The sequence below is a fragment of the Cololabis saira genome, chromosome 2 (assembly GCF_033807715.1).
Source record: "Cololabis saira isolate AMF1-May2022 chromosome 2, fColSai1.1, whole genome shotgun sequence".
In the NCBI taxonomy this organism is placed as follows: Eukaryota; Metazoa; Chordata; class Actinopteri; order Beloniformes; family Belonidae; genus Cololabis; species Cololabis saira.
The window spans coordinates 20,235,869-20,344,268 of NC_084588.1; the positions used below are offsets into that span (position 1 = coordinate 20,235,869).

General features: G+C 39.0%; 8 protein-coding genes across 10 annotated transcripts; 5 read left to right on the plus strand and 3 right to left on the minus strand.

Annotated features, from left to right (window-relative positions):
- Positions 1–10,715: 10,715 nt before the first annotated feature.
- Positions 10,716–17,285, minus strand: tmem208 (transmembrane protein 208). The gene is made up of 6 exons (XM_061709447.1): positions 17,101–17,285; positions 14,740–14,835; positions 12,677–12,736; positions 12,450–12,586; positions 11,785–11,869; positions 10,716–11,691 (listed from the first exon to the last, which is right to left on the minus strand). The coding sequence occupies exons 1-6, from the start codon at positions 17,104–17,106 to the stop codon at positions 11,554–11,556; spliced, it is 522 nt and encodes a 173-aa protein (XP_061565431.1). The 5' UTR covers positions 17,107–17,285; the 3' UTR covers positions 10,716–11,553.
- Positions 17,286–20,951: 3,666 nt separating this feature from the next.
- On the plus strand, positions 20,952–29,452 carry slc39a1 (solute carrier family 39 member 1). The gene is made up of 4 exons (XM_061709458.1): positions 20,952–21,200; positions 23,169–23,299; positions 23,599–23,919; positions 27,965–29,452. The coding sequence occupies exons 1-4, from the start codon at positions 21,086–21,088 to the stop codon at positions 28,316–28,318; spliced, it is 921 nt and encodes a 306-aa protein (XP_061565442.1). The 5' UTR covers positions 20,952–21,085; the 3' UTR covers positions 28,319–29,452.
- A 7,808-nt stretch (positions 29,453–37,260) lies between these two features.
- Positions 37,261–43,517, plus strand: rlbp1a (retinaldehyde binding protein 1a). The gene is made up of 8 exons (XM_061739910.1): positions 37,261–37,307; positions 38,112–38,152; positions 38,562–38,690; positions 38,825–39,029; positions 42,021–42,199; positions 42,319–42,477; positions 42,553–42,663; positions 42,769–43,517. The coding sequence occupies exons 2-8, from the start codon at positions 38,144–38,146 to the stop codon at positions 42,913–42,915; spliced, it is 939 nt and encodes a 312-aa protein (XP_061595894.1). The 5' UTR covers positions 37,261–37,307; positions 38,112–38,143; the 3' UTR covers positions 42,916–43,517.
- A 1,927-nt stretch (positions 43,518–45,444) lies between these two features.
- LOC133459708 (monoacylglycerol lipase ABHD2-like) lies at positions 45,445–62,471 on the minus strand. Of its 2 annotated transcripts, XM_061739923.1 has the most exons (12): positions 62,282–62,471; positions 60,321–60,407; positions 59,816–59,850; positions 59,418–59,633; positions 55,992–56,167; positions 54,800–54,967; positions 54,074–54,257; positions 53,186–53,278; positions 52,469–52,570; positions 52,264–52,333; positions 52,083–52,167; positions 45,445–48,844 (listed from the first exon to the last, which is right to left on the minus strand). In XM_061739923.1, the coding sequence occupies exons 4-12, from the start codon at positions 59,624–59,626 to the stop codon at positions 48,636–48,638; spliced, it is 1,296 nt and encodes a 431-aa protein (XP_061595907.1). In that variant the 5' UTR covers positions 59,627–59,633; positions 59,816–59,850; positions 60,321–60,407; positions 62,282–62,471; the 3' UTR covers positions 45,445–48,635. The 2 variants fall into 2 exon arrangements, with proteins under 2 accessions (XP_061595907.1, XP_061595916.1); XM_061739932.1 differs by lacking the exon at positions 59,816–59,850.
- Positions 62,472–65,294: 2,823 nt separating this feature from the next.
- On the plus strand, positions 65,295–74,818 carry LOC133459719 (EGF-like repeat and discoidin I-like domain-containing protein 3). Of its 2 annotated transcripts, none has more exons than XM_061739944.1 (10): positions 65,295–65,472; positions 68,793–68,918; positions 69,005–69,136; positions 71,341–71,454; positions 71,663–71,844; positions 71,928–72,083; positions 72,198–72,342; positions 73,022–73,224; positions 73,317–73,472; positions 73,917–74,818. In XM_061739944.1, the coding sequence occupies exons 1-10, from the start codon at positions 65,397–65,399 to the stop codon at positions 74,058–74,060; spliced, it is 1,434 nt and encodes a 477-aa protein (XP_061595928.1). In that variant the 5' UTR covers positions 65,295–65,396; the 3' UTR covers positions 74,061–74,818. The 2 variants fall into 2 exon arrangements, with proteins under 2 accessions (XP_061595928.1, XP_061595936.1); XM_061739952.1 differs by having other exon boundaries at positions 73,040–73,224.
- Positions 74,819–76,325: 1,507 nt separating this feature from the next.
- On the plus strand, positions 76,326–80,645 carry LOC133419958 (hyaluronan and proteoglycan link protein 3-like). The gene is made up of 5 exons (XM_061709471.1): positions 76,326–76,547; positions 77,101–77,326; positions 77,412–77,557; positions 77,666–77,968; positions 80,166–80,645. The coding sequence occupies exons 1-5, from the start codon at positions 76,412–76,414 to the stop codon at positions 80,453–80,455; spliced, it is 1,101 nt and encodes a 366-aa protein (XP_061565455.1). The 5' UTR covers positions 76,326–76,411; the 3' UTR covers positions 80,456–80,645.
- Positions 80,646–82,520: 1,875 nt separating this feature from the next.
- LOC133419963 (uncharacterized) lies at positions 82,521–86,470 on the minus strand. The gene is made up of 4 exons (XM_061709485.1): positions 86,361–86,470; positions 85,641–85,818; positions 84,645–84,841; positions 82,521–83,009 (listed from the first exon to the last, which is right to left on the minus strand). Exons 1-4 carry the CDS (start codon positions 86,382–86,384, stop codon positions 82,695–82,697), a joined length of 714 nt encoding a protein of 237 aa, XP_061565469.1. The 5' UTR covers positions 86,385–86,470; the 3' UTR covers positions 82,521–82,694.
- A 10,492-nt stretch (positions 86,471–96,962) lies between these two features.
- mibp2 (muscle-specific beta 1 integrin binding protein 2) lies at positions 96,963–99,373 on the plus strand. The gene is made up of 8 exons (XM_061709497.1): positions 96,963–97,215; positions 97,779–97,869; positions 98,083–98,131; positions 98,324–98,510; positions 98,596–98,667; positions 98,752–98,858; positions 98,966–99,051; positions 99,133–99,373. The coding sequence occupies exons 1-8, from the start codon at positions 97,190–97,192 to the stop codon at positions 99,139–99,141; spliced, it is 627 nt and encodes a 208-aa protein (XP_061565481.1). The 5' UTR covers positions 96,963–97,189; the 3' UTR covers positions 99,142–99,373.
- Positions 99,374–108,400: the final 9,027 nt, after the last annotated feature.

Below are 108,400 nucleotides of genomic sequence, written 5' to 3' on the forward strand. Positions count from 1 at the left end.
TAACAGCAAACGCCCTATCCCCCCTCAGCCTCCGACGAGCCCTCGGTACATCCAGGATCAGCTGATCAGGTGGTCTGAGTAACCGGGGAAGGAGAGGGTCAATGCTCAGAGATGTGGGGAAGGGGAAGACCATCTAGAGATTTAAAAACAAATAAAGGATTTCAAAATGAACTCTGAAATGGACAGCCAGCCGGTGCAGTGAGAATAAAACAGCACTAATGTGCTCTCTCTTCCGTGTTCCTGCTAAAAACCCATGCAGCAGTGTTTTACACAAGCTGAAGACGAGACTGGGCGGGCTGAATAACATCAACGTACAAGGAGTTACAGTAATCCAGCTGACTGCTGAAAAAAGCATGGATCACTGTTTTAAAATGATCATTTGATAGAATAGTCCTTATTTTTCCCAACTGTCTCAGATGAAAAAAAGCTATTTCACCACTGCACTGATCTGACGTTCCAGCCTAAAACCCAGGTAAGTTACAATCGGCTTCACGTGCTGTCCTAGGGGGGCTAAATCAGGAGGATTAATAATGCAAATTCATATTTCTATTAATATCAAAGTCTAGTTTCTATTTTTTCTCCATTAATACATTCTACTATTAATATTTCCAGCACTACATGACTATGGTCCATTAGATCTTTTAACAGTTCAGAAGCTATGCTCAGATGTCAATACAGCATTGAGCAGACAAAATTATTAAAGTTAGTCTAGGCTTTGGTTGACACTAATTATAGGCCCACAGGCCTAATTATCTGTAAATCTGTTGCTTTATATAACTTTATCTGAGATGGTAAAAAAAAATTAATCCCTGTACAGTTTTAATAGATGTGAAATCTAGCTAAGTAGGGCAAAAGCGTTGTATATGGTTATTTCTGTTGCAAAGTTGAACATTTAAACTAATGGATACTGACTCACTCAGAGCCAGTCCCTAGTGGTCAGTTGACAAACTGCAATTGTACCAAAATGCCGAAGTGCAGGTTCATAAAAGGTACACTCGTACTGCTTCCATTGTAATTGTAAGTAGCACTTAAGGGATTGTTTTTAAAAGTACTTGATAAACTGGTCATCAGCAAGTATGACTGAATTTTTTGCTCATGTGCTGGTCCGGAGCATCAGTGTGTCAACACAATGGCAAGGAGGAGTTATGAGATGAGTGACGGGACACCAAAAGACAGGAGATTGAGGCAGACGGAGCACAGACAAAAGTCCTGTGTTAAAACAAAAAAGCTTCACAGGTAAGGATCACAAAAAGGTTTCCAACAGAAAAAGAGCAGACAGGACACAAAAGAGCGACGTTACAAAGCAGGTGGAACCTCAGACAAACCAGCAGAGAGCGAGGGAAAGAGGAGACAATAGAAAGAGGGAGGGCTGAAAGGACACAGGTGTGAACAATCAGGGAAGCTTAGGTAAGGGAAATCAAATGAGAAATAATCATGCAAGGACACGGATTTTCAAAATAAAACAGGAAATAAGTCATAAACATAAGCGCAAACCATGATAAACAAGAAAAATAGAAGACCAAGACATAATCAAAACTAGACTCCTCTTCGTTGCTCTCTCTGGAGGCGGTGGTGTTCTGGTTGTGGTAACCACGGTAGGTCATTGAGGTTGTTGTGTTGCTGATGGGTGACTGAGACGCCAGAGATCACTGTGGGAATTTAATTATCTGCTTCAATCATCTAATCATATTTCCCAACATGTCAAACTATAATCTTAAACTGAGCTAAATAGAGCCTCAATATATTAAAAAGAATAGAAAAAGTTTACTATTTCATCACACAGACCATCAACAAAACTGCTCAGGTCGTCCATATGAAGCTGCACCCATCTACCATTTCAGTTTAAATACAACTTTGCCACGTGCAGTATATATTTGTCTCCCTCTGTCTTTGCTGGTCCAACTGTCGCACTCACCACTCAAGGTATACAAAATGCTGACTGTAGTGACTGTACTAGTTAGTCTGTCAATTACTTGTTTCCTCTCTCTGCTCCTTTCTGAGAAACTGATCAGAACACAAGAGTTTCCTGGAAATTAACCATTCATTTAGACCTGCATTGTATTTCCAATGGCATGAGGTGGGTGGGGATGGATGGGTTTGAAATGATGGAAAAGGTCGACAAGGAACAAGCTCGGATACATTAAAAAAATGATGTGCAAAGTGTAGTTAATGTAAATGCAAGTGAGTTGACAGCTGTAGGGTTTGATGGATGATGTACATTTAAACACAACGTTCATAGTATTGAAGTAGACTCTTTTATCAGATGTGTGCGTTAATGTGCTCTCACATAACATCACAAAACTACCTTTTTCTGGAATCTTTTCATCTTTCATATGACAGAAAGGGTTGAAGGACATGCAGTATTTATTGTTGGATCTCACTAAGAACATCACAATTACATGCTTTTGTGGCACAGCACGTCAGGAAATTATTTTCACTGGATGCAACATATTTCCTCAACTATCTGAGCCACTGGAGATCTTTCAGCATAAATTCCTCTTTATTTCATATCCTGTTACACTTAAAAGATATTTGAGATTTGACGATATCCTTCCTGATCAACCAGTTGAATAGAAACATTGTTGCTAAAGAAAATACTCGCTTACATACATTTTGACAGGGTTTCCTGAGGAGGTGTGTTACATGTCATGCACTCCTGACTTCTCTCGCTGGATGTTTTCCTCTGCTGTTCCTCACAGCGAACCTCTGGCGCAACAATCCCTCCCTTTCCCTCAATTAACATAAGACGTGTGACAGTAACCGGTTTCAGTTTAACAATCTATGGTGTTGACCTTAAACAGTAAAGGCACAAGCGTGAACTAAATGCATTGTTGTTGCATAGTTTTAACAAATAACCATTCATGAACTTCATATTGGATTTCAGTGTCACAACAAATACAAGTTCGCTGATCTGCACTGAAACTCTCTGGAAACAGGAAGTATAAACAATTGAAGTGTGCGTTTGATTCTGCAGTGGTCCTTTTGGCGACTGCCCCTGCTGCCAAGTCTGGACCTACAAATCAGGACGTACATTTGGATTTACATCTCTTCAGTTGTTGGGATTTAGTCTTCAGTTTACACAGAAAGCATTCAAAGTTTACAAAGTTGAACATAATTCAATTAAATCCGGATTGAATCCCGTCAATCATTATCCAGCATTATAATCTAATTAATCCAACTCATAATCCTGTCAATAATGTAATTCAGAATCCAGTTCAGTACAATTCATTCCAATTTATAATCTAATTCATTGTAATTTAGTCCAGATTTAAATTTCTTATAATAAAAAATAGCCTTACTTAAGGAAGCCAACAGATTGTTGACTCTTCAATCCCCATCCTGAGAAAATGCTTTTACAGTGACCTTGAGTATCTAGAAAGGTACCTAAGACATTAAATGTATTATTATTTAACATGAAGCAACAGACAGTTCAGCTGAATTGTTTTATTTGTATTTGTGTCCAGCAGACTTTCTGACTGCATGGTCCAAATGAAGGTGAATATTAATAAATCAGCATGTAGGGTGAGCTACATGTGTCCTTGTGTTGAAACAAAAGACTTAGACTCTTGTTTGGAGATGTCCATATGAGGTTTAAGGAGGCAAATAAGTAAAGAGACTTCTCGTGGTTCATGTACAATCTTGTAAAGGCCACGTTGAGATCAGGCTAACCTTCAGCTGCTAATGACATTGCAACAAAGTCTAAGAAGCCACGTTCTTCTCTTACATAACATAATTATATAAGGGTAACATTGGTAATGTCAGAAGTTGAAACTAAGAGCTTAGAAGGATGTCACGCCCGAGTTTGAACCCATTCCAGTTGCAAAGTCATAAAATGAACATTTCCAGATGTCGTAGTAGCCTTTACTGCTGCTAGCCCTGGTTAGCAGTATTTAACACATAGCAACAGGTGCACTGATATAAAGTGAACAGTAAATTGTGCCTTAGATTATAGCTAAGTAGTTACATAGTTGCCACATTTGGTTCAGGATTAAAGATTTGATGTTGGAGCTTCTGACTTAAAAGTAAGAATAACAACTCATGGTCCAAAATCATGCACATAAACCTCAGTCTCATCATTAAAACTAGTTCTGATTTGGCAAGGTTGTGTGATATGATATTTGTGCGTTTGTTTACTTTCACAGCATTGTAGCTTGTTTAGACTTCCATCGGGGGAACAGCATTTAAGAAAACGTGGAAGGAAATGGGATGAAAACAAAGGAAGAGGAAGGGAACCCAGTGTGGTGGAGACTGTCCGTCACTGATCCTGGTTCAGCCGGAGTCATGCAGACTGTGGCGCCACCGCCACGACTAATGCCTGTGGTCACTCACTGAGAAGCCTTTATTTATTTACCTAATGAAAGAAAAATAACCAAACAAAAATAATGAATGGAGGGAGAATTGATGTGCTGTTATCGGAGGAGAGTGGGTCACAGAGCCTTTTCTGCGGATAAGTTGTGTTTAAAAGCTGGCGTCACAGTGGGTGCATCTTATCAGTGGAGCGGATTGTAAACTGCACAGTTGTTGATGCTTTTTATGCAATCATTACTGAGATGACAGGAAGTAAAAAACAGAGTGAGAGAGACAGAGAGAGGGATGGGAAATGAAATACAGCAACCACCACCAGACTAATTAAGTTAACGTTGTGGTTTATTCCATTACGAACTGGGTCAGAGTGGTGACTATTACTGAGTAGTACAAAATGTTAGTAAAATGTTAGTAAACAAAGTTTAAATTAGACGGAAACCAAAGCATTTCTTATAAAATACACTAGGAAATAAGTAATTTATTATGAATCAAGTCTTAAACCATGCAAAAGAACACAGATGATTTTTAAAACTTTTTTTTTTCCATAATTAGAAACTTTTATTGCATAACATTTTTCCAAAGAGGCATTTTAAATATACTTGGCAAGTTGTTGCTCTCAAGTCTCTATTTAAGTACACAACGGTTCATGGTTATATATGTGTCTGTGTCTCCATGCAAAGGACCTTTCGCTGACATTTGTGCTGCAAAATATCCAGCCACTTTTGTTCAACCTTTACATGTTGGATTTTCCAAAGTGTAAGTGCTTCTGCAGACATTCAGTGGTTGTCCAAAGTTTGGAGACTTCTTAAACTTAATGTACAAGTGAGCTGTTGCTTACACAAAGGGGGATATGCAGTGAATAAGGAGTGAAGTGGGCTGTGTGGAGCTATTTGAACTCTTTTTATTGATATTTTTATTTATTTTATGCTCTGACCTTCATGAGTCTCAGACTGCTTCACATGGAATTTGGACACTCCTGCACTGTTTTTAAGCTCTTTAGACTGCATCAGCCTCTACAAAAGCAAAAATAGCTCACCCAGTACATTTGTAGGAACACATTTGTGAAATAACAGCGTCACAAACTTTTATATTGTATGAATAATTTATAAGAGGTAGGAAAGTGTAAGAAAGTGACACATCTACGACTGCTTCATCTCCGGAGAGAACTATGATCATAAATTAAACAATTGTGTCTCTCTATTAGTTTTTTTTAGCTTGTTGTGGAATTATTATGCGTGTACCAACACTTTAAATTTCTAGAAATCCAGTAAAACACAAGATAGTTTTCAGGTCAAAATGTTTACTATTTTTTGATGTAGATGTGTATTTGTATGCCCATTTCATTATCTGACTCTCAGTCCAGTCCAGCAGTCCATTTAACTTAATCATATCAGACTAAAAGTGCTCTATAAATGTGTGTATTTATGGTCTCAAGGATGTCTAAGGTGTGCACATGTGAGTTTTTTCATGGATCTGGCTCCCTCACTCCTTCACAAAGATCCTCTGTAGCCAATTGTGGGGTTGGATTTTGCATTTCAACACTTCTTAGTCTTACAGGACTCAAATTTACCTCCACCGTTACACTTAACTGTCATGAACTAAGGAAAGCTGCACACACGTTGCTACTTTATTTGCCATCTCCTGATGTGTGGACAGATTATTTTGATCTTCAGTGTGTTTGGCAGCAGCTCAGAAGACCCCGTGGCTGCTGATGGTCTGCGTTAAAGAGTTATAGTATCTGGAAAGCATTGGCACTGGTATCATCTGGCCTTTTCTGATGACTGTAAACAAGCCACAGCCCCAACAAGCTAATTACAACCTTCATAACGTTTATTGGCATGCTCAAATCTTCTTACTTGTTGGTGCTTGTTATTTTTCATTTATTATTTTCCCCAACAATTAAAACATGCAGAACATAAGAAAAACACATTGCATTAGAGCAGTTTTGAAAAGAGTGCATCATCTTTACTTTTTTTTGTCTTTTGCAGACCAGTCCATCTTCCAATAACCATTGACAGTGGCAGAAATTCAAACCCTGATGCATGAAAGGAAGAGCTCGTTTTCAGCCAGGTGTTTATATGCAGACACTATAAACTACATACATCATACATATGGCCGTGATCTACATAAGTCAAGCGCCAAAAGTTGGAAGATAATATAATATAGTATATTAAAGTAAATTGTTTTAAGCCGTGGCATATTAAAGATATGACGTCATACGGGTTGATTGATCCGGCTTTAGTTTGCAGGTGATGACAAACAGGAGCAGATGACAGGCAGGCAGGCGGCGGAGCGAGATGTTTAACAGAAGTGACAATCTCTGAGACGGGTGGAGTATTTCCCACTAAGATTAATGTTCAGCAGGCTTAGAGACATGCATTTGCATCGCTTCAGAGAACATGATTTTGACTTACATTAATGTCCAGCAGCATGAACGACAACCATACCTATCGGAAGTCACCCTATGAGTGCCGCACCTTAAACATTTACGTGCACTTCTCATTTTTGCCACAATTTAACTGTGTAAACAGATGCATGTCCTCACAACATGAGTTATACAAGTCCACACGCACACTCCCACACCCACACGGGAGCCAAATGCAGCAGGAATTCTTGACAGCTTCCTTTTAAGGCCATGGCGGGAGCTGTGAACGCTGCCTGGCCGGTGTCATCTTTAAACCAGAAGATGATGCTGGAAATAGTGATGCTTATTTGTTATTAGAGAAGGAAAGCAAGTCGATCGTCAGCAGCTGGGCTTCGCTTTGAGTTTGCTTTTTTCAAAAGAAACTCGACTGAAGGATGAGCGTCATGCACTGGCGCTCCTTCGCTACAACCCAAACAGTGCTCAGTGTGTGGGTCAGTTTAGTCAAAATAAGGTTGAATGGGAGCCCGGATGATGGACTTGAAGGGGGACTACACCCACAGCTCTGCCAAACACACTCGGAGAGGCTCTGATTCTGTTTACACAGGGCAGGCCAAATGTTCAAGGGAACACACTCGGCACTTGGTGAATTGCTTGTGATTCTCCCTCTTGACTTCAAAGCCAGGGAGTGCTCCAGTTCAAGGGTCAAAGGCTCAACTGTTGCCCAAATGCCCTCCAATTTCCTGTTTTGTCTGACTCCACGAGTCTTAAGGGAACGTGAAAATCGTGCTCTGCTGGAGCCAATGAGACAAAGAGCTTAATTTCAATCACCCCGACTCGTTGCCTTTAATCTTAGATCTTGTGAAACTTGCCAGCATTTACGTATTTATTTTAACCCTCGCAGTTTTATGGCTTATAACTGCTGGCTTCTCTTTCAGGCTATCCAAAGTTACACACTAAGCATGGAAAATGGAGCACAGCTCCAACTCCCTTATTTCATGTTGTCAGCATGAACCCTGTTTTGCCGCCACGGTAAACAAGGTCCTCGCCCTCCCACTCTTTTCTTTTTCTCGCCATCTTAAATTAGCAGTTGAGATAGAGATTCTCACATGAAGGGCATTATTTTAAGAAACGCCTCTACGCCGAGTTGAAATGAGCGCTCGGAACAACACATAAATCCAAATTCCTGCATATTTGCTCGTACAGGACTACAGAAGAAACACAAAAGAAACACAATGTACATCTGTAACTTTTTGTGCAGGGTGGGGGGGGGGGGGGGGGGTGTTACGTGCAAGTGAGTGGCCCCAGAATAAATTACACTGCTGCATGGTCCCTCTCAAAGCCCACATCTGGGATTGGCCCTGACAACTGGATGCTGTGCTGCTCTAATTTTGGTTACTTTGTTTATAACCCTATAATAGAGACAGTGTAGGACCACAGGGTAAGGATGAAGGAGGGCGAGACACAGGCAGAGAAAAAAAGCAGTCATTTTGCAAAAGCTCGAGGGGCTATTCATGTAAAAGTATAAAGCTGAATGAAAGGAACCACTTGGATACCTCTGTGTGTTATATTAAAGCAGACTTTGTTGTTGCTTTGCCATTTTTTCCTTCCATGAAACTGGATTCACACCATTACAGGGAATCTCCTCCAAACCGAAGGCTGCAGGTCGAAGCTTGTCGAGCTGGGTGAGCGTGGATGTAGCTGTAATGACAAATCTGTAATTATATTGGGAGCAGACCAAAGGCTTTTTCCAGCCCACTCACTCTCCTAAGAGCTCCAGCATAATCACTAAATTCACTTTGTCAACACTGGATACACAGAGTCTCTTAGTAGACCTGATAATAAACAGCATTTTGCCCGCAGGACAAGGCTCAGCTCACCGCATGGAAACGGAAGTTGCACCGAGAGGTTTAACATATCTTCAGTATTTAGGGATTAGGCTGTCATCTGTGTATTCATCTGGTAGCTCTAATATCTGCTTTTAAATATCGGAGCTGTTTCAAGAGCCAATGAAAAATGACTTACAGGTGTTATGGAGTGTTGCAGCCACTTAATTAATATTTCTGACATTGTTGGTCTACAGTGGATTTATTTTAAACTCTAAGCAAACAAGCTGCCAGCTGTTCTCTCAGACTGGCTCATCAATCAGGAGGCCGCAGTGCTGAGATTTAGCAAAAGTAATACGAATTTGGGAGGTTTGCGTGACTTACCGGATTAAACTAAAACATCTCTCTCTCTGCGAAGGACAAAAAAACCTCAAGACTGGAATCAGCAAGCGCTGATTAGCCCACCGCAACAAGCAGGCACCTCACATACGGAGGACCCAGGCCCCATGCAGGCGGGCCAGATTCCAGTCCAGGCCTGTGACGCTTTACTGCATGTCCTCCCCCGTCAAATGCTACTCCTGTTTCCTGTTTAAATACTGCCAACAAAGGCCACAAGAGCCACAAAAACTTGGGGGGAGAAAAAACTAAACCTCAAGACTGAATTGACTGGGAGCAATATCAAATCCAGCATATCATTTTTTTTTTTTTATCTCCGATTCCCTTGAAAAACAGGCAATCCTGGGTTTTCTGAGTGGCTTATTGCAGAATGTTTCCTCAGCATTAGATGAAACACCTGTAAATCAATTAAAACAAGAGTGCAGATATGTGATTTATTAAGTGTTTTAACAACTAGTTCTGGTTATTTTTTCAACAGATCTTTCGGGACATATTTCTCAAGCAACAATCACACGTGCAGCATTTTCAACACCTTGATGGATCCTGTTCGGGGTTAGAGCGGTGGAGCCAAACCCTGCAGACCTTACACCTTAGACAGGTCACCAGTTCATCGCAGGGACACACACGCGCTGCTTTTGCACACAAATCCAATTTATTTTCTTGCTTGCAACACAGGAGGGTGACTGTTCAGACATCTATGGATTCTACGGTATTTTTCCAAAACAAAACATTTGTTTGGCATTTTCATTAAATATCCCATCCGCTAGCTTCCCATCTCGTTAATACTTGGTAAAAAAAAAAGAAAAAGAAGTCTTCATACACAATCCTGGCTCTGTAAACTGGAAACAGAATAAAGATTCCTCCTGCCAACATCAGACATGGGAAGGGTTCACGCTTGTACACATGGAGTCGGTATAAGGGGTGCAGGCTTGGGGAAGTTAAAATGTTCCTCGGAGAGCACCTGAGGGAGGGAGGTCACTCTCAGGGTTTTCTGGATGTGTTTCAAATTTCAACCGATGCAACATCATCCAGATATCCCTTACCCTGCCTTTAAACTCCATTAAAATTACCAGTATATACATTTTTACTGAATGGGATACTTCAAAGCACATATTGATAGGAAACTACAAATAAATCATCTGATTTGTTTCATTGTGAGTTATCGGGAACAGACCAAAACATGGAGCAGGGAATGGCATTAAGGATTAAGTAATCCTTAAAATATAGTTTAAACATATTGAGATATCCTCATATATATATCCCTATATATATCCCTCATAGCGGGCCGTTCCTGGTTCCTGTGTCATGCCACTTTAACATATTTGGATAAACCTTAGAAGTTCATTAGCAGCTTCTGTCTGAAAGGGGGAAGGCCAGTTTTAGATCACCAATCAGCCTAACCTGCATGTTTTGAACTTTAAGAAGCGGACGGAGTACCCAGAGGAAGCAGCAACATTCAAGTACAAGGAGAACATGCAAACGCACTCAGAAAGGCCTCAGCGGATGAACCACGTCCATGCAACTGCTCAGCGGGTCAGTAAAAGCCTTAAAGACGACCAAATACTGACCTGTCCTCCTTCACCCGGCTTTAAATCAATGTCAAATTTCTTTTCTCAAACCTACCGTTCTCAATGGGGAGAAAAGTCAGACTCTATGAAGAGAACTTTAAAACCTGAGGTTTCCGTTTGAACCAAAGTTGAAGATGATTAACAGGAAGATGGGCTCAATGGAAGAAACACTCAAGACAATCACTGAAAGGAAGGGTTTATAATCGTCAATTCATATTTGTTTTGGGCTGTTTTTTTTCATTGTTTTTTTTGAAGGGGGGGGGGGGGGGGGTATTTCAGTTTCCTAATAACTGTGCACGGCTTTTTTCTCTCCAGAAACAATAATAATTCATTATAATTTAAACGTTTAAGATTCAATTACATGGTGATTATCTCTAATATTGGATTTGTTTCACAGACATTTCCAGTTGGCCTATAATTTTGAAACGGTAAAGTTTTCTTGAGAACCATTTAGTGTAGGGAATGAGATTGAACCCAAAATTTAAAGAAGACTGTTTTTGTGGACAAAATCACGTGGCAATTAAAAAAATCCTTGAAAAACTAGCCATCATAAAAAATGTCTCATTGAAGATTTTAATTGTGAAAATGTTTCCATTTTCTTAATAAAAATTCATGTACAGATTTGATAAGACCGTTGCTCAGACATAAAGTCTCAATGTTGTCTAAAAAAAGAAACAAGCCAAAAATGAGAACTTTGACAACAAAAAAAATTAAAATAATTAAATTAAATAATGGACAATCTAATCAGAAGAGGACAGTTTGGAGTATTTGTTTTGTTTTTCAGAACGTTTGTAACCCAAAGAGTTTCTAGGGGGGCAGTTGTCATATCATGACGCAAAAGCAAAGAGTCTTAAATCTCTTGATGAAGACAAATGATACTTGGACGGTGGTGACCAAACAGGGAACTCTTCATTTTATAATTTGGGGAGAAAATTGGATGACAGAAAAGAGCATAAAACAAATAAACGTGGAAAACAAGATTCCTCAGTATCTGATTGAGAATAACAAAATTTCATCCTGAATAATTTATGACTTCCTTGTCTTCTGTCGTACTAGATTCTGTGTACAAAAATACTGCTCCGTCTGCTCTGCAGCATCAGAATCTCTTCATCTGTCTGCGCTCTTGTCGCCTCTGCTTTTTCTCGTTCACTTCCTCTGGAGCTGAAGGGCTTTCTGCCATGAACCAGGGACCCAGAAAGTTCACCCACAGCAGGTGTAGGGCACGGGCCGGGGCCTAAAGCACACACGCACACAAACAGTCACGAGAAAAACATATGAGACATGAAAACAGCGGCTCCAATCCGACAACTTCTAGAAAAACTCTTACCAGCAACCAAAGATACCAGAAGTAAGAGGAGATCGTGCTGAGCACTTGCACTATGGCGGTGAGCAGGATGACATCCTTCAAGTGCCTAAAACCAGAACGCAAAGCGGAAAGATTATCACATGTGTCTGTGTACACTGAAGAACCCTCTTTACAGAGAGGTGAGCACATGTGTTCAGTTTTAGAGCTTGTGTGAAATAATGCTCTCGGCAGCCAAGTCTGCGGGTCGACTTCCAGCTGGATGGGCATTTTGCTGCGTGTCATTCCCTGGCTATCTTTACATGCATTTCCTGTCTATCTCCGCTGTGCTATCTATTAAAAGAAAATACCAAGAGATAATTGTAAATGTGAAGTTTTACAGCTGAAAATGCCTGGGCCTTATCCTTATTGATCAACTACTGTTTCAAACAATTATAAAAATACATATTTACCTAACAGTTGTACTCTTATCCCAAACTTGAGTTAAAAAAGAAAAGCCTAATACAAAGCTAAATTACATTTTTTTTCCTTTGCATTATATAAAACAGGCTCCCAACCTTTGTGAAAATGTATTTTGTGTTTCCAAGTTTCCAAGGCTTCACATCATCGTGTTCTCTTATAGTGTGTGCTGGATAAAGACGGTGGCTCTCTTCTCAATATGTTTTGACTATATTTTAAGGATTACTTACTCTGCCATTCCCTGCTCCATGTTTAGGTCTATCCCTCCATCCAAGAGACTTCCATCCTCAGCAAACACCGGCTTGGCCATGGCAGACATGGAGCGGTAGCTCCCAACGTAAACAGCAAGTGCAAACAGCAGCAGCAGCTGGGGTAGAGGAGGTTTTAACGGTGTGAAGGGAGCGGTGCATCATTTTACATGAGAGGTGTGAATACACGGATCGTTTCAAACACTCACCCATGTCCAAAATGTAGACGAACTGTAGAAAACCAAGAAATTTACAGCAGCATATATGGCCTGCAAGAAGAAAGATTGAAATGCAACTGGGTGCATGATAGTAACAGAGCTGCAACAGTCAATCGATTTATTGGAGCATTTTCTGAAAACTGGAAGATATTTAAAAGAAAAAAAAAAACATCAACCATCTTTGGAACAAAAAGGCTCCAGCTTCAAAAGCAGAAAGTCTTTCCCTTTTTCTTTGTCTAACAAAGATGTAGCACCCTGCTTCATTTCAGACCAATCATTGTGTGATTACACACCATTCATTCATCTATTTTCTCTACCGTCTTAGTCCTATACGGGGTCACGGGGGTCTGATGGTGTCTATCCCACCTCTTTACAGGTGAACGGCAGGGGTACACCGGACAGGTCGCCTGGTCATCATACTGAAATATGCAGAAGGATCTGAAGCCCTTTACTCACAGCACTTTCAAAAGGAGGACATTTGATACAATATTTCACCTCCCTGCGTTTGTGAGTGACACCGATGGAGGAACTCCCCCTTGGAAGGTAGCAGCAATTATTGAATGAATGACACTGGAAAAGGGCAGGAACCTAATTAGGGAGAGGGACATATCCTGTGGTACCAACTCGTCCGCAGACAGAGCTCACCTCCCCTTTGTTCTGAGTCTCCTGCGACCTCACAAGGCAGAACAGAGCCAGAGGGGCCTGCTGCTCTGTTTCTGTCTAATTGTCCACCATATTTTCCCTTGCATTTGAAATCAACTCAAATCAGTAATACTTTGTTTCTCCCTCCAGAATAGTCCCCAGAACAGAACCAGACTTCTTTATCAGTTCGTTCAGCTTTTTAACCCTCACAGCGCTGGCACTGGCAGTGTCTTTGTGACCTTTAGTGCGCTGTGAGGGTTAAAGTCACTGTGATGTTGCTCCCCCGACAGATGAGTGCAGGTGAGATTACACTCCACCAGCGGTCCGCCGCTTCTCTGTCTGTCATCCATCACTAGTACAGAGTCATCTGAGTGTTTCTGAGGATGACATGAGTCTGACTTGTGAAAAAGCAGCCATGAACTCTAGCACCCAGTCCATCTGCAAGTTTCGTGGTCATAGTTTCAGCTCTGGGTTTTTTTTTATTAATCAAAAGTAAAAAATAAAAAATTAAAAAAAAGGCATGTTGTTAATAATAAATGTGAATGGTGCATGTTGTAAATGATAAACAACATATAGCCGATTATGAAAACAGCACAGTTTCACATAAAGTGTCAGTGAAGTTTCACAAATTAACTGAGAATTTAATAATTTTTTTTTTTTTTTACCCCAATACACATATTTTTTTATGTCCCAACTTCCTTTCAAATAATATTCTTGTCGATTTCACCCTCTGGGTCTCTTTCTTGAAATTATAAATGAAATTTGGTTTTGTGAAAGATGGTTGATGAAGACAGAAATTAGGAAAAGGATAAAAGATCATTTCACTAGTTGTTTTACAGCCATTATTTGTAACAATACCACTCCTGACCACATGGATGCAGCATATCACACAAAAGTACATGTGCCCTCTACTGGCTTAAGACACAATGAACCAAGTGGTATTTTAATATTTACTGGTCCATCCTTACTCATTAACACAGATCTTTGTCAGATATTTACGCCCCAATGTGGTAACTCCATTTTTGAGTTCAACTAATTTAACTGCTACATCTTTTGACTCCCATGCATTTCCCAACAACTCAATCAACCTAATTGTTGGCAGTAACGTGCCAGCTCTTATTATTGAGCATTTTGTCCACAATACCAAAGTGACACTTAATAAAACAGAGTGGTAACAGCCTTCCCTAACTGGAACTAGAGCTTTCCTACACACACACACACTTGTAATTAAAAAAAGAGAGAGAATATCCTCTGCACATTTTTCAGGCCATGCATGCACTCATTTTGTTTATATTATGCTCTTTTTTATTGTAAGTGTGTTTCCTTTGGATACTCTCACTGCCTCACCACAATAAAAATCTTGTTTTCTGACAAAACTACTTGTAATATAAAACACTTTTTCTGTGTCTCACATTAGCTCCTAGGATGACTCTTGTGTAGAACTTGAGTGTCGCCTCATTCTCCTCGTAGATCTGCTTCTTTCCCTTCGTGCCAACTTTACCTTTGGGCTGTAGGGCAAAAAGACAGCGTAGCGTCAGCAACATCAAAAAATGAGTTTTGAAAAATATCAAATTATCAATAAAAGTTCAGCAAACTACAGAACAGGCATTTCAAACTATCAGAGGCCATACTCCATTACTCCTTTAGAGTATACTGATACAACTTCCCTCTGGTCTCCCTCTGAATCAGCCTCCTCCCGCATCCTATATATGATCCAATTTAATTTGCCAATTCTTCTTGTCGGTCAAAAAGAATTGGCAAATTAAATTGTAAATCCATAGACAAAATTAACTTATATGTGATCCAGACTAATACATTTATTTTTTTGTCCTTTAAATATCATGAAGCAGAGGAGAAAATGAAAAACGATTCTTATTTCAAGAATGTGACATGTCATATAATGTGTTGGGGTTTTTTTTAACTCGTGTTTGCTTTCTTGTCAATAAAAAAAGTTTTGAAGATATATTCTAAATATTTAGAGCATTCTTTTGGTTTTATGCACTGCTTGCTTAAAGGCAACATTACTGAAAAGAAACACTTTTTCTGTTCAAGATTGCATTTATTTCTGTGTTAAAGCAACTACCAAATGAAAAATACCAACTAAACACAACCCTGTCTCTTTGGAGTTGTGGTCGGTCACTGACCTGTTCGTTTTGGAGGGCACTGTGACACAGACCCTCCATCTTCATCTTAACTCCACATGACAATGGATTTACTGCACTTTGTGGCTCACACAAAGATGAAGCACTGCCTACAAAAAGGCAAAACATCCCACAGAAGGGAGCCACTAAAACTAACTGGTATGAATGGAGCTGTTACACTGTGTTTGAAGAGGGTGCTTTTGTACTATATGTATGTGGTAATCTGACCAAATTGTGTCACAGAAATGTTATTAAAACCTCAGAAAACTGTTTCAGCATTTTTTATTTTATTTTGGGGGGGGGGTCTCTTCTGAATGATGACATGAATGATGATAAATAACTGTTTAATGCCTGATTCTATCCTCGTCGTCGTTTCTCCAGCTTCCTCAAACAGTCAGAAATCATGTAGATCAGGTTAATTGGTGGTTCTAAAGTGTAAGTGTGTGTGATTGTCTATATGTGGCCCTGTGATGGACTGGGACATGTTCAGGTTTGCCCCTGTTGTTGACTCAGTAAAAGCTGGTCTAGACTCCAGCAGATTACTGCAAACCCTGAGCTGGGATAAGCGGGTATAGATGGTGGATGGATGCCTTTTAATGTATGTTTTTATAACTTCAGTGGTTTTGTGTGATCGACTTTCTTCAAGGGGCCAATAAATAAGCTGAATCTTTAGTTTTCTGTAATTCAAGCACATTAAAAGCCGCATAACACCATATCTGGATAAAGTTACTGTTCCAGGTGAGACGTAATGACAGTTCGCAGACTGCTCATTCATCGGTTTGCAGCAGCGTTAGTTAGAGTTCATGCAACAGTGAGTGAGTAGGGTTGCCAACTCCCTGAAAAATGAATAAGGGCCGGTCAACCCGATTGCCTTCACCTTTCCTGGCGTGGTGAATTTTTTTAGCCCCTTTTTTTGTGATTGAAACGATTTTTTAACTATTTGACTCGAAGCTGAATTGAATTAGATGCATATTTTTGAATGCCATAAACACGTGGAAAACAAATTATTAATCAGCAATTCACTTTAATACAAAATAACAAAATGAACTGAATAAAATAAGTATCTTTCTGAAACAGAAACCTGTCCTGCTTAACTTAAAATTGTATAAATTAAAAGAAAAAAAGCAGAACATCTATTCTGTAATAGTGCACATTTTTAGTGCAATAACAAAAGTGCAAACAGAAAGTCTGTAGAAAACGTATTTGTGCCTCAAAGGCCATGACTGTAGGCTACAGTTGTAGTAAAATAGAAGAAAATAACTTATGAACTCAACATCTCATTGGCATTTTATGAATATTTTCTGACTCTCACAGTAAAGGCTGATTTATAGTTCCGCGTTAAATCAACGCAGAGCATACGGCGTAGAGTACGCGGCGAAGGTGCGCGTCGCCGCGTACCCTACGGCGTATGCTCTGCGTCGATTTAACGCAGAACCATAATTCAGGCTTAAAACGGGACAAAGTGCGTCCCTTTTCAGCTCAATACGGGACGCGTACTTTAGTTTATAAATACGGGAGCATTCTGTTTCTCCAGGGCGGGTTGTCAGCCCTGTGAGTGAGTTTGTGTAGTTATTGGTGTCAGTCCTGCTGCAGCTGCAGTCTCTCCCATGGATGTATTATGTCTCTCCTCACCGCCATCGGCTGGTTCTGCTGCTGCTGATCTCTTCCTGGTCACGGACCCTAGTCTCGCCACCGCTTCTCCCCGCCAGGACGTCTCAGCATCAAAAACCAAGCTCTGGAGTCTCTCTGGGGGGAAATCTCTTGAAACACATCAGCACTCCGGCTGCAGCGGCAGGAGAAAACACTTCCGGCGCACACACACGTCACTATTGGTCCTGGAGGAAGTGACGCGCATGCGCGCAGCTCGTGACGGTGAAACCTGAACACGTGGCGCCATCTGCTGGTCGTCGTCATTTTCTACAATTATTGGAAAAATTGTGTTCAGAAATGCAATTGGTTTTACTGTAATGTGCACTTTTAAAGCTTTGGTGTTTGTACAAGACTCAATGTGTTCTTTTTTCTTTTGAGTGTGTGTGTGTTCAGATGAACTGATGATGAACTCTCAACCCTCATAGTCTCAGAGTAATCAATCACTGTGCAATAAGGCAAGGCAAAGCAAGTTTATTTGTATAGCACAATTCAACACAAGGTAATTCAAAGTGCTTTACATCAACATTAAAAGCGGCAAGACACAATTAGACAGTAAATAACAAATAAAATGAAATAAAATTATGAGAAAAGAAGGTAAAATAATAAAAAGCACAAGTTGCTGAAAACTAAGGGCAGTAGAGAACCGCAGGTACACATCTCATTCGCGGTTTTCAGAAAGTATTTAATTTAAGAGTACACTTAAATAACAAATAAAATGAAATAAAATTATAAGAAAAAAGGTAAAATAATAAAAAGCACAAGTTGTTAAAAAATAAGGGCAGTAGAGTACAGCCGGTAAGTATTTAGTTTAGGAGTAGCTTCAGTAAACAGTAATGTTTTTAGGCCTGATTTAAAGGAGCTGACAGTTGGAGCAGACCTCAGGTCTACAGGAAGTTTGTTCCACCGGGGAGGAGCAGAATAACTGAACGCTGCCTCACCTTGCTTGGTTCTGGTACTTGGGACACACAACCAACCAGATCCAGATGAAACTCAGGGGTCTGGGAGCTTCATAGGAACTAACAGATCAAGCAATAATAATAATAATAATAATAATAATAATAATAATAATAATAATAATAATAATAATAATAATAATAATAATAATAATAATAATAATAATAATAATAATAATAATAATAATAATAATAATAATAATAATAATAATAATAACCACAATCATATGCTGTAACAATGCACCTACCAATAGCCCTGTGTACCTCATACTGCTGCACCTTTCACTTTTTTTTAAACGTATATATGTTAATAAGAGCTGTCATATGTTTATTTACTGTACAGTGAGCGAAAATAACCAAGTCAAATTCCCTATCTTGTTTGACCTGACTTGGTCAATAAACCGGACTCTGATTCTGATTCTGATCCGTGTAAAATTGCAAATGTTGCCTGCCTGGTCCATTAAACTCATGATACAAAAATGATGTAAGAGCCCAAGGAGAGTTTTATATTATTTTTTCAGTCTATAAAAGTGGCATATACTAAATAATGATTAATTACAAGCAGGGATGTGGATTAAGATGTGGAGAAAGAACACTTAGTTAAAACAAAAGACCTACGTCTTTGGAGGTGCGCTATGCATACTATTGTGAAAGGATTCAGGTAATTGGTGCCTAAAAAAAAAAAAAAAAAAGTCAACGCCCAGAAACAACTGGTGGATGTATGTGACCATACCCTGAAAAAACTCGCCTATTGTTTCAGCCCAAAATCTGACCAAAAATCCAACATGTTCTCAGTAAAAGGTGCAACAGCCAACATTTGAAACAATTCAACTTGACTTTTCCAGTGAGAACAGACAATATTGTTTTTTTTTGCTAACAGCAACAGTCAGTATCCTCAATTCCCAAAAGATGAAAGGAGAAGAAAGAAAGAAAGAAAGAAAGAAAGAAAGAAAGAAAGAAAGAAAGAAAGAAAGAAAGAAAGAAAGAAAGAAAGAAAGAAAGAAAGAAAGAAAGAAAGAAAGAAAGAAAGAAAGAAAGAAAGAAAGAAAGAAAGAAAGAAAGAAAGAAAGAGGGTTATACCACAATGGCCTAATAGCCACTCTCTCTGTGTTTTTTGAGGCTGTGGTTGGTTTGAAATTCTAGACCCAGTGAAGTTGCTCAGTGGATACTAAAAATTATTTCCTTTGTAGTTTTGTAAATGAAAGGTTTAAAAACAAGAGAGAGCAGAAATATTTAAAATGTAACTCTTTGTTACCTTCCAGAAAACTAAATTGGTCCAGGTTCATAAATATAGTACATGTAAAAAATATATTTTGTATTGACATCAGAATGTATAGTAGTTGAAATATTAACATAAAATCATTGTTGTGCTCCTCCTGTTGATATTATTCTTGATAACATAATTGCATTCTTGATATACATAAAACAAATTGAGGACCATATGTCACAAGTGGTGGACATATGAATTCATGTCATGTCAGTGTGGATTTAAAGAAAACACAGTGGGGAAGAGTTTCTATATCTTAGAAGGAGTTATATCAAGTTGGAGCTTTTTAAAACAACACTTTTTGGCTTGTGCTGTACTTTGTCAGGAATTGAATATCGAGAAAGATAAAAAAATGTTTTTTGTCACAACACGATATGCAGTTATTTTCCATCTCCTCTTTGCCAATAGAAATGCCTATTTTTTCACAAGTGATTGCAGAGAATATAAATAAACCCCTATAATGGGGTACTGGGGACCACATCAGATACCCTAGTCTCCAAGGGGGAAATCAAGGAGCAGCAAAAATCTTCAATATATACCAATTTACAAACTATGTAATCAGATACCGAAACAAAAAGCAAATAAATCCCACCAATGAAACATTTTTGCTTTCATTTATTATTGTATGTGTCGTATAGGCTGAATTAATGAATGACTATTTATGGTACCAAATGAAATTAATTTCTTAACTTTAACAGCCAGTGCTAACGGTCGAGCAACTTAAAAATCCGTGTTTTAGTTAAACAGGAATTAATTTGTAATAAATAGCTAAATACATGGGTGCAGATCCCGGGGGGGACGGGGGGGACATGTCCCCCCCAATTTCTGAAAAACATGAAATGTCCCCCCCAATAAAAATACCCTAAATTATTCAAAATTGAACAAATGTATTTTCAGACTTAAAGGTTGAATATGTAGAATATTTATTAAAAATATATTTCTAAAAAAATAATACATCCATGGTGCGTTTTGAGGTGTACAGAATGAAAGTATTGCTACTCCATAATTTTTTTTTTAGTCTGAATTAATATTTTTTAAATTATTTGACGGGCTTGACAATTACTTTTTGCCAACGTTCTGTGTTTATTGTGCTCTTAGCAATGAGTCCTTTTTTTTTTTAGAACTGTTTATCACCGTAACTGTGTTAAAACATGATCAGTTAGTTTAAACAACTTGTTTAGGGCTCCATATTTCATCCATATATCAATTGATCGTGCATAAAGTAGTCCCATAGGATAAAAGGAAGATGGTGAGAAGAATTTGAGATGAGTAGACACTACATGCCCAAAACCCTTAAAATTATGATTTACAAATATAACAGTTAAGTAAGCAGTGACACACACTGTTGGCTGTTTAGGACAAATAAACAAGAAAGGTAAGCACAATAAATGATTCCCTGTGCAGTATTTTTTGGCGAGCCTTTACCAATTTATGGTATGGTATGAGTTGGATATTGGCAAAAAATTTAAAATTAAAATCAATCCTGACATCGGATCTGCACCCCTGGCTAAATACATTCACTGATTAAAACAAAAAGCCGCTGCTGTAGTTTTAAGTGGAGTTTTGAAGCGCCTCCAGTTTGGCGCTCCCCGGCCACCGTAGCTGCAGCGGAGCCGCTTCCAAACAACAACATGGCTCATCATGGGATCGTGATGTTAGCACAGAGTCGACAAGCCTCATCCTTAGTCTAATGTTTGTTCAGAGAGGTGGCAGGTCTCACTCTTGAACCGGCCGCTCATACTCTACCATGGATTATCTGCTCCAGGTGAAAATCGGCGCTCTGGTGGGTTTATTGCTGCTAACTCTCCTTTTTGGATTCATCCCTGCTCGAGTCAGATGGTTCAGAGACACAAACGGGACAGGTCGGTGCACTTTATACTTTCACACAGTGGCAAACACCTTTCTATTTAATATCATAGTTTGGCTTTTTACAATATTCGTATTTATAAAGAGAAGTGGTTTAAATAAATGGTGTTCGACCTCCCCCGAACAATGTTGGCGTCTTACAAGTTACCATGTCATGTTTTTGTGATTAGATTATCTGTATTTCAGCTGAACTAATGCCCAACTACAAAGAGGAAGTCGGTGATTTATTTTTAGCTTCCCTAATTCTTCTATCTTATATTTCCTTTTGCAGATAAAGAAAACCTTTAATTGTCAAATGTTTGACTGAAGTTTTATGTAAAGACTCCACTTAGGATAAACTAATTAACAGTATTTGAATAAAAGGTTTTATCCTGCTGTATGCGTATGTGGATCACGTGGTTTCGCTGCTGATAGTGTTGTAAAGACATTAACTGTTTCTGATTTTATCAGTATTTACTGAGAAACTATTAACAGTGACGGAGATGATGGAGTTGAGATAAAGTAAATAACAGGATTGGCTTCAGACTTTTATGATTGATTTAGGTTAGATTAGATTATCCTTTATTTCTCCCTCAATGGGGAAACTCACTTAAACAACACTGTGGCTATCATATCCTCAGCTAGTGCTGGGCGGTATACCGGTTCATACCGAATACCGGTGTTTATTTTTCTCATGATATGAATTTTTCATATACCGTAATACCGGTGAGTATGTACAGTAGCGTACACAACGTTGGGAACGGCGGAACGTAGCGCCGCTGGACACGGTAACCGAAATTGTTCGTCCGAAAATGGCAAAAAAACACTTTCGGAGTTCGGTGGAATAAGTGGGGAAAAAACCGAACAATTAATAACGGCGTTGTAATATAAGGAAATAGACTGGCCGCTCCCGTACCGGTTGCAACAAACATAAATCGTTGGCCAACCAAAAAGTAACCACATAAGAATTTTACCTAACATTCACCAGGAGGTGGAACGAAAACAACATAATGTTGGAAATTTAAAAATGTTCAGTTTTTTTATGTTCAATAAATATTTTCTACCTTGTAATTTTGTAAAATATTTTTTTCTTTGAAAAGCATGCCTAAATCAAATCAAATTGATTTGATTTGACAGTAAAATAGGCCATTCTAAGACAATTTACTGCAGCAATTCCTTTCCAAATCATTAGAAAATGTGGTTAACACCCAGTTGTGCATGAAAAAAAAAATACAGTGAAACCGATATAATTTTGAAAAATACCGTGATATAAATTTTTGGTCATACCGCCCAGCACTCAGCGCCATCATATGTCATATTTTTGTAACATATATTTGACAGTCTTGCAGGTGTCAGGTGCTTATTACTAGTAGTGATCAGCCCCGGCAGGAGTCACCTGATGGGGATGAAGCCTGAAACCCAAAGCCCCATAACACGTGGTCACACTCACTTAATTCAAAGAGGCAAAGCAGGATTGTCTTAAATAGAAGTGAAAGTATCATTTCTCTCAATCACATCCCTGTGCTGAGTCATCCTGACCTCAGTGCTGACAGTCATGAAATATAATATCAAGGTCCAACGGGCGACTTAATTTGGGAGGAAACACCTGTAGTGTAGTTTGGTTTTTTTATGAATACATCCCTATTATGAAACATAAGACACTCCTTTATTAAGTTTACTTAAGTTCTTGTTGTCCTTCATTAACCAACAAGACTAAATGAAATCTACTAAAACAAGAGTAGTTTAACAGAGGAAAGGCCAGCACAACAGCAATACATGACTCTGAATATTTCCATCTAACTCTTACTGTGAGCCACATGTTCCCTTAGCATTTCTGATTCCATTTTTCACCTTAAGAAAGAGTAGACAGTTAGAAAGACATCAGGTCAAACTACAGTCACAGTTTCATTGTAGATTTGTTTTTCTGAGAAATGGATGAAGTGTAACCCAGAAGTTCACGGATGTTTTATCTCTTTATTTTGAAGAAATCCACCGCACAGTTCTGAGTTTGATCAGCTGTTTTGCCGGCGGCGTCTTCTTGGCAGCATGTTGGCTCGACATCATTCCAGATTACCTGTCAGACATCACAGCAGAGCTGGGCGCCCGGCAGGTGGAGGTACGTTCAAGTACAGCCTGGTTTGACAAAACTGGGAGGGATCAATGATTTCTGAGTATTCCTTATTTGTTTATCAGTTATCTTCGTTAAAACTGCTGACAAATGATGGTTTTGTTGAAGAATTTCAGATCATGAGTTTTTTCGTCAGAAATGTTATGTCTCTTAAATGTTTTTCATAGTCTGATGCTCTAATAATCTCATCCCTATTTGTTGTATATTCATAGTTTACTTAAAGATTAAGGCAGTAGTTTTAGTTTTCTGTAGCTGTTCTGATTCTCACACTGAATCGTGTTAAACAGACCAGCTTTCCTCTTCCGGAGTTCATCATCGCTGCTGGGTTTTTCACCGTCCTCATACTGGAGAAAATGGTCCTGAATTTCCGGGAGATGAGAGCGGGTCACGAGGAGACGGCACCGCTTTTATCAGATGGAAGAAACGGACATGGACACGGACACGGACACGAAGCTGCTGCGAGCCCAGACCTGGAGAGCAGCGGTCACCACGTCCACGTCGACTTCCAGGCTCACTCCCCCTTTCGCTCCTTCATGCTCTTCCTCTCACTCTCGCTCCATTCGGTGTTTGAGGGTCTTGCTATCGGGCTTCAAAACACTGACTCAAAGGTGAGAAGAAATGTTAAATTCACTCTGTGCATTTGTTGTTTTCTCAATTTATTTGTCCCCTTGCACTATGAAAGAAAAATAAACCTTTTTCAGGTTACATCTTAAACCTCATTATGTCCTAATTTTGGTTTTAAACTGTTGTTTAGATGGGATTGGGATTATCAATCAACCAATCACTCAATCAATCAACTTTATTTCTATAACACTTATCACAGATAAAAATCACAAAGTGCTTTACAATAAAAAGCAGAGCAGGATAAAAGAAGAAGTATAAAACAAACAGGGGTTAGGAACAAAAAAAGGAAATAAAAAGCAAAATAAAACCAAGTTTAAAAAATGGCAAAATCAAGGTTATTCAGTCAACTAAGAGCTTGTCCAAATAAAAGGGTCTTCAGTTGTCTTTGGAAAGAGTCAGCACTGTTGGTCAGGCGCATTGAGAGAGGAAAAGTGCATAGTCGAGGGGCGAGGGACTGAAAAGCATGATCTCCTCTTGTCTTACACTGGGATCTTGGGACAGATATTACCTTTTTGTTCTGATGACCTGAGTGAGCAAGCTGGGGCATAAACAGTTAAAAGATCATAAACATATTTTGGGGCTTGGCCATGAAAAGTTCTAAAAGTCAGTACAAGAATTTTAAAATCAATTTGTTGCTTTACTGGCAGCCAATGTAAACAAGATAAAATCGGGGGGATTTGGTTCCATCTATGAGCACAAGTAAAAGCCTGTTTTGAAATGTTCTTTAGATGATAAAAGCTATTTTTGACATAGCTCTTGAGTGTTTATCCGAAGAAAGAGATGACTCAAGCAACACCCCCAGGGCCCTGATGCTCGACTGGACAGGGGGGCCCAGGGCCCGGGGGTGTTGCTGGATCAGTTGAACCTTTTCATCAGGGGCAAAGATCAGGGATTCCGTTTTGGAAGCATTTAGCCGAAGATAGTTGTTTGTTAAGCATTTTTCGATGGAGTCTACACAATTTAATAATAAATCAGCTTTCACCCCAATCTCCGACTCATGAAAGGAACAGTATAGCTGGATTTCATCAGCATAAAAGTGGTAAGATGCATTGCCAAAAAGGCTTATAAGCCTTCCAAGGGGGAACAAATATAATAAGAACAAAATTGGTCCCAGCACTGGGCCCTGAGGAATACCACAAGAAAGCGTTTTAGAATCCGACTGATAATTGTTTGCCAGGACACTAAATGTTCTGCCATTGAAATAAGAACTACTCTAGCACTGTTCCAGATATCCCAAAGTCATTTTGCAGACGCTGGATCATGATTACACGATCAACTGTATCAAAAGCAGCTGTCAAGTCCAGCAACACTAAAACTGTATACTGACCAGAGTCAGTATACATTAGAGACTTTCAGAAGAGCCGTTTCAGTTGAATGTCTTTTCCGAAAACTGGACTGAAGTGCATGAAATAAATTATTCTCTATTGTAGTATTTTAGACATAAAAGAAAGTTTTGATATAGGTCTAAAACTGTTTGGGTCAGAATGATCGAGAGAGGGTTGTTTTAAAATGGGGCTCACAATTGCCTGATTTAAAGAGCTGGAGACAACGCCGGACTGCAGAGAGAGGTTTGTTATTTTGACCAAATAAGGACCAATTTAATCAAGCACTTTTGAAAATAAAGATGTAGGAACTACAACTAAGAAAGAGGAAGAAAGTTTGCTCTTTTTTTTTACCAGGGTCTGAATGTCTTCAAAAGTATTGAGTGAAAAGGAAGAACAGTTATTAAATGGTGGGGATGTGATCCTGGGCTGGATGTCATCACATGGATGGATGTTTTCCCTCAGGTTATAAACCTTATTTACAAACTATAAGGTTATATTCACTGCATGCCTTTGTGATCATAGAAAGTTTCAGTTTGGAGCTTCTGAACGCCATGAGAGGAAATGAATCAGCATGTCATGTGAGTCGGATCTTCTAATCATGAGACAGCCTACGGACTCTCAGCATACTATCAGTGCTGCCTCAGGACTGCACGTGTGTGGCTTTTCTGTGTATTTAGATGATTATTTACTATAGTGAAAACCAATATACATCAAATTAAAAAAAATTGTGTCTATACGCTGTATTTAATTGGATACATTTTTTAAAAAGATTTAAGTTCTATGTTCACGGAAGGCAAAAGGCATGAAATATATATTACCGTACATAAAAAAAAAAAAAAAAAAGATGTCAGAGTGTAGTAAAATACATTCAAAAACAACATATCATAAACTGGAACCCAGAAGTTATAGCCTTTGTCAAAAATGATAAAGCAAGGCTGAAGGCCAATTTTTAATGGTCACTTTGTTCAGAGCCTCAGGCGATGCTGCATAAACCACAGCAAGAACAATAACTATAAAAATAACTATTTAAAAATCATTCCAGTTCAAATGGATGGCAGAGTCCACACTCTGTGAACATCACGACAATAATAGAGCCAGACAACATCACTGGCACCACTTTTGGAACCATTTGATAAACAAAAACAGAAAAAAAGGGTAAAAATACAGCTGGAATCACAAACTCTGAGTTGCTGAAGGATGGACAGATCCAAGGCTGTGCTTCACAATGTTTTCCCATCAACATTCATTTTATCATTTGAAGCAATAGATGAAAGCTAAATTGTCTAACAGAGTTTAATATTGTTGTGTTTACAGACTGCCTCTTTCATATGAGCTAATTGGGGCTTTGGGAGTTATTCATTGTTTAAAAGTAACCCAGTGTTGTAGGTTTCCACTTATTAAATGTTGAATCACAATGATTTCATGCTACAAATCTCAACACATCCTTCAACAGTCAGACGAGCAGTATTTGGTGCTGATGGCGTGTCTGAGGTTTTTTAATGTCATATTCAATGATTGAAGCAGTGGTCCTCAACCTTCTTTCAGTGATGTTCCCCCTGTGAAATATTTTTTCAGTAAAGGACCCCCTAACCAGCGCAAAGCACTTTTGGTTGTAAAAAAAAAAGACTTAAAACAGAGCACTGTGCCATCAGTAACTGATTTATTAAACATAAAAATATTGCTGCTACGCTTCAACCACGACTCCATCGTTGGTCCAAGTGATTGACAGGTGAAGCCAGGTGATTGACAGGTTAGGTGGAACCATCCTGGTGTGGGGGAAACTCTGCGGCTTTAGGATAATAAGTTGAATAGCCTACTCCTGAAGATAAAATTCATTTTATGAATTTAGACTTATATTTTCCTCCAATTATTTATAAAATACTTATTTTAAAGGATTTTTGCATGGATGTTACTTTTTAAATATATGTATATTTTAAAATCTCACGTACCCCCTGGAGTGCCTTCACGTACCCCCAGGGGTACGCGTACCCCCATTTGAGAACCACTGATTTACAGGGTGTCATGAGCTCTTCTTGTTGTGTATATAAATGAAATTTGTACTGAAAAGAATATTTCTTGTACCAGGGTGGTAGATTCTCCTGACTCTTCTCGTCTTTGCCCGGCTTTCTTTTTCATTATCTGTGCAACACACCGTAGCAGAAGGTTATCAAAACCCGCTCTGGGACCTGCAGCACTGTTCACACAACGTTTATCGTGCAGGACTTTGCAGCTCACATTGCTGACGGCCACAGTCATAGTTCTGGGTTATGAACAAGCCTTTAAAAACAAATGTGATCCTGTTATGTAAATCACTGTAAGACTTCTGAAAATCATTGTCAGGGAACACTGGTAACTTGAACATCTACACAGTCATCATTAATGCCTCTCAGGCCGCTGTCAAGATGGTATCTCTGTCTGGAAAGATCCCACTTATATCAGCGAGACAGTAGAAGAAAAGAAAAGGTCTGCATGTATTACAATGTGAGTCAGTAGTAACCAAAGTCATCATTGTATTAAGGATCAAATTTAAAAGGAGAAGACTGTTCCCAACAATCAGGGAAAGTTCTCAGTTCCAACTTTTTACATGTTCCCTTTTTAGTATTTTCAAAAAGTAATTACTCTCTGCAGCAGATCTGGTGATCTATATTGTCTTTGACAGTGTAAAGACTTAGAAATAACCAGAAGGCCTCTTTATGTTTTGCAGGTGCTGGAGATCTGCATTGCGATTCTTGTCCACAAGAGCATCATCGTGTTCAGCCTGTCAGTGAAGCTGGTCCAGAGTGCAGTTCATCCACTGTGGGTAGCTGTGTACATCGGCGTGTTCGCCATGATGTCACCTTTAGGTATCGCCGTCGGCATCAGTGTGATGGAGGCGGATCTGGCATCTGGAGCTCTAATTCAGGCCATCCTGGAGGGTTTGGCTGCGGGGACATTTGTTTACATCACCTTCATGGAGATCCTCCCGCACGAGCTCAACTCTGCTGGGAAGCAGCTTCTCAAAGTGCTTTTCATCCTGCTGGGCTTCACCATCATGGCAGCACTGACATTTTTGGGGTGAGACTGTCAGGAGAACGGACTTTTGGCCATCTACTGACGTTTTCATAAGTTTCTTTGCCACTTTAGTCCTGAATCCTGAATCCATCTTTGTTGTGCACAAAGACACGGATTATTCGATGCACTGGTACATCAAATTCTGGATATTTTAAGTCAAATGGATGTTTTTTCTTTCAGTATACTTTTAAAAGATTTAATTGTGGAAGAGCCCAGACGATATTTTGTACATGTAGTTTTAAAACATTCATTTTACTTAACGATTTTACCGAAGAGAAATACAGGACCATGTATCCTCATGTATAACTGACCTTGTTTTGAAACATGCTTTGGGCCTGCACATCAGAACATTGTTGGAAACAAAGGGCACTGTTGCAATTATGTGCTGCTTTCTCATAAATGAATCAACTCAGTGTATCAGATTATACTCAGTTTGCCTTGCAACATTCACAGGTCCTTGTTTCCAAATAGCACTAAATGTGCCTTTACCTGTTTTATATTTTTGAATTTCACACTGTTTGTTCTTTGGGTTCAGCTGGGTGGTAAGTGTTTGTAAACTGCTGGTGACAGTCAGTAAGTATTGATATTCCACTGCTTTTGGTAAGGTTTTAAATTTAGATTTTCACGTTATCCGGTAATTCACTGGTGTAGACTATCGGTCATCGTGGTGAGTCTCATGCCAGGTCTTCAAGAATCAAAAAGATAAATAAAAAGAGGAAGTCCAGTTGCCCTGTTGATAGAATTTGCCAAGTAAACAGGCTTAAATAGAAACTGATTGACTTCCTGTTTACATTTTGGACAAATGCAGGAGCTTTAAGTATTAGCACCATGAAAAAAAATAATATTACATGAAGCGAAAGCTTAAACAATTTTTTTAAACTTATGATGGCACACAACATTTAAAACGTCAGTTTTTTTTATTTTAAACATGAGTGAGACCTTTATTTTCATACGTGCACTCAAAACCTGTTCCGACATAAAGTTATACCAGGCACATTTGTGAGTCAGCTTGCTTACAATCAAAGGGATCTATTGCGTCTATAAATGCATTTATGGCAGTAGGTTATTACGTTTCCTGTTTTAGTCAGGGGTTGATCAGATCATAAGCTCCAATAATGGCTGTTTTCCAAAAAAAGTTACTGATTCAATTCAATTCAATTCAATTCAATTTTATTTATATAGCGTCTAATACAACAGAGTTGTCTCTAGACGCTTTACAGAGACCCATACCCAGAACATGACCCCCGAGCAGATATTACATAAACAATGGCAGGTAAAAAACTCCCCTAGTGGGAGAAAAACCTTGCCATGTAGATGCCATGTCTACTGTGGTGTGCCTCAGTTATGTGTCAGCTTTATACATACATGCATATATTATATATTACATTTCATCATGGGATTGCGTAAAGAAAGGAAGTTGACTACTTTCAGTTCAGGTTTAGTCTGCCGTGTGACACTGTGCCATCTATAATGCATTGTAAAGTGTAAAAAGTTTGTGCCTTAAGATGATTCATCTCTTGGAGGAGAAGACGTTGTTATATAAACCTTGTACAAGTAAAGGCATTAAGACACTAAAAGTTGCAATGATGTGTATTTCTTGTTATTTACAGAGGTATCGTTTAGTTACCACGGTGGTGCTGGGTTAGTGTTGAGTATTATTTGTATATCTTTTTGAATTTCTAAAAGGTTTCTGTGTTCTGTGTTGTGGGTTGGTTTGGTATTTGATCCCAGCGGATCCGTGTGGCAGCAGATGACTGTAGCCACCAGGTGGGAGTGTGGACTCTGACTGACGGATTTGTGGGAGTTCCTGTCACAATTACAACAGGAATTTCATCCGTCTATTAAGGTCTGCTCAGCCAGGTTTCCGTGGTGATCAGAGGCCCAGACCTCCGTTTCCCCAGCCAGCTCTTCTAGCTCTTCCACGGGAATACTGAAGCATTCCCAAGCTAGTCGAGAGAGGTCCTGGGTCTGCCCCGGATCTTCCTCCTGGTTTGTCAAACCCAAAAGTATCTTCCCAGGGAGGCGACCAGGAGACATCCGAACAAGACATCCGAGCTACCTCAACTGGCTGGGCTTGACGTGGAGCAGCAGCAACTCTACTCTGAGTGTGGGATACCAGCGTCCTGCCCTGGAGTCAGGCCTGGGGACTTGTTCATGAGCTGATCTGTCCCATGGGGTCTGATCAGGTTTAGTTCAAACATGTAACACTCTCCTGTGGGCCCACGGGGGCCAAGAGTCAGGTGCTGTGTGGGACCATTGCAGCCGAAGGAATGAGCCTCGGTCACAGAGCAATAACTCATCGGGATTTAAGGCAAGATCAGAAGACTGGAGCCCTCATAGGAATATACTTAAAGGGGACCTATTATGAAAAACATGTTTTTCCTTGCTTTAACATATATAAAGTGGTCTCCCCTCAGCCTGCCAACTCAGAAGGAAAGCAACCAAATTCTGCAGTGTCTGTACAGCCGCCCGGATGAGCCATCCAGTGTGATGTGGCTTCTACGAGCCGTTCAGATTCTGCTCCCTTTCGTTATGTAACCAAAATGCAATTTACATAGGTTGGCCTCCGATGTGTGAAACCACGCCCACAACTAACTCCGCCGGCCGGAGCTTCCACCATTTTTTCATAGTTCATTCAGGCAGCCAATCAGCACAGTGTATCATTATCATAGCCCCGCCCACTCAGAATCCAGCATAGAGAATGAGGTTAGAGAATGGGATGATAAAGACATGGCTCAGAGGCTGAATTTCTAATATATTTTGCAAAAAAAAATCAAAAGCTTGCTTTTAAGATATTCAAGGCCTGTTTAAAATAGGTATTGGATGCCATAATACGTCCCCTTTAAATTATGTGTGTTTAAGGGTTTGAAAAGGCCCATGTCAGGGGTCTACTTTATTATCATTATTTACTTATACTTGACTGTGACCCTCAAGTATTTGATTTTATTTTTTTTCCACTGGAGATGTGACACATCCCATCGTAGAAAATGCAGAGGTCTAAATAATAAAACTCATGATGGCTAACTGCCACAAAGTCAGGACTCATCGGAGAGCTGATACTGAACAGACATGTGGATACATTTGTTGGTACCTTTCCATCACAGAAAGAAAACCCGTAATAGTCACTGAAATAACTGGAAACTCACTAAAGTAATAAAAATGATGGACAAATAAATGGCTTTGCTTTTGAATTGTAGTTCAACAGAACCATGAATAAATAAATAAATAAATAAATATAAAAAGAAACTGCCCTGGGTAACCTTGCACAACCTTTTTGAGACAATCACTGCAAGCAAGTGATTTCTGTACCTGTCAGTGAGACTTCTGCACCTGTAGATGGGTATTTTGGTCCACTCCTCATGAACAGTGTGCTCCAGCTGTGAGGGGTTCTTCCCCAGACCGCATGTTTCATCTCCTTCCACAGATTTCAACAGGATGTAAATTGGGACTCATAGAAGGACACTTCAGAAGGTTTTGTTTTTAGTCATTCTTGGCTGCTTTTAGTTGGATGTTTTTTTGTCTTTACCCTGTTGGAGGACCCCATGACCTGCAACTAAGACCAAACCTCTATTAACACAGATCAAATTTTGTTCCATCTGTTCAATTTGTCGTCAGTTTTCATCTTGCGGCTACATCCAGGGAAGTTGGCTACAGACCTGTGGACCCAACACTTCTGGATGAAATCTGCATCTTTAATTACAGGAACATCATAATGCATAAAGATTATCTCATTGTCTTTACTTTTCACATGTTTGTTTGCAATTTTCTTCCTCCTCAGACGACTCTCATTTTGCTTTCTTTAGTCCATGTTCAGCGTGGTGAGCGCCATGATGAGTGATGACCTTTCACCCTTTAAATAGTCGGACTGACTAACTGCAAAACTTAAGACACTTGGTCTGGGGTCTGGATGCTACAAAAGTTGAGAAAAGTGAGAGCTGATCAGGCAAAGCTGCTCTCTGGCCTCGCTGACATCCAGGGGAGACTGACCAGTGTATGGTCGGATGTGTCCAAAGCTCGTGAGGAGATGAAGTCAGTACGAGCGGAGGGGGCAAAGGCTGTGGCGGCTAGAGAGCCAGAGGACAGCGACTAATCAAAATCTGCATTGACACACGCACCTCCATTGCAAAGTGGATTGCATGCAAAAAGAGGCTTGGACATTAAAATAACTGAACAGTGGACACAGTAGTAAATCACAGGAACGGTGATCAGGATGAGTGGACTGGACACGTGTACAAACATACATGCTATCTGGACTGTGAAGGATGAAATTAGACAAATTGCTATGTGGTAAACTATGTATCTTACTGAATTCTGTTGTTGATGTGATCATGAATCTTACATAGAACGGGGCGGGACTTTGATAAGCGTCAGCTTCTCCCGTACCCTTTTCGTCATGTGCTGAGTATGCAATGTATAATGTTCTGGAGATGAAATGTGTCTATATAAACATGCCGAAATAAACGAAATAATAATAATAATAATAATTACACTCCTCAGAGACATGTCACTATGCTCAAATTATTTTTAATTATCTTTTCTAAGGGGACCGACTAATTTGCCAAGGAGAGTTTCATTAGTTTGTTGAACTTGTTTTTCTACGATTCTGCTGAACCGCTGTTCAGAAGCAATGTTGGATTTTCAGTAGTCAATGTCCAGTAAGTTATTATTTATTATTACTTTTGTCAGTTTCAAGTTATTTCAGTGGACATTTTTTTCTGTCTGTAATGGAAAGGTACCACATGTGTAACTTCATTTTATTGACAAAACTCTTCAGTTCCCACCTCCAATACTCTGATCTTATGGACCTCATAGATGTAAAACCACTAATCCTACGACCAATGTCCCTGCCTTCCCTCCTCCGAACCCCCGAAATATAGTCCCATTCACAGTATTAACATCCTGACAGGTGTCCCCGTACCCCGCATTCATGATGAGGAGGGTGTTCTGCATCATTTGTACCTGTCCATGCCTGTTTATTGGCTTGCGGGATGATAGAACCTGCAGGAATTTCTTCATATCAAGCAGACGAATTGTTCACCAGAGACAAAAACGCTTCACTGACGTGACACATGGAGGCCTGGTTGAGCCCTGTCCGCTGCTGTAAGGGAATAGCAGGTCATTCATAAATATCTACTAATGAGAGGTGCTGATAGAGAGACAATAGTGCAGTAAGTCTGCCAGTTCTGGAAGACAGAGGCCTCAGTGTGTGGAGGAGCGAGAGCCAGAGGAAACCCAGCAGAGCATGGAGCTTTAGTTCAGATTAACACTTCTTGAATTCAGCCTTTAACCTCTTCTCAGCAGTAAGACTCAACTTTAGTCTCAGATTCTGCTTTCAGAAATAATATCTTGATAGGTGAATCTCTCAAGAGAAACGTCTCTTTTCCAAGAGTCACCTGGCCACAATAGCAGCCAAGCAAAGTAAAATAATAAACCTAATACACTTAAAAAACATACAGTGAAAGAAAAAACAAAGACTCAAATTAGCGGACATAGAATTCCAGTCAACTCAAAACATAAAAAAGAAATTAATGTTTTAAGAATATGACACCCACGTTCATCAGTCGGTAAAGACGTTTCTAATTTGAGTTTTTTCATGGCTACCTATCCAGCATAAATCTTTATTAAACTAGCCAAGCATGCTGGACTCATGCCTTCCTTTATCTGAGCTATTCAGAATATGTTCAGGAAGGCTTGACAGACTGCATGTATCTGACAAGGTCAGTGAAAGGATCTTCGGAAAATACGAGGAGGCAACGCTTGACTGTTCGATTCGACCAACGTTCTGCTTCTCTCTGCTGCTGCTATTCTTCATTTTTGGGGGTCAAGAAACAGACCAAATCCACACAGAGGAGATGCCTTTATGTCAGTTAAATGTAAAGATACTTTGAAGTGTTTAGTTTAGCATGAAGACTGAGATGATTGGCAAAGAAAATTAACAGTGAATTATTGCTTCTGTATTATTAGAGAGGGTTAATTGCTGAACTGGTGTGCTGGACCCTGTAAAAGCAAACATTTTGAGAGTTTACCCATCTAGGACATTCAGGTATGTGGTAACACAATACCATGAGGGAAAGAGATCATCAGTAGTATTAGAAAAGCAGGTAATACTGCATATCAATCCTGAAAGGGTTTAAAAAACAACCATTTCCAAGCACTTTGGAGTTCAGTCTTCTGCTTTGAGAAAGATAACCATAAGTGGAAACCATTTAAGACAGCTGCTGAATTTCCCAGATCTCTACATTCCAACAAATTTACCCCAAGGTAAGGCTGTTCAATGCTCAGAGATACAGAGAAAAGAACAAGCTACACGGTCTACATCTCAGACCCTAAAGCCTCTCTGAGCATGTTAAATGACAGCACAACAGGAGACTGAACAAGTGCGGTTTGTTTGGAAGGGTTAGCGGGAAAAAGCTTCGTCTGTGTGAAAAGAACATGGAAGCACAACAAAAGCTGCATCTGAACAAACCACATGATGGTTGCTACACTCCGTGCCCTCTGTCAAGCGCTGCAGTGGAGGACTGATGATTTGCAGCTGCTTTGCAGCCACAGGGCCTGCATACCAATACTATATTCCACAATCAGATGCGATTGCAACAATCTAACAGCTAAAGTTTGATCAAAACTGGCTCATGCAACAGGAGGATGATCTCCAGCACATCAGCAAATCTACATCAACATTGCTTCATAATAAAAGAGGACTTAGTTAATATCAACCTCAACCCAAATGCAATGCTGTGGCAGTACCTTGCACTAGTAAACAGCCAAAAACATCAACAAACTGAAGAAATGTTGAACAACAGAATGGGCCAAACCTCCTTTAGGAAGACATGAGGGACAGATCAAGTCATGCAGAAAACAGCTACTTTAGTTCACTGCTGTTTACAGTGGCTCTACACGCTACTGAAGCAGGGGGACAACTTGGTATTGTCCACACATATTTTTTTTTTGTGTCTATATTTTTGTTATATGTTTAATGGCACAATGAACAATGTGTTGCTGTTCACCTGAGGAACTGTGATCAGATTTGTATTCTGTGTACACAAGGTAAAATATGATTAAAAGAGTATAAAGTAACCTTTGCATGTCACTGTAACATAAATGGAGTCAATGACTCTCATCAAACTCATAGCAACATGGTTTATACATCAATGTAATAGAATTGTAAAGTATTCTTTGAGGAAGCATTTCTTAACCACTTTCCTAGCTATTTATTAAACTTGGGTCTTAAAAATATCTGAAAATAAACTGACATATGGATGGAAATTATTAAAAACTGGAAAAAGAAGATATTATAGGAATTGGAACATTTAAAAAAAATGTAAATAGTATGATATGGAATGAAAATGTGGCACGAAACTAGAGAACAACGGCTAAATAAATACTGGGAACTGGTCAGGAGATGGAAACAAGTGACTGAAAGAGGTGGTGGTGAATACGGGTGGTAGAGTCTGAGGACATCTGGTGGAAAAACTAAGAATTACAGGATGGTAAAAATAAAAAAAAGATCATTATTTCTGAATAATCATAAGACATGGATATCAGTAAACTTATAAATTATTCCTGAGGTGAATGTTTGTACCAAATATCATAAGTATCTGTCCAACAGTACACTCAACCTCCACAGATGTTAATGCTATGGTAATGTGAATGCTGATGATAAGAGTCATCTGTGGAGCAAGTGTCTCTACAAAACAAATGTATCCATTGGCTGGTTAAATATTTCAGCCCAAAGCAAAGTGGCATAAAAAACAACTTTGTTTTTTTTACCATTAGCCATTAGTGAGGCAAAACAAAAAATGACACCAAGACTGGTGCACTAATCAGAAATGATTGATTTAGACAAAAAAAATCTCCAAAACATACAAGCAAATAACTGGTTCACTGTTACTGTTGTTAATGACTGGCACCGCCGTCTGATGCTGTGCAGTCATGGAAGAGTAATGCATAATCTGGGACACAAAACAAGCGGTCCCCTCGGAGGAGGGTTTCAAAGAATGTGTGCAGGAATGTTTACCATGAAGGAGAAAGTGTGAGCTCTCCACATGACGATCACACAGACACACTAGTCCAGCTGAAATATGACTTGTTATATCACATGTGTGACTTGGTTAACATTTAGTCTGTACGGGTGGAAGCTGTCACAGCAGGCCGTGGGAAAGTCAAATGCTAGTTCCTTGATTTCTTACAATATGAGGTGCTGTTAAACATAATGAATGCACAGATGGAATCACAGTATGTGTATGAGCAGCATATGCTCCTTTATGTTCTTTGGGAATTGTCTTTTCTATAACGTTAATTTAGAAGTCGGTGAAGTTAGAAGTTTTGGATAGCGTGTTTTTGTAATTAACAACTTTTTAGTACAGTGTTATCTGTAATGTTGGTTTTGAAAAAAATTGTAAAGCTTTTGAATAAGTGTGATGTGATTAACAGGAAGTGGGCCTGTATAGCCTGACAAATACATGCTTAAATACAATACGGTATGATTATCCCCTATGGCCCTGAATAGGAAGAAGCAGGTATGTGTGTATGTGTGTTGTAGTCACAGTCATTTTTTCAGCCGAAGCAGAGAATAGAATGACTTAATCACAAAGAAAAAAGTATAGGTATAATTGGATAATTGAAGAAGTAAGAAAAAGAAAAAAAATGATGTTTTTTCAATGGTTTTCTGACTGTTTCAATTCCTTGAAGCGTGGAAAAAACGTGTGTGTATATATATATATATATATATATATATATATATATATATATATATATATATATATATATATATATATATATATATATATATATATATATATATATATACATATATATATTCTCCTCCTTCATCACAGCAGTCCGCCCAGTTACCTTTATGTAGATTAGCCACCTGGTTGTAATCCCGTGAGTAATCCTGCGTTGAGTGACGTGTTCAGTAACTCCTCCCCTGCCGGTCCTCTGTGCCGCTCTTGTCTCCCATCGCACTCTCTGGAGGTCTCTCATCCAGTCTGCTGAAGGTAAGGCTGCTCTGCTATTTTGTTCAAACAGCTCTTAGTCAGATCAGCAAATCAAGATGAACAGTACATTTGGTGTTAATATGATTTAGTAAGAACAAAAATCCTATCAGTTTAATAAAACTATAGGTAATCAGGGGGTGTTGAAAGATAGATAAGCACTATATGCTAAAGTGAAGAAAAAAAGTATCACCCCTACACGATCAGCTAGTATCAACTATGTTGTAGTGACATTATTCTAGGAATTATTTATTTTATATGCAATTGGAATGTCTTTTAATGATGTTTGAAAAATAAAATGCTTGATTTGAGACTCAAATTGACTGAACTGAACTCAAGAGGTATGTGTTTGGACATCCAGTTTGCAGTTTTACAGCTTCCTATGTTGCCTAGGAGAGATGGTAGTAGCTTCTGGTCCAGTTAAGTTTACAATTTGACTAAAGCATAAATGTTTTCTCAATGCAGCAATGAGTTCCAATGAAAAACTTAATCTGTGTCATGACATGATGGACTGACACAATACACTGTTTATGCATTGTGTTGGCCTATTGTGTAAGAGGATTCCTGCCCCACAAATGAATAAAGGAATCACTCTACCTTGTCAACAGTTAGACAACACCGAACCAAGAAAAAAAATCAATGACTGGCGTGATCCTTGATGCTGCTGCTTTTCCTTTGAGAAGAAAAAACAAAAGAAAAACCCTGACAAGAACTTACTCGTGTGTGTTGTTTTGAGTGAAAGGCTAAAGACTCTTTACGGTCTAATGTGCTCATACTGTGTTTTTGCCAATTCTTCTATCTCTGCAGCGTTGGTGTAGCTGCTGTGAGACGCTGAAACCATGGCTGCTGTAAGTTGAACTACTTTCCAGCAATTCATAGAGTGCTTGAGTGTCACTTTATCTTTGTGTCTGCTGGTTAGGTCCCTGTCTATCCCCTGTTCTCTGGCCAAACAACAGGTCTGGGGGAGAAGCCTTAGTTCCTGCAGGTCTGACTGTCAGTGGATAATACTGTTATTGTGCCAGTAGATGCTGGCTCTGGGATGGACCGTTAAGCTGCCTTTAAGAAGTAGCTTTAGAGGTCCTTTCTGTAATCATGTGAAGCAGATTAATCACTTGTTCACTGTTGTGCATTAGTTTGTGCTCCAGATCAGAAAGGTTTCTCAGGTGCACGTGTTGGATGTTAAAGAAAATAAAAGATGTAAAATGCTAGTCTGACTGATAGTCTGCACAGGTTGACTACACTTGTATTTTCCTGCAGACTGGAACTTTCCGTGTGGTGTCGGAGGAGGAGCAGGCCATGAGGTCAAAGCTGGAGCATCTGACGGTGAAGGATCACGGGCCGGTGTTTGGGCCGTGCCCCAAACTGCCTGGGCACACTGTGCAAAAGGTAAAATAACCACATCTCTGAAATGGCAGCAGAGTTTTGATCAGCACTTTTCAAACGGAATCAGGTCATCCCTTTTGTCTCTGGAGACACGGTGTAGTTTTTTAAGGGAGAATGTTTATTTTTGGGTTCTTCAGGCAAAGGATGAGCTGGGTGAGACAGATGAGAGACGGGCATCGTCACTCAAAGAGCTCCGTGTCACGATGAAGGAGAGGTCGGGGGAAGGAGATGATATGGCCAAACTGGTGCAGGAGCGCTTCAGCGATAAACCCGATGCTCTACTGCTGCGCTTCCTCAGAGCCCGCAAGTTTGATGTCAGCCGAGCCCACGACCTCATGAAAGGTGAGAGGCTGAGGCCACACAGCTTCATGTGAAGGGCTTTTCTTTCAGCTCGTTTGTAGAGAGAAAAAGCTGAGCTCCTACGCACATATGCTTTTGATTTAGTTTCTGCAGACATTTTTCAATAGCTTCAGTAATTAAAGATGAGGTCTCTTTTGTTTCCTCGTTTGCATGAACCCTGTCCATCTCTGAGACAGCGAGGCATGTGTTCATTAATTGGGGGCCTTGAGATGCCTCTGGGGTACCCCTGACAAAGCACTCCTTTGTGTACAAATTGGACAACACGTTTAGTTTAGCAGTGATCACTCAGTGTTCTGCTGGGAACCTCACTACAACTGTGCTGGTCCGGTAGATGAGAGAACATCAACAAGCAGAACAAACTGACTTAACAGAAGGACATGGGTTTACTGACTTGCTTATTGTGTGTGTATGTGTGTGTGTCTATGTGTGTGTGTGTGTGTGTGTGTGTGTGTGTGTGTGTGTGTGTGTGTGTGTGTGTGTGTGTGTGTAATTCAACTGTAAACTTTCATTCATACCTCAATTTAAATTATGTGGTAATCTGAGACTTCATCCATCTACTGTTTAAGCTCCCTGGTCAACAAACAAACCAGAATAATTAAGAAAACATCATCTTAGGAGGACTTACCAGTGGCCTGTGATGGATTAGGGACCTGTCCAGGGTGTCACTGTCATTTTATAAATCTACAGTAAAGGAACAACTCAAGATATGGAGTCCCACAAGGATCAATCCTTGGACCCTTTTTCTTTAATCTGTGTACCCTTCCCCTTTTTTTGTATTCTCCAACACCATGGTGTTTCTTATCATAAGTATGCAGAAGATGCCCAAATCTATGTAGATCCCCCCCAATTGACCAAGGGCTGTTCAACCTGTCATGCCAGTGCCTCAAGGAAGTTAAAAAAAACTTCAATTGAAACTGAACAAATAGAAAATTATTATGATTATTTTTGGAAATAAATAAAGGATGTTAAGAATCAGTGATTACCTTAACACCAAGGCAACTATGTGAAGAATCTTGGCGTGGTCCTCGATTAGGACCTGAATTTCATTGTCCACATGAATTTAAGATTCCAATTCATCTTCCTGGCATCTTAAAAAACATGGCCAAAAATGAAGAACATTATGTCAAAGACGCATCTTGCAAAGCTCTTCCATGTTTTTATTTCATGTAAGGTAGATTACTATACTATCGGTCATTTCCAATAAGAGCATTGGACATGTGCTGCAGGAAGAATACTGAGAAAAACTCAGTATTCTGGCTGGGAACACATCATGCCGATAATTCAATTCTTACACTGGTTTCCAGTTAAACAAAGAATTCAGTTCTCACATCAGACTCTTATAAATCTCTGAATCATCGGTGCCCAAATCATATCAGATACGTGTTCTCTGGATCTTAGATCCACAGGGCCTGGGGCCTCATTTATAAAAGAGTGCGTAGGATTCATACTAAAAGTGTACGTGCGCTCAAAAGCCGGAAATGGCGTGCGCACAAAAAAATCCGGATTTTTTAAAACCGTGTGCACGCACATCTGCACACAATGTTCTCTTTATAAATCACAGTCCACCTGGAAGGTTGCGCACGTGAATTCGCCTCATATCCCGCCCTCTACACGCCCACTTTCTACCATGAATAGTCAATGCAAAGTACTTGATGACTGTATTTGCATATGAATGAGCCTGCTGAGCATGCGCAGCGCCTGCCTGCAGTCCGTTTCTGCTGCGCGTCAGGATGAATGAGACATGTGTCGAGCCACCGTGCTACTAAATTTCATGGAGACCGAGATGGAGATGTTGTGGATGAGGTGGAGGCCAGGAAAACCACATTATTTGGTGGTCACAGTAGTGCCATCACTAACAAAAAGAAAGCGAGTGAGTGGCAGCACGTCGTTGCTGCTGTAAACGCCGTGAGTGCCACGGACAGATCTGTGGCAGAAATAAAAAAGAAGTGATGCGATCTGAAGGTGTAGGCCAAGAGGAGACTGGCCCGGCACTTATTTGTTATGTCCAGTCACTCTCCAGTTGTCGTGGTGGGTGACGAGGAGGTTCCCGGCACGGCGTGTCCTGCATCGCGGCTGCAGCACCAGCAGCACCAGAGCGATCCAAGCGCATGGCGCAGCTGGAAGTGGCCGCGTCCGGACTGACGCTGTGCTTCAAACACAGAGGGACACGATCAGCGCTATTATATTATAAGTCTGATATGTGATGACATTAAAAGTATCATTTCATTTCACCACATCACCGTCTGCGTCGCCAGTTCCCCATATCTTCAAAATGTTCGTGCACTAGGATCAAAGTTTTTTTTTTTAATCCCAACCTATGCGTAGAAGGTGGCGTGCGCATCTTTCAAGCTCTGTTTTGTGCGCACGCAAGCTTTATAAATGAGGCCCCTGGTCATTTGGTGGTGTCCAGAATTCAAACCAAACAAGATGAAAGGCTTTCAGTCATTATTCTGCCCTCTGCTGGAATCAACCCCCAAACATCTTCATTTTGCCCCAAAACTTGCTTTTCTCAAATGCTTTTAATCAAAACACCATAATTTATTTGCTTTTGCACCCTTTTCTTTTCATACATTTCTAATGTGGACGGGTAGGCTCCAGTCTCTCCCCTGTCCCTGAATAGGGTGGAGCAGATATGGAAAATGGATGGATGGACTTGCTTGCATATGAGGGTTTTTTGGAAGTGAACTTGTGTAACATTAATTATTGAAGACATGCACTCCTTCACTCATCAGAAACATGTGTGCTGTTCCTCTCTTTTGTAAACACACAAGCAACTCACAGTTGGTACATTATTACTTTAGTATGATGACGCTCAGGATTAAGATGATTAGATGATTCTGTCATTGCATTTCACAAACCAGCAGCATGCAGTGACCAGTTATGGTGACCAGTGAGTAAATGGTGCCCACTATGAGAAAGCAGGTAATCTTTCACTTTTGCCATGTGTGTTTTGATGACCCTCTTGACCCTCAGGTTATGTGCGCTTCCGTAAGGATTATCCTGAGCTGTTTGAGAACTTGACCCCCGAGGCGGTCCGCAGCACCATTGAGGCAGGATACCCTGTGGTCCTACCCACCAGAGACAGGTATGGCCGTGTTGTCCTGCTCTTCAACATCGACAACTGGGACCTGGAGGAGATCACCTTTGATGAGGTACTAGCTTCTCACATGAATGAACCAATCAACTCTGAATGAATCAATCAACTCTGAAACAACTCTGTATTTAGGGGGGGAAGGATAATAAAACTACATCTTGATATATCATGTAACAGGTCTTGAGAGCATACTGTGTGATCCTGGAGAAGCTGCTTGAAAATGAAGAGACTCAAATCAACGGCTTTGTCCTTATTGAGAATTTCAAAGGCTTCACCATGCAGCACGCGTCAGGAATAAAGACAGCTGAGCTCAAGAAGATGGTGGACATGCTGCAGGTCAGAACAGACTTGAAAGGAAACTGTGTGTAACTTCAAGTCCGTTTTTTAAAACTCGGTGTTGTTTCTGTACAGGATTCATTTCCCGCCCGCTTCAAGGCAGTCCACGTCACTCACCAGCCCTGGTATTTCACCACCACGTATAATGTGGTTAAACCTTTCATGAAGGCCAAGCTGCTGGAGCGGGTACGGACAGGGACAGAAAGAGTCACCGTTGCACTCTCAATTGTCTGTTTTTCTGATACATGACATCGGTTGCTCACTCTGAATACTGTTCCTAACCTTCTTCAGGTCTTTGTTCATGGCGACGAGCTGGACAGCTACTTCAAAGAGTTTGATGCAGACATCTTGCCTTCAGATTTTGATGGGAAAGCCCCGGTGGCTGACTACCAGGCCGTTGCCACCAAGCTTTTTGGCTCTGAAGACACTGCCCTCTGAAAGTTGTCGTGTTTCATCCAGGCAGCTTCGAACAAAAAGAAGCATTTTGAGCTCAGGGCAGAGGGTTTGCAAATGAATAAAGAGACACATGGTGACGAAAAAGGATCTTTAGATATCACAGAAAGAATAATTGATAGTTAACAATTGTTTCTTCAAAACACTGGCATTCCATATTAATGTTCGAGGAGAGCGAGATTAAGAAAACTGATGATACCATGATTGCTAAATCCCAACTGCGATGACTTTGGATTGATGTCCTGTGCCTTACAAGTCAAGTTTACAACTACAGCCTTGTACCTACAGCACTAACGACTGTAGACATTACTGTGCTCTGGATTCTGTGATTTATAGCCTCTAAGGCGATATATGAATAGTATGTAGAGGGAAGACGGATGATGAGACAGACCAACATTAGATAGTTGTTTCAGGAACAGCTATGCTGTTGCAGCGACTTGGACGTGGTCATCTGTCTCAAGATCTTCAAGTGTTGAATGAGTTGTGATGCCCAAGTTGCCTTGTTTACTATTAATATGATTCCTGCCTGTTGCATTTCATTTTAAAATGTTCAATAAAACTATTGTGTGTCTGTAGTTCCATAACAATTCACGTTTTGTAATTGTTGTACTCCCTTTACTTCATTTTTTCATTCTGCTTATTTTGGTCAAATATAATACATGAACAATACTGCATATATATATATATATATATATATATATATATATATATATATATATATATATATAAACCCATAGTTAGACTTACATTTGTGGTTTTATATCATTTTATCACCCCACTGTTGTCTTGGATATGAAATCAAACTCTGGAGACCAAAACCCATTTTTTTGAACGAGGCAGTAAATGGCAGCACGGTGGCTTAGTGGTTAGCACTGTTGCCTCACAGCAAGAAGGTCCCTGGTTCGACTCCCAGGCCCGGCAGGGCCCTTTCTGTGTGGAGTTTGCATGTTCTCCCCGTGCTTGCGTGGGTTTTCTCCGGGTACTCCGGCTTCCTCCCACAGTCCAAAAACATGCATATTAGGTTAATTGATGATTCTAAATTGCCCGTAGGTGTGAGCGTGAGTGTGGTTGTGAGCATGGTTTGTGTGTCTATATGTGGCCCTGTGATGGACTGGTGACCTGTCCAGGGTGTAACCCCTGCCTCTCACCTAAAATGAGCTGGGATAGGCTCCAGCAGACCCCCGTGACCCCGCAAGGGATAAAGCGGGTAAGATAATGGATGGATGGATGGATGAGGCAGTAAATGTGTTTATTTTCTGTAATGTTGGGCATGTCGTCATGGGGGTGGGTGTCAGTGAAGATTGATTTGCTTTTTGTCAGCCATTAACAGCCATTCAATGAACTACAATCCTTCTTACTTTTGCATCCAAGACAGCCCTGAAAACCGGATTTTGTCTCCTGAGATGCATCAGAACCAAACCGGTATCCATCTACCCCATACCAGTGGCCTAGAAACTCTGACTGCTAATAATTTACTTGAACTGATTCTTAATTATGAAAGTCTTGCATCTAAAACAAAGCTAACGTGCAGAGATAGACCCATGTCTGTCTTCACTGTCTGGAGGCTTCTTTATTTCAGCTCTCGTACAGAGCAGCACAGACGGTGGTTCCTGCCGGCCGCTGTTACATTTATGTTGACTGTTAAAGGAGAAAAGACTAACTGCTTTAAGATCAAACACATGGGCAGCCTTTTTTTCACCATTTGTTTTTCTTTTTTGTAATTGACCATTTCTTTTCTTTTTTTGTTTTTCTTTCATTACCCTGGATAATAGATCTTTAAACCCGGATCAATATAATTTCCCTTTGCGAATAATAAAATATTAAATTCACTTCAGCCATCTGTCCCCTTCTTGAAGTACTTCAATCATATTGAATAAAATGGGGAAGAAAATGAAAGAACAGACATCACAACCTTTGGATCAACAGTAAATAAACTTGAAATGAGAGCAAATATAGAAGTAAAACAGTATTCATCAGCATTTGGGCCTCTACCAACACCCTCCTCACATCATCCTGGAAACCACAGTGAGGAAATGTCCTAGTGCACGTAGTCTGAGAAATCTTACATCACATGCTTAGCAGGAGACTTAAAAAAAAAAAAAAAAAAAACTAAATATTTAGAACACAGTCAGAGCCAAGAAAGGAGGACTTATCATCCTTGTAATATAGTTTTTATATCTTAAAAAAAAGCATGTTGGTGTGTAAAATGGAAATGGAAACATGTTTTTATTTTGAGAAAATAATTTATTTTGGAACCAAACCATAATTCCTCACATAATTAGATCACACACACCACTGGTTTTCCTGGACAAAAACACCCAGTGTTCAGTATCAGAGTTTATCATGTTGTGTGGCTGCTCCTGTGCCGCCGTATCACTCAGCCATCTTCTAACAAGTCTGTAACTGAAGATTTGAAGCTGTACGACACGCTGTGGGCTCCCCACTTGCTTAGGGCTTACAGTTTAGGATTTCAAAAATGAAAAATTGTTCTCATAAGAAAGCAACATTCAGCTATGTTTGTCCCAGTTGTAGGTTTGTTTTTTGATTTATTTACATTTCAGATATTTGAATTCTTCAATGTCAAGCAGTTAAACAGAAGCCCACAGGTGTGGTGTTTGGAGCACTGAAGTTATGATACATACAGAGGATCACATTCTTACAGCAGTACAGTAAAACAACGTTTTAGATCCCAGAATCCATGAGAAAATGCATCTTTATGTATACGATACATTTTGGTCTCATATTTATTTTGTCGCCATTTTCCACCACGGTTGTGTTGAGATAAAAAGAATCCCTCTGAGTTAGTTTTTCCCAGATGTTCCATCTCTTGTCCCTCAAATATTTGAATATATGCTATTCCTTATATCGGTTTTGCCTTTTCATTGATTGAGTGAACAAATTTTGGTTTCTGTTGACCAGAGGTGGTGATATGACACAGTACACGCCCAGTGCATGTTTACTCAACACTCACACCCTGTCGCATTTGCACAAGCAACTTACACAAAAAAAAAGACAATTCAATACAAATAAAATACATTTAAATAATACATCCAGACCTGCATTTTTGTGCAAAGTTGGAGAGGCTCGACAAGAACACAATTGGCTCTTCTTGCATGAACCGGGTTACTGCTAGTGTCATCAAAATTCACCTTATTCTTTGCTGAACCAAAATAATCCCGAACCACACAAGATTCGTTACAAATGAGAGCTGCAGCGTGGTTAAACTATGAGCTAAATGATACAACGGAGATGTATGAAAACGTGTCTGCCGGTGGCAGTGCGGTTTCCCTGACAACAGATGGCAGCAGTGCCTCAGCATTAAGGCAAAGAAAGAGGGTGGAGGCAGACTTAACAAATCCCCTTACATTCAAGAAAGAGGATCAGATCTCAGTCTCGATGTCACTGATCCACATTAAATATGATGTCATTTTAAATTAAGGGTTTCTTTCATTTAATAGTTATACAATAACAGAGGCTGGAAAATCATGATGATTTCCCCGACTAAGTAAGTCTTACTGGTTTTTATCTTACAGTAACATTAAAAAAAAAAATCCAATGAGGTCCACACTAAGAGAACATGTTTCACACGGGTTGGACTGGTTAAAGCCCTGAGTTAAAACAAGATAACGTTGGATCAGTGAACCCCCTTCTTCATGTTGTCTTGCCATTGCTGGTAAAATTCATACCTGGATTGATAGTATTTGCTCAGAATAGGCTTCATTCAAACAAGTGTATAAATATATTTGATGGAGTGTTTAGAAAACTCAAGGTACTATTCTTTTATAAACATACACAAAACAAAAAAAAAATCCAATAATTACACTTAACTTATTATCTATTTGAGGTGCCCTGTTAAAGTGTGAGCTTAAAACTATAATCAAAATATTATTTGGTTTGGAAAGTTTTTGATAGGTAAGCTTTGGAAGTTACTTCCTACAAAACAATGAAATCCTAGGAGTTCAAGTATGTATACAAATACTATCACCCAGGTATTATAGCACAAACACTGGCCAATGACACCCTAACAAAATGCACTGCTGTCAATCATCTCATTCATAGTTTTAAACCACTGATGTCTCTCATCACAGTGTTTTGGGCCACAGATTCCTTGGTTCCAGACAACCGAGTCAACAGTTCCCAGCGTTGCAGTCTCCTTTTTAACAAGACAGGCCTGTGATAATCTTTCATTGTAAATGTTTAGGTTAAATGTTAAAAATACTCAGTATGGTTGGAGAAAATAAGATAAACAGTTGCAGACACAAAAATACTCCATCAAATCCCTTGGATGCAGGATTCCTAATCTAGTTGAATAATATTAAAGTCACTAGCTTTCTTTCTTCTCTTTAGTTTTTTTTTAACCAACAATGCACTGGAATAAACATTTGGTTCAGTATGGTATCTTTAGCCCTCGTACTCATCAACCTCACAGCTCAGATAATAAAACTGAAAAATTAACTTTCCCTTTAATAACGCCATTTTACCTTTCCAAAACTTCAGGATCATCTTTGCACCAAACGACGTGGCCTAAGCGTTAGCGCCAGTGCAGTGGCAGGTCTACATATGTCAAAGAGGGTATCAGTTTTAGCTGGACCTGCAGCTGATCAAAAGCAGAAGAAAGCAAGAGGGCTCAAAGACACTTGATAGCAGATGACACAGGGAACATTTGAGTCATCTAACTTTTAGTCATCATCTTTGCTCCCTTTTACCCAACCGTTAATCTCAGAAATTCTGCTTCCACTAACAAGGAAATAAAAATGTGGCATACAGGGTGTAAAGTGCACTGAATCAAAGTGATAGCATGAGCCTGTGGGAATGTACATTGATCCCATATGGAGTAATTCCTGGTTAGAGCACTGAATGCTTTCGTTTCAAGTGCCAAACATAAGCGTTACAACATAACCAGGAGGTTGCTTAGGGCTGGAAATAAGGTGTACAATCCCACTGTAATAATATTGTTGTTTTTCCCCCAACTAGAAATGTACTACAAACATCAGAGCAACAATTCACCCCGAACAAAAGACATTAAAAAGGTCAACAGACCATGAACAGAGAACTTGGATCACACAAACCTAACACAAAGACCAAATGTGCTGCCATGGTTCTGTAACTCCTGGCCAACACAGGTGCACACAGGTGTCCTCACCACATCCGTGAGTTACATACATACAAACTAACATACTACAAAGATGCTGCTTTGGTTAAGGCAGCAGACTAGGCTATATGGCCTTGGAGGTGATAAGCAGTGAGCCTCTTTTAGGTGCAGTAAAAAGGCACCGACTGTCACGCAGTCGAGGCTTCTTGTGTGCTCGTTTTTTCACTCGACTACTCTGAAGTTCTACTCCCACTTTCCCTTCAAGCGCGACTTGGTGTTTTGTCAGATTTGGTCGATACCTCCATTGGCCGTTTATCACTGCAGCGACAAAATGCTCCAGCTGAGTCTTCACATTGGAAATGAGCACAAAAGGCAGTTGGTTTACTTTTGTCTTTTCACACTGTAAGGTGACGGTGATTACAACGCGGGGCAAAGGCGTGTGATTGGGAGGTGCGGGTCGGTCTTGGTCGGTTTTGGTCAGAAGCACCAGAGGAGAAGGCAGAGAAGAAAGAGCAGTTTAAAGTGTCTCCTCAGTGAAGTGCAGGGAGAGTGGTGCTCGGAGGGGGGAGATAGATGCCTACGGGTCGAGAATGAAGGAGAGAGTTACAGAGTTTTAAGCCTTTTCCTCTCCGCAGGAGCCCTCACTCAGGTGGTCACTCTGACACGGCGGTTTCTGTTTCTCCCACTGACACATGCTATTGGCGAAACCCACTATCACTTTGTCCATCCAGGTGAGCGGCTGGGGGAAGAGCACCTCGCCCTCGAAGAAGCCCAGGTGGCCTCCGTGGAGTGTCAGGGCAAAGATCACGTTTGGCTTCTTTGCTGAAAGAGGACAAAGTGCAGAGTAATTATGCTTCTGCAGACTGGGCGGTGTTTAACCAACAGAGGATAGGCATTCCTTCTCTGGGAGTGTGGCAGAGCTTATTTCATATCTGTTAGAGATACGGTGTGTTTGCATGGTCAAACTGATAAATGCTTGAATAAACTTCTGGCAGCTTGATAAAGTTTTTGGTTGTTAAGGCTCCTTGTGATATGACCTCATAGCTCCTTACTATCCCAACAGAGCACTGACGTTTCCAAATGTAGAATGAAAAGCAGAATCTTCATCTATCAATCCCCTCTCTGATGACGCCATCTCCTAGCTTGTGTTTTGGCCACAGAAACCCTTTGTGACTTTAAGATTAGGCTTACATTTTTTTGTTTTTGGTACAGCTGGTAATGAGGGATTTAGTTGGTTTTTTTTTGCTATAGGCTACTGGGGGACTTCCCACGATGCACTGTGATGATGCAATACGGCATTATGATCTGTTATTAACTTTGTGTTTCTCTTTGTTTATGTTATGGCAAATATCCTTGGACTAATCTGGCATGGCTTCCCCGTCGAGGCAGATATCACCCTTCATGAACCTGGCTCTGCTATTTTGTTTCTCTCCAACTGTTGCCTCCTGTGTGCTCAGGATGGCGACTAAACTGAAGTAGAGATGTAATGCGATTTGTCAGGTTTGTTAGCTAACCTACTTTACATGAACTGAACTTATAAAACACAGTTTTTCGTTGTTTTTTAGAGATATTTAGATGAGACGGTCTGGAAAACCTGCCAGTCAAGACAATACTTTTAACCGTTTCTGTGCAACGCTCTGGTCAGAAGTATGTGGACACACCCGTCCCGGCCCACATTTGCTAAAACAAAGGTTAGTGTGTGTTTTGTGGTAATTGTTGACAAAACTGACTGCTCTGACACAGACCCCATCAGATGTCTTGCCAACATTCATGTTCGCAAATGCTTTTGCAGCAGAATGGCAGTAAGCCTCTGCAAATACGGTCTAAGATACTGTGGAAAAGCCTCCAGGAAGAGCAAAATGAGGTGTTACAAAAACACAAATATATAAAAACTGTGTAATTAGACGGCATACAGTAGTGTAATACAGCATCACTGGGGTCTGGAACGCATTTCTGGATATATTCTTGTACTAATAAATGCATGATCAGACTTATGATGATTAGTCACTGCTGCTTAAAATGATGATAAAAGCTGGAACAAATGGATTTTAGTGATATGTTAATTTTATTTTCAAGACTGCTCTCCAGAAGGTAAAATCTGAGATTCAAAGTAGGGGATAGCAGTTAAATTATTCACTCCTTTGTTTGTCTTTTGAAGTGCAGACATGTCATGTGACACTGCTGCTAATTAATTCCTGTTTTCTATAATCGTCAAGGTTACCTGGCTAAGCTTCCATCCTTCTATGGATGTAATGCTCCTGTGTCTGCACACTTTCTGCCTGGTTAAGTAAATGTAAATGACAGATTGCTTTAAAAATCTCACTAGACTTGTAGTCTGTGTTTCTATATAGATGGTTTACTTTTGTGAATCCATACATAATGATTTTATATCACAGTCCATTCATTTAAAAGTAGGCCATCTCCACACTGAAAATGAAGCATTAATCTCTTTCAGATTGCTATTTAAACCTCTGCAGCAGCCTGCAGCTGTGGACAAGCAGCAACAGTGGTCTTGTGAAAGGATTGGCCTGGATCTCTTTATTCTCTTGCTCCTATCTGGGTTAGTGGGGGAGCCTGATGCGGATGAATAGTGATTAAGATCCCTCAGGGCTTTTCCCCACTGCAAACTATTCATGACAGTGGCTGAGCTGCCCTTGGACAGCTAAGTGCTCACCCAGACCCTGCAGCCACCACCTCAGCAGCCTGACAACATGGGCGGAAAATAAACTGCTGCGTGGATGTTTACACATTTAAAATACCTGCTTTTCTTCCTGGCATAGCAGTAAATGTTAAGTTTTATCCATAACATCAAAGCCAACATCAGTATATGAATAAGATAAAGAGACAACACAACAAATTGGGGCGGATATTTTTTGTTTAAGTATTTCAAAGCTCTTGTTGGCTATTTACTGCAGTGTAATTTACTTAATAGTGACAGCTACTCTCTTATAAAACATTTTTTTATTCTCAGCTAATGCCAGGGCCAACACAGCCAGAGCAATTCAAAGGTAGTTGTTTGTCTGAGTTACTGTATCACATTTTTGGCCAAAAGGGCTCCTAATACACTTTTCTGTAAGCATTGCTCTCTAAAAAGCAACATATATCCTCTGTGTAGGAGAAATGACTGCTGTGTGCCTACAGTCAGGACTCCCTCGCCCACACACACCCTTTCAAGTGGAATTTTTCTTTTTCAAAACAGTAAAGGTGTCAGTAATATAGCAAAGGCAGGGAGGGGAAGGGAGCCTTGGTGATCTCACCATAATATGCAACCAGTCATAAGGTTTGTTTTAAGAATAATTAGATATAAACTCTTATTTTTAAATAGTTTTTGGGACCCTAAGGAGGAGGAACTGAGGCACCCTCTTACAGTTGCATCAGGTGTTAATGGGTTAAACAGACGGAGAAACACTGATATATTTATGGGTGAGTGGTTCAGCTGCTGCAACATTCAGGAAAGCATTACTCATAGACCAAATTTGTGCCCCACCCTGTCCCAGTCAGCGCCAACTCATCAAAGGTCTTTTTGAGACTGCAGACTTGTTTTCTGAGAATCAGTACCACGACTCAACAACAGCATTTAGTCAGACAGGACAAGGATGTTGTGTTAATCCACAGAGGTTCAACTAAAAATATGCCCCAGCTTGTTTGCAGGTACAAGAACTACATAAAGTGAAATCAATGAGCACATGGATACATTTCCTAGCAGTATGTTAGGCTTTGGTGTTTTCCGCATCGTCAGCATGTTTATATTTCAGATTAAAGCAATTAACTATGAAATGTAGAGATATGTATCTACTTTATCTCTAATTTCATCCCCCAACTACAGTTAGGTTTTTCAACTATTTAGGGGTAATTAGTTTGGTTCTTGGATTATTTGATAGCTTTTGAACCTACATTATCTCATCAAGTTTACTGCATCGCTCATTAACCCCAAAAGAGCAAAACCGTGTTGTATACAAAATTAAATGATCTGACAGATCAGCCACGTGTGCGTTGAGCAGTTGTCAAAGTGAACATGGTTGACTTTATACCGTTGCTGGTGTCATGTGTTGATATCTACCTGCTAGCGTGCGAGGGATGGTGAGCAGTGAATCATGAACCAGAGGATCATCTGCAGAGTTTACCAGCAGCAGTGGCACGTCAACCTGGAAATTTATCAACAAAATGTCATATATTAAGCAAATTAAAAATCAGACCCGAGAAACGTAGTTCAATGAGACTGTTGGAAAAGCCGTTCTTACGTTGTGAATATAATGTACACAACTTTCTTTTTCATAGTATTCTTTGAGAGAACTGTGACCATGGAATTTTCTGTTGAAAGATAAAAAAAAAAAATAATTAATTTCATTAATCAATATGTGACAAAAGGTTCTACTCAGATTAGATCTCCTTATTTCAGATGGTCAGTATTAACTATAAACAATCTTACACTGCGTCTCCACATACCTCATGATGTTGTCGTCGATCTGCATGAGCGAAGTTGCCGTAAAGAGACGACTGAGGTCTGCATCTATCATTTTAAGGGAGCTTCCTCCAAAAAGGTTGTGCCTGTACACACAACGTGTGCATAATTGTGTTACAATTCAGTTTTATTTATACGGCACCAATTCACAATAAGAAGCCCTCTCAGGGCGCTACACATGGAAACATCCACACGTTCGGCAACAGTCACCACAAATTCAGCTCCTACTTATCAGAATTACTCTACCCTTTATGACCTGATGTCACAAGTATTTATATTATGCATATAAATGTTCAGCAAAAAACTGCGAATATAATAGTTATAAATAATGCTAGAAATGAGAGAAACCCCTCATCTGCAATAAAAGCAGAGGTTCTAATCACTATTTTTTCTCTCAATGTTTCCAGTTTCTACAGAAGCTGAAAAATAAAAGTTCTTTTGTCAATTTTCCAGAAAATCTTCAAATTATGGCCTTTTTAAACAAAGCTGCAGGTCTGAGCGAGTTAACCAACACAGATCTGCGTTGGGCTTCTTTCAGACTCTATAGAGTTTCCATTATGAAAGTAAAATGACAGAGCCAATTTTAAACACATCGTTGTAATTTTCATAATAAACTAACGGTTTGTAGCCATAGTCTCTGGCATTAAGTTTTCAGGACAAAAAAACGGTTAAGTAAAACATTTCAAATACAACAGCTTTACCTGTGTGAAAGGATGATTTTCTTCATATTGTCAGCCATAAGAAAATTGTAGAAGCGCCTGAACTGATCCCACTGCAGGAATGTTTCCTGAGCCCTGAAAGAAAGAGACAAACACACAGGATGTTGGCTTTGTGCAGCCTGTCGACATTCCCCAAAACACTTTGAATGTGCCGTTTAATCCACAGGACAAAGAAATGTGCAGGCGGAGAGGAGCAATGGTGTCCGGCATCAGTATGCAACTGAGAGACAAACTGAAGCAGAACAACAGTATGTTCACCTCAATAAGTGACCTTCAAAAAAAATACTTACCGTACACCCCCCTGCTTTAACTGAAGTCAAATAAAATAAAAACTAACAAATAAGTTAGACACTGATACCCCCCCAAAATCCTATTTCCCATCGGGACATTCTTTGGAGCAAACCATTCAGATGGTCTCAAATCCAGACTCTTAACAGACCCAGCTGGTAAGTTTGCCAAGAGATGTTATACCATACCATCATGCTTAATGTTTACCCTGCGTGACCCTCAAAATCAACTATGTGGTTCACATGGAAATCATTAAAGATGGGTGTGCAGGAGCAGGCACTCAAGATGAGTTTCCTTTTTTTAGTGTAATCAAAATATCTTAAAAATAAATTAAAAAAAGAAAATACATCCATGAGCTGTGATAAATAAACCATACATAACTGATATACCAGTATTAAAGAGCTTCACACAGGTGCTTCTCCATTGAATCTCCAATGTGTGATTGCATTATATAAGTGCTAATAAATTTTGTTACATAATTATGAAACTGGACATTAGTGCCCATCAAATGCCAGTGTTACACAGCTTTGGTGCTTTGATGAAACAATGCATTTATTTAAGAGTAAAAGAACAGGAACCCACCTGAGAGCGCTGTATCCTTGACAGACGCTCACACCGCACAATACTCGCTCCTGGTTCGTCCTGTTCTCACCCAGAAACTTGCATACAATGTTACCACCCAAACTGAATCCCACAACGATCAGCTGGGTCTGAGGATACGTCCGCTTAATGTACCCCACCATGGATGCAAACTCCCATGTACACCCTGCAAAAGAGTAATTACAGAGTTACTAATAAACATATATAAAAATAGCAACACTTTGAGAGTGTACGTTTTTTTTCCTTTCTTTCAGGCTAAAGGGGCCTTTAACTCTAAACAGCAGAAAATCGTTTCTATAAACCTATTTAAAGAACATAAACTCTCATTATAACTTTTCAGTTTAGGAACTTTTACATGTATCCACAAATTACAGCTGGAATTGTACTTTTTAACCCGAAACAATGCACCAGGTTTGTCTAAATTAAGGCATAATAAAAAAAAAAACAGGTTAGATAATAACGAAACTGTGACACCAGAAAAAAAATGTGTTCCTCCTTTTTATTTTTGTTATGGTTTTGAACTAATACTTCAGTCATTCCCAGTACTATTTGAATTTTAATCACAACTGACAACACCAAGCAGAGCCAACTGTGATAATGAGGTTGGGGTGCTTGTCTTTTTCCCCCCCTTTTAAAAACTGAAATATTGTTTTCACCACCACAATAAAACAGAAGAAAATAAAAGATAAGACAGCTTGTTGGTCATACCATAAGTGAAAATGCGGGGAGAGGTGAGCTCGATGTTGGGAAGAGCACCCAGGTGGTTGAGCACAGCACAGCGGTAACCGTCTTTCTGCGCGTAACCCACAAAGGTCCGGATGTAATGCTTCTCACTATGGTTACCAATACCAGGACATATCACCATGGTGATGTCATCTAGTGAGACAGGTAGAGGGATTGGAGAGAGTTGTGACAGTGAGGAATATGTAAAACAAAGAGTGTCACAATAGGCAAAACACGTTTACAATAAGGCAAAGCAAACATCGCATCCGATTCAAAATTGAAGATTTGCCTGCCAAATACAGTACAAATCTAAAACAAAACAGGATGGAAACAGTAACACTACCTTTATTAAGAACTGAGTGTCATGTGAGGCTTGAGTTAAAAGGTAAAAGGAGTCCAAACTAATAAGATTTGTATGGCTTATTGATGAACATTGGCTCCGGCTTAATGGATGTAGTGTTTGAAAGTCTTGGTACTTCCACTGACATTGTTGTTTCAGTATTGGTGCATTACGGGTAGCAATGACATTAGCTGGCTGGAAAAGCCTAAAACTGAAAACAGGGCTAACTTAAAAAAAATGAGAGACATTGTGTCTTCATGAAACACTGTCATTACACACGTTTAAGATTCAGCTAAATTTAGACATACAAAAAAAAAATAATAATAATTAAAGTTGTAACAGAAGGGTTTACATTTCAAGACAAGCCCTAACTACTTGTGACCAACTTGAATCGAATGAAGGAAAAAATGTCTATCAGGTCAACAAAATGGGAGAAACCTCATGAAGATCCACACAGGAAGGCTCCTTCGCCCAGAATGGACAAATACTCAATAGATGTTGCATGAAAAACTAAACAGAAGTAGCAGCAGTACAATTTAGTTTAAATAAATACAACTGAAACATATAACTAAAAATATAAAACGCTTGAAATATCAGTGTTTGAAATGGAATTAAAAATCCAATTAGTCATAATCCAATCGGTTCAGAGGTAAGAAAACGTTTAAGCAAACTGCAAATATCTGCGTCTGTGAATTAGATGAGAATGAAAATCATATTTTTTGACCAGTTAATGCAGATAACCTGATAATTCACATACTTTTCTTGGCACTGTATTTCCTTATATACAAGTGTAAATATCTAAATTTTTTAAAGGCAGATGTTGATGAAATGCATCACCTCCTGTTCGATGGTCCCCAACCGGCTCAAAGAGGTCGAAGGTTGCAGTGGCGCCGTCTTGCATGGGTATGTACTTCCTGATCCCAGTAGGGTGAGGACAGTTCACCCGACCCAGTTTACCGTACAGTGCTGTTTGGAGGTGACCGCTCTTACCCCACAGTAAGGGGGGAATGTACCTGCGAAACACAATCGCGGACAATTAAAACCGATTATTAAATATGAGCTGCTCCACTCATCTGCTTGATAGGAAAACAAGATTAATGCTTAGTAATTACATAAACCCAGCTGGCCGCCTTTGCATTGTTGATTTATGATAGACAAATTTAAAGTACGGTATATAGCATGTTCACAAAGTCCAATCTCCATCGCAGCTTTTAAAAGGTTGTTCCATGCACTTGAATTCCTGTTACACCTCTGTAGGAGTCAACTGTAGGAGTCAGATCTTTTGGTTACATAACGCTCCTTTGAAATGTTGGACCTAATCGTGACTCATCACCTTAGCTTGACAGTGAAACTAAATAATACCAACAAATTGACAGTAAAAAAATCCTGATCTTTCACCTACTGTACAAATTCCATGATCTACATAATCACAATAACATATAATAAAGAAATAATTAAAATTGAATATAACATTTTATGATCGTTAGATGACAGTGTAATACCGTTAAAAGAAATGTAGACCCATCTAGAGAGGAATCTATGAACATTTAACAAACAGCTTTGACCAAGTTGCGTTTAAAAGCCTTCTAAAACATACTTGTTTACTCAAAAACTCAAAATTGTATACTTAAGATTTTATTAGATAAATAAAGCATACATATGTTGTAACGGGTCAAAGTGATTTAAAGAGAAACCAAATTCCAGTGGTGTACTAATTACAAATGCAAGCATTACAGTGTTTGGCGATGACAAGACCAAGCATTTAATCTGATCTTCTCGACATATCTGGAATTTCTCTTGTCAGATCTGTTGACGGTGAAGATAAGAGTGGCTCAGAGTATCCGAAAATGTTTCTATTTTGTGTCTTTTGGCTGTGTAACGTATCGCAAGTGTCTCTCGAACTCCACAAAAGTCTTGTTTTGGCTTATTTTTATATAGTGAATTGGCGCGGGGCAGTGGTCCGGTGATTCCATCGCTGATACATCTCCACAGGAATTTTATGCATTTATGAACAGATATGTCTTGACATGGCAAAAGCAGTGAAATGATACTGGCGAACATATGCCACAGTCAAAGCTAAAGCCTGTCCACAAGACGTGGAAGTGTGAACGTTATATATTTGTATTTATTTATTAATCAGACAAACCAAACTTTTGAGCCCTAAGGCAGAAGTGAAAGAGCATGTTAAATAATTGTACTTATGGCCAGGAACTGACACTGTTCTAATAATTTAATGTAACCATATACACAAACTCTCAACCTACATGTAATTTTTCCTTCTTGTTGTTGATTTGTAATAAGTGCAGATTCATCAGGGTAAACTGATAAGTCCTTGATTTGTAGACTACAACAATGTGACTAAAGGGCTGAGTGACATTAACAGTTACACAAGCACTTTAACCTTGTGCCTGCTCATCTCTTACTGTGACTCAAACAATTACGGTACCTAGAAATTGCACGGTTATGTAACTGAGCGTACAACAAGCAGACCACTGTCATTGGCAATAATTGAATTACTCCCAGCACGCCCTGAAGTGTGATTAAAGATTAACTACACTTTCGAGAAGCTACTAAGCTTGACTACAGAAAGACGATAACGTCATTGTTGTCCACACGTGGACAGGGAAATAACCACACTGTAAGACTGGAGGACCTCATCAACACATTCAATTTATCAGATTTTTGAAAATACTGCATACTGCGTGTTCCCAGCTGATAGGGATTGAAATGATTTAATTGCGGTTCATACATAAAATGCACAGTATTTTATCAAACCTTAACTTAAAATGTTGTGATTAAAAGTTATAGTTTTCTTACATGGCCATAGGATGTACGAAGTAAATGATATATTTTTGATGTCTGCAGCTTCCAGACCTCTAAATGTCACCGTATCACACCGTGTGCGCTGGTGTCCTTCAGATATTAGATAACGGACAAAGAAAACTGATGTGTCAGGGTGGTTTGATGAAGCCAAGATCAAACACCAGAAGCAAAGTCAAAATGTCTAAACATCTCAAAAATTATACCATAAGAAATACCATTACACGTCTTATCCTGACAAACTGTCACAAACCCAAACAAACAATACTCAATGTATCGTGCCATTCATGATAACTACACTGATATTAACTCAAATTCATCAAGTAAACTTAAATGATTAAATCTAACTAGTAACTGGACGTTATTGTTATTGCCAGGCTTCATTAAACTGCTGCAGTTGTAGACATATTTGTAACATCCTTACTGCTTTACGGTCCAAGGAAAAATTAAAACAATCAGCATATCTGACTTTGACTAATTGGTTAAAAATAAATAAATAAATGGCCGAATAAATCCTTGTAGTTTATGTAAAAGTACTACAGTTCAAGAAAATATTATGTATTTTCTACTACGATGCTGTTTGAGCCAAACCTTGTGTGTATTTCCCCCATCTTGACCAAACAACAATGCTGTTTACCTTGCAACATCCCTTCCATCCTTTCCACTAAGCAATTGATCTGTTATGTAACAACACACTGTGGCATTCTGAGCTACAAATGAGTTCTTGCAACATTAAAAATGCAGTTTGAGGACTTCATTAGCTCAGTTTGCAGAGGGCCAAAGGTGTGTTTATTCTGAGCAGCATTCGGCTCCTCTGTAGGGCATCATAACACAAGTGTAGCTACACACTAGTGTAAACACCACTGTTTTATTATGATTTACTGACCCTCCAGCTGAACGTCAAAGGGTTGAGTCACAATCTTTTACATGAGCAGACACTTTTGAGTAATGTGAGACTCGCCTTGATAAGCAGAATGTTCCTATTGGGTATTGCAAAGGCAGAAAGAAAAAAAATAATCAGGGAATTTGAATTTTCTCTGAAAATTACTAGAGGTTTCAGTCTTGCTGCTAACCAGATGTAGAACTTGCATTGTTCCAACAACCACTGCTTTGCATCAGTCACCTGGAAGGGATAACTTGCCTCATCATAAATGCAAATCCCTTTCCAGCACGATGAATAAGTCTACAGTATGTTCATAATGCAAGCGTGACCAACCCAGTCTTCCGCTGGAAAAACACAAAAAACACAGCCTAGTGTTTAATTCATGCAAGAGCCGAAACTAAACCCAAACATCTCCAGTATAGACATCTGACCCACTGAGGAGCAACGATGACAGATGCGATCACCGCCAGACAAACGGCTCCTTCACTGCAGCCCCATATGGCCGAGGAGCAGCACAATTTCCATGGCAACACCTAAACTGATTAGCTGACAGAACTCACTCTTTGGTCAGCTGAGAGCAGGACTTGAGAAGGAAGTGGTTGAGAGTCGTGTCCTGGTAGGTGAGGTCTGGGGCTGCGGTCGGACTCTTCAAATTCAAGCAGCGAACAATGATGTAGAGAACCGTGGCCACCGCCGCCATCTTCATGCCATCAAACATAGCTGGCATCTCTGGGGAGATGGTGTGCACGTCTGTATCGTGGGCACTCATGATTAAGCTAAGGGAAGAAGAAAAAGAAAAAGTAAAACACGTTAATGATTTCTTACACAAATGTGAGCAATAAAAAGAGTTACACAGTTAATGAAAACAGAGATACCTTTTAAAAAGAAAATGAAGTAAGAAATCAGTCAAAGAAAATAAAGTGGTTGGTTTAAAAGAAAGGTTTATGAGCTAAGTTACCTAGATATTCTTGTTGATGCCCCTTACAAACAGATCTATGGGAATGCAGAGTCAGAGCATCTCAGTCACATGAGGTGCGGAAGGTTATTTAACACACTCAGCTTAATTACATTAAACAAAGCTACTAAGAAGCCCAACTAAATATACAATAGAGGTGTTGCCATTTCTTTAAATAAACCATGACATACTACAGAAAAGATGTTACTTCTGACCAGCTATAAACAACTTTCTATGCAATACACCAACACATTTATACTTTTACACATGCTACAAACATAAAAGAAAAAAATAAGTATAGTAACTGTCCAGAGTAGAAAAGGGTCACAACACAACCACAAACTAAAGAAGTTGTAATACATAATTTCACATGAATTAATTAGAGTGACCAAATAAAACTGGAAGACGCATAATAGAAAAAAAAAGCTCCATAACAGTGTGATGTTTACATTGGTTGTGATGACTATGCAGTTATCAATCACAAAATGTAAAGATAATTTTTACTTACATCTGAAGTTCAGGTTTGTGTCCAACAACAGCGTAATCCAAAAGACTAAAAACGTGAGGAGGAGCAGTCACAGTGCTGTGGTCAAACCTAAGGAGCATTTAAAAAAAAAAAAGAAAAGAAAGAAAACACATTAAGTGATCTTTGAGGCATGGATCAGCAATTAAAAAAAGTAAACAATTTTCTGAGGTCTTGGTCAAAATAGCAAGGGATAAAAAAAGGATACAATACAAAAGCTCCCTGTAGATCTATGTTATTAGCTCGGTTCATAGCAACTGGCTTCAGGGGGGCGATATGGCATTTTAACTCTTCCCACTAACTCCACATTGCCAGGAGTTAAAATACAAGCTGGAACATTCTAATCTGATCTGTGGTGTCATGCTACCCTGAAAATCCGAACTGCTTAATAAAGGACATAAAACATCAGATTAAAGTGGCCCCAAACAAAGTGCCAATGTTATGTTTTTTCCTAAGTTGGCTGTAACTTCGGAAAGCAAATAATTTGCTTTCAAGCACATAATTTCCCATAATATCTATTCTTTAAGGTAAATTAAAAAATAGAAAAAAGCACAAAGACAGCCCACATGACATTGGAGTCACGTTAACTAACTCCAATGTACTTGTTTGTGTTTGCAAACCTGGCCAAAAAAGTTAAATCTGATTCTCATAATTTTTTTCTTTACTTTGGAAGGCATTGTCCTAATTATAGCGATATCATAAATAACTAATTCACAGATTATCTTTCTTTCACATAAAACATCTTTGACTTGAAATCCCCTCAAGGGATCTAAGCAGTAGGTTTAGCTGTTGGCCAACATGTTCCTCTAAATGCTTTAATCATGCTCTCGTTTGAAAATGAGAACTAAATAGAGGAAATAGTAACACTGTAACCTGACTTCAAGATCATTACATAAGGAAAGATCCTTACTGACAGGCTTTGAGAAATACTGGGTTTACACAAGTGTGTAAGCAAAACGCCACCTCAAACAGACGTGAAAGAATTATCTTCAGGTGCATAAAACTGTCTCAATTAAAAAATCTCCCTGTGTAGTCCATGGATTAGTAAATTGAGTAACACAATACAGATCAATGCACCAAATGTATTCTGTTAAATTTATGGAAATATACAACCAAGATAAAAAGGCAAAATGACTAAAAGACACATGGATACATACTTTTAAATTTAACAAGTAGGCAAATAGGAAGTGTAAAAGAATTTTTTTTTAGAAACACAAAATGGCTAAAAATTACTCAGTTATTGTCCAAAATGAAAACAAAAACAAAGGTGGCAGAAAAAGAAACAATGAATGGTGGGAGAAAAAAAACAAGCAAAAAATAATATTTTACTACCAAAATCAAATTCAGCTGAGCAGTTTAAAAACCGACGGATATTAAAATAATCTGCAAGTCGCATGGTTAGAGACATATATACAAATTGTATTTACATACTTTGTGCAGGGTTCGTGCCTATTTCAGGCTGGGTGTCCTTTTCAAAGTAAATTCCAAACATTTCATAAATAGTCTGGGGGCCCATCCATCACAGAAACAGAAGAAAAAAATAAAACCCCGTATGTTTGTGGATTTAAAAGGTGGATGACGACTATCAGCAAATGTATATAATTAAGTTTGGCTTCAGAGCCGCAGTTTCTTCACCTTGTCACGATTGACCAGCACAGACATAATGTTCTGTAGAGGTTATTTCCCCTGACATGCTGGACATGAAGCCCGTGAGCCATCAAGGCTCCTGGCTGCATGGATTTCTGCTGTCCGCCCACAATACTCATATGTTCCGCAAGCAGCTTTACATTGTTGTGGGGGACACGCATTACTCAAATATATCTCTTTTATCGTAATTCTAACGTGTAAAATGACCATATAGCATATTATAATCTGTTGTTAAACACAAATTAAACAACGTAGCATCGCTGTTAACCCAGACAGCACATCATCCTCCGCTTACTCACCTCAGTCCAAACACAATATAAATCACTCCTTGCTGCTTCAGGGCAACGGGCTTTTAAATGTGTCGTTTGTTTGATGTCTCGCCGAACCATCACAGCCTAGTTTGTACCAGCTCCTCCGCTGTTAACAACAAAAACAAAAATAAGTGTTGCTAGCCGCACTAGCCGGAGCAGCACTTCCTGGAGCAGCCTGCTGGGAGACCTACGGACGCTCTGATTGGTCCAGCCGCCGGTGACGTAGGCACAGCAGGAAATCACGCCTCTCCGAGGACGGCTCATAATTCACTTTTGTCTTTATAATTTGGTTTTATTGTTAACATCCACGAATAGTGTTTTACAATTATGCGTTTGTTTGATTTAAGTAGTGTATTCGTGTGCTTCACAAGCAGCAAATCAGAGTTTTCCTCTGCGTGCCGACCACGTGAGCCGAAAAGCTGTTGCGTAACTTTGTTATCGCTCTTAATTTCCATATTAAAGCATTGCTCATCAGCTATTGTTATGATGTAATCTACTCAGAACAACCCCTTTTTCTTTTATCTCTCTCTTTTTCTTTTTCAGAGTTAAACCACACACTATTAAAAGTAAAGCACCTTAAAGGGCATATTTACAGGAAGTTTATTAGTAACACCAGCAGTTTAATAGGCCTATATTGAGGAGATACTTGGAAAAAAAAGTATAATATTAATCTTGAAAACCAACGTACTTCTCTTATGAGAAACATTCTTGCAATTGTAATATAACGTCCACCTGATGGCGACAGAGTTTAAGAGATTATTGTATGTTGGCCCTCAGTTGCTTATACCGACTGCGCAATAAAATTACGTTTGTAGGAAGCTTTATTATAAAAACAGAATGACAACAGTTTTTTTTTTTCCAATGTAACATATTCTACCAACTGTTTAATGTCAGCAGTTTGTGTAGAGATAAGTGTTTATTAATACTTCAGACATCAACACAATCCATAACCACACTGTTGATTTACACAGCCAGATTGCTTTAAATTGTCTTTAAACAGCTGACATATCTATGACTGCTTTATATTCAGTTCTGGTAAATGTGGTCTTTTTATTTGGTTTCTTTTCCATGTAGTTTATTACAAAAAAAAATAATTGACAGAGGGACATTTTGCCATCCTCTAACCATGCTCTTGAACTTGCACATTAATGAGGATTGCTGCGGTCCCACATAACTGGTAATGGCCAAAGGTAGAGTGGACCATATCTGAAATATAAATTAGCTCAAAAATTAGAATTCATATAGGACTGTCCATGTTTGCCCCCTTTGGAACTGCTCTTAGCGGAGTGGTAGCCTAGTGGTTACAGAAATGGGCTGGGGTCTGTAACCAAGCCCACATTGGAGGACCCAGGTTCAGGTCCCCTGATTGCAACCAAAGTGAACTACTTTGGGCATCCGTGCAAGGCCCTTAACCCTAACTGCCCTCCGGGCGCGGCGCAGCCCACTGCTCCTAGTCTAACTAGAGATGGGTTAAAAGCAGCGAATACTTTCCCCTTGTGGGACAAATAAAGGTAAATAAAAAAAGAAATGAATTAAAAATGTTATACTCACAATGAACCGACCAAAGTGTCTCTTATTTATAACACTATGTATATAGTATTTTAACTATTTTTACAATTTAACTTAATTTTAATCTGTTTGCACTACTATTTTTATCTCATTTACTTTATTTATTTTTATTTATTTCATGTCGGCCAAGAGGGAAACGTACTTTCGATTTCTTGTATTTTATGAAAAATTGACAATAAAGATGACTTTGACTTATCAGGGTCAGGCTTCACGATAAACATATAAGGGAACCCAAGTGGCAATTGATATTGGCCAATAATCAGCAGAAACCGCGTGTTGGATTCTGTTTTTCAGCCCAGCTATTATTATTATTAGGGCCCAGGCAATGACAGTGCGAAGGCCCTATTGTATCTGTAGGAATTTTTATCCTCGTCGTTATCCTCGTTCTCGTTTTTATTTTTACGACGAAATGAGGGCCTTTTTGCCCCCTTAAACGTGCCCCAAAAGTCACCAAATTTTGCATGCAAGACAGGCCTGGCGAAAAATTTGATATTTAATGGTTTGCATTAATGGGCGTGGCCTAATGGCTCAACACGCCCTCTAGAAAACTTTGTGCAACAAGCCCCACAATACGGTTTGACGTACATGCACGAAAATCGGTACACACCTGTATCATGTCGCAATTTAAAGAAAAGTTTCTTGGTGCCATGGCCGAAACCGAACAGGAAGTCGGCCATTTTGAATTAATCGTGTAATTTTGGCGCAATTTATGTAATTTCTTCGGCCGCTTCTTCGCCCGAACCGTATGTGCACCCAGGTGTGTTATAGATCAAAATCCTGCGATGAAACGCATTACTTTTCTCAGTCAAAAGCGTTACCGTGGACACGATAGACGCCAAAAAGCGCGCTCCCCCCTTCATCTGATTGGTCCATATTTGATAGTTCCTACTTTCTGCCATAACTTTTGAATGGTTTGACAGAGTCTTGGGTGGTGTCATCGGACTCGGTTTTGAATCCTTGAACACAATTGGTGCAAATTAGCCCCACCTATTCTTCTGATTGGTCGGCATTTGATAGTCCCTATTTTCTGCGATAACTTTTCAATGGTTTGACATAAAGGGTCATGGGTGGTGTCATCGGACTTAGTTTTGAGTCCTTGACCTTTATTGGTGAAAATTGCACATGCGAGGGCCCGTTCATCGCTTCTTGCAGCTTTAATTATTATTATTATTATTATTATTATTATTATTATTATTATTATTATTATTATTATTATTATTATTATTATTATTATTATTATTATTATTATTATTATTATCCATTATTATTATTATTATTTTTATTATTATTATTATTATTATTATTATAGAGACTGGAGCCACAGCTGCACTTCGGGATGAATCCAGACTTTTCCCGTCTCCGCGTTATCCGCCCACTGAATGACGTCACACGCGCTCACCGCATCGGGATTTATGGAAAACAATCCGCCGCCTGCTCGGTTTACTCAGGCTGCTGACTACAAGCTGAATCTGTCGAGTTTAACGGTACAGCGTCGCTTCGGTCTGCGGAACAAACGAAGTGAGGTTAAACAAATATGAAACTCATCGGAAACGGAATAAGAGTGTCTTTAGGAACCCTTTCCCTTCTGCTTTGCCTGTATTCAGTCAGAGGTAAGTGTCCTTTTTAAACAAAATACACGTTTCAAATCTGACTGGAAGACTGAGTGACACTCCTGTAAAGTTCTGACCTTTCTTGTTTTCGGGTGTTACAATTTAAGCTTTCACAGGGTTCAGCTTTTTCATTTAACTCACGAGTGAACTTTTTATAGTGCCTTTGTTTTGTTCCTTGAACTTTCATTTCTGTTTTTCCAAATGAGCTGTCCTGAAAGTCCTGTTCTTCCTGAAAGAAGCCGAGCCTGTTTTGACTACTTTTGCTGCTTCCCTTTCAAACTTTACATTAAGATGTGAGATGGAAAAGGGTGTTGGGAGGAAGGGTAATAATGAATGACAAAAAGAGATGTGCAACAGCTTGCTAACTCAGATTTTAATGTAGTCATCTTAATCGCTTTCTTAGTTAACTCTTCTATGTATGTTTCCTAAATCAATTTCCTATGTAACTGGTACATACTCTATAACCAATAATTAGAAACAACATATTATTGTCATGGCAGTGGGTGACTAAACGTGACACTGCCCTGTTATTACACTTGAAACTGTTATTACTAGTTTTATTTTGGATGAGGGTTGTTGCAGGGAGCAGGGGGGGGTACAGTAAATGTCTGGGTGTTCTTGAGTTATATGTTTTTCATGCATCACTCAGAGTAGACAGTGCAGTTTCCAAAATGTTACATTATATATGCAGTTACATATATATATTTATACATATTTTATACGTATCTTTTTGTATTTTTAATATATTTTTTATTTCTGACTTTTCAGTCTTTTTACCCCTCCCCTACATGTGTGTGCTAAGTGTACTGCTGACAACAAAATAAGTTTCCCCACTGAGGGAGAATCTTATATATATTTGCAAACACAATAATGAACCTAAAAGGCTTTGTATTTTTGAAATCCCAATTCCAGTTTATATTGTAAAATGTTAACGTCACTCTGGACATTTCTGCGGACACGCGACAGATGGAGCAGGAAATAACAGCATCTGGGCTCTCTTCTGGTGCGAGCTTGAACCAGCTGTCCACTCATCTAACTTTAGATCGACCTGAATATTTGCCATCAACCTAGAGGATTTAAAGATCACAGGTGGCTTTCAGTACTTTATCCATCTTCTGTTGCTGCTATGATGTTTGTTTGGATTCAGTCTTTAACTTTGTTTATCCTGTACCTGTCAGTCAGGTGTGTTGCATGTCCTGAGTTACCCTGAGCTGATGCAGTGTTATCCTACAAGCTCTTAATCCTGAAGATAAACACATTCTACTGTCTGTGATGTCTTCAGACATGTTAAAAAAAAGAAAGTACACCCTCTCTAAGAGGTATGATTTTTCATATCAGAACGTAACAAAAAAAAATAAAATTCATTGGATCCTTACCATGTCTTACAGTTAAAGGAATACAATCTCAGATTAACAGCACATACATGATATTTTACATATTTATTGGACAAAAACTCAAAGGGTAGATGTAGGAATGACTAAGTGTACCTTGTGAGTCAAGAGTTTGTTGAACCACCTAATTATTGGACAAAAACTCAAAGGGCAGATGTAGGAATAACTAAGTTGTGAGTCAAAGGTTTGTGTAACCACCTTTTGTTACAATCTGTGTTATTGTGGAGACCGTTTTGTCTTTGTCTTCATTACAGTGTTGCCTCAGTTCATCAAGGTTTGTATGTTTTTGTTAATGCTTTACTCTCTTGAGATCCCGTTAACACTTTTATTGGGTAGAAGCTTGGACTTTGACCGGGCCATTATGACACCATGGCTCTCAATTCTTCTCAAGTCTTCAGCCACTGGTGTAGATGTGCCTGTGTGCTTCGGGTCATTGTCCTGTCGCGTGAGCCAGTTCGACCAAGCTTCAGCTGTCAGACAGATGGCATCACATTTTACTGTAGAGCAACACTTGGGTCCTGCGGCTGCAAAAACAACCCCCTGTGATGACCACCATGCTTGACAGTTGGTGTATGGCGCTTGTGCTGACTTTCTGAGTTTAGTTTTTGCCGTGACGGTTGAACATCCTCACTTTGGTCTGGTCTGTCCATAGTGCATTGGAAAAACAAAAAAAAAGTATTGTTTGCTCAAATGCAACTTTATTCAGTCCTTGGTTTTGCTACTATGTTTTCTTTTAGACAGAAGACGCTTTCGCTTAACAAACTTTATAAACAGGCTACAGTCATTCCTTTCTTATTAATTGCTAATGTCATTCTCCACATTATTTCAAAATGGCTTGATAACTCTTCCCAGAATGACCCATCCCAGCAACAACTTCTTCTCTATGATGATTCCTGATATGTGTCCTTATTAGCATTGACGGTGCTCCTGACCAACAAACTAACAAAACATCTGCCTTTACAGAGGTGCTCACATTTGATATTTATGATTATCAGCACCCATCTGCTACTTACCCTACATCCTACTTAGGACGTTTTCCAAACACTTCTACTGACTTAAGCTTATTTTTGGTAAATAAATAAAAGTGCAGTGTTATATTTTGTGCGTTGACGTTCATTTGTGATTGTATTTATTTCTTCTTAATATTTCTTTTCTAAATTACATCTTGATATATTAAATCATTAGAACTGAAATATCTACACTAACTGAAAACCATCTTCACAAATGTTTTCCTCCTCAAAAAAGCCCACCCAACACCAGAGATATTCAAATCTACTGAGTGTATCCCAACATGCATCCCACACAAAAAGGTGGTGCCTATGATCCATTTTCTAAAACGGAAACAGATTAGGCTGCAGATAATCATTATTGTCATTATGGATACATCTTGATATTGTTAAAAATATAGTGGCCCCATTCAATGGTTGCTTTGTTTAACCAACAGCTCAGACCTCTTAATTTATAAATAAAAATAAAATAAATATATTGCTTGGAAAAGCAACACATTTGAGTAGTTGGAGCCATGAATGTGTCTTCTCAAAAAGCTATGGGAAAATAACTTGGTTCTATTACCTTGGAAAATCTGTTTATCAAGTGGAGATAAATAAAGCAAGCTAGTAAAAATAATAATTGATAGGGGAAATTCTATGTAATCAGGAGAAGATAAAATCAAGGATGTTTATGCTGTTCTGCTTAGACTACATTCCAGAGACAAGGCTGTTTTTTCTGATAACTTTCTCACACAAGGTCACTCCCTCAAAACAATAGCTCAGTTCAGATAACGTAATTTCATGTACCAGGATGTGAAATGGTATAAATAAGAGTAAACGTGGCAGTCATTTTGAGGAGTCTTTTCCATAGCAGTGTAAGGGGTTGGCTGTGTATGGTTTAAAAACCAGTGCTCTCCATGTTTCCATCTCTTCTGCTCAGGTGACTACTGTGAAGTAAACCTTTGCCACAATGGAGCCACGTGCGTTACAGGCGTAGGAGATGAACCCTTCATCTGCATCTGTGCGGACGGCTTTGGCGGCGACACCTGTAACCTGACGGAGACAGGTAGAGTGGATTAGGAATATTCTGGAGGAAATCATAGTTGGTCACTGACTAAGATTAACAAAGTCTTTCCCTTTCCCATCTTCCAGGACCCTGCAATCCCAACCCCTGTCGAAATGACGGGACTTGCAAGGTCATTGCTCCGACCAGACGTGGAGATGTCTTTAATGAGTACGTCTGCACGTGTCAGCCGGGTTTCGAGGGAGTGCACTGCCAGATCAGTAAGTTACTTCTGCCTTCGCTTCCCATCTTTCCTATAAAGGTGCATTCACACAAACATTTCAGTCCAGGAAGATGTTCTGCTATTTATTCAGTGAAACAGGAACGCATTCTCATCCTGTGGATGTTGGCATGGAAGACCTATTAGTAAAATAAGACTTAATGGCCTAGATAAAAAACAGACAATGTAAAAAAAAAACTAGTATATGAAGATTTCAAACAAATAAGAGACAGTTGAGTCGAAATTTTGGCAGAAAATTATGTGAAAAATGCAGTAAAATAATGAAAGTTCTACGAGTGTTAACACACAAGGAGCTTTTCCATCCTGCCACAACATCAGTAGTGAAAGAGATCTTTGCATTCAGCAATTTAATGAAAGAGGCTCATTCAGTGGGCTCTGCGGTTATTCTGTTTAGCTAATTAGTAAAAAAAAAAAGAAAAAAAAAAAAACAGACACTCCAAGTCTCTTAGCATGCAGATAACCACCTCAGAGCATCAATGCTGCATCTATTTGTGCTAAAGTTTGACCCAATCAGATGAAAGTTCCCACGGTGGTTTGTAATTATTGAAGAAAAAGGTTTGTTCTGCCTGAAAAAAAAAGACTACATACGTTCAATTGAACATAACTCTCAGGACTGCTTTTACTGACGAGGCGTCTGCTTAAACACTCAAAGGAAACAATCTGAACACCAACTGTTGGGTTGTAAAGTCTGTTTGTCTGTTCCCAGGCATTTTATCATTTTGAGTAAGGCAGACTTAAATGGGTGGACTGCACTTTAGGTGCTTCAAGGGTTTGAAATCTGTCCTCTATTAACTGTACACACAAATACATTACTGAAACTAATGAGAGGAACATTTCTGAGACTAATGAGGAGAGAGTGCTCTGTATGAAGGTTGGAAAGGTTGAATTTCAATATTAGAAACAATGGGGGGGAAATCAGGATTCTTATTGGGAAAACTGAAACCCCACTCCAGAAGATAAAATGTTAAATTCTGGTAACATCTGTATGCTGGGTATTTGAAAGGCTGTTTTACGCTCCACTTCTTAGTAAAATCCCTTGTTTCTCAGAATTATACTCTGTGTTGAGCCACTGTTGTCGCAGTCATGCAGGCATTTGTCTCTAACTTGTGACCAATCCTCTTAGCATTAAAGGGAACAAGTAATCAACAGACCCGTGTGGCATTACGTCAGCATCTCATCTGCTCTGGTTCTGAAGTTTTCCCGGCGTCACTGAGACAAATAAACACATTCATGCAGCTTTTATAAACACGCTTGGACAAATAATTATGAGTTTTTATATAGACTCACTTTAGAGTCACTTCTTTTTAAGGTGGCAATCAAAAATGTTTCATTATTAGATCTTTCTCTCATACAGGCTCAAAATGTTAAATTATCTGGTTGGTAGTTACATCAAAGAAGAATAAAGAATAAACATGGCAAATCCCAATATAAGCCAGTACAGATACAAACTAATATTAAATACAGCAGATACATATAAAGTTACTCATCCTGTATGCATACATAGGGAAAAAAGAAAAATAACATGTTGTTTTTGCAAAAATATTAAAACCGAGCTTCATCAAGGAGTGAAATGTTTCCCTTGAAGCTGCGCATTCATCCTGCTGAAAACAGTGTCTCCGCTCTGTAAGGGCTCCACCTTGTGGAGACTTGGCCGCATTGCATGAACGGTGTTCATGAGAAGGTGACTTGAGATTTAATTTGTTGCCATGACTACAGGCGTTTAAAGTTTTTTTTTCTAAAGACCCCAGTTGATACTGTTTTTCCTAGCTGACGTCAAGCTGATATACTGACATACTACTGCAACAATACACAGTATGTTTTGTGTTACAGCAACGCAGCAGAATTATGACCTACTAATATTTGATCTGTGTTTTTTTATATTCATCTTGTAACCTTTTGCTAGCTTTGGGAGAGTGGAGTTGAGTTGTGGCTTCCTGCTACACATTTTTGAGCTACAGTGAATGTGGTGTGAGGTGAAATTGGCGGCTGGAGATAAGAAGTAGGGGCTGGATAATTCTAGCAATACCCTGGAAATCTGTTTGGCTCACTGAATGGCGTATTTTACGACCTGTTCCACCGCATACAAAATGACAGGGTTGTGTTATGTCTGAATGTTTGCGTAAGTAGTCGCTTCAGACAACCATTGATGTTCCCTGAAATATAAAAGGTTGTTGTGTTTTTCAGATGTGAACGACTGTGCAAAAGAGCCTTGTAACAATGGGGGGATATGTCGAGATCTTGATGGAGATTATACCTGCCAGTGCACCTCGCCATATGTCGGAAAGCAGTGCCAGCAACGTATGTACATCATCTATACTTTTATGTTAAAACTCCTTTTCATGGAGTTCGTTTAAAAAAATTGCATCCCAGAATTAATCAAACGAATAAAAGATCTCCTGATCTACGTCCTGAAGTGCTTTGGCATTTAGTTATCACGGCATGCGTGACATATTTCAACTGTTTACATGCAAACTTCATTTATTGACTCTAAAACATTGTCTCCCAGGATGTATTTCTCTGCTGGGGATGGAAGGAGGAGCGATTGTGGAGTCCCAGATCACTTCTTCCTCTGTGCACTATGGTGTCCTGGGTCTTCAGCGCTGGGGTCCAGAGCTGGCTCGACTCAACAACCACGGCATCGTCAACGCCTGGACATCGGCAGCCTACGACAGAAACCCTTGGATAGAGGTGAGAAAAGCGACTGCTCTAAAGTCACGACAACAGCCAACCAAAGCAAAAAGACTAACTGAACCTTACATCGCTGTTAAAAGATCAACATGCAGAAGAAGATGCGTTTGACGGGCATCATCACTCAGGGAGCCAGTCGCATGGGCTCAGCCGAGTACATCAAAGCCTTCAAGATGGCAAGCAGCTTTGATGGGATCAGTTACATCACCTACAAAGCAGATGGCCAACGCAGGGATATGGTCAGCCTTTTATGATCTTAAGTATTGTGTATATTCTTTACCTTTCCGTGCCAGATTTGATCTAATTAAAATCTCAATCACCTGATTTATGTATTTATTCTTGGGGTGTTGCAGGTTTTTGTGGGCAACACTGATAACGACAGTACAAAGACAAACCTTTTCGACCCCCCTATCGTGGCCCAGTACATCCGCATCATCCCCGTGGTTTGTCGCCGGGCCTGCACGCTGCGCCTGGAGCTGGTGGGCTGTGAACTCAACGGTAAACGCACAGAAAACATTACACAAAGTCCTGGAGGTGTGAAACCTTGTCAAAAATTTAGAGCAGCTAAAAAAATAAATAAATAAGATCACCAGAATAAAAAAAAGCATACATTTACATCCATTGAATTTAGTTTATTTTTGAGTTGTCTAGTTTGAGCGACGGTTACAGAAATCTCCGCTGCCACTACTCTTAACTGTCCCTCTATTGTTTGTTTCATTGTGCTGATTTCTTCTTACTGTGATCTGCAAAATGACAGGGACAGTTTATTTCAGCCTCACAGCACGTATCCACGCTGTGGGTGTTTGGTATAAACAACTCTGGACAGCCCACAGCACCACATTCTTGTTTTTGTCTGTCTCTATCCCTCTATCCTTCGTCTTCTTTGATCATAAAATCTTTAGGGACAAGATAAGAGAGTTAATGTAAACAAATAGATTTGTACCTCAGTGAATTGTGTATTCTCTACTTTATGTGCCTCTTTTTATTTTCTCACTTACGACTGGTTAAAACAGATTTTAATGAAATCAGTTGCATTTTTTTGGGATTTTCCTTAATTTCTTCTATATGTGGGTGAAGTTGATTCCTCTCCTCACTTGTCTTTTCCTTCTCCTATCTCCTCTTCCTGTCGCTTTGGCTTTCCCTCCCTCCATCTTTTCCTTCTGCTTTTGATTTATAGTTTATTCAAACACGACAGGTTGCTCGGAGTCTTTGGGAATGAAGTCTCGGCTCATCTCGGATGAGCAGCTCTCAGCCTCCAGCAAATTCCGCACGTGGGGCATCGATACTTTCACCTGGCACCCCCAGTTCGCCCGACTGGACAAGGCGGGGAAGACCAACGCCTGGTCTCCCGCCCACAACAACCGCTCCGAGTGGATCCAGGTGCGGGAAACCGGACCAGTCGTTATTGGCGAAATGTGTTTGAAGCCAGCGGCTTGTGCAGAATCTTTAATCTTTTTCTGTTCTCTCTTCAGGTTGATCTGCAGAAAACAAAGCGCCTCACTGGCATCATCACTCAGGGTGCTAAGGACTTTGGGGTGGTGCAGTTTGTTTCAGTGTTTAAAGTTGCATATAGCAACGACGGAGAGTCGTGGAAAGTAGTGAATGATGAGAACACCGGCAGTGATAAGGTCAGATTTCTGTGAATATTCTAATTTCCCTAACGCCTTTTTTCTTTCATAAACTTTGGCCTCAGAATCAAAACCCTAATATTATCATCAGCCTCTCTGAAACTCTTCCTCGCTCTTATTGATCAGAAAAGATCTTGATACATGCTGAAGGAGTGAATAAAGCTGCTGACGCTTAAGTCAGGAGACGTTATCATTATCATGAAATGGTGTTGCTTCAGTTTGGCCAAACTATCATGTATCAAAAATGTTTCTGATCAATAAGAGCGAGGAAGAGTGTCAGAGAGCTTCTGAGGCCAAGGTTTATGAAAGAAAAAAGGCGTTGAAGCATTCAGTCGACCCAGTCGAATTGCAAGATGCTCTTGTCACTTCACTTTCCTGTTGTAGCAGAAAGAAAAATGACAGTAATTTTGCTCTGCAAGTAAAACCATTGATTTTTATTTGCAGCTTTTCCAAGGAAATATTGACAACAACACTCACAAGAAGAATCTGTTCGAGCCTCCGTTCTACGCTCGCTATGTCAGGGTCATCCCCTGGGAATGGCACGAACGCATCACGCTACGCATGGAGCTGCTGGGTTGCGATGACTAGAAACTCGTCTTAACCATTTATCCCATCCTCTGTCCTCATCCCGCCACTCCATCACTTCAGGCAACAGCAGAAAGCGGATCCTGAGCAGAATCATCTATTTGCACTCCATGAAGATCATATTAGCTGATTAGCTTGGACTTTTTAACGCTTCTAGCACTTTTCTGACTAGTGATTTATTTATGTTTACACAGATGAAATTGACATTACGGCTTTTGGTTACTAAACAGAGTCTTGCATTGACTATCGGTACTTTTAGAAAACTGTATACTCATATAAAATTAACTGTGTAGTGTGTGTACTTTACTCCTTCTAATGATACAAACAGCTACACAAGTCAGACATCATCACCAGCATGATTACGGTTTTTCACTTAGCCAGTTATACGACTGCTGTCTTGTTACTCGAGCACATATCAGCAGGGTGGTGCAGGGCCTGTGCAATAAAGTACATTTCCACCTGTCCTGGAAGGACAGTTTGTCCACAAGTAGACAGTTGCACTCTGATGATCTCAACAAGCGTAAACGTTTTTCATGTGATATCTGGGTTTCTTTTTTAACTTAAATTGGCATGTTTTTTTCCTCATCCTTTTATATAATCTCATTCTAATTCGTTCATTTTTACAACAAATGTGAAATGTGTGGAAAAAAATAGTTTGTTGTTTGTTTTTTTTAAATTCATTGTTGGTCTAGAACTAAGACCATTTATTAAATACTAAAAACAAATAAAAACAAGCTCTGCTGTGTGTTTTATCAGCTCAATCGTGAGACAAGCATCTGTCCTGCTGTAGTATCAGCTAATATATAGAGCTTTCCGAGTTATATATACATATATATATAAATGTGTGTGAGCCACATTTTAAGTGGGGAGACATGTATTTGGCCTGCTGTTTGTGAAAGTAATAACACCTTGTCAGCCCCCGTCATCACTCTAGTCTGAACTCACAGACTTGTTTTGGCCCCTGGCAGTAGCTGTGTGATCATCTGTGTGGAACGAAGCGTCACAAACACATCTACCCACTGCTACGACTACTACTACTGTCATTTAGCTTTTAGAGAACAACACAAGCAAGAAACCTGCACGTTTAAGTCAATGTGTTCCTCATTGACGGAGTTCTCTTAAAAAATGTGTTACTTGGAGAAAAATACAGCAGTAGCAGAGGACTAGACAAAGTCTGTTTTTATAGTTCAGGAGGGATTCATATCCAAGATTTTCCTCCACAACATTCAATATTTGTTCAGTTTGGTCCTACTATTTCTGGGGGGAATCTTAAACTCATATAAACAAGACCTGTAAAATATTCTGGTTGTATAATGTAGCATATTAAACATAAGTATTTTACTACTGTAAACTTAGGTGGACTTAAAGGTACTGCAGAAAGACACGGAGGATGTTTCCTCTCAGCGAGCCTTAACCGGCATGCCGCTCCAGATTTAGCAGCAGAGATCATTAAAGCCCAACTGGTTTTCAGTAAAAGGTTAGAGAACATCATCATCATCATTATTATTAACATAGCTGCCATAGCTGCACCTGATGGATCATCAACGACTGAAGGAGGAGACTGAAATCATGGCTTGCTGCACACTTCAGATGTTGTGCGTCCACTTACAGACGCTGGTGCTTATTCACCTCAACACTGAAGGTTCTTTTCGACTGGATTATCTACAGTTTGGACATAACTGAAGGTAAGTGATTTTTTTATTTATTTTTTTAATCACAATTTGACTCAGAAAAAAAAAACTGTTGGCTACTTTCACCAGTGGGATTCCTCAAGATGAATTTATCCCTATTTCTCAAGAAAAAAAACTATATTAAAAGTGAACTAAATGTGTTTTGATTTAAAAGCTTTCTTTGTAGTGTTTAAAAAGTTATGTTTGTTACATCAGTGTTTTGTTTCATTAAAAAAATATGTTGTGAAGCCAGTTTTCACTTTTCTGAAAAGTAGAGATTTTTGGTTGCCATGATGTCTTTTGTGATATAAAAAAAGGGTTATTTGTGGAAAAAAAAGTCTATTAGCAGACTATAATAACATGCATTTATTTAAACAAATCAAGTGAAGCATTTTTTGGTGGAACAAGCAGGGAAATGTAGGTTTACTGAAGTTTTAAACATAGAAACAACATTTTCCATTCAAAAAGCCAAACTTTTTAAAATATTGTTTGGATCTCTGGATATCTCAAATCATTTTAATGCACATGTTGTTGTGTCTTCACATACGATTATCAGTAACAATCATAATAATCTTTAATAAAATACTGATGATGTGCTTCAGTTAACAACTAGCTTAATAAGAAATATCTTTGCAGGTGAGAAGATTCCTCGGAGAAAATAAAGGATCAGGCTTTAAAGCCAGAATGAGGGAGTGTTTCCTCCAGACTCTGCTGCTGCTTCTCTCATGCTGCACCTCGGCTGCAGCGAATGTCCACAACAACTTCCTCTACCACGACATCCTCGGTCAAAATGGCAAGAAACAAAGTATGCACATAATCGGTCCAGTAGAGCATACTGGACCAACATTGCACCATAAATCATTCACATTGTTTTCTGTGAATTCAAAGTTTTATGACAACCTATCTCGAATCTTAGTCTTAGGAATTAAACAAAAATAGCTCACATACGTACTTGTTGTTAGCTGGTATATATCTTTATACCACAACTTCAAACAGGGGGCAGTTATATATGACTGCTTTCACAAAAGCTTTTTCCAAACAAAATATTGTGGGTGTTTCATCAGCCATTCCTGGATGTTTTTATTTCTGTTTTGGGTCACCATCCTATTGGAAGACCCATCACAAGCAACTGCGGCTGACACTCCTGACACACGTCCAGGATGTTCCGATAGTCTTGAGACTTCGTTGTGCCCTGCAAAGATTAAAACTCATTGACACAAAAGTTGACTTTTGTATTTAAAGTAATCTTGAAGGAAAACATGAGAAATGTTATAACTGCCCCTCATCTCACCTGTTTTGGGTTGTTTCATCAACCTTCAAGTGATAATTTCAGCTAAACACTGCACACCTAAATATGATGATGTGTGTCCCAGTTTATTCCAGTGGTGTGAAGCTCCATGTGGACAATGGTCAGCCGTCTGTGTTTGGCGTCAGAGGGGGAAATGTCACACTTCCATGCAGGTTTTGGTACGAGCCCAAGCTGAGCTCGCCAAGAGAGGTCCGGGTTAAGTGGTCTTGGCTGCCTGCTGCTGCTGGAGGCCGTGAGGAGGACGTGCTGGTGGCTTTTGGCTCTCAGAGTCGAAGCTTTGGAGTCTTCAGGTTGAGGAAAATTATCGATGACACTTGAAACATCGCTATTGCTTAATGATGCGTTGTTCCATCATTGTGGCTGTCTGTTGGTCAGGCGTCGCACAGAGCTCAGACAGGAGTTCCTAGGAGATGCTGCTCTCGTGATGACTGACCTTCAGCTGAGAGATACAGGTCAGTATCGATGTGAGGTGGTGGATGGACTAGAAGACGAGAGGGCAACAGTTCATCTGGAGTTACAAGGTACAAGATTATTATTAGTAGATGTATTGATTGAAGCAATTATTTTTCTCTCTCTTTCACCAAGTATCAGGTGTAGTAGGACATGATGACACTGATTTCTCCGCCCAGGTGTAATATTTCCCTACCAGCACCCTCGTGGTCGTTACCTTCTGAGCTTCCTGGAAGCCCAGAGGGCCTGTGAGGAGCAGGACTCCACACTGGCCTCTTTCACACAGCTCTTCCAGTCTTGGAAAGAGGGTCTTAACTGGTGCAGTGCAGGCTGGCTGGCAGACGCGACGGTCCGGTACCCCATCACATGGCCCAGAGTGCCCTGTGGTGGGCAAGGCCTCGCACCAGGGGTCCGAAGCTATGGCAGGCGGCGCCTGAACTTTCATCGCTATGATGCCTTCTGCTTCACCTCTTCACTGCGAGGTGAGGAGGAGTACTCAGAGCTGAAAGGTGTTGTTAAAGGTCAAGGTCATGAGTTCAAAATCTTCCTTCACCGCAGTCTAACTGGCTAAAGAATGAAAATCACAGGCTTCTGTGATAACAGCACTCTCCAGATGTTTCTAGTAGATGCTCACTTTGTAACTGTAAACAGCCTTCAAAATGTGGTTAAGGACCCTTAAAGCAGAACAGCTTAACATGTGTATTATCTTTATCAAGTGAACTTGTACTTATAGGGCCCGATTTACTAAGATCCTAAATAAAGAGTACTAAATTGCGTGTGCACTGAAAAAGTTTGCACGTTTGTTGTTTGTTTTGCGGGTGATCAACTAAGATTGAGAAACACTTTTTTCTCCATGAAAACACGTAATTTATTAATTATCACAAATAAAAAAATGAATGTGCCTCGTGTGGCAACTTTTTGCTGAATAATACTCGATTTAACATTCAAATAAAATATTTCTCCTTTTGCATGTGGAGATTAGCATCTTCCTTTCGAACGTATTAAATACAGACGCAATCACAATCCCCGCAAAAACTTCAGGCTTGGTAAATCTCATTGCGTGTGGTAAATGGACCAATTTGCATCTTCCCCTCCCAGTATTTAGGATTTCTGGCGGGTACGCCCCATATTGATTATTCATCAGGGCAAAAGTACTAACTGAATTGCGTGTGCTATTTTGCGCATTTGAGAGACGCAGTCGTCTTTGCACGCTGTTAGTAAATCAGCTGGCACTTTGCGGGTTTGCGGGTGCTGTCAAGTTCGCACACGTTTTTACACACGCAAACCTTTAGTAAATCGGGCCCATAGTGTATGAGGTGCCGTGAGGGACATAATTCTGAATTAGCGTTCATAAACACATATGAAATCCAACTCTTTTACACACTATACTGAAAACCTCTCACACTCACTTGTGAAATCTCTCATACACACAGGTGAAATGCTCTTGCTGCTGCATTGCATTGTGGGAAGATTCTGCTTAGCTAGTGTCCATCAATCCATACTAATAATAATGAGTATGGATAGCGCATACTATTGTGTACGTACTAATGTTTCGGACGTGCTAAAAAATTTCACATCCTGTTTTTGCTACTCATTAGGGTGGAAGGATGGAAATTCGGACACATCCATTGATTTCTGAAGACCGGTTTTGAAGCCTGTTTCCCTTTGTATGAGTGCAGCGTTTTCGCTCAACTAGCCGACTGGAACATGTCAAGAGTTAGCTTTGCTCCCAGCTCCTTCAGCCAATCCCTGCCGTACGCTGCCCAATGTTTCCAGCGAGCTGGGAGCAGAAGGAACCGACATGGGGGGGGCTTGTTCAGCATCATGGACGCGGTCGAACGGAGAGAAGCAGCTTCCAACTCCGCTCTTCAGAAACCACTGGGTCACGTGACCAAACACGTGACCAAACGCTATGTCCATTGTTACATACACTGGAAAGTTGGACAGAAATATAACACAACTTGCACTTACGCTTAGGGTTTCCACTCGTCCCTTAATATACGGAATCTTTATGTAATTGGGAATTAAAAGTTGCGTTCAGTATTGAACCAATACGGACATATATTATGCTCTTATTTATTGATGTCATAATATACAGGTGAAGGTCTGAACATTTGAATATATTGCAAAACTTCATTCATAGTAAATTCAACTAAAGTTGAAACAAATATATTATCAAACTCAACAGTGCTTTCGCACATGGAATACTGGCAGAAAGCTATCACGCTGCTGCCGTGATGGGAAAAGTGACGCGATCATCCAGCACACCTGTACTCGCAGTCGCAGTTATGTTTGTGAGAGAATTTCACCAGTGTGTGTATGACGGAAAAATGTTCAACTGTATGTAGGAGCAGATTTCACTAGTTTGTGTAAGGGCGTTTCAGTAGTATATGTTAGCACATTTCAGTAGTATCTGTGAGTGGATACATTTCCAGTTGTATGTATAAGAGCATTTCCCCTGTGTGTATGAGAGATTTCACAATTGAGTGTGAGAGGTTTTCAGTATAGTGTGTAAAAGAGTTGGATTTCATGTGTTTATGAATGCTAATTCAGAATTATGTCCCTCACGGCACCTCATAAGAGTGAGCCCATCCTCTTAGTGCTTAATCATAGTGTCCGTTTAACTGCCACATCTGCAGAAAGATCTCTGTGCAGATAATGAATCTGTTTTCTTCAAAGGGAAGGTCTACTATCTCCAGGCTCCTCACAAGATGAACCTGACTGACGCTCAGAAGGCCTGTCAGCAGGACGGAGCAGAGATCGCCAAGGTCGGGCAGCTCTACGCCGCCTGGAAGTTGGGAGGTCTGGACCGCTGTGATGCTGGCTGGCTGGCTGATGGGAGCCTGCGGTATCCCATCACAAGGCCGCGCCAAAACTGTGGTCCAGCCGAGCCGGGTGTGCGCAGCTTGGGCTTCCCGCTCCCTAAACACATGCACGGGGTCTACTGCTACGAGTCAGATGATGAATGAGCACATAAAAGGAAACACTCTGCTTTAAATAAACCTGTAATCAACCTGCACCTAAATGACTGCTGGAGTCGCAGAGAACTCCACAAGGTCACGTGACTATCGTGATGGGTTAGCAAACAAAGACGTGCTTTTAATACACAAAATACTACATATATTTACCTGGACACTCTTCTAACACACTGCCTAGCCAAAGGAGGTCACAGGTGGTTTTTTGGTTGTTTTTTTCTTATGAACTGCTGGATTTCTGAAAGAAAAAAGAACGCATGAAAGTCCCTTATTTTAAAGGATTTCATTTGATTGTATTTTTTATCTTTATATTTTAACTTCTAGTAAAGCCCAGATATTCATTTTAACGTTAAAAAACTTCAACTAACTCATGTTGCAAAAACTACTGAAACTGTTTGAATAACACTTGACCAGTGAAAAAGGCTAAGATAAATCTCAAACGCTATACTAATAAGAGAAAGAATGGTGTTCGTTGAAATGTATATGACAGAAACTACAGCTGATTATTGTACGATAATACCTTTATTAACCATTAAAATGTTGATGCATAAGATCCTGACATCTGTCTGTGCTCAAATCCTCCACTTATAAAGTACCAAAATTAAACACACCATCAAAAAAAAGAAGAAAAGAATGACTTGATGCAGCTTGATGTCAAAGCCGTTTATTTGAAAAAAGAATTCAACTCATAACATGAAGTGTAGTGTACAGAGTTAATACATTCTCAGCTGTCATCCCAATTACCGGTATATCAAAATACATCTGATTCTTTATTCCATTTAGAAACAGCTGTGTGATAACAACTGGTCCAACTCAAGAGGCATACAGCTGTGAGCACAGCTGGAGCAAGCTGGCAGAACCACTGGTCTTCATTACACAAATCTTGAAACTATTTCATACGAACAATACAAGTAAATATCAAATAAGAAAAGTATCAAAAACGTACAATATATGGACAAGTTATTTTGTCACAGCAGAAAATTCATTATTGTCCCTCCTTCCAATCTTCACCGCCTGTTGCTTCTCAGTAAGGTAGTAAGTTCAATTCAGAGTTTTTTAACTAGACCTGAGAAGCAATGATAGCGGGTTGCTGGTTTTGTAAAATTGGCTTTAAAAAAGGAGAAAAATCATGAGTTGGGTGAACAACAACACATGGAATAAACAGTTATACTACTTAAAGATACAATTAGGGATTTCTAGATGAACCCAGAGAGCTACCTCTTCCGTCCCCTTCATAAAAAAAATAAAAATAAAAATAAAATCCCTGTCAAGGTTCTGAGAACCGCACTCCAGATATGTGCAACATAGTAAAGAGATATTTACTGAAAGTGACAAAAAGTGTTCTCGCTCTGCTTAATCAATCTTTAAATTAATTTCAGCATTTGTGCGCAAGAAGAAAGGGGGGAAAAAGCAATGGTATGGTAGTTACAAGTGTGGATAAATTGGTTAGCATGTTTCTCCTGTATCTCTGCATGTGGTATGTGATACAGTATACAAATGACATAATTAAAACTGACTGTTTAATAAGGATGACAGTGAAATGTTTTTGGCTCCCTATTCACATTAGAAAAAAAAAAAAAAAGCTTTTAAACAAATGAAAAAGGGAGGTCAGTCATGTTTTAGCACCGTTTTTCTCTATTTGGCTTTGAATTGATGCAGGACACAGCAGGACACTCAAGAGCATCGACACTTCCAGTAGTGAGAAGCTCAATGTCATTCCAGTCCCACGGGTCCTTCAAAAAATCCAAAAAACACACGGAAAAAAAACCTATCCTGCTGAGGTTTTATGGAAATATGTGAAAAATGCAGTGCAGAGAAGGAGCCTTTCAAACTTAAGACGGCCAGACCAGCTTGTTTAGGAGGCATTGGAATAAAACACCTGCTGGAAGATCTAGAAGCCCAAATGAGAGTGACAGAGATCACTTATCAGTGATTGCTACTAAAAATTAAGGGAACTGTCAATTAAAAAAAAAACACAATCTATTCCATTTTAATTTGTTTCATTCTGTAGAATATCCAGCCACATAATAAAAAATAAAAATAAAAAAAATAAAAAATCAAAGCTAAAGTCTAACCATAGAAAAAAAAATGCATACCATCTGTCAGATTGAGGATATTTCAGACGGTTGTTTTTTTTTCTTCCATTTCTGTGAAACTGCAACAACAAATGTATCCTCATCTCTAAAAGTTACAACCTAAACCCAAACATTGAGACACGGACAGCAGTGTACCTCTACCCAAGCTCAGCTTCAAAGAGGATCCTCTCCATTTTTATCCTGACTTCTGCCTGCTTCTGTGGAATTAACCTTTTAAAGACTTTCACAAGGTTCATAAAGTAATACTCATCACAATCACGAGGTTTTTCAGCGTCTGTCTGTACCATTTGATCACATTTTGAGGAGTTTGGCTCTTCAGTCTTCATACTCCCCGTGACGTCACAGTCGTTTGACCTGTAGACGAAGTGAGTCACAGAACGACTGCTGCTCTCTTCATCCTGGGAATCAGTGAGGTTGGCCATTTCATCACTATCACTGTTATTACTGCTGTCCTGTGAGGAAACAAGGCCGAAGAAACATTTTTTAAACAACATTAATATCCAATAAGCTATTTGTTATAACATGTATTTGAAAAAATCTTAAATCTTTACAGACAGGTTACGCTATATTCATGTTCCTTATGTGAGCTCATTTAAAAAAGGAAAATTGTGGCAGAGGCATCTCTGTGTGAAATAAGAATTTGGGGCTATTCTGTATTTCATTAACCCTCAGAGCTCACGAGGCACATAAATTGCTGGGGGAGAAATAGACAACTCCTTTTATGGGCACCCAAGTTTTTTTTTTTTTTTTTTGTTAAGAGACTTTTGTGGAATGACATGTCTTTACATTAAAAAAAAAAAAAAAAAAAAAAAAAAAAAAATCATACTGACTGCAGGCAAAATTTTCTCTTTACCTCTGTAAATAAAAAAACTGTTGAAATGCTCTGAGTTCATGTAATGTTTATATACACAGCTTTCTTCATGACCTGCCTGGATAAACACAGATTATAACATTATGAAATTAGATAAAGAGGTTAGAATTTACTGTTTAATATCTCAATATATCTATATAATTTGCATATTATCCTCTTGGCCTAGTAGCTTGAAAAAAAAAGTAAACTAATAGTAAAAGTCACTACAATATCTTAGAATCAGGCAAATGCAATGTGAGATGACCAAATACGGATTACAAAATGTCATTATTTGACAAAAACAGACAAAATGAAGCAGCACTAACTGAAAAACTAAGCCACTTCAGTGCTTTGTATAATTTGGTCTTTTTTTCGCTGGACTTTCAGGATTATTTAACATCCTAACTGAAGCCTGGTCTCAGATGTAGTCCTCTTTTATTTGTTTTTTTCCTTGCAGACTGGACAATCTGATTTGGGACTAAACATGCTGAGATATCTGAAGATGAAGAATGTTCTTAATCAGGTGCTTTAGCTTTACTAATGGGAATGAGGCTAAAATAGGCATTTTTAAATCTATCAGTATTTTTAATTTGGACTTAACTGGGATGAATTGGGTTATAAATTACAATTAGATACCCATCTATCTCTGCTTCTTCCTAGTCAGGTCCACAGGGCTTTGGTGGAGCCCATCCCAGTTCTTTTGAGGCAAATTGTCTGGAAATGGCCTTAAGAGATTGAGGGACAGTGGCAGTGCCTTCTCTAAAATTAGTATTACTACTACTGTATTTCTGATGTCCTATCATTTTGGCATTTGGTTATCATGATACCTGAATGCTCTAGACTAGGAAACTACCAAAGCGTCCACTTTAACAGGAGTTTACAGTTTACACTTCCAATGATCAACTAAGTCAAGTAAAATTCATCAGCAGCACCTAATTGTTGTGGGAGTAGCATTTTGGTTTTGTTTCTGTTAAATAAATGACAGTGGAACATATAATCCATACCGGTAATTGTTCATCTGAGGTTGCATTTACACTATTTTAAACCTTGCAACCTGAAAAACACAAGGCTACTATTGAAAATTACTTCTTTTATTTTAAACACAGCTGTACTTTTTTCCTCGAAGACAAAAAATTAAGAGAAATAGGATGAACTAATAACCTTGGGAAATGGTGTTGAAATGTGTTCATCTACAAAAACAAACACCATGTGCATCAGTAAATGATTACAATCTTACTATGAACAATGAATGACTGTTTGTTTGTGGAAATTCTTCTTGATCCCCTTGTTTGGACATCCTTTTCTCTTGCATCTCTCGGCAGAAGGGAACGTGAATGATGAAATCTCTTCTCCTCATCACCGTGGCTGGGCAGTACAAACAATGGAAATGCAGATTTCTCCTGCACCCGTGTCCACATCGGTAGACGACATATTCTGTAATATTTACAAATTGTATTATCATTTTAGTTTAGTTTATTTGCACATAAAAATATACAACCGTTTTAAAAGTACAGACGAACAGTATGTAGAGAAAAAAAAAAGGAAATAAAAAAAGAAATACAAACAGAAAATGTGTGGGAGGAACCAAAAAAACCCATAAGGGCTTGTCGAGTGGTCCTCCTATAATGAAACAAACAATATCTACCGAAATATGTAAAACATAGGACAACTAAGGAAAATAAGCTAAATTACTAGAAAACAAACAGGAATCTAATGAGGGTGTGCCGAGAAGTGCTGAAAATGAATGGTTAAGCTTTGCTAAGTTGGGCTAGCAAAAATGTTGTGATTTGTTTTTTGAAAGTATTTGTACTCGAGCATTCTCTAATATAGTGTAGTAAGGTGTTCCAATAAAGAGGAACCTCTGAATCTAGTTGAAAATTGGGAAAAAGTAGACCTGAAAAAGGGTGGGATGGAGATTGTTTGCAGACCTAGTATTGAAGTGATGAATTTGGGAATTGAAATAAAGAATGAAAACAGGTTGGAAGTAGCTTGTGAATGGATTGATAGACAAAAAGACAAATCTGAAAAACATTTACAGCAAAAATAGGGAGAATACTTAGGGATTGGAACAATGGGGTGGATCTAGTAACTCTATTGGAAAATGTAATAATTTTGATAAAACCTTTTTGCAGGATAAAGATACAGTTGAGGTTGCTCATGAATCATAAATCACAGAGTAGCCTAATTAATCAACGTGTTTTGACATCCAGGGGGGGGAGAGAGCAAACATTACCTCCAATACGACACGCTCTTCTTCGATGAACCTCCAGGTGATGCTTGAGCTTGGAGCGCTTGGTGGGTTTGTAGGAGAGCGGCGAGCAGAAGGGACAATGGTAGAGGCCGGTGGGGCAGCACGTGCTGCAGCGCTGCGGCGCCGGCAGAGCCGGCCCTTTAACGATGGTCGCATGGACCTGGAGAACAGTTAGAACATAAATAACAATCACAGATTTGAGAGCAAGCAAGCCTTTCTTTTCAAAAAAAAAAAAAACGCGTTAAGGTTTAAAAGAGAAAACTTTAAACAGAGATGTTAACCGAGGTGTCCAAAGCATCACTTGTGTTTCTGCAAACATCTGCAATCTGTAAAACTTAAGCCTGATTTATGGTTCCGCGTTAAAACGACGGCGTAGCCTACGGTATAGGGTACGCGGCGACGCGCACCGTACGCCGTAATTTCTGCGTTGGTGTAACGCGGAACCATAAATGAGCCTTTACACCTCACAATTTTACAGTTTGATTTTAGTGTGTGATAAGCCTTAGGTAGCCTGAAACATTTAGCCAATCTGAAATGTTAAATTACAACAAGACATATTTTCTGAAACACGTAACTTCTCCACGGCTAAAAAAACAATAACAAACTTCTCCACAGCTTAGGCGAGTAGAAGGACCACGTGTGTATTTTGTTATATTTAAGAAAACACAACAATTACTCCCATCAATGCATGTATTTTCTTACATTTGGTTGCAGGACAACGTCCATGGTCCCAGAAAAGTTTAGTTGGAGGAAACAGGACCAGAACCGGGACCAGCCCCCACTACACGCTCACCCGAGCGCACACTTTGTTTGGTTGTGCGCGCAAACCATCGACATTACGGTAAACGCATTCCGTGGCTGCTTTTCAAAATACAAGCTAAAAGCAAGCTTCCGCTTGTTCTTCAATCCAGAAACATCACAAATAACAATGGATAACAGTACATATAACTATACTACATTATACTGTACTGTTAGTTAGTGGTTAGTAATGTCGCCTCTCTCTCTCCCTCCCTCTCTCTCTCTCTCTCCTCCCAAAGTCAAAATGCATGTATGTAGGAGTGAATGTTTGTGGTTGTTGTCTAAATGTGTCCAGGGTGTCCCTACCTTTGGCAAAGACAAAACATAACACAACCTTGCCAGCTTCAAATGTTGTCATTTACTGAGCTCTTGAGATTTGCAGGGCTCTGTGACGTCACAGCTCCAGATAAGAGTATAATTGTTCACACTCCTCCCCTTTATTTCAACCCATATTCAAATTATAGTTTATTGGCTGTACTATGCATATGGGTTGCACAAAGCTGTAGTTTGATTAAAAAAAGATGCATACACAACAGATGGGAGGCACAAAGTCAAGTTGAGTTGATAACTGTGACCCACTTAACCGGCTACTATGGAAAGAGATATAAAGATATTTTGAAAAGAGAGCTGTGGTACTCTATATCTGTGGTATTTTTACTTAAATATGTTACAGGCATTAGATCAAGACCTCATGAAATTGTCAACATTTGAAAAATGACTTAATATCTCTGTTTAAAAAGAAGAAGGGATCCGTATCCACACAAATCTGTTTCCACACAAAATAGTACACATCATTAAAATTATACATGTGCAATATAAAGGCCTTTAAAAATATAAAATACATATTTTATAGTGGATGTACAACTTGAATTGAAAGCGATTCATGAAAACAAAGATATTTTTTCTTATTCTACATTTCTGAAGGGAACGTAACCCTTGTATACCAATATAAATTTGAAATTCATTACCTGAGTGCTAAGAAATTTTGTTGCCGTCTCTTTGAAATACAGTTTTACTCTGGAGTGCTTGTTCGTTAATGAAAACATAAAAAAAATCCCTTTTCCTTACCTTACTGGATCTACAGGTAATAAAACTTCCCAATTAATTTCCGCAGGGTTAAAACATTAATATTCAACCCAAGATTGGTGTGAGGTTGGTGCACTTCTGATGGTACTATCATTCTAAAGTGGATGTGGCCTGTGGAAACAATGACACAATGAGTTGCTTTTGCTATAAGTATGAATATGTTTGTGTTGTGTTTTTTTATGTTTTGGCGTTTCTGTATTTTCTTTGGATATTCGCAACCAGGGTGGTGTGAAATAATAGGACTTTCCTAATGGGGGACCTAACATTTTGGCTTCTTACCAGATCCCTGAGTTTTGAATGAGGAGACGCTGATGGTGCTTCTTTCTTTTTCCTCTGGTATCTCTTTTTGTATTTTTTTGCTTTTTTCTTTTCCTTTGCCAGTTTTTCTTTCAACTTTTCTAATTTTTTCATCATTTCCCTCCTCCTTCTTTCTCGAATCCTTTCTCCTTGAAGGCGTTGCCTAGAATATAGAAATTGTTGACAGATTTTTAAAGCAATCACTGCCTATTTCATCCCTAACCGATTCTATTATATATTCACTCCTAACAACAACAACAAAATCACATGACAGATATGCACTTAGATATAAACTGTATGTACAGTAAATCAAATAATTAAAATGCAAATTTGCCATTTTATAAAGATTTGAGCATCTAACTAGGTAAATACACAGAAGTAAGTATAACTAATAATATGAAATATGATTTTATACATCAAAATATCAATTTAACAACTTCTCCAAAGGTGTCTAACTGGGTAAATATAAAAAAAAGATGACATCCTGTTACCATTTCATAATCTGTAATATTCGATTTCATTCTTTTTCAGGGAATCCAGCTTGGAATGAATATAGAGTTAAGTACAATTACTAATGTAAAATATAATTCCAGATATACTGCAATTGTATATGTAGATTTAACAGCTATTTTCATGGAACCCCTTGGTAAGTATAATATGTACGTATTATATACTGTATATAGGTGACTATAATTAATAAATAATTTGGCCAAGAGTTATGTTTCAGTCATATGTTTCCATACTACATGTACGCTAACCTTGAGGCCCCCGGCTGTGGTGGACTTTCTGGAGTTGAGGGAGGAGTCTGCAACACCATCATTGTGTGAGCTTTAGCTCTGGCAGCTTTCTTTGCCTCCCTCCATTTCTTCCTTTGACTTTGCTTTCCTCTCTCAGTGAGTTCATTAATTCCCTTCTTCTTCCCTGTATCTCTATCTTTCCTCCATCTCTCTCTTTCTTTCTGAAGGTATGCTTCTCTTCTTTCAGGGTTTGCATTCCGGCGTTCTCTATACCGCCGTGCAGTTTCTGCACCAGTCAGAGTCATGTCCTGAAAAATGCAGTGATTTCATGACTACAAGCAAATATATTTTTATAAATTACAAAATATTTTCTACTGCAGATCTTTCTATAAATTCTAATGTAATGTAATAAGAGGTCACATTGTATATTAAGAGTAGCATCATTACACATTAATAAACATAACTAATTAATAATGCACTGTGTACGATCAAGTATGCTGAATAACATGCGTCAGAAACAGGGAAGAAGAAAATAGTTATTTCATGTTTATTAAGGCTTTATTAATGCGTAATGATGCTACACTAAAATATAATGTGACCCAACATGGGATAAGCAATAATATAGAGTATGTGTCTGTCTGTCCGTCTCTCTCTCTCTCTCTGTGTGTGTGTGTGTGTGTGTGTGTGTGTGTGTGTGTGTGTGTGTGTGTGTGAGTGTGTGTGTGTGTGTGTGTGTGTGTGTGTGTGTGTGTGTGTGTGTGTGTGTGTGTGTGTGTGTGTGTGTGTGTGTGTGTGTGTGTGTGTGTGTGTGTGTGTGTGTGTGTGTGTGTGTGTGTGAGTATTGTGTGTATTTTGAGCTTCACTTATTAAAAGCTTACAACAAACTGTCACTAGATAACTAGCTAGGCTGGTTTTTGAAGAGAATTTGATACAGTTAAACTTACATATTTTGAAAATATTGTATTGTAATCACTTCCAGCATATTTCATGCTAACAGCGTGGACATGCTAAGCTTGGGTTGTGCAAGTAAGCAAACTTATACAAAGAAATGTTGTCCTAGGAAAGTCAGCTACTCACTCACCCCAGCCTTGAATTTCCCACAACTGAAGAGAGAAAAAAAACTGTTGTCGTGATGTCACTAGAGTGGACCTGAATTTCCGTTCTGTAATGACTAAATTATCGATTTGTACTGACAGTAGTTTGTAAGGGGATTTTTTTTTTTTTGTAATATCAGTCTTAATTTGGATTCTACTTCAAATAGCTGAAATTTTTAAATTAAAAAACCAGATGTGGCTGATATTGTGTTGAGTGATTATGGTCCCCCAAATAGGGTTACTTTTAATCTGAAAGTGTTTATGAGCGTGAACACCGTAAAACTTACTTTTTGACCGCACAACCAAACATATTCAGGGCTGACCTTATTATGAGGGCTGTTGAGTAATCCTGAGGTACTGCTGCCCTCCACTGGACAAACTGGTCTGGCGTGTTATTTACTCCTGTTCAAGCCTGGAGAGAGACTGCATTTCCAGGACAAACATACAATTATCATTTCTTTCGAAATACTCAAAGATTAGACAGACTCAGTAATTTTCCTGAAAACAGAAGGGTTCAGCTTCATTTAATGTTTTCTCTTTTTATTTTTATTTTAAGCCTAGGAAATCTAGCAAAGTTTTACAGAAACTTTTCTAATGTCTCTTTAACTTTAAGTTTGAATCCTAATGGGTTAATTTAACACTGGATGCTTCATTGTCACAAAGGTAGATTATCTACTGTCAATTCTCAGAAGCACTTTTAATACCAAAATGTTTATGTAATGTAAAAACCTGCTTACTGTGAATGATAAGGTGGAAACGTGCATTTCTATTCTTAAACCAATGACGCGGCTGTTTATCCATGGAAACCAAATAAGCTAATTAGTTCTTGACATTACATGTTTCTCTGGGAGACCTAATGGCTTGGATAACATATAGTTTTGTAGTTTTGTTTTCAGACAAAGCAAAATTAATTGTTTTGGGCCCTAAAGAATTAGACATCAACTATCCAACATTTTTATAATTTATTCCCCATGTTATTCTCAACTCAAGAGACTCATGTCCCAAAGTGACTCTGGAAAATTGCCCGTACATTCATATATTGATTAGGGTCACCAAGAGTCACATGTTCTCTGTGTAAGACTCTCTACGCTGGTATATATATATATATATATATATATATATATATATATATATATATATATATATATATATATATATATATATATATATATATATATATATATATATATATATATATATATATATATATATATATATATATATATATATATATATAATATTACTGGTTTCGGAACTATGCTTATAAAATAAACGTATATTTATATTTATTTCAACTTCTATTTAATTTATTAATCTTTGCCTGGTGTGTACTATTTCAGTTCAATTCTACTGAAACAACTGTATTGCAAAAACAAGGCAACCATAAATGTATTTTAAGATAAAGAAAACATAAAACATTAAAAAAAAAAAAAAAATCAAGAGCAATATTTTGATCATCGCATTGATGAGCAACTATAATTCTGTATAAAATGTGTCCGGAATGTTTAAACATCAGAGGAAATTTTTAAATGGGCAACAAAAGACAAGGGAAATCTTAATTATGTAATACCAAGTGAAGGTTAAATCGATATAATTTAATATTTAGTAACTGTTGCAATCAATCTTCATCAAAGTTTATTGTTCTTTTTGCAGTGTCTGAAATAGGTTTCAACAGGAAAATTGTGGTGCAATCTAAAAATGATGTTTTTGTCTGTTTTTTATTTTAAAAGATTGAAGCTGTGTAGTGAAATTATTTGGCTAAAATGGAGTCCTGACCTTAAAAATGTTCAAGACAAAAACCTCACAGAGGAGGTTTAAACACAGCCAGCAGATGGCAGTCAGATGTCTGAAGGTTTTCAGTCAATGAATGGATCAGAAACAATATGTGTAGAATTGACCAAGTGGCAACAATAATACTAAATAAACTGAAAAAAATTGATGAATGGATAAAAAAAATTAAGCATAAACCACAAATGGTAAATGACAGAAATTGACCAACATGATGCTTCATCAGCTGTGTTTCAACAGTTAAACCTTCTTAACTCTGACCAATCGCTTTGACATCTTCCAATCCAGTTTTTGTGCTCACTAACGAACTGGGACTGCCCTTGTCAAGGTGTTCAATGACATCCACATAGATACAGACTCTGGAAGAACCACAGTGCCGGTATCATTGGACCTCAGCGCAGCATTTGACTCATCCATGCATTTATCTTCTGTCGACTTGGTCACTGCAACAGCGTCTTCACGGATCTGCCTAAAAAGTCGATCAGACACCTACACTGATCCAGAATGTTGCCGCCCGGGTTCTCACCAGAACTAAGAAATTGGATCACATCACTCCAGTTCTGAGACCTTTACACTGGCTCCCTGTACCTCAGAGAATAGACTTAAAAATATTTCTATTAGTTTTTAAATCTCTGAATGGTTTAGGACCAAAATACATCAGAGACTTATGCCATATCAACCATCCAGACCTCTCAGGTCTTCTGGTCCAGGTCCACTCTGTTTCCCCAGAATTGGAGAAGCAGCATTCAGCTTTTATGCTCCACAGATCTGGAACAAACTTCCAGGAAACTGCAGGAACGCTGTGACCCTCAGATACTCTGAATCCAGGTTAAAAACTCATTTGTTTACAGGTGCCTTTGACTGAATTATTTAAACCATTCTGAATACATTCTCAATTGTAACTCTGGTTGAAGTCCAACTTTTCTTTACCCTACCACTTCACTGTAACTTTTCCCGCCCGCTGCTCACTCCCCTGCTGTCATATATTTATTCTGTAAAGCACCTTGAATTGCCTTGTTGCTGAAATGAGAACACGTGTACGATGAATCATATTCACAGATCCTGCAGTATCTCTCAGGTTTATGAGGAATTTATATTTTAGGCTGAGCACTTGAATGATGAAAAGTCACAATACAAATAGAAACCGCAGCTGTATACACAGACTGGAAATGTGAAAGGTCAACACAACATTATGCAAGGATACGTCATGACAAGCCTTGCAGCGTCACAAGAGCTGAGTTTCTTGAAAGAGAAGGTTTGTGTTTTAACATCCTCATTAAAGACTAACGATACACACATCTTCACTTGACATTTAAAACCATTCCACACAGTTTGGGAGAATATCATAATGAAATGATCTTTTCTTAAATCTAAGTTACTGTATTGACTTTGCAGATATAAAAACATGGATAATATAAATGTACAATTATATAGCTCCAAGTAAAACTGTCCCAAAATTGATATAAGTGATAGAATTGATCAAATACGAGGCTGTCAAATTGACCAAATACATTTCTTGGGTTTATTGGCATGAGAATTCAGTATTTAAAACATTATCTCCATCTTGCCCCAGTAATGTGAAGCGTATCATTTCTTGAAAAAGCCCTGGAACAGTCTTCTTTATTAATTTTGTTGAATCATGTTGTAGCCTGGAACAAAAATACACCATGTGTTTCCATTTGAAAGGCTATTTTAGACTTGTCTTTGCTATTTTATTCCAGAGGGGGAAGACATGCTGTCTATTCAGCTACTTTTCTTTGAAGAATGTACTACTTTCCATGCACATCAGCATTTTGATCGTGAGTCATTGTTCTAGATTAGGCTCATCCAGAATGTAGTGAAATAGTACCAATAACAGCCCAATATTACAACTGCCTGATAACCTAACACCAAAAGACATTGTTTGACTTCAGAAATAATATTACAATAAACATATTATTTTATTATAGTTTTTTCATCCATGACTGTTTCTTGGTTTTGTAAGGTATATTTTACCCCGATTAAATGATCTGGCTGCTTTGTTTGCTCATCGGTAAGAGTGTGATCTGTCATGTATGTTGTTATATTAGACAAAAGTACATATATGTTACCTGAGAGCAATGATATATCTACTTAGTACTGCAATCTTAAATTTGAAAAGTAATTATTAAGTGAGTGTAACCAATGATTTTTTTATACAAGTTTGCTCTGAGTTGTGGTCACAGTATTCAGCAGGAGCAAAAAAACAGACAAAAAGCTTAATCATTTGTTGAAAAATTACAGTAAATTTACATTATATAGTCACATATTTATCGTAGACCGAGAAAATGAGAGCAAAATCTCAGTCTCAGGTTTTGCACCAGCAAAAGGAAGTTGAACTAAGAATAGAAATCCTTCAAACCGAACTGAATCCCACACTTGGCGACTTCCTCTTCATAGCTGAGGTTGTCAAGGGTGTGTAAAATTCAGTTTGGGCAATATTTTGGGTGCAACCTCAGGAAACTGCGTTAGTGTGTGTAAGAGGTGGTTGGGAAGTTTTTTTTGGTGAAACAGAGAGAGAGAGGTCAGATGCAGGCTGGTGAGGTAAATATCAAGATGCCAGAATGTGTTTCTTTTATATATATTATGCACATGCTAATTATGCTGATGTGTATTATGGTTTGCAGAGCACAGTCTTACCTCTGGTGAAAGATAAATCAATGACAGAAAATCAATAAGTGGAGAAAACAGGAAAAAGCTGCCTCGCCGATTATCTGTTAAAGCCTCTCTCAGAGATCCTGTCCTTTGCGATAAGCTCAATGATATGCAAACGGGGACTCTTTTGGTGTTTGCTGTGTTTTTGATGTTTGATGTGCTTTTTTTCCGTGCTTGCTTACTTTATGTTTAGTTGGACAATATTCTGTTATTTGTGGATCAAGTGGCACAAATGTGACTTCAAAATGCTCACGTATTTTATTGTTAACCATTCATGCTTTGCTAATAATAAATTAAATCGAAGAACATTTTTTTCACACATTAAGCAGGAAAGTACAATTATAGTAATATTCCTGGATGAAAATATTTTATTTATAGACCAGTGCACCGTAATTGTAGTGTTTTGTTTTGATGCTTTCCTCTTTGCTAAGATTTCTGTCTTGAAAATGTTGGCTGTCTAGCATAAATACTGATATTGTGTACTGTAAACTGCAAAATTCAGATTAGGAAATAGTGTAAAGCGATAACGCTGGAATAAAGTCAGAATATGGCAAGCAAACATTTGTTCTAACAGTACTTTATTAGATTTTTTTATACTTTGAATTAAAATTACAACAGAACTGAGAAGACTCATTCACTTCATAACTCACAGCTTTCAATACACTTTAACAAAATAAGTTTTTTTGTAGTTGTTTTGTTTTGTTATTATCTAAAGCTGACCTTCAAAGTTGTTAATAGAAACCCAGTACATCGAAACTCCTAATCTTGTGATGTGAGGTTCCCTGAAAACTGAAAGACTGAATGAAAATAAAGTATCAAGTAGAGGTCAGAGCTCTGAAACATTATTTCCGTGACTTTTCTGAGAGTTTCAGTTAAGAACAAACCAACAAATTGTCTCGTCACATTACATCACAATAAGTGTAACTTCACAGATACAAAGAAAACCCTTTGTCATATTCAACATTTGCATGAAAACCATAATTAAGCCTCCTTTGTAACCCAACTACTAAGTCACATTGTAAAGGTGACGATGTTCATTATATCATGGTGGTTGAAAGATTGCATGAATTTGGTAGAAATAGTTCATATGACTTGCTGCTGACAGTCACCTGCTGCCAGTGTGCCACGAATTTACTAGAAAAGTTTGAGGGAGTCTTTCACCCTGGGAGTGTGCATGTGATGCATAAAAAAAGATGTTGGAGTGTATCAAACACTCATCTGTCCAATATTATCAAAAAATAGCACCATATAGTCTGAAGATTCAGATTCAGATTCAGATTACTTTATTAATCCCTTTGGGAGGTTCCCTCGGGGAAATTGACATCTCCATCTCACACACACAACACTGTCATTTACAAATCTTCCCTCCTAAAGCCTGAATTATGGTTCCGCGTTAAATCGACGCAGAGCCTACGGCGTAGGGTACGCAGCGACGCGAACCGTACGCAGCGCTTCGCCTTGTACCCTACGCCGTAAGCTCTGCGTCGATTTAACGCGGAACCATAAATCAGGCTTTAAGGCAAGGCAAGGCAAGGCAAGGCAAATTTATTTATAGCACAATTCAACACAAGGTAATTCAAAGTGCTTTACATTGACATTAAAAGCAGCAAGACATAATTAGACAGTAAATAACAAATAAGATTGAATAAGATGATAAGAAAAGAAGTAAAATAATAAAAAGCACAAGCTGGGCAGTAGAATACAGCAGGTAAGTTTAATTTAGGACTACGCTTGAGTAAACAGTAATGTTTTTAACCCTGATTTAAGGGGAGTTTTTCCTTGCCACTGTTTATGTAATAATTGCTCGGGGGTCATGTTCTGGGTCTCTGGAAAGTGCCTAGAGACAACTTTTGTTCTATTACACGCTATACAAATAAAATTGAATTGACTTGAATTGAAAATCAAACACCCCAAAAGCAAAAGATAAAAACATTTAAAATTAAAATAATACATTTATGTAAATGTGCTTTTCTTGAGAATTTGCACCCAAAACTAACCAGAGGAACTTTGACTATAACATTTATGGGTTCATTCCCAGGAATCATAGGTTATTTTGGGAGATGTTGCATATAAATTAATGTCATACATAATTTGAATGTGATTAAGGTTCTTTAGGTATCGCTTTACTGATGTGAAACATTCATGTTATCCAGTTATGCTTAAAATGTATAACTAAAATCCCCCTTTTACCTCAATAAGCAAAAATTAAAACTGCTTAATGGGGTTTGTTCAATAGGATCCAGAGGGTGGGTGGGTAATGTCTGGGGTTATGATTTTATTTTTATTTATTTATTTATATATCTATTTATTTTTTGCCCTTAATTTATGTGTTAATTTTGCATTGTTATACTTAATAATATGGGCATTACTTTTTTATTTTTTTACTTTTTTTTTTGTTATTACATTTATCTATTCATTTGTTGTTGTTATGTATTGGTGGGTTTTTTTTTTTTTGTTAAAATATCATATACATGCCCCATGTTGTTTTTTCAGAAAATGGAAAAAAGAAATAAAAATTTGATCACAAAAAAAATTAAAATAAAAAGTGCGGTGCCATAAAAGAGAATAAAGTAGATGTAGTCAAAAAAAAGTACAGCCCAATGTATTATTCGTTAGTATGTTTTTGTTTGTTTTAATTTGTGTGGTAGTTTCCTATTATTTCATTATTTCTTGGCTGACAACATCAAAAAATACATCAGGGTTTGCGGTAGGAAGAATGCAGACGAGGAGGAGGAGGGGGGGGGGGGGCGGTCACACTCGTCTGTGATTGGCTGAGCCGCGTCCCCGAGGTGTTTAAATGTCCAATCACGGCCCTCCCTGGGGTAGTGTAGCCCGTCCGTGCAGCTCGGCCCTCTCTCGGTGGAAGACCGCGGTCCGAGTGACAGCTCGTCTCTGCTCTTACAAAACTCAAACTCAAAGTGCCATGGAGGAATCGAGTAGTTGACGTTTCCTGTTGCAACCTTCTCTTTTTAAGCTTTCTTCCCGTCTGATCATCGTGTTGCCTGACCCGGTGCATTAACGTGTTTTAACTCCCAGCGACTTTTTCCAACCCGACATCATGAAGTACATCATCGGTATCGGCGGGTGAGTGTCAACGTCAGAGGCTAGGCTAAAGCCGGAATTATGGTCCTGCGTTAAATCGACGCAGAGCATTCGACGTAGCCTACGGCGTAGGGTACGCGTTGGTGTAACGCGGAACCATGAATCAGCCTTTGGCTAGGCTAGTCTGGTGCAGGCCGGCACACGTGGGCAGAGCGGTCATGACATCCGGCGTGGTTTCTGCTTTTCTTTGTCTTACTGAGGCTCAACATCCACCCTCTGCAACTGTGTTATGGTTAACCATTCAATTTGGCAGTTTTATCACCCAAAAAGATGATTTATCGTTCGTAATGGAGTAATTCACCAGCTAACCCGCCATGTCTTCACTTTACCCACCCTTTTTTATGCAATGCAGCTATTTCATTTTAAAATGAATCTTAAAATTTAATGTTGAATTGGATTTGGGTACAGGATTGTATAGTTTGAATATGAATAAAAAGAGACTCATTGTGTTTCACAAATATGAAGAGTAATAATTTATCTTTACATCAGTTTTAACCTCCCCCGTTGTGAGTGGAGTTGTAAAGTCTTATCTCTATTGCTTGCAGAGTAACCAACGGAGGGAAAACCACCCTCACTAACAGACTGATCAAGAACCTGCCAAACTGCTGCGTTGTCCACCAAGATGACTTCTTCAAGGTGAGCACAGCACACACACACGTTTTGAATTTAGGATCCAGTTGATCCAAGACACTGCTCCAAGTAACAAAAGTCGATGGTATGTTAACAATTAGGCACTTGTGTTAATAGATATGGTGTGACCTAGTGTGTAATAACACTATCAGAGTCCATACACTACAGTATAGGCCTAGTGGAGTGTACCTGGGTACATCTTTTCAATGTATGTTTCAGCCACAAGATCAGATTGAAGTTGGCGAAGATGGCTTTAAGCAGTACGATGGTAAGCCCGGGTTTATATGCAAGTGTGTGTGTGTGTGTGTGTGCGTGCGTGCGCTTGTATGTTTGCTCCAACTGCAAAGTTGCCTCATTTGTAGTTTGCATGCAATAAAGGAAAAGGCATGTGTTGCTTACTTGCTCTTTTTTTTTTCTTTTTCTACCCCCCACCCCCCTTCCTACGTGCATTTTTGTATAGTCATCACTGCTCTGGACATGGATGCCATGATGAGTACGATCTACGCATGGTTGGACAACCCAGTGAAGTTTGAGAAGTCTCATGGCGTTAATAACACCCTGGATACCGATATCATCCCAAAGTCTGACCATAAGGACGAGGAAACTCACATCCTTATTGTGGAGGGCTTTCTGCTTTACACCTATCAGTAAGTTCTCAACTATATTTCAGATTCCATCAAAGTAGTGAAGGAAAGTCTGGTTTAAGACACTACTGTGCCTCTGCTTTTGCAGACCTTTGATCGACGTGCTGAACCAACGCTACTTCATTTCCATCCCTTATGAAGAATGCGAAAAGAGGAGGTGGTAAGTGTTGAGACATATTCCCTGCCTGGTATTTGTCATTAGTTTCTTTCGTTGCCTTTTGTCATTAATGTTTTGTTTCTGCAGCTCAAGGAACTACACAGTGCCTGATCCACCTGGCCTGTTCAACGGCCATGTCTGGCCCATGTATCTGAAACACAAGAACATCATGGAGGCATCAGATGTTGATGTCGGTAAGTTGGCTTTTTTTCTTTTTAAATCAATATTACTAAACTTGCACTTCTTTTGCATTGACATAGTGAGATGAACCTGTATTGATTGAAGGTCTTTGTCATTACAGCGCAGCTAGATGGAACCTGGTCAAAGGAACGACTGTTCAACATTGTCTATGGTGAAATCCTGAATAACATGCAATCTGTAACAAAGGTACATCAGTTGCACAATTACATTTGTTGTGAAATCATGTTATCCTTTTTGCAATTTACTAACTGTTTTTCTGCATTTCAGGTCATCTGATCGGCTAAAGGAAGCGTATACTCAATCTGCAAGCAGAACACCATCTTCATTTAAGTTTCTACCTGGCAGTTCATTTCCTTGACTGCTATGCTTTATCTTTTTGACACCATAAAGTGCTGGTGAATTTTATATCATATTTATTGCTTTGTTATAGCCTACACTCCAAAGAGAGTTGATGGCGTTATCAGGATGAAAGTCAGTTGTACAAGTCAATAAATGATCCTCCCGCCAACTTTGCTTCTGCATTTGCTTTCAAATACACGATACTCTTCCCAAGCTGACTCATAATGAAGAATAAAGTCTAGAGCCTCACACTGCATAGTTTGGGTTGGTGAACGTACAGCTTTCACTATCTTGCTCCCAAGCAGCAGTTGGTGGGTGATAAGCAGATACAACCGGTGAGACCATGTGACCACAGTTTCTGTGTAGGTTTATCTAAATTCTGGCAGTAACTCCTATTTCTCTGGAAGTATTATAGTAAATGTATAGTTTTACTGCTATATAGGTAATTACTTTTATTTATATAGCACTTTACACAAGCCTTTTCGTGTCGAAGTGCTTTACTATTACTACAGTAATAGATGAAAAAGGATACATGTCAGGTCTAAGTTGCTTTGAATAAAAGCATCTGCTAAATGGTAAAGAACAATAAAATACAACATCTGATAAGACAAAAGTTTCATCACACTACTGGGTGTTATAGGCCATTTTAAATATGGCTAGATTTTATAAAGTAAAAGCATGCACACTAAATTAATTGGACACCATGGGCCATAATTTTAGTTTAAATGGTTGGATCACGTAAAGTCTTAATATCAATTAATTTGCAGATTAACTTTTTGGCTTCAAAATATAATTATCCACAGAAACTAAAGTAAATACAGATTTAAAAACTGAAGGAAGTAATTATGTCTGTGTTTCCTGGTTTGTCATTTAAGTGCATATAAATTGTAGAACACATTTAGCAAATTATTTACAAATAAACTGCTTCAAATTGTTGTGCCCACTTTAGACAGAGTTGGGTCTTCAAGTCCATTAATTTTGAGTTTTTCCAAGCTTTTTTTTTCCATTGATTATTTTGGCATTTGAAACTTGATGCACAAATACAGAATGCAGTTAATAGTAAATGTTTGTTTTGTATTTGTACATTTAAAGAAAAAATACAACACTAACTAATCTCTTAAAAACAAAATACCATGACTGAAGCTACATACTTTCTTTAAATCACCTGTGCCTTGGAAAACCATAAGAGGGGTGTGTGTTACAACAATTCATCTTCCAGAGAAGTCTGGAAATATGACTTGTGGGTGTGTTATAGCCCTCTTGGGAGATGAAATCGGTTTTAATTTGTTCCTTCCTCACTCTGCTGTAAACATACTCATTATGTAACAGAGCCAAACATGTAAGGAAGTGGGTCAGAGGTGTACGTGCAATATGTTCAAAAAGACATCCTGGCCTACATTTGACACGTCTTTTCTGCTTTGTTTTGTATAAAGGTCTTGCAGCTGCATTATTCATTATACTTTGGTTATAATGTATTATTTTCCAATATGGTCTTGGCTTCTTAAAAAAAAAGTATGTAGCACATATTTTCAGAAGTTTGTCTCACTTTAAGCATCACTATGGAATATTCAGATGTTAATACTACACTTTATGCACGCGTGCAGGTCTGACAAACAGTATGAGCTGTATTACTCACAGGCACAAAGAAGCTCCAATAGCATCTCTGGTTCCAGACAGACTGCATGACTGTTGACATGACACTCTGGAATAACATTAAGGACAGATGCTGAACATCTGTCTTTGAACATTTGTTTTTCCTATCTTCATACTACTTTTAGTCATGATTTTACGTCATTCTGATATTTTTTGCATTTGGTTGGTTTGAAATAACTTCTGAGTACAGTGTTTACTCCACCCATATCTTTCCTAGTACATTCCAGCGTACCCACTCGAGAGCGTGCCGTCACACAGACCCAGGCGGTCTCCAGGGCTTTATGCATACTGTTTGTTCATTCATTGCCTCCAAAACATTAACCACATGCTCAATAATGTCACTGAAACTCCTTAATTTTCTTTGTTCTTGGGAATCAAAGCTAAAATAAAATGTAATTTTTTTTTTCCATGAGGTGATTTATGAAAAACTCAGGCCAGTACCTTCAATATAGTGAATAATCTTTCAGGACAGCTTTATTTTAAGCAGGATATAAATAAACGTGCCAACTGCAGAGACCTTGAACCAAAACATTTAACTTAAAAAGTAACAGTTTCTGCTGCATACGAACATCAGAGTTGAAATGTTCTCTATGTATCTCTCTGCTTTTTCTACAGCACTCTGTCCTTTTAAAAGAAAAAAAAAACAATTCAACAGCGACTCATAATACGCCTAAAATAATCCAAAAAAATAATTTTGAGGGGGTGTCAATTTCCTCAAATGGCACACACGTCATTTTAAAATGGGTGTTACTTAAAGTGTGAAAACATGCCAGTCTAGACTTGAGATAAGTGGTTATATAACACTGACTCCTGCTTGCAAAGCAGAAAAAAGATCCTTTTATGTAAAGCACTTTGACATGAAATGTGCTTTACAAATAAACGTACCTTACCTCTCCTTTGTGTGACTTTTCTGCCATTATGCAACAATGTGAATAAAATCATTGTGATCCAAAGCTTACAGGCGGAGCTTTGAGTTGATCGAGGACAGAGGCCTATGACACTCAAACTGTCTCTGGGCGACAACAAACCCTGCAGTTTACCAAACCACAGCAACCACCACTCTATGGGAGATGAGGGCAGCAGGACTGGCTCTTACTGGATCCTGTTTGTGTGAATGTGTGTGTGTGCCTGCTTTTCTGCCTGTTTGCGTGCGGCTGCACAGCACCCGTCTCTTCCTCCGTCTCCTTACTCTCTTCTCCTCTGGATCAAAAAAGCAGAAGCCTGCTGTGATAGACTCAAATAGAGCATAACAACAACTCTATAAATCCTCCCCTCAGACTTCTAACTACATGCATTTATGGTTTGGATTATCAAATCTCCACCTCGCGCAGGACCTAGCTGTGCAACCACAAACCTTCCTGGCAAGCACAGGTGGCTGCAACTGTACAGAAACAATATCTTTGTCTTTCTAACAGTAATGCAAAGTGTACTTATAACACATTTCTTACCAAAGAAAACAACAGAGTCAAGACTCATTCACCCACTCAGATCATCCTTCCCTTACACAACCCCTCTGCTCTTCAAAGCCTTATTTTCAGCCTACAAGTTGTTTCTATATTTATCCCTACTATTGCAGTCTTAGAGGAGTCATTTTCACCATAAAAACATCTAGTCACAATTGGAATTGGTGTCAGGACTTATTTTGAAAGTGACACTCTTTGTATGCTAGCGTCACGCTGAGTTGAACACACTTAACACTTCACCTTATGGGGGGCTGGACTGAAAAAAAACACTGTGGTTCAACCCCTCTGTCTGTGTTTAGACTGAGTGGAACTGGTTGGAATATACTACAGCACAGACACAACAAGAAACCGTGTAACACATATACAACTTTATACATTATATTAAACTATACATGCTGATATACTATAGCTGCAGCCAAAAGGTGCTGGACGATGTTTTTAGATGGTTTACACCAGTCAAACAAGAAAACAGCCCACTGTACAATGTCAGTCAAGCAAAATTGTTCATTTTAAAAGTTGAATATTATTACAAAACTATTGCAGCTATTTACATACAACTGACTGTTTTGTGCCTGTACCCAACTGGTTTCCACCGATTCAATTCAAGATTATTTGTAAGTAAGCAACACTAGAGCATACTATAGATGAGTCCTGCTTTGTTACTGAGGGGAAACATCTTGTTTCCAAAGCTGAAGCCTATATGCAAGTACAGAAATGTGCAGTTCACTGAATGGCCCGTGTTCAAATGTCCAGCTTCACACCCCAGTACAAAAAAAAGATTTCACATTTGTGACTACTGCATGAGTTTTTATGCATCCTTTCAGGTAAAGTGAAATATTAATTACATTTAAATGTATGTGTAATTAGGGGTGTGGTTTGATGAGTGACAGCCGAACTGCAATCTGTTGTGTGAAACTGCTAGCTGTTATCACTTCAGCTATTGACCACTTTTGATCTGTAAAAGGCACAACTAAAAATATGATAAAATATTATCATGAGAAATATTACATTATTTTTAAAATAACATGGCTCGTTGTGCTGTCAATTGCACTTGAGACCATCACGGTAGGCTCTCGGGTGGCTGGAAGGGTCCTGGGGTGAAGGTGGAGCAGCTGGAACACAACGCTACAGGCTGGTGTTGACTGTTGGACGGCCGTTAGTCTGTCAGCCGCTGCCTCCATATCTAAGCAGCTGGCTGCTCCAGCTGAGCTACCTTTGTCCTTGGCCGAGACTTTTCGCCCTCAAACTCTTCCAGGCTTGCAGGTCAGACTGCAGCCATCCAACCACAGCTGCCATGAATGCCAGCCATGCAGCTAGCAGCTGAATGAGTAGTATGTGGAGCGCTGCCAGTCCCCATTCCAGCTCCAGCAGTCCTCTTTTCAGATGTTAACATTTGATATGGGGGTGGATAAACACATTAAATCAGAATCACATTAGTTAGCATACTGTGAACTAAGCTTTTAAAAAACATTTTTTTTAGATTAACTTGGTTAGCTCCTGCAAATATGGTATCAATCAGAGCTCCAATAACTGGGTTTCAAACCCCCTTTCAGAAAATGTATGGGTGATGTCACGGAGGGGTTGTCCATTTCGTTTTATAAACTATGTTTGTTACATACTTTTTCAATGAATCATGATGGCATTGAAGAAAAAAACATTTGTAAAGACTAAAAAATAAATAAACCTCAAACATCCTTCAATAGCCTATATTTAATTGCAATATCAGGATACTCCACCATTCAGTTTTTCCCTTTCAGGTTTCAAGTTGGATACCCATAAATGTATGTATTTATTCATCCTGAATGCCACATAGCTAACTACACCAGAGAAACAACCACGGAAAAAACGTTCCCACTTTGTTTGGTTGCATGTCATAAGCCGGGCTGTGGTTTGAATCGTAAAGCAACTTGTTTTTTACTACTAAGGCTTTAAATATCTGTACAGTACTTGAAATGTGGTGAAATAAGCCCAATAATCATAAAAAACAAAAACAAAAACAATTAAGTAAAACACACAGTAATAATACAACTTTGATCTGATATATAACTCATTCTAATCTACGTCTTTGGTTGGAATAAACTTGAAATATAAAATTACTGTTTTGAGAAGCTGTGGTGGTTACACGGTATACTGTTGTGCTTAAATAGCTTCTCTCCAACCATCTGTTGAGTCACAGAAACCTAATTACTAATGCTCTCCATGCACAGTTCTCCAGACCTGCGCACAGTTATATAAGACATGCTGGAGAAGGGAAAGTAACCTCATTGACTGTTGTTTTGGATGAAAACACCACAGAGATATGTTTTCCAGAGCAACGGGTCCTTTTCTTCACATGGTTCTCAGCATGCATGAATATCACCACACCAACCAGATGGTGAAAACTTGGGAATATAATAACATGTAGCCACAGAGCTTAGCGTGGGCTCAAGGACCATATCCTGTTGTGGTGTGTCTGGGAGGGGTTTGGAGTTGCCAGTCTTAAGCAGACCACAGCCTCCCACTCCTCACCATTCTGAATCACTGTTTACTTAGACAGGAAGGCCGCCTGCTACAACATCATCATCATCAGCCGCTGCTGCTCCAAGTCTGTGACTCGCTTGTGGTTTTGTCTGGGGGGGGTTTGGTGTTTTCCCTGACGGCCAACTTTCTAAAAGCAGAGACAAGTTCAAACCAAATGCTTGGAGAAAACAAGGACCCAGCCTCGGAAACCACTGCGTCTGAGCTGTCTACCTCCACAGACTTAAACGCCTCCACCTTGTGGAATAACAGAGCTCTATTCAATTCCAGTGTTCACACACACGCACAAGCACACACGCACGCATGCACACACTAACAACAACAACAAAACTATTGCCATTGAACCCAGTTCCTCACTGCATCCACAGGTGAAAGTATAAACTCTGTCATGGAAAGCAAATATCTACTAAAATCCTGATCATTGAAAGTGAACTCATGGGTAAAATTGTTGTATGACAAAAGTTGCGAGACTTGCACTTGTGTAATTTGGAAAACTTGTCTGTCCTGCAATTTAAGTAGGACCATCCAGTTTATTAGCACACAGTTCAAAAGCTATTATCAATAATGTATTGACAATAATAACACATGCATTGGGTAATTTGTAGCTATCTGAATATGCTCAATAAATAAATGAATAAAAACTATATTTTCAAATTGTTATTTCAGCAAAGATGTGGTCATCCATATTTTGCATGTAACTATATGAAAAATAAAGTACACGTTCCAATATTAACCCTTTAAAGCCTGATGTATCATATTTGATACGTACATCTTTGAGACCTCTGCACTACACCCATAATCATCACAATAAAAAGACCATTTTATAGAACAAAAAAAGCCTACAAAAATAAAATTAAACAACCCAATATATTCACAGAGATACAAAAAAAACAATGGTTAGAAAACTCCTAAGGTCAATATGGGGTGTGTTTTTAATTTCAATATATAATAAACACCTAAAAAAAAGGTGTTTTATTTCATAATTCTGGCATTAAGGGGTTACATATTAAAATTCAAATATTTTCATACTAGAAAATACAAACCTTATCCGGTCTTTAAAGGCTCTAAAATGAGTTAAATACAACCTTAAATAAATATCAACACATTACATTATTTCTTATAATACATAAATACAGCAGTTCTGTGTGGAAAAGCTTAGTGCATCAAAATAAAATGGATGACTGAGTTTAGGAATTTAAGAGTGAATAGCAGCCGAGTGCTGCCCATTAAAATGCATTTGTTTAGAACATGAGTATGTGCCGACACAGCGCCAAGGAGATAAGAAATCAGCAATGTCCCAAATAAGCATTTCTTGGTGTTTATCAGTCTGGAAAGGGTTGAAATGGCATTTACAAAAAAACTGAAGTTCGTTGCTATATACTGAGAAAGATTCATTCATAAGCAGAAAACCTTTAAGATAGCTGCCAAACTTCCTAGACACGGATGTCCCAGAAAGTTCACCCTCAGGTCAGACTGTGTCATGGCTTAGAGTAGCTGAGAAAACAAACAAACAAAACATTGAGCTATAACTTAGGCACTACAGTACTCAATTAACATGTTGCTTTCTGGACACAGAAATGGCTAGTTTGGTAGAAGAAAGCTTTTTTTGTCTCTACAGAGAACACAGGCACCAGCACGGCTCGTGATATTCCATCAAAACAAACCACAAAACCTCTAGGACAACGTCTTTTGGAAAGATGAGACCAACCACAGTGGAGATCTTTGGCCATAATGTTCGCCAGCACCGTGTCTGGTGAAACCCAAACAGCTCGTAACATCTGTCTCAGTGGTAGAGGGGTGAAAATCGAAGCAGAAGGAAGTGCTGAGACGGGTCTCAAAGACAGTTGTCTAAAAACAAATGCCAGCAAAACTCAACTAACTAAAACAACATTGGAAAGAAGAGAGGGACGAAATTAGAGTAATCAAGACAATGATTACGCAGCTAGAAAAGGTGCTTTTTATACTGTATCTTTATTTTAATCAAACATGTCACAGACATTTCATTAAGCCCTCTGGACACTGACAAAAATAAAGATAACTTCATGTCTACTTTGAAATTACTAATAGAAATAAACAGATTTATAAATAAGAATAAAACATAAGGATCCAATTCAAAGTAGAAGGAAAAGCTAATAAGCAGGGACATCATGCCTTTTTTTTTTTAATGTTTTATGCTTAAGTGATGAAACAGTAAAGACAGTTTTGCCCCTCTTCATCTTTTAAATATACCATACCTCTACTTCTTTCTTGGGCTTCATATTATATTGACCCACTTTCAGAAAGATGAGTACAAAAAAACAACAACAAGCTTGGCCAAAGTTTCATATGCCAAGCCACTACATTTATTCAGCATATGTCAAACAAAAACCTAAACTAAAAGGTATGTGGAGCTAGATTTAAATGTGGTTTGCACTGCTTTGTGCCCCTTCCATTGGTGAAGAATCACTCCTGAGTGTGGACCCTCCACGGCCACACTGTGGTGCAGCCCAACATGCACTTGGCACGGGTGAACAGTCTGGCTTGTTTTTGACTGGGGTTTTTTTTTCTGCAGCTGTGAGTATAAATTAAGAGTTTTATGTGAAATGGAAGGAGGTGGGGCAGACACATGGTTGTTGGGATTGAGAGGAATGTAACCTACTTTTCTGGCAAAACACTTCTGTTTGTACGGCCAGTCAGTAACTCTATACGGACATGTGAGTGAGCAGACGATTTCTATTGAAAACACCAGTATATTGTTGACCAATTCAGGGACAATTAAGGTTTATGTGGGACTGGGACTGGGTTGGGAGAGGCTCAGACAAGAGTCAGTAAACAACAGTCAGTGTCTCTTCTATCAACTTGCTACTTAAAGTCCAATGTGATTACCGGTAGATAGGGGACGTGAATGAGGTTTGTGAGGAACCTAATTCCATTTTACATGTTCAATTGAAGAGTGGAGGACTCAGGCTTCAGAAGCGCTCATTAAAACCTAAACTTATGTGGAGAATTAACTCATGGGTGTGGATATAATTGTGCACAGGCTGCTGCAGAAGCTCTTTTAATCCTGCACCCGTGGCCACACCAACTAGTGAAATAAACTGTCCTCTGCTGCCACCCGGTGGACAGACGCCTCTCACTACAGTTCATAAACTAAAATCAGTTGTGTAGATTTACATTATAGTTTAAACGTGCGGACATGCAAGTTGGTGCAAGTAATACACGATGCAGAGGTTAGACGTTGCACAATAACATGAAATGATTCAAATGTAACTCAATTTCATACAAACCCATTGGTTATGTTGCTTTTACTTGTCGTAAAAGGGACGAGCTCCAGACATAACTAGTGCATACTATACAGGACTGTCTCAGAAAATTAGAATATTGTGATAAAGTTCTTTATTTTCTGTAATGCAATTAAAAAAAAACAAAAATGTCATACATTCTGGATTCATTACAAATCAACTGAAATATTGCAAGCCTTTTATTATTTTAATATTGCTGATTATGGCTTACTGGTTAAGATTAAGATTCCCAGAATATTCTAATTTTTTGAGATAGGATATTTGAGTTTTCTTAAGCTGTAA

Coding starts and splice junctions, on each gene's coding strand:
- tmem208 (XM_061709447.1), bottom strand. Junction 12,587..12,676: donor CGTCTACATTTTGGACATGG/GTGAGTGTTTGA, acceptor CCTCTACCCCAG/CTGCTGCTGCTGTTTGCACT. Junction 11,870..12,449: donor ATGGAGCAGGGAATGGCAGA/GTAAGTAATCCT, acceptor TTCTGGTTTTAG/GCACTTGAAGGATGTCATCC.
- LOC133459708 (XM_061739932.1), bottom strand. CDS start 59,626: ATGAGTGCCCACGATACAGACGTGCACACCATCTCCCCAGAGATGCCA. Junction 54,258..54,799: donor TCCCCGCATTTTCACTTATG/GTATGACCAACA, acceptor ACTCTTTTGCAG/GGTGTACATGGGAGTTTGCA. Junction 52,168..52,263: donor GTGTACATTATATTCACAAC/GTAAGAACGGCT, acceptor ATAAATTTCCAG/GTTGACGTGCCACTGCTGCT.
- LOC133419963 (XM_061709485.1), bottom strand. CDS start 86,384: ATGGACGTTGTCCTGCAACCAAAT. Junction 85,819..86,360: donor ACGTTGTCCTGCAACCAAAT/GTAAGAAAATAC, acceptor ACTGTTCTCCAG/GTCCATGCGACCATCGTTAA. Junction 84,842..85,640: donor AAGAGCGTGTCGTATTGGAG/GTAATGTTTGCT, acceptor TAAATATTACAG/AATATGTCGTCTACCGATGT.
- LOC133419958 (XM_061709471.1), top strand. CDS start 76,412: ATGAGGGAGTGTTTCCTCCAGACTCTGCTGCTGCTTCTCTCATGCTGC. Junction 77,327..77,411: donor CGAAGCTTTGGAGTCTTCAG/GTTGAGGAAAAT, acceptor TCTGTTGGTCAG/GCGTCGCACAGAGCTCAGAC. Junction 77,969..80,165: donor CTTCACCTCTTCACTGCGAG/GTGAGGAGGAGT, acceptor TTTTCTTCAAAG/GGAAGGTCTACTATCTCCAG.
- mibp2 (XM_061709497.1), top strand. CDS start 97,190: ATGAAGTACATCATCGGTATCGGCGG. Junction 98,132..98,323: donor TGGCTTTAAGCAGTACGATG/GTAAGCCCGGGT, acceptor ATTTTTGTATAG/TCATCACTGCTCTGGACATG. Junction 98,511..98,595: donor TTTCTGCTTTACACCTATCA/GTAAGTTCTCAA, acceptor CTGCTTTTGCAG/ACCTTTGATCGACGTGCTGA.
- rlbp1a (XM_061739910.1), top strand. Junction 39,030..42,020: donor AGCCCACGACCTCATGAAAG/GTGAGAGGCTGA, acceptor CTTGACCCTCAG/GTTATGTGCGCTTCCGTAAG. Junction 42,478..42,552: donor AGATGGTGGACATGCTGCAG/GTCAGAACAGAC, acceptor GTTTCTGTACAG/GATTCATTTCCCGCCCGCTT.
- LOC133459719 (XM_061739944.1), top strand. CDS start 65,397: ATGAAACTCATCGGAAACGGAATAAGAGTGTCTTTAGGAACCCTTTCC. Junction 65,473..68,792: donor TTGCCTGTATTCAGTCAGAG/GTAAGTGTCCTT, acceptor TCTTCTGCTCAG/GTGACTACTGTGAAGTAAAC. Junction 73,473..73,916: donor AGAACACCGGCAGTGATAAG/GTCAGATTTCTG, acceptor TTTTATTTGCAG/CTTTTCCAAGGAAATATTGA.
- slc39a1 (XM_061709458.1), top strand. CDS start 21,086: ATGGATTATCTGCTCCAGGTGAAAATCGGCGCTCTGGTGGGTTTATTG. Junction 23,300..23,598: donor TGGGCGCCCGGCAGGTGGAG/GTACGTTCAAGT, acceptor CGTGTTAAACAG/ACCAGCTTTCCTCTTCCGGA. Junction 23,920..27,964: donor TTCAAAACACTGACTCAAAG/GTGAGAAGAAAT, acceptor TATGTTTTGCAG/GTGCTGGAGATCTGCATTGC.